Source organism: Phyllobates terribilis, unplaced genomic scaffold (genome assembly GCF_046119375.1).
Source record: "Phyllobates terribilis strain yellow unplaced genomic scaffold, ASM4611937v1 Scaffold_2__4_contigs__length_985480577, whole genome shotgun sequence".
Lineage (NCBI taxonomy): Eukaryota > Metazoa > Chordata > Amphibia > Anura > Dendrobatidae > Phyllobates > Phyllobates terribilis.
Window position 1 is genome coordinate 371,875,737 of NW_027362762.1, and position 137,976 is coordinate 372,013,712.

General features: G+C 43.1%; 2 protein-coding genes across 2 annotated transcripts; both read left to right on the forward strand.

The window, feature by feature from the left end:
* Positions 1-32,933: 32,933 nt before the first annotated feature.
* On the forward strand, positions 32,934-115,485 carry SEPTIN10 (septin 10). The gene is made up of 11 exons (XM_073664744.1): positions 32,934-33,084; positions 58,641-58,712; positions 58,952-59,066; positions 64,945-65,140; positions 67,663-67,849; positions 69,718-69,879; positions 71,427-71,523; positions 74,649-74,817; positions 102,557-102,689; positions 104,783-104,967; positions 114,749-115,485. The coding sequence occupies exons 1-11, from the start codon at positions 33,052-33,054 to the stop codon at positions 114,756-114,758; spliced, it is 1,359 nt and encodes a 452-aa protein (XP_073520845.1). The 5' UTR covers positions 32,934-33,051; the 3' UTR covers positions 114,759-115,485.
* Positions 115,486-123,097: 7,612 nt separating this feature from the next.
* On the forward strand, positions 123,098-128,759 carry DPH3 (diphthamide biosynthesis 3). Its single transcript, XM_073670488.1, has 3 exons — positions 123,098-123,348; positions 127,502-127,576; positions 128,093-128,759. The coding sequence occupies exons 1-3, from the start codon at positions 123,241-123,243 to the stop codon at positions 128,159-128,161; spliced, it is 252 nt and encodes an 83-aa protein (XP_073526589.1). The 5' UTR covers positions 123,098-123,240; the 3' UTR covers positions 128,162-128,759.
* The last annotated feature ends 9,217 nt before the right edge of the window (positions 128,760-137,976 follow it).

The following is a 137,976-nucleotide window of genomic DNA, read 5'->3' on the forward strand; positions in this document are numbered from 1 at the left end:
AAGAATTCAAGATCCTGGGACAGATTGGAGAGTGTGAACAGAAAGCGAGACTATCTTGTAGGAGCTTGTTGCACCAGATCGATGCAGGCTTAGGCTGTGTGCCCACGATGCATTTTTTAAGCGTTTCCACAGTGGCAAAAACGCTGCAGAATCGCTTAACAAACGCATGGTAGAAGGCCTGCCATGTTCCCCAATGATAAACCGCATGTGCTGTGCACATGCTGCGGAAATTTCCGCTGTGGATTATCATTGCGGAAAAAAACGCAGCACTAACAATTATTTTGCGGAAGTGCTGCGTTTTCGCCGCCATTGACTTGCATTGGAACGCATGCATTCCACTTCACTAGATAAGGACATGCGGAATGCATGCGTTCAATGTGCGGATGGTACCAAGGTCTAGAGGAGAGGAGACTCTTCTCTGGACCCGGGTACCATAGAAACTGTGAAAAAAAGAATAAAATAAAGATTATATTTACCTTCTGACGGCCCCTGCTGCACTTGTCCTTTCCTGCCAGCAGCTAGCAATGGACTGAAGGACCTGCGCTGACATCATAGTCATGTGAGAGGTCACGCGATGCTTCAGTGTACCGCTGCCGGCAAGGGAGAACGGAGGGAAGCAAGACACCAGGGGCCATCAGAGGGTAAGTATATATTTATTTTTTTATTTTTTACCATTCTTTCGGTCACAGTATATAAATCCATGCCGTTTGCATGTTGACAAGCACTTTCCAAGTGATGCTAAAATCGCTTGGAAAGCGCTTGTCAACCCGCATGCGGAAATGCAAGTGAAGAACGCTTCACTTCCGCATGTCCCTGGCAGGAAAATGCATGTACAATCCGCATGCATTTTTTTCTGCCAGGGGGATGCAGAAACGCTCAGGAAAAAATCCTGAGCATTTCTGCATCGTGGGCACATAGCCTTACTGAAAGGCTACCAGCCAGATGAGATTGTTGACGGGGTGGTGAAAGTGATCAGCCCAGGACTGAACCTCCTAGTATGCTAGAAATGAAAAGTCAATTGACCTTGCAACAGCTAAAGATGATTTTAAAAGGGCACTATAAAGAAGAGAGTACTTCAGAATTGTTCCACCGACTCATTAACCTCTCACAGAAAAATAATGAGTCACCCCAAAGTTTCTTGTTCAGAGCAATTGAACTGAAGGATAGACTGTTGTTTGCATCCAGAGATGTAGAAGCGGAAGAGAAGTTTGATGCTGGACTGGTCCAGAAGAAGTTCTTGAGATCATTGGGAACGGGATTAATCAGCAAAGATATCAAGTTGCAGCTGAAACAGTATCTAGAAGATCCTTGCATTTTGGACGAAGTCCTAATTGAAAAAATGAATGAGGCCGCTAGTTTGGAGTCGCTTACAAAAGTTAAAGAAAGTCTCTACTCCTAAAATCACCAAAAGGAATACAGATGAAGTTCAATTCAGATCTGATGATCGAACACCGGCCCCTGAAGAGACCGATCGAAACTCAGGAGGAGCGTAATTACCAGACCATGCGGAAACAAGCGACTCAGGAGAAGTACAGGAACTTATAGAGGCAGCTCCAAGAGCATCTGAGGAAGCACGGGAAATGAGTGTGGCGGAAGAAACTTTTGTGACTGAAGAACTCGTGGTCTGTGAGGAACAACCTACCAGGAGGATGTCGACTCGAGAAGTGAGGAGGCCCGTGATGCTGATGCTTGGTGAACCGAGTCAAGTGCCAAGGACTGTCGACTGGAAACGGGTATCTCTGCCTGTGGACCAGGTAAGCCCACTTGAGTGGTATTCACCACCGAGAGGCAGTATGGAAGATGCTGCATGGTGGAAAGACCTGTTTTCATGCTTTGATTTTCCATAAAAGACTTTGTAAAAACAAAGAACTGTTAAAGCATTGAGAGAGAGAGCTGGTTGAAGACGTACGAAAAGCTCCAGCTGAAGATATGCTGATTGTTTTAATTGTATTAATTGTTTATTTCTTACAGGCATCCTGTAACATCCCTGGCGGCGTGCTGGCATAGCTTACCGTATCCCACCATGCAAGACCACCAACTTACCTACCAGTCCAGGCTGTGCACTATGATCCTCTACTTGCTGTGTGTATGTCTCTTGTCTGCTGGCTTAGGGCGGCGGCGCTGGGACTTGCTGATTCTTAAAGGTACAGTTTGCACAGTTCTAATGCATCCCCAGCCTATTGCTGTGATTCATTAGATACTTAAACCTCCTCCTCCCAGTAGGAGGTGCCTGAGCAACACTTTCTTACAGTGTGTTCTGTGCAACTGTGAGTTGCCAGGTCCTGTCCTGAATTTTGACTGCTTCCGCCATCCTGGGGCCTGAGTACCCAGGCCCGTTACCTGTATCTGTGACTTCTAGTCTATTTCCGCCACCCTGGGGGATGAGTACCCAGGCCCGTTACCTGTATCTGTGACTTCAAGTCTATTTCCACCACCCTGGGGGCTGAATGCCCAGGTTTGTTCCTGTATCTCGTTCCTGTGCCAGTTCCTGTCTGAACTGTGTCCTAGCCCGTTACCTGTTTGTCTCTATGTCCGATCCTTCCCTTTTCCTGCAGTGTCTGAACCAGTACCTAACTCCTACTCGTTGTCTCTGTACTTCTGATTGAGTTTTGTGTCCATTCACTGCTTCATAGCAAGTACCTTGTGTGTATCTGGTTCTGCTTGTCCCGTTTCCCTGCCTCTGTATCTATCTCCTGTGTTCTAGCTATCTTCCTGTGATTCCCTGTCTGTTCCATGTGAACAGAGCCCTGTCCTGTCTGCCCGCACCTGCGGCTTTGCTCTGCCCTGCTCCGCTTGTCCTCCGCACCTGCGGCTCTGCTCTGCTCCACTTGTCCTCCGCACCTGCGGCTCTGCTCTGCCCTGCTTTGCTTGTCTTCCACACCTGCGGCTCTGCTCTGCCTTGCTCCGCTTGTCCTCTGCACGTGCGGCTCTGCTCTGCTTGTCCTGAGCACCTGCGGCTCTGCTCTGCTTTTCCTCCGCACCTGCGGCTCGGCTCTGCGCCGCTTGTCCTCCGCACCTGCGGCTCTGCTCTGCCCTGCTCTGCTTGACCTCCGCACCTGCGGCTCTGCTTTGCTCTGCCCTGCTCCACTTGTCTTCCACACCTGCGGCTCCGCTCTGCCCTGCTCCGCTTGTCCTCCGCACCTGCAGCTCTGCTCTGCCCTGCTCCGCTTGTCCTCTGCACCTGCGATTCCGCTCTGCTCCACTTGTCCTCCGCACCTGCGGCTCTGCTTTGCTCTGCCCTGCTTCGCTTGTCCTCTGCACCTGCTGCTCCGCTCCAATTGTCCGGCGCACCTGTAGCTCTGCTCTGCCCTGCTTCGCTTGTCCTCCGCACCTGTGGCTCTGCTCTGCCCTGCTCCGCTTGTCCTCCGCACCTGTGGCTCTGCTCTGCCCTGCTCCGCTTGTCCTCCGCACCTGCGGTTCTGCTCTGCCCTGCTCCGCTTGTCCTCCGCATCTGTGGCTCTGCTCTGCCCTGCTCCGCTTGTCCTCCGCACCTGCGGTTCTGCTCTGCCCTGCTCCGCTTGTCCTCCACACCTGCGGCTCTGCTCTGCCCTGCTTCACTTGTCCTCCGCATCTGTGGCTCTGCTCTGCCCTGCTCCGCTTGTCCTCTGCACATGCGGCTCTGCTCTGCCCTGCTCCGTTTGTCCTCCGCACCTGCGGCTCTGCTCTGCTCTGCTTCCCCTCCGCACCTGCGGCTCTGTTCCTGTATCCCAGTCTGTACTGGTCCCTATCCAGCCTGTTTACCTACCTGCCAGTACCCGCCTGTCTGCATACCAGCCATGCCTGCCAGTACCCGCCTCTCTGTATACCAGCAGTGCCTGCCAGTACCCGTCTGTCAACATACCAGCCGTGCCTGCCAATACCCGTCTGTCTGCATACCAGCCTAACCTGTCCAATCCTGCATTCCCTGGTGTGGGTCAACAGCTGTGTGACCGGGGTCTGACCTGGAGTAGCACCTGGGTCACCTCCCATGTCCCTCCTTGGACCACGGAGTCGATTAAACCACCATGCATCCATGGTCAGATCTGGTGAGGCCCCTAGTCATGCCCCTCCAGGCACTCCTTGGTTCGTGGCCCAGTGGGACCACTAACCACGCTCACGCCAAACAGTCTGGGCATGAGCGTATCAGTTTGCTCAGGCCATGGTCCTCGTTGAGTCCCACGGTCCTTTGCTCTCGGAGACATTTGAATCCTTGTCTGGCGAATACATGCACCAAGAAAAAATATTTTCCCAAGCTGAGGTCCAGGCGATTTACGCATCAGCCCAAATGGAGCTATCAGCACTCGTTCGTTTGGATCCACCACGGTACTATGGGGAACCAAAACAAAGCCATGCGTTTGTGGAGCAATGCATGTTGCATTTTAAATTCTATGCTCACTATTTTCCCACCGATCGGGTTAAAGTAGCACTTCTGATGTCCTACCCAGCGTGTGATGCCTTGAATTGGATCACCCCTCTCTGGGAAGCAAGGGATCCAATCGTCTCTGACCTGCTGGCCTTCCTGGTGGCCTTTCTAATGGTCTTCAATGACCCTAACCCTGAATCTTCTGCTAAAGTTTCCCTTCCCAATATCCTGGAGCAGTCTAGATGGGTGATGCGTCTAGGTAGCCCACCAGTTCCCCAGCCTGAAGAGGCTGCTACCCACGCAGAATCCACAGAGGATGACAATGCTCCACAGAATACTTCCCTTCCCAACCTCAAGAGGCAGTCCAGACAAGCAAGGCATAGAGGTAAACCGTCACGTCAGGTTCTGTCCTCCCAAAGACCTCCTGTTCCCCAGCCTGTAGAGGCAGCTACCCGCACAGAATCCATGAAGGTTGACCATGTTCGTCAGGCAAAGCAGAGGCCGGAACTCAGTCATAAAATCGGATTGCGGACCTGCTGCGGTTGTTTGGAACACTCTGATGGTCTTTGTCCAGCAAAGGTTGGAGAGTCCCAAGACATTAGGCCTGTAGGAGAAGCTGCCCTTGGTGTTAGTGTTTCCTCTCCACAGATGACCGTGACTGTCTCCGTGGCAAGTGAAGGCCTCGGATTAACCAGAAGTTTTGGGCTGAAAGCCGTGAAGAGTCGGTGTCTGATCCCCGTCCGACAACTCCAGAATCCGGTTTGGGCATTGTCAGGGGTAGGACGAGCCTTACTCAGAAACAGTCAAAATATGTCTGTACAAATTAAGCTCCAGATTGGAGCATTACACATGAAGAAGTTCACATTCTAGGTGCTGTCTGGTTTACCCACAGGTCGTCCAAAGCCGAGAGCTCTAGTGCCCGCTGAGGTCTGGAGATCCTGCATGGTGTTTCCTGGGGGACTGCTGAGGTACAAGGGGTGTCCAGTCACCATACCTTCAAGACAGTCAGCAATGTCTTCTTCTTCTTTACCAGATCTGCTAGTTGCTGACTCGCTGTGCACTGAAGTCTCCGATGGAAGGGAAGCGGAGGCGATGTACCCACACAGTCTCGACGATTGTACCAATGATCTGGCTTCAGGTACCGCCCCGCCTCGTAGACGTGTCATCTCAGAGACCAGACTGAAGATGGTCCCGAAGCAAGGATCTTCCATCTCTAATAAGTCTGGCAATAAGTCCATTAAGGCGGTCGCTACCCCCGAGGCCATTTCGAGACAGAATCCTACAAACTGTTCTAGTTAACACAGGCACTTGAGGTGACCAGGCCTGTTGGAGCTCTGCTGCAATGGAAGAGGGGCTTGCTTTGGATTTTCTAACCAACAAACGTTCCTACTGAGCAGTTGTCTTGCGGGGTCTGCCGGACCTGGGCTTGTCAAACACATCTCCAGTCTCTTCAAATCTTTTTTTAATTCTTTGTACTTGATGCTGAGACACATTAAAGGTCCACCTCTGCAGTGGATCTAGTCTTCAGCCTCTTGATAATCAGAGCTTTGGTCGCAGGGTGGATTTTTCGCATGTTGTCAGAGCTCAAATTGCAGTTCAAGGTCAGGGGTGCTGGGTTTCTTTTTATACACACCCACTAATTAACCGATCATTTACTGAGCACTGGTGAGGATGTAAACTAGGATTGGGTGCATTATATGACCAGGCGACAAAACTTTTGTCTTGCCAAAATCTGACCATTCTGTGTTCATTAAATGATCAATATTTCAGCATTGATACTAATTTATTTTCTTAACCTAAACCAAATTTGGGAGGGTTTCAGCTTTCAAAAGAGTAATTTATAAAACCAATGGATGAATTTAACGCCAGGTTATAAGCTTTTATTTACATAACATGGATAAGCGACATAACTTATGTCAGGGAGTGTATAGCACAGGGATGGTGCTCCGTCCCTATGCTATACAGGCGATCAGAGTAAAAAAAGTGTCCCATAGTGGGACAAAGTATAAAAAAAAGTGTTAAAAAATGAAAAAAAAAAAGTAAAAATATAGAAAAAAAATCAAAAAAATCTACCAAAAATAAAAATATAATGCACTCATCAATAAATATTATTATGAAAAAAAAAAAAAAAAGAAAACAATAAAATTACACATATTTGGTATCGCCGCGTCCGGAACGACCTGACCTATAAAACTGTCCCACTAGTTAACCCCTTTAGTGAACACGGTAAAACGGTAAAAAAAATAAAAATGAAGCAAAGAACAATGCTTTATCATCATACCGCCAAAAAAAAATGGAATAACACGTGATCAAAAAGACAAATATAAATAAAAATAGTACCGCTGAAAACGCCATCTTGTCCTGCAAAAAACAAGCTGCCATACGGCTCCATCATCCGAAAAATATAAAAGTTATAGCTCTCAGAATAAAGCGATGCAATAAAATATTTTTTTCAATAAAATAGCTTTTATTATGTAAAGCGCCAAAACATAAAAAAAGATATAAATGTGGTACCGCTGTAAACGATCTGACCCAAAGAATTAAGGTACCTTATCAATTTTACCATACGCGGAACAGCATAAAAACAAAACAAAAAAAAATTACAATTCCTGAATTGTTGGTATTGTTTAGTCTGCCTCCCAAAAATCGGAATGGAAAGCGATCAAAAATTGTCACGTGCCTGAAAATGGTACCAATAGAAACGTCAACTCATCCCGCAAAAAACAAGCCATCACATGACTCTCTCGGCAAAAATATGGAAAAATTATAGCTCTCAAAATATGGCGATGCAAAAACTAGATTTTGCAAAAAAAATGCGTCTTTTAGTGTGAGACAGCTGTCAATCATAAAAACCCGATATGATTCTGGTATCGCTGTACTCACACCGACCCGAAGAATAAAGTTGTCTAATCACTTATACCGCATGAGGAACGGCGTAAAAAATAAACTCTAAGGTTAGGGTTGTGCTAGGGTTAGGGTTGGGGTTGTATTAAAGTTGGGGTTAGGGTTGGGATTTTTTTCAAAAGTAAAAAAAAAAAAAGATGACGATATGGCAACTAGTGTTGAGCGCAAGTGCTCGCTACTTGAGTTTGCATCGGGTGCTCAGGTATGCACTGAGTATCGCTGGTGCTTGAGTGACGTGCTCGAGTCTCCGCCCCATGTGCTTCACGGCCAAACAAACCTTGCGGGGATTGCCTGCCATGCACGAACGATCCCCGAATGTTTTTTTTGGGTGTCTAATAACCGTGAAACATGCGGGCGGGGACTCGAGCATGTCACTCGAGCACGCGCGATACATGGTGCATGCCTGAGTACCCGATGCAAACACAAGTAGCGAGCACTTGCGCTCAAGACTAATGACAACTTATTCAATATGATGACCTAATGTTATCAAATTCTGTCGTACCTCTGGGTTCAAAATGTTCACTATACCCCTTGATAAAATCCTTGAGGGGTGTAGTTTCCAAAATGGGGTCACTTGGGGAGGGTTTCCACTATTTAGGCACATCAGGAGCTCTCCAAACGCAACATGGTGTCAGCTCTCGATTCCAGCCAATTTTGCGTTCAAAAAGTCACACCTGCTCCTTCCCTTCTGAACCCTGTCATGCACCCAAACACTGTATTTTCCCCACATAATGGGGTATTGGCGTACTCAAGAGAAATTGCTCAAAAGTTTTTGGGGTCCATTTTCTCCTCTTACCCTTGTGAAAATAAAAAAATTGGGGCTAAAACACCATTTTTGTGGAAAAAGTTAGATTTTTTTATTTTCACGGCTCCACGTTATAAACTCCTGTAAATCACTTGGGGGTTCAGGGTGCTCACCACACATCTAGATAAGTTCCCTGAGGGGTCTAGTTTCCAAAATGTTGTCACTTGTGGGGGGGGTTTCCACTGTTTAGGCACTTCAGTGGCTCTCCAAATGCAACATGGCGTCCGCTAATTATTCAAGCAAATTTCACATTCAAAAATTCAAATGGAGCTCCTTACCTTCCGAGCCCTGTTGTGCACCCAAACAGTGGTTTTCCCCCACATATGGGGTATCTGCGTGCTCAGGGGAAATTGCACAACAAATTTCAGGGTTCGTTCTTTCCTGTTACCCCTGCAAAAATAAAAAAAATTGGGTCTAAAGTAACATTTTTGTGAAAAAAGTTAAAATGTTAATTTTTTTCTTCCACATTCCAAAAATTCCTGTGAAGCACCTGAAGGGTTAATAAAGTTATTGAATGTGGTTTTGAGCACCTTGAGGGGTGCAGTTTTTAGAATGGTGTCACTTTTGGGTATTTTCTGTCATAAAGACCACTCAAAGTGACTTCAAATGTGATGTGGTCCCTAAAAAAATGGTTTTGTAAATTTTCTTGGAAAAATGAGAAATCGCTGGTCAACTTTTAACCCTTGTAGCTCCCTAATAAAAAAAAAATGGGTTCCAAAATTGTGCTTATGTAAAGTAGACATGTGGGAAATGTTATTTATTAACTATTTTGCGTGACATATCACTCTGATTTAAGGGCCTATAAATAAAAATTTTGAAAATTGCAAAGTTTTCAAAATTTTCGCCAAATTTCTGTTTTTTTCATAAATATACGCAAGTGATATTGAAGAAATTTTACCACAATCGTGAAGTACAATATGTCTCGAAAAAACAGTCTCAGAATCAGGGGGATCCGTTGAAGCGTTCCAGAGTAATTACCTCATAAAGTGACAGTGGTCAGAATTGTAAAAATTGGCCTGGTCAAAAATTTTTAAAAATTGGCCTTGGGGGTTAAAGGGGTTAATAAAAGTTAACTCATTATAGGCCCATACTTTGATTGCTAATATCTCCAGAACAAACAGGTAGAATAAAAAATGTTTAAAAAATCATTTTATTACACTCTGCATCCAGCATGCATATGACCAACTGATTGATTGATTTTCAGAAAGAGCACCTTACATGTGCTTTTGAAAGGGATATTTTAACTGACAATTTATCACAGACATCAGTCTTTTTTTTAGTATTAAATGCACATTTTTGGTCACAGGTTATCTGACAATTCATTTTAATCATATAAATACAGGTGCATCTCACTAAATTAGAATATCATCAAAAAGATCATTTATTTCAGTTCTTCAATACAAAAAGTGAAACTCATATATTTTATATAGAGTCATTACAAACAGAGTGATCTATTTCAAATGTTTATTTCTGTTAATATTGATGATTATGGATTACAGCCAATGAAAACACAAAAGTCATTATCTCAGTAAATTAAAATAATTAACAAAAAACACCTGCAGAGGCTTCCTAAGTGTTTTTAAAAAGGTCCCGTAGTCTGTTTCAGTAGGCTCCACAATCATTGGGAAGACTGCTGACTTGACAGATGTCCAGAAGGCAGTCATTGACACACTCCACAAGGTCCCAGAGTTCCCATTTTCATTTGGAAATCAAGGTCCCGGAGTCTGGAGGAAGAGTGGAGAGGCACACAATCCAAGCTGCTTGAGGTCTAGTGTGAAGTTTCCACAATCCGTGATGGTTTGGGGAGCCATGTCATCTGCTGATGTAGGTCCACTGTGTTTTAACAAGACCAAAATCAGCGCAGCCGTCTACCAGGAAATTTTAGAGCACTTCATGCTTCCCTCTGCCAACATGCTTTTTGGAGATGGAAATTTCATTCTCCAGCAGGACTTGGCCCCTGTCAAAAGTACTAATACCTGGTTTAAAAACAACAGTATCAGTGTGCTTGATTGGCCAGTAAACTCGCCTAACCTTAACCTCATAGAGAATCTATGGGGTATTGTCAAGAGGAAGATGAGAGACCCCAGATCCAACAATGCAGATGAGCTGAAGGCTGCTATCAAATCAACCTGGGCTTCCATAACACCTCAGCAGTGCCACAGGCTGATCGCCTCCATGGCACGCCTCATTGATGCAGTAATTGATGCAAAAGGAGCCCCGACCAAGTATTGAGTGCATTTACTGAATATACATTTGAGTAGGCCAACATTTCGGATTTTAAAATCATTTTTCAAGCTGGTGTTATAAAGTACTAGCTATTGAACCTGTTCTATGCCCGAGTGGCGAGCATTTTTATTGGTATATGCTCCCACATCTTGGTCCATGCTCCCCCATCCTAGTATATGTTACCCCATCCTAGTCCATGCTCCCCCATCCTGGTCCATGTTGCCCATCCAGGTCCATGCTCTCCCATCCTGGCATATGCTCCCCCATCCTCGTCCGTGCTCCCCCATTCTGGTCCCTCATCTTGTTATGTGCAGCCCCCATCCGGTTATGTGCTGCCCCCATCCTGGAATGTGCTGCCCCCATCGTTTTTTATGCTGCCCCCATCCTGCACCCCATCCTCTTTTGTGCTGCCCCCATCCTGTTTTGTGCTGCCCCCATCCAGAGGCCAGAGCAGGAGTGTGGCACGTGCCCATACCGCGCTGTCCGGAGCCATATTATTGATGACACACTGCAAATGGGTCTTCACTAAAATGGCGCCGAATAGCGCGCTATGCGCATGCGCCAGTTCCGATGTCGATCTCCTCCCCTGGCCTCCGGCCCAAATAGAGGCGCCGCGGCAACACTCCTCCCGGTCAGGTATGCACTCATGGCGCCGGATCCCAGTATGCGTTCAGTGCCTACGTATACCGCGATCTCCGGCGTCATATACTACTCTTACCTGTAACGGCTGGATGCGTTCTTCTGTCTGGAGCCAGAGTGCGCAGGCGCATCGCGCTTGCGCAGTCTAGAGAGGCTTCGAACAGACGGACACATCCCTAATTATATTATAGATGTCCCCCAATTCTGTTAATATCATTGACACACTCAACAAGGTCCCAGAGTTCCAATTGTCATTTGGAAACAAGGTCCCAGAGTCTGGAGGAAGAGTGGAGAGGCCACAATCCAAGCTGCTTGAGGTCTAGTGTGAAGTTTCCACAATCAGTGATGGTTTGGGGAGCCATGCCATCTGCTGGTGTAGGTCCACTGTGTTTTATCAAGAGCAAAGTCAGCGCAGCCGTCTACCAGGAAATTTTAGAGCTTGTCATGCTTCCCTCTCAGGACAAGCTTTTTGGAGATGGAAATTTCATTCCCAATCTATGGGGTATTGTCAAGAGGAAGATGAGAGACACCAGACCCAACAATGCAGATGAGCTGAAGGCTGCTATCAAAGCAAACTGGGCTTCCATAACACCTCAGCAGTGCCACAGGCTGGTCGCCTCCATGCCACGCCGCATTGATGCAGTAATTGATGCAAAAGGAGCCCCGACCAAGTACTGAGTGCATTTACTGAACATAAATTTCAGTAGGCCAACATTTCGGATTTTAAAAACATATTTCAAGCTGTTGTTATAAAGTATTCTAATTTACTCAGATAATGACTTTTGTGTTTTCATTGGCTGTAAACCATAATCATCAACATTAACAGAAATAAACACTTGAAATAGATCACTCTGTTTGTAATGACTCTATATAGTACACACGTGGTCAAAATTGTTGGTACCCCTTGTTTAATGAATGAAAAACCCACAATGGTCACAGAAATAACTTGAATCTGACAAAAGTAATAATAAATTAAAAATCTATGGAAATGAACAAATGAAAGTCAGTAATTTCTTTTCAACCCTGCTTCCGCAGAATTAAAAAAAAATTAAACTCATGAAATAGGTCTGGACAGAAATGATGGTACCCCTGAAAATAATGTGACAAAAGGGACTTGTTAAATCAAGTTGTGTCCACTAATTAGCATCACAGGTGTCTACAATCTTGTAATCAGTCAGTGGGCGTGTATATAGGGCTACAGATACTCACTGTGCTGTCTGGTGATAACTTCTAAAGAGATTAAAGGTGAACTTCAAGCTCAAGGAACATTAGTGACAGATCGCACCATCCGTCGTTGTTTGATCCAGAGTTGACTTAATGGGAGACGACCAAGGAGAACACCATTGTTGAAAAAAACATATAAAAAAGCCAGACTGGAATTTGCCAAACTACATGTTGACAAGCCACAAAGCTTCTGGGAAAATGTCCTATGGACAGATGAGACAAAAATGGAAGTTAGAAGCTGTTGGCAAGGCACATCAGCTCTATGTTCACAGATGGGAAAAATAAAGCATATCAAGAAAAGAACACTGTCCCTACTGTGAAACATGGAGGAGGCTCTGTTATGTTCTGGGGCTGCTTTGCTGCATCTGGCACAGGGTGTCTTGAATCTGTGCAGGGTACAATGAAATCTCAAGACTATCAAGGGATTCTAGAAATAAATGTGCTGACCAGTGTCAGAAAGCTTGGTCTCAGTCGCAGGTCATAGGTCTTGCAACAGGATAATGGCCCAAAACACACAGCTAAAAACACCCAAGAATGGCTAAGAGGAAAATATTGGACTACTCTGAAGTGGCCTTCTATGAGCCCTGACCTAAATTCTATTGAGCATCTTTGGAAAGAGCTGAAACATGCCGTGTGGGAAAGGCAACCTTCAAACACAAGACAACTGGAGCAGTTTGCTCATGAGGAGTGGGCCAAAATACCTGTCGAGAGGCGCAGAAGTCTCATTGACAGTTACAGGAATCGTTTGATTGCAGTGATAGCCTCAAAAGGTTGTTCAACAAAATATTAAGTTAAGAGTACCATCATTTCTGTCCAGGCCTATTTCATGAGTTTTTTTTTTTTTTTAATCTGTGGAAGCAGGGTTGAAAAGCAATGACTGACTTTCATTTGTTCATTTTCATAGATTTTTAATTTATTATTACTTTTGTCAGATTCAAGTTATTTCTGTGACCATTGTGGGTTTTTCTTTCATTAAACGAGGGGTACCAACAATTTTGACCACGTGTGTATATGAGTTTCACTTTTTGTATTGAAAAACTGAAATAAATTAACTTTTTGATGATATTCTAATTTAGTGAGATGCACCTGTATCAGTCATTTTGTGTGAATGCTGCAGTTTTGCATATAAAGAATTCAGTTTGGTAGATTTCAGTTGTTTTCCAGCACTAAGCATTCTCATGCCAACCAGCGTCAGGACACTATCTGCTGACACTAATTAGAGTCAAGACTTTGCATGCGACGGCACCAACCTCCTGTGAGTTCATTTCATCCAGTGCCATTTTTCTTCTCTTTCTGGGTATAAATAGTGTCTCAGAGAATCAGGACCTGGTATACTGAGAAATTTTGAAGAGGGGCAGCTACTGTTTTGGAACAAAGTTTGGCTTCAATCAGTGGCATAAATATAGGGGTCTTATATGTGACCAGGCCCTGTGGTCAAGGGAGAACACATGGCATCAGACCACATAAGCTATGTACACTTTAAGGGGTTGTGCCATGAATAAAGTACATTTTTATTAATAGATCTTGGTATAAAAATAAGTTCCACAATTGGATGTGTGGAACACGATTTAAAATATTTTGTTTGACTTTGTGGTTATAATCAATTTATATTTCTCTCTATATACTTAAAAAAAAAAAGTTACTTAACTATTAGGATCCAAGTATCATGAAAAAGAAGCAAAAATATTGTTAATATTGTTAATAACCAAATGAGAAAAAAATATTGCAAAAAAATTTAATTACATAAAAGACAATGGAGACTAAAGAAAAAAAAATGTTATTCAAATTTCCAATTTTTTTTCACCATTTAAATAATTAAAAAAAAAAAAAAAAAACATGTTTGATATCTGCATACTGACCTGGAAAATCATATTGCTAGGTCAGTTTTACCTTATAGTTAGCATGGTAAATAATAAAACCAAAAGGCAATTGTTCAATTGCATTTTTTTTTGCAATTTCAACACACTTGGATTTTTTTCCCACATTCCACTGCATTACATGATAAAATGAATGGTGTCATTCAAGTACAACTCATCCTGCGAAAAAACAAGCCCTCATACCCATTGTGCGGCTGAAAAAATAAAAAAAAGAATGGTTCTTGGAAAAAGGGGAGAAAAAAAACAACCCCCCCCCCCCCAGAAAATAGCCTGGTCATGAAGGGGTTAAATGAATTTCTTCATATGGAGCAAGAAAACAAATGACAATTATTCTCTTATTTACTCCATATACATTGAAGACCCTAGTGAACATTTTATACATCACACCACTCTCATCACGTGACTTTAGTGTCACCATTATTACGTATGGCTTTCACTTATGTGGTTTTCCAAACATCAGACAATTTTAAAGCATGGAAGAAAAGGGCAAGCTGAGGGAACAACATGGCTGCTTCACCAAATAACTTTAATTAGAATAAAGAGGAAAAATACAATGATGTATATCAAAGTAATGCACTGTATCTCCTTATAATATTATTAGATTGCGCTTTCCCTTTAAATTAACCACAGCATGGCATGTGCCGCAACCAACAACCAATAGCATCGCAGGATTTGAACTTAAAGAAAGAAAAAAACTGTCAGTTGGTGCCAGTCTGCGATAGCTCTATTAGAGATAGGACCGGCTCCGTATTGATCTATAGAAGCGACTCCTTTTGGATTTACACCCGGATTGGATTGTTACCTGCTTATTGATTTACACCCGGATTGTTACCTGCTTATTCATTTACACCCGGATTGTTACCTGCTGATTGACTGACAGCCGCTGCGTGCCGCTCTACAGAGGTGAGTATCACAGTGTGATGAAGAAACTGCTGATTTATGTCATCCCGGATTCTGACAGTCGGGCTCTATACTATCGGAAAACTGAAAGCAGTTGGATGTAATGAAAGTTTTTCACCATTAAAACCCAAATATAGATAACTGGGTGATTATGGCTAAACATGGTGACATTTGGTGACTTTGGATAAATATAAAAAATGTGGATAATGATGTGTAAATATTAATCTAGAAAACACAGGGCCACATATTTCTCCTAGAAATTCCCAGATATAATATATAGAAGTGCATGGTCATTATTAGCCTGTATATAATAGTTATATCATACTATAGTGGAGATATGAAGAATATTCTACTGGATCATCAGTTACTACAGACTTTTCCATTACTGGGATAGGAGATAGCAGTTGGTACTGATAAGATTCTATGAAGACGAGAGGAGCTAGAGGCAGAGCTCCTCCCTCCTCCTCCTCCCCTTCCCCTCTACATAGAATCTCGCCAATAATAGCTTTCATCTCCTATCACAGTAATGAGAAAGTCTGTCTTCACTGAATACAGATTTTTCCTCAGAACTGAGGATTTTGATAATCAATTTTTGCAAAGAAAGACTAACATTTTTCTGCTAAGATATTTTTTCAAAGTTGCTTATTTTCATGTGTACTATTCATTTATGAAATAAAAAATAAAAATATGGTTTCTCTTTAACTTTTCTGTATTTTGTTTTTCAGGAAGAAGAGGAAGGATGGCCATGAGGAAGCGCAAGAGAGAACTGATCGCCCAGTATGAAGAGGAGTGGTAAGTAGATGAGGTTACATCACTGCAGTCATCACACCCCATACACTGACACCAGCAAATCCATAGTAACCATTACACCTCACCACTAAACAGATTTATACTATTTGCATATATATCAGATCAATTGGCGGACATAGACTGTAGAGGGCCACTGTGCATGTACATGGGCCCTTTGCAGTCCAACAGCTCATCGTAACACAGAATCTTTTCGGCTGGATATTTTGGAAAGAACATGTCACTATGGAGTTAGAAAAGTAGTAGCCGCTCTGTGGGTTCAGCAGCCAATCCCACACAATTTTAAAAATCGTTGTGCTGCACAAATTGTACAGTCGGTGTCCAGGGCCGGCGTTAGGGGCAGGCAGACTAGGCATCTGCCTAGGGCCCCCACTACCCCAGGCCCCAGGGGCTCCCAACCAGTGGCACGTTGCCCGTGAGTCAGGGGGACGCCAGCACTGGCCACTCCTTCTGCATCGCGCATTCAACTGTATCAGCATCTATGATGCCGTTACAGTTGAAAGCAATGATGGAGGAGAGAGCGTCATGTGACACTCCCTCTCCCATCATTTCCCCTCTGCCTGCAGCGGGCGTGATGACATCATTTCATCGCGAGCCACGCTGTGCCGGCAGTGGAGCTGCTGAGACGTGCAGCGGACACCGCAGCAGCGGGGGAACGAGGACGAGAGCTGAGTATATATTTATTTTTTTGTAAATTAGTGAGTACGCGGTCGCCATAATACTGCAGGACTGGGGACTGCATTATACTCTGTGGTGACTGCATTATACTCTGGGGGAGGCCACATTGTACTATGGGGAGGCTGCATTATACAGTACTATATGGGGGGGCCTGGATTATACTCTATGGGGGCCTGCATTATACTATAGGGAGGCTGCATTATACTCTATGGGGGTCTGCATTATACTCTGGGGAGGCTGCATTATACTCTGGGGTGGCTGCATTATACTATGGGGTGGCCTGGATTATATTCTATAGGGGCCTGGATTATACTCTATGGGGGCCTGGATTATACTCTATGGGGGCCTGGATTATACTCTATGGGGGGCTGCATTATTCTCTGGGGGGCCTGTATTATACCATATGGGGGGCTGCAATATACTCTATGGGGTGGCTGCATTATACTCTATGAAGGACTATGATGTGCATTATACTATATGAAGGACTAAACTATATGAAGGACTATGAGGTGCATTATACTATATGAAGGACTGGAGAGTGCATTATACTATATGAAGGACTATGGGGAGTGCATTATACTATATGGAGGACTATGGGGTGTGCATTATACTATATGGAGGACTATGGGGTGTGCATTATACTATATGGAGGACTATGGGGTGTGCATCATACAATATTGAGGACTATGGCATGTGCAGTATACAATATTGAGGGCTACGGGGTGTGCATTATAAATACAACCCAAATACTTATGTGTGATGGCGCAATATGTGAGTATTTGGGGCCTCACTTTAAACTTTTGCCTAGGGCCCCACTTTGTCTAAAACCGACCCTGCCAGTGTCATGTTGGCAGCTGCTACATTTGGGAAGTCTTAATTTTGACTGATCAGTAAACACAAATTGTTATCAATGTACATCACTAATCAAAAGACCCTATGTAATAAAGCACAAGTGTGAATGAGTCCAAAATACATAGAAATCAATGAGAAATTCCCACTAAAATATCTATCTTTTCTATCACAGTTCACAGTCTGCCACCCAGGAAAAGGCCAAGAGGAAGAAGATGGAAGATGACATCCCGCAGCCAGAAGAGCGGGCAGCTTTCTTCACACTCCTTGGTAAGACTCATTGCACCTTCCAAGGATTCCAGACACAAAGTATTAGATTATATGACATGTATTTCTATATTAATCTATTTTATGTCTGAAGCATTAAAGAAACATGTAGGGAATATTTTCTCTCTCAGCCTATTACACCTACTATGTGATAGACATACATTTTATATTACACCTAGTATATGATAGTAACAGGTCCGGTCCGCTGTATGCCTATGTGATAAGCAGTGTCAAGGCGTCGCTTTCATGACAAATATGAAAGAGTTGTTTATAATGGATCATAGTAGATTATACCACATCTAATCGACTTACAATATGGTCATGTGGCTTTTATGGGGTAACTTCTTCTGTATTATATCTTTCTTATGCATTATAGCTCAGTACACTCTGATTGTCTGCCGACAGGGGAGACAGTCATCTAAAACCAAAAAAATAAATGCCAGCAATATCATAGCCCCAATAATGAAGTCAATGTTCTTCAGGAAAGCTCCTCTTCACTCCTTTGAACCAGTCACCTTCCTGCTCTGGGGCTAATATATCTCTTAAAGGTTTAATAACAATTCCACTTACTGTATTTTAAAGAGGTGTTTTATTACTAAAATAGTGATGGCATGTCTTTAGGATACCTCAGTATCTGATCAGTGGGTGTTGGGTGTCGAATATCCACTGATCTGATATTGGTGACCTATCCTGAGGATAAGCCATCATTAATTAAGTGCTCTGCAACCACTTTCATTTAAGATCGGTAGCATTAAAAAGGTTTTAAATATTAATGATGAAATAATCTTGTTTTTTTTCATATTTGTAGAAGAAGAATACATCAGGTGTTTTCTAGCCAGGGACAGCTGTCTTAAGATTTCGGACAAGGTATTATTGTAGTGAGGGATAAGAAATCATCTGGATTTGAGAAGATTCATCATAGGGAAATAAAGAGCTTATTCTTATGTAATAGTGGACAGATATGAGTAAACATAGGAATATACTGATATAAGTTCTGTATTACATAGACCATCTAACCCTTCTTCTCATCCCTCTAGTATCTCCTCGCCATGGTCATCACTTACTTTAAGAGAGCAGGACTGCAAACTTCAGAATACAGAACTTTCTTCTTTCCATCTCTGTGAGTTTCTTTTATTATTACACATTTATGTATATAAATAAAAAAGTCATTATTTCTCTGTATTTGCTTCTGAAGAGTACTATAATTTATTTGGTCTCATTTCTCTTCCCTCCAGGTTTTTGGCCAACCAGTTTGAAGAAGACGTGCCATATCAACGGGAAATCTACCGATGGGCCCTCGGTTGGACGTGGAGCATGAAGAAGGACCGTCTACTATGCTCACGTGACGTGCTGCTCACCAAGATGGGATTTCGGGCTTGGGTGGATCGGGCCACCTGTGATCTGGTTAGCAATATAAAGCAAGAATAATTTTTAGCTGATCTGTAACCAGATTTTACAATATTAGCAGCATACATGAATATATCCCTTAGCTCTGATGGGGCTGTTGTACTTAATTTGAAAACATGTCAGAATGGTTTATTAATCAATCCTGGTATTAGGTTAATCATTTTATAAGTGAATCTACTGATAAAAGCAGGAAAACTTTATAAGTGATATTACAGCCATTCTGACATGGATTTTCAAAGTAATTACACTTGCCTCATCAGGTCTAAAATGTATGCAAATTGAATTATAAAATATGGTGACAGATTCCCTTTAAACTTTGATTATAATCATTTATTTCATTCTAGATCATGGCACAAGACCCTGACCATTGGGCATGGAAGAGAGACAGGAAGGTCCATCACAGCTGGGCAGTGCGCTGGTTCAGGAGGAATAATGCCCCATCCTGCTCTCTCTGTAACATCATCCCATGCAAGAAGGAGGATGAGAACATCTAATGCCGGACAGACACAAGGGAGGAAACCGAAACAGTAGATCCATACTCATCTCTGGTAAGAGTAATATTGGTCTGGCAAAAGGGTTTCAGGATAAAAATGTCTAGTTCAAATCTAAAAGAAACATCACTAAGTGCTAATTTATTCTGGAAGAATGTAGCTAAAATGAATATTCCTCCTAGAATGTGAAAAATAGTAAATAATCTATCAGTACATTTTGTAAAGTAAAATGTACTGTTCTACCCTTATTAATGAGAAGTTTATGTAGAAGGACTTGATAAAATTGACATGTTTGTAATGTTCTCATGTGATAATTCTCTTCAACATTAAGATGTACTGCTGCCAGAATGGGGAACATAACTGCCGGACAAAGACCATAGCTGCTGGACCTAGAAGGAGAAGAACATTGCTGAAAGGGAACATAGCTACTGGACCTACAAGGAGAAGAACATTGCCTGACGGGGAACATAGCTGCTGGACCTAGAAGGAGAAGAACATTGCTGAAGGGGAACATAGCTACTGGACATACAAGGAGAAGAAGATTGCCTGACGGGGAACATAGCTGCTGGACCTACAAGGAGAAGAACATTGCCTGACGGGGAACATAGCTGCTGGACCTACAAGGAGAAGAACATTGCCTGACGGGGAACAAAGCTGTTGGACCTACAAGGAGAAGAACATTGCCCGACGGGGAACATAGCTGATGGACCTACAAGGAGAAGAACATCTAGAAGACATGACGGATGAAGAACAGAATAAAAAAGAGAAGTATTCTTAATAACCACACCACACTGCATGTCTCCACACACACATACACACACACTGCATGTCTCCACACACACACACACACACACACACACTGCATGTCTCCACACACACACGCACGTCTCCACACACACACACACACACACACACACTGCATGTCTCCACACACACACTGCATGTCTCCACACACACACACACTGCATGTCTCCACACACACACACACACACACACACTGCATGTCTCCACACACACACGCACGTCTCCACACACACACACACACACACACACACTGCATGTCTCCACACACACACACACACTGCATGTCTCCACACACACACACACACACACACACACTGCATGTCTCCACACACACACACACTGCATGTCTCCACGCACGCACGCACACACACACACACACACACACTGCATGTCTCCACACACACTGCATGTCTCCACACACACAGACTATATTCTGTACACACTATGTACTGTACACACATGCATATACACTATATACTTTACACACAATTGTTACTTTGTGACACTTGTCATATTTTATAGTGGTAACCTCCCTTAGTATGCCCGGAGGAAGGGCGGTATAGCAGCCATGGTTTCCCTACAGGTTTCCTCCACTGGGGGTTTTTCCTGTCCTGAGTGTTGCTGTACACTCTCCATGAGTGATGGGAGGTAACCAGCACATATAAAATATATAATAAACTTCACATTTTTTAAACTCTCCATAAAGTGTCTGAGTTTTTTTTTTAAATCTTTTTAAGTGAAAGCAAAGTAACGTTTTAGATGTGAGATTTGATTAAAATGGTGCACCTTACTTTTTTCCTGGATAATCCAAAGAAGTATTTTTATTTGTAAAAACAAGATACTTAGGTATGCAAAAAAGTGCTAAAACCTACTGACGCACCCCCTGGGCCATATTCTTTAGGGGGAATATCCGGAGCCGGATCAGATGGGAGTTGTAGTCTTCCGAGTGGCTGTGACCCGGTCCGTGCCCAGGGTGTCAAGCTCAGAGTATGTGGCAGTCCTACAGATGTTATAAAGTTCTTAATGTCGACTACGCCACCCGTTGTATTGCGGTCACTATGGCCGCCGCTGCAGCAGGGTCCGCTGAGGCTGATGGTGTTGGTGCAGCTTTTGGTAGTATAACCCCCAACGGGTGGGGTATAGCCTCAGGGGGTCAGGTGCAGAGGATGGGGGTTGTGGTGGTGCAGCATAGATGTTAAGTGAAGACAGAGTCGGGTTGTGCAGTTTAGGGTATTTACTCACTGCTGATGTTCCGGTCACTCCAGCTTCAAGTGACCACCCGAGCCGTGCTGCGTCCACCAGGTCCTGGATTCAGCAAACCCCCAAACAAGTCCGGAGCGTGACCCTGAGCTCTCCTTCTGTCCTTTCCTCTGGCCGTCCCCACTAGTGATCCACCTAGGTCCAGCTCCCTCGGGCCTTCTGTTGGGAGACCCTTGGCCTTGGGTTCCCTGACCCTCCACGTGGTTTGCCTTCGGGGTGGATGTGGTGGGTGGCCGTGGCAGACGCTGCCCACGGCCTCCGGTCTCTGGCTAGGGTGTGCTTTTGCCCCCACCAGTTTGGGATCCGGTACCCTATTGCCGACTCTTCACCCGGGGATTGAATTTGGGTTCTCAGAGTCCTTTCTTTTTCCCTCTCTGGGTCTTTCCTTCTCTGCTCCACTCTCTCTCTGCAGGCTCATCTGGACCTCTGCTTCTTACTGACTCTGACAGACTGACCCTGATCTTTGATGGTGCCCACCTTATATACTCCCTCTATGTGTGAGCTCAGGTGACCAGCACCCAATGAGCTCCTATCTTTACCCAGGCTGCTCCCCCTATCTGCCCCTACACTACTTGGGATGTACCACCCCCCTCCCACTCCAGCCAGGAACAGACTCGGTCGTACCTGCACATTTCTAAGTGGGAGTACCGTCGGCCTGCCCCTCGGAAATGGGATGTGTGTAGTGCATGCAGCCTACCGAGCTCAGGTCCACACTCCATCCTTACCCGGGAGTGGAATATCACACCTCTGGGTGGAGGTGCAATACCCCTGTAGCAGCCGAATCCTCAGGGTGCTACACTACCATCATTAACAAAAGCATGCAGAGTTCGGGTAGAGCTCAATGCTGTCCAATGTCCATTTAAAATGCATCAGTGTCATAATGTTGGTCCTGGTCATGCCCAGAGATAAAGCAATCATGTGTTCTGATTGGTAAACAATAGTGAGCGAGCGTGCTCGTTTAACCCTTTCACCGAGCACGCTCGGGTTCTTTCTGAGTATCTTCGGCGTGCTCGTATATTAAGTGCGAGTCCCTGCGTCTGCATGATTTATGGCTGTTAGTCAGCCTCAACACATGCAGAGATTGCCTGTTTGTTAGTGAATCCTCACATGTGTTGAGGCTGACTAACAGCCATAAATCATGCAGATGCAGGGACTCGCACTTAATATACGAGCACGCCGAAGATATTCGGAAAGCACTTGATCATGCTCAGCGAAAGGGTTAAACAAGCTCGCTCATCACTAATGCTCAACACTAATGAACAGGGAAGCACCTAGTAAGAATTGCAAACATTATGGTGTAAACAGGTCACCTAAAGAAATATATGAAAACAGATGAGTATAAATGTGATATTTATTAACCATTCCATACTATAATACTGTCTCCCATTTATAGGAATAGCATTAAAGTTCAGCCAAAGGATTTGTAGGACCCTGGTCCAACCGCCAAGTCAGTAGTTCATGGCGGCTGGACCAGGTGACTGTGAACCTCCTACTTTTTGCAGCATCTCTGGCCCTTCTTCTCATAAGCCTCCTCGATGTCATGTATGTAACATAACTTTGTTGCGGGGCCTTTTAATTAGAAGAGGCACCAAGGTTGCTGCAGGTAGTAGGAGATTCACAGTTCTCTGGTCAGGATGTCTTGGGTATCCTGAAAATCCTTTTGCTCAACTCTAAATACCATCCTTAAATTCTCTTTTAGCAACAAAGATAAAGGAAATTTTGAAATGGATTCAATATCGGCCTTAATACATCATTCACATTCTAGACAGGATGTGCCCAACTTCAGCCTGTCACTATATTAATGGCTGTTTAGAGCTACTGTATGTTCAGTGAGCAATAAGGAAGGTGAATTCAATCAAGAAATCACACCATTAAAAGGTGTCTACTAGCGCAAAATTGGGCCAGTGCAGTCTCAGCTAATATTAGTTGTATACGCACATTCCCACAGTGTCATCACATGCGCAGAACGGCCTCTCTTCTTAAGTTGGCCAAAAGTCTGCTCCGCACATCTGTTCCACTGATAGAGAGGGTGTGGGCAGATTCTGCCCTGTATGGCAATGTTGTTAATTTAGAATGTAATTTTGCCTCCTGACAGACGACCTTAGTTATCTCTTTTTTCATCGTTTGCCAGAGACAAGACCAGTGTGCCCACTTCAACTAAGGGCAGTTTATGTTTTAGTTCATATCTTTTCTACAAATCAAACTTAATGCACAGTAGTTGTCTCAGAAATGATTGATCCAAAGAGAGTCTACTTTGACTTCATTCAGGAGTGAAAAAGTTGCAGTAGCCGACAAAGGCAATTGAATCTTTTGAAATTGGAATTTGGCGGCTTAAGGGGATATTTCTCTGCAATTCAATTTGCGGCAAATACATTTTCTGCATATTGTAGGTAATCCAACTGCTCTGAAAAGACATGTATTAGGCTATGTGCTAATGTTCCGGATTTGATTCCAGAAATTTCTGCAGAGTTTCTGCATCTCTTGGGAGGAAAAATGCTGCAGAAAAAACGTGCATTTTGGCGTGATTTTGACAAGTTTTTGATGCGTCTTTTAATGCGTTTTTGTACATCAATGAATGCTTTTTGGAGCTAAATAAAGTTATTTGAAAAAAGAAACGTAGGACATTGCTTTAGCCCTTGGATTACTGTCAGACCTGGGGTGAGTATATTGGTTAATTTAAATGATTAAAGAACATGTCTGTTGTATTTCAAATAAAGTGTTTGCTCTGTGTCTGTGTGTTTATTTAACTCTTTACTTTACTTTAATTAGGTTTGGTAATGAAAGGGTCTGATTGACACCTTTTCATCACCACACAAAAGGGTTAGGTGTCAGCTAATCCCATACATCCAATCTCATTAGCATTCCCATTCAAATCATTTCTGGGGCAACTGAGAGCTGCTATTTTTAGCCTAGGAAGGTACCACTAGGCAAACATGTTCCATGACTATTAATAACAGCTCTCAGCTGTCTCGTTAGCTGCTACGTACCTCCGATCAGCACCCAGCAGTGCTTTGGACGCAGCATATTTTTGCTGCGTCCAAAACGTTGTGTTCTAATGCCGCACTTCTGTTATCAATACACCAGACAATGTGAACTGAGGTCTAAGATGGCAGACATACAAGAAACAGAGGCATGTTCACACTAGCAAAAAAGAAGCAAGACAAAAATATATCTCATACCCTACCATAATTATATATAAATGTAAAGCAAAGTTGCATAATAAATATAGGGTACTTAGTGAACTATTTTTGATCAAAAAAAGTATACAAGCCGTCCCACCAGCGGCAAGGTGACCCTAAATTGGGACGGTACCTATACTGCCTATATTAAAAACCTTACTGTATATCAAAGTTGAAGTAATGCATATAAAAGGGTAGACAAATAGGACCGGGTCCCAACTCCAGACCACCTAGGCCCGTGGTAAGCTACATATATACAAATCAGCTCAACAAAGGGCATGCCACACCCTTAAATTGCACAGAATGCAAACAAGTCAAAAAACCAGACAATGTGAACTGAGGTCTAAGATGGCAGACATACAAGAAACAGAGGCATGTTCACACTAGCAAAAAAGAAGCAAGACAAAAATATATCTCATACCCTACCATAATTATATATAAATGTAAAGCAAAGTTGCATAATAAATATAGGGTACTTAGTGAACTATTTTTGATCAAAAAAAGTATACAAGCCGTCCCACCAGCGGCAAGGTGACCCTAAATTGGGACGGTACCTATACTGCCTATATTAAAAACCTTACTGTATATCAAAGTTGAAGTAATGCATATAAAAGGGTAGACAAATAGGACCGGGTCCCAACTCCAGACCACCTAGGCCCGTGGTAAGCTACATATATACCAATCAGCTCAACAAAGGGCATGCCACACCCTTAAATTGCACAGAATGCAAACAAGTCAAAAAACCAGACAATGTGAACTGAGGTCTAAGATGGCAGACATACAAGAAACAGAGGCATGTTCACACTAGCAAAAAAGAAGCAAGACAAAAATATATCTCATACCCTACCATAATTATATATAAATGTAAAGCAAAGTTGCATAATAAATATAGGGTACTTAGTGAACTATTTTTGATCAAAAAAAGTATACAAGCCGTCCCACCAGCGGCAAGGTGACCCTAAATTGGGACGGTACCTATACTGCCTATATTAAAAACCTTACTGTATATCAAAGTTGAAGTAATGCATATAAAAGGGTAGACAAATAGGACCGGGTCCCAACTCCAGACCACCTAGGCCCGTGGTAAGCTACATATATACCAATCAGCTCAACAAAGGGCATGCCACACCCTTAAATTGCACAGAATGCAAACAAGTCAAAAAACCAGACAATGTGAACTGAGGTCTAAGATGGCAGACATACAAGAAACAGAGGCATGTTCACACTAGCAAAAAAGAAGCAAGACAAAAATATATCTCATACCCTACCATAATTATATATAAATGTAAAGCAAAGTTGTATAATAAATATAGGGTACTTAGTGAACTATTTTTGATCAAAAAAAGTATACAAGCCGTCCCACCAGCGGCAAGGTGACCCTAAATTGGGACGGTACCTATACTGCCTATATTAAAAACCTTACTGTATATCAAAGTTGAAGTAATGCATATAAAAGGGTAGACAAATAGGACCGTCCCAATTTAGGGTCACCTTGCCGCTGGTGGGACGGCTTGTATACTTTTTTTGATCAAAAATAGTTCACTAAGTACCCTATATTTATTATGCAACTTTGCTTTACATTTATATATAATTATGGTAGGGTATGAGATATATTTTTGTCTTGCTTCTTTTTTGTTATCAATACACGTGGATCCACCACATATAATGACACTTCAATCGGTCAAAATCTGCAGCGGAGACTAGTGTATCCTTACAGAAATTGTCATGCTGCGGGTAAGTTTGGGTATGCAGCCATGATCAGGAGCTGCTGCGAGTTTGAAGATGCGTGTTTATACAGAGTCAAACCGGCAGCGTCCAGATGTTACAGCATAGTGGATGAGATTTCTATAAATTCAATTTCCACTCTGCTTGCATCTGAGGCTGTGGATCACCCGTGGACACTGACATGTAGTGCATCTTTCAGGATCGCAGCATGTTAAATTCTATTGCAGAGTCGCTAGTCTCCGCAACACAAATTTGACCACTAGAATGTATTGAATGCCATAAATATACATTGGTTCAGTGAACACATGTGGATTTACCTGTTTTCAATAGAATGCAACGTTTTGGACGCAACAAAAAGATGCTGCGTCCAAAGCGTGGCTACGTCTAGATCGTTGGCACACAACCTAAAAAAAAAAAATGGTGTGGGCTCCCGTGTCATTTTCATAACCAGCAGAGGGAAAGCCAATCGCTGGGAGCTGATATTAGTAGCCGGGGAAGGGGCCATTAGCCAAAAATGTTCCCTGACTATTAATAACAGCCCACAGCTGTTTGCTTAGCCTTTACTGGCTAGATTACAGGAGGACTTCAGAAAAAAATTGACGTAGGGTCCCCCTATAAAATCGAACCAAACAAGGCTAAACAGACAACTGCAGGCTGATATTATTAGCCAGGGAAAGCGTCATGGATCCTGTAAATGGCTGTGCTGCAGGCAGAGGTCACATGAGGTCGTCAGCTGAAGATCATCTGACGATCAGCCCCAGTTACCTCATACTGCATCAGTGGTACGTGGGCACATTCGTGAGAATGTTCCCATGCAGCACCAGTGCCGTAAAATGAGGTCCCGGAGCTCTCAGCTGATTTTCAGCTGATAACCTCACGTGAACTCAGTCCCAACAACAGCGATGCACACTGCCGGGGAGAGAGCGAGCTCCCAACAGTGTACCGCTGGCCGCCGGGTGATCAGGACACAGGGGGACATTGGGAGGACACTAGGGGGATGCCGGACAGGTGAGAATAGGTGTTTTTTTTTTTTTTACACTCACCGCGCACAGCACAGACGCCGCCTAGGCTGAGAAGACTACCTCTCCCCTCAGGTGCACTGCTCTTGCTGTTATCAGCGGAAGCGGCGGTCGGATGATGTGAGGAGTAGTCTTCCCCAGCCGGCCCGGGTACCATTCTTTGTGCGTTTTTGCAGCGTATTTGACCCATTGACTAGTCATATACGCAGCAAACAACCGCAGCAAATCCGCAAACATATTTATACCTGCAGGTTTGCTGCGATTCAATTGAAGTCAACAGGCGGGAAAGGCAGCAGAAACGCTACAAAGAATAGACATGCTGCGTATTTTACCGCAATGACAATCCTGTGCGGAAAATTCTGCATCATGTGCACAGCACATCAAGATTGTCATTGCATTAGCTGGCAGACAGATTACATAGCGTTTTTGGTGCATTTCCGTGTGGAAAAAATGTCGTGAAAACACATCAAAAATGCACAGTGTTCACATAGCCTTATAATTTTTCTCTGATTGTTCCTCACCAGATTATGGCTTATACATACTGAGATAAAATACTGACCAAATACTGATAGGGTGACCGTAGCCTTATTCTCATTTACAGAAAGAAATATGAATGATATTATTTGTTTTACAGTCAATTGGTCCACAAAAAAACAATCATACATGTAAACAGTTACACAGGCACCTTTTCTATACGTGAAAAGTAGAACATGTATATAAATCGTAGACGTCAGAATGAGGCCTCATCTGTTACAATTTGATACATGATTACTTTTTTATGTTTTCTTTTGTTATCTTAACACCATCAATATTTGGCCGAGAACGTATTTAGGAAACATATGGTTACAGGCCACAATCATAGCACCTGGCATTGCTGAATTAACAGTTTAGGATCACACAAAGGTAAAGTCTACTAAATTTTACTGAAGCCATTCATTGGAGTCAGTCTACGTTATTCTCAGATAGGCATAAAAAAAGAAGAGCCCGCTTTCATGTGACACTGGAATACTTGTGGTTTTACGCTTCTGCCAAGCTTCCTGGACTGGGACAAAGCAGATGGCAATATCTTTGTCTGTGATATCAATTAGAGCTAATGCCATCAAGATGTCTGCAGTTACAGGATTGCAGGTTCACTTTGTTTCAGTGGTTTAAAACCTGTGCATAAAATTACTCGTATTCCAGGCGTTTTTAATGCACAATTTTTTTTTATATATTTCAACGTTCTTTATGTCTTATAGAGAAGTTTATGGAGAGAATATGCCTTCAAAAACTCCATACCTAAAGTATGCTGTATCTTAATAACAATGCCACTGACCGCAAAAATGCTACAACACACACACAGCTGTATATGTAGACTTTTCTCTTACAGACTTTAAATTAATATGTAGTAAAAAGAGAAGAGGTAATAAAACTCCATGGAAATGCCCCTAAAAATGTGTCACAACACCGTGTATGAAACCAGCCTCAGGGTATGTGCACTGCAAGCGCTGTCTTTTTCAGGCGGATCTGCTCTTAAACCCTCCTGAAAAATAGCTCAAGAAACTCTCAAAAGGTTAAAAATACAGGTTATTCTTACAAGATTAGAATATCATCAAAAAGTTAATTTATTTCAGTTCTTCAATACAAAAAGTGAACCTCCTATATTATATAGAGTCATTACAAACAGAATGATCTATTTCAAGTGTTTATTTCTGTTAATGTTGATGATTGGAGACTATGGAGATAATTGCAGCAAGCAGAAAGTAAAAAATTATTTTAAAAATATAAAAAAAATATAAAAGCTTAAATCACCCCCCTTTCGCCCCATACAAAATAAAATAATAATAAAAAAGCCCCACATACACATATTTGGTATTGCCGCTCGGTAAATGGCGTAACGAGAAAAAAATTCTAAACGCCAGAATTCCTTTTTTTGGTCATCGTAACATTTCAATAAAATGCAATAACGGGTGATCAAAATATCGGATCTAGCCCAAAATGGTATCAATAAAAACATCAGCTCGACGCACAAAAAATAAGCCCTCACCCGGACCCAGATTTTTGTCACCACTTAAATAAAAAAGAACCTATACATGTTTGGTGTCTACGAACTTGTAATGACCTGGAGAATAATAATGGCAGGTCAGTTTTAGCATTCAGTGAACATGGTAAAAAAAAAAAACAACTGTGGAATTGCATTTTTTTTGCAATTTCACCGCACTTGGAATTTTTTTTCCCGTTTTCCAGTACACGATATGGTAATACCAGTGATGACGTTTAAAAGTACAACTTGTCCCGCAAAAAATAAGCCCCCACATGGCCATATTGACTGAAAAATAAAAAGGCTATGGCTCTGGGAAGCAGGGGAGCAAAAAATTAAAATGTAAAAACATCAAATGCTCCAGATTAAGGGGTTAAGACCACGGCCCCACTATCAGTATTCAATTAGTATTTTTTCTTAGGCGTGGGTGATAAATGCAGAATTGGGGACTTGTTTCAATTATACCTTTTCTCTGATTGTTCCTCACCTAGTTTTGGCTCCCACTCCTGAGAAAAAATACTGACCGAATACTGATAGTGGGGCCGTGGCCTAAGAGGACATTTAGGATGTGTGCAGACCCGAGTTTTTTGTGGCATTTTTTGGAGCAAATTCATTCCCCCCTCAAAAAATGGCACACAAAAAAGCCTAATAATTGACTGAAAGTTGTTCATATGTAGTTATTTCTAGCTTTTTAAAAGGCTCCTGATAGAGAAAATGAAAGTGCATGTCACTTGTTTGAAGTGGATCCTGATGGAATATGCTCCAAACTATGCACTGTCCAATGCTTTAGAAATAAAAAAATTTTTTTGGAATGCTTCAAAAATCTCTTCATACCGTGTCCCTTCTCACACTCTTCCCCGCTATGCATACTGTCCTTTCCATACTATGCCCGCACACTAAACCTCACCATCTACAATAAAAGTCCCTTGTATCTTCGGCACCAGTATGGAGCGCTTACCGTAGCCCACGTTTTTGTCACATCTAAGGCGCAGCAGTGTTGTCAGCAGTTGACAAGGTTGATGAGGTGACGTCATCATCCCGCAGCACATCATCTTTGTCCTTGAAGAAATCAGAGAACCAACATTCTACTGGTTCTCCAAACCGCCTCACATCTTAACAACCTGTTTGTAAAACGACTAAGGACCAGTCGCATCCCACTCTTCGGGAGGGGGGGGTGGCAAAACGCTTGAGAGTCACCTGAAACCGCTGCTTGAGGTGACATATTCATCTCACCTCATGGGAGAAGTGGGCACGGCGGGAATTCAATTAACTGAACAATATGTATGATTAGAGAACAGATGTCACTGCTCAGTGCTGCGCCTTGCCCCGACCACTGGAAAGGAGTAGGGTACACCTTCATTATAACTTGTTTTCTCTTTTCACCGAAGATGCTACCTGTGATAGACACATGATAGTCAATTATCACCTCTAACATGCTCTGCTTTTACTTTCATAGGGAACCTGGACGTGATAGGTCCCCTTTGAGGAAACACTCTTTTTTTTAGGATTTTCTTTCTTTGAGGCTGTTTTGTAGCCTGTAATCACCCTATGTTTTGCAGCGGAATTTGCTTCAAAAAAGTTCAGCTAAGTTCCCAGTTTTTAACGAGGATTTTAAAGAGGGTCTACTTCAAAATCCTCCTCAACAACTGCTTCAGAAACACTTTGAATATTCTTCTTAATGCCTCATTCAGACATCTGTGATTTTTCATATATGCAGGAAATGGTCCAAGTGTCATCAGCGTTTTGGATCTGAGTTTCACCAGTGTTTGGTCCGTGTGTCAGTTTTTATGTATGAAAAAAATAAATAAATTACGAAACAACTCCTATTCTATGCAGTGTTAGTCATGTACAGCACATGGACTGCACGCTGATGGCATCCGTGTACTATCCATGATTTTCATAGACCCTTAGTCTATGAGCCCACGATCCAGAAATGCTGCATATTTTTTCCGCTTCTCCCTCGCAGGAAAAACGCATGCGGATTTTACATGCGTTTTTCCTGCCAGGTAGAAGCGTTTGTCAAGCGTTCTTCACATGCATTTCTGCATGCGGGTTATCAAGCGCTTTTCAAAGTGATTTTAGCATCACTTGGAAAGTGCTTGACAACTTGGTCACACAATATAAATCCATGCAACTGGCATGGATTTATAGCAGTGTGACCAAGTTAGTTAAAAAAAAAAAAGAATAAGAATGGTAAAAAATAAAAAATAAAGATTATACTCACCTTCCGATGTCCTCCCGGTGTTCTCTCCACTGCGTTCAGTGTCTTGGGCGGCTCGCGGTGTTGTGAAGGAACCACGGTGACATCATTGAGTCATATGACAGGTCACATGACTCAATGACGTCATGGCAGGTCCTTCACAACACCGCGACCCATACAGCAGACCAGACGGAGGGGAGAAAACACCGGGAGGACATCGGAAGGTAAGTATAATCTTTATTTTTTATTTTAAATTCTTTTTTTTTTTTTACAGGTACTATGGTACCCAGGTCTGGATGAGAGTCTCCTCTCCTCCAGACCTGGGTACCATCCGCACATTGAACCGTGTGATATCTGTGTGTGCACATGTAGTGATGCAGATGTCACGCGGTCCAATGCAAGTCAATGGCGGCGATTACGCTGCGTGTCCACAAAATTAATGGACATGCTGCGGATTTTTCCGCAATGATAACCCGCAGCGGAAATTTCCGCAGCATGTGCACAGCACATGCGGATTATCATTGGGGACCATAGGGCACGTATTACCAAGTGGTTTTTAAGCGCTTTCGCTGCGGAAATTCCACGGCTAAAACGCTTGAAAAACATAGTGGGCACTCAGCCTAAGTGCATTATTTAGTAATACACATAAAGTTCTGTGAAAAAAAGACCCCCATTCTATTTTGCCATAAAAAACACTGCAAATACGCAGATGCGTTTTTTTGCTGCGTATTTGTAGCATTTTTTCATCCCCCCATTACTTCCTATGGGTGAAAAAACACTGAAAAAATGCTGAAAAAACACTGAAAGAAGTGACATGTCACTTCTCTCAGCGTTTTTCTAATCACTGAAAATACGCAGCAAACAAAAAGCAACATGTGTGAACAGTGAATTCTGGTTTCTCTTAGACTTTGCTGGTACTGCCAGACGCAGCTGAAAATGTGCATAAAAATCTGCAGCAGACACGCAGCAAAACACAACGTGTGTGCACATAGCCTTATAGCCCTGCTGGACTGGAGCAGTCCAGCTTGGAAAAACAGACCAAAGAACTGGCATGAAGCAAAGTAAATTTTCCATTGCATTGAACAGGAGAAGCAGTCAGAAGATTGGAAGCGGTTTTTGAGGAAGATTTTTGGAGAGAATTCACTTCAAAATCCTCTACAAAAATCTCCATGTGGTTAGCAAGTTGGGAGGCCTGTGGTTACACCATGGAGTGTGCGAGGAGTGACGTGAAAGTGGCGTTTACCCGGTGGACGAGTGGCAGTGAGCAGTGACAGGCGCCCCGATGCCCGGCAGCCCGGGGGCGGCGCTGTACAGTGAGGCTCGGGGCGGCGCTGTACAGTGAGGCTCGGGGCGGCGCCAGTGAGTGCGGACAGGACTCGGGAGGGAGAGTGTGACTGGGGCGGGACTGGCTGCTCGGCTCCACAAGTTATGGACGCTTCTCCCGAGCTTTCCTGGCATCTGGTAAGTGTGAGCCGCATCCTGTGTGCGGAGACGGCTCCTAACCAGCTACCTCCATGTGCACTGAACTCTGTGTAGTGCCCGGTAACGGTGGCACCCCCAGCAGCTGTGCCTGTCCAGGGGGCAGCGTGACACCCAGAATACAGGGGAATGGGGGGCTGAGGACATCTTAATCTTCACATAACACTGGCTGGGGGGTCACCAGAGAACAAGGAATGCTGCTGTATGTGCACAGATGTAGCAGAGCTCAGGTTGTCATTGGGGGGTGCATCTGGGTGATATTTGTTTTTTTACAGGGCTTGGTGGTAATTAGGGGGCACTGATGTCACTTATCTATATGTACACAGAGGGGTCATTGTACACATCGCCGCTTGTTTCTTGATGCTTTTTATATAAGCTGCATTATAATACAAATATCTCATTATTATCAGTAAGTGGATTATCTCAGATTGTCACAGTGCAGGGATAGTAGCATAAGGTAAGGCATCGCCTCGTGTAAGGTCCGCCATCGCCCCATGTAGGGGCCGCCATCACCCAGCTGGCACTATATAGAGGCTGATAAGTGAGTGTACCCACTGTTCCCACTGGGTCCCCACACTCGAGTGGATCATAACAGATCCACCAAACGGATCACTACAAGGCATAGTGGATCACAGCGAATCTGTCTTTTTAGTTATGGATCTTGTAGAAACAGACGTCACAATGGAGGCGGCCTCAAGTTCTGCATCGTGTTTACATGAATGCAAAAATGATAGAACAGTTCCAACTTTTACAGAACTGTCCTAAAGTTTTGGAAATAATCCTGGCAAATTTACGTAGTTTAATTCCTCTGTTTTAAAAAGGCAAAGTCCCTTCCAGAGGTAAGTGTCTCTGCCCATGTTGGGGGCCCGGGTTACTGGGGTTAAAGACTCTTAATTTACTTACATTAGTAAGTATGGGTATATGTAAAGTCACCTTGTTTAGATGAATGGATCCGTCATTTACATCCTGAAGTTTTGAGTTCAAACTAAAATACTTTGTTAAAACTGTCCCAAAGAGAAACTGTCATATCAGCCAATCAGAGCTTAGCTTTTATTTCTTAAACTACTCAGGTAAAATGAAATCTGCGCTGTGATTGGCTACTGTGGGAAACCGACAGTTTTGTCTACCTTGTAACAAACTGCACAGCAGATATGAATTAAGTAGTGAGGAGAATTCTGGCTTTTTAGTGAGCTGGATCATTTGGCTTCTTTCTTTTGGATCCTTAAATATGTGTTCGTACGCAGGTGAGCACATTTGTAGTAAAATCACCGTATCCTGATATGGTCAAACCTTCGTCCAGCAGCCTGGGTGATCGGGGTTTAGGTCACATCTGCAGCCGATCACTGTCATTTTACCCCAGTGAAAACCATTCAGAAACTGCAAGCAGCTTTTCAATGGGGTGTTGGCCCCATCGTTCACAAAACAGACCCAGCTCTTTGTACCGGATCCGTCATGAACAGCCCATCAGCAGAGGGTGACATTGCTGTTGCCTCATTATTTGGGTTACTGCTACATTCAATATATGACCCAAGCTTATTGGAATAGTGCCCTGGATGAGTAATAGCCTAGGTGCTATTTTTAAAGGCATACACGTTCATTTATGAAAACCCGTGGTCAAAGTAGCTTACACCAGAGCCGCCAGACTAATTGGAAAAGGATTGAGACATTTTTTCATCTGCAGGTTCCATCACGTTCCTTCTACACCAGGGATCAGGATGACAGAATGGAGTATTGCCTCTAGTTTCTCGTGTTTTCCTGTGCTGAATACATACATACATTACATATAGTTTCCGCTTCTTTACTATAACTCAAGCTGCAGTACTGAAATACTATATCCAGGAACTGAGGCACATCATCCACTAATATGAGTAGCGCTTTGTAGGCTGGTCACAGTCTTTCAAATGTTATCGCTTCCCCAGTAGTACATTGCTCTGGTACAGAAAATGTCACAAGCGGCAGTAGTGATAAAAGTCACACCCAGCGTCAGTACAGACACAGTCCTCTCTGTTCCCTAGCCTTAGGCCTTTCCTTCTTCATTCATTGTCTTGCTTTATGAGTTGCAGCCCAATTTGTACATAACTGAGCACTTGCGTAGCTGTGAGGCTGCACCCTTGTTGCTTCTCCAAATACGTTATCCAGAAATATACATTCATTCAAGATGAATCAGTTGTTAAGAAAAACAGCAGCAAAGTTAAGTTTCCAGAATAGTTTTTAAGCAATCGTTTGCACTGTCGAAAGAAAGGGAACCCATTATTAGTTTTTAGCCCAAAAAAGTGATCCAACTATGCTCTAGGACAGGTCATGTAAAGACCTTTCTAAATGTATGCATGTCTGTCTCCAGCAGCTCCATATCTTATGAAAATGTAAAGGGGTTTTCTACTACTGGACGACTCCTTATTATTTATTGTTATAGCGCCATTTATTCCATGGTGCTTTACATGTAAAAAAGGGGTATACTTACAAAAACAATTAGAATAATGTTGAACAAATGTGACAGCAAGGAGGAGCGAGGACTCTGCCCGTGAGGGCTCACAGTCTACGAGGGATGGGTGAGGATACAGTAGGTGGGGGTAGAGCTGGTCATGGAGCGGTATGGTGGAGCGGTGGTTACTGCAGGTTGTAGGCTTATCGGAAGAGGTGGGTCTTCAGGTTCCTTTTGAAGGTTTCCACGGTAGGCGAGTCTGATATGTTGGGGTAGAGAGTTCCAGAGTAGGGGGGATGCACGGGAGAAATCTTGTATGCGATTGTGGGAAGAGGAGATAAGAGGGGAGTATCACAGATTTCACTGTGCGTCATAAAATTAATAAACTTAATATTTATCACCTGGACCGGAGCGATTCATCCACTGGCAGTCACGTGACATTAAGGCTTAGTGCCAACGATGCAGAAATGAGGCAGAAATTTTCCTGAGCATTTCTGAATCTCGTTGGTAGAAAAACGCATGCGGTTTTTAGATGCTTTTTTTACATGCGTTTTTGCCATGCGTTTTTCCAATGCATTGTATAGGCAAATACGCATGCAGAAACGCACAAGAATTGGTCATGTCCGTATTTTTTCTGCGAGTAAAATACGCGCAGAAAAAAATCTTGACCATGTGCACAGAGCTTGCAGAATGTCATAGGAAGTCATGGGATAAGGTATACAATGCATTTCTGGAGCGTTTACGCGCTGCAAATACGCACCAAAAACGCATCGTGGGCACACAGCCTGAATCAATGGCTTGTAGAATCATCTGTAGCAGCAATACTTTGAAATCATCGTTTTCTGTGTGACTTTATCAGTCTGTCACATCACAGAATTTGGCCCACTTCTCTTTACAAGGTGGCTTAACCCCTTAATAACATCTGACGTACTAATACGCGTCTGTGCCCTGGGACTTAAGAGCCAGACCCGTATTAGTACGTCATGGCGATCGCGCGCGCACACAGGCTGTGCGGGCGCGATCGCCGCCGGGTGTCAGCTGATTGTCACAGCTGACACCCGGTACTATGTGCAGGGAGCGGTCCTGCACCGCTCCCAGCACATTAACCCCTGCGATGCTGCGATCGAAGTCGATCGTGGCATTGCGGGGGCAAGGGGAGGTGATCGGCGATACTCACCTCCTCTTCCGGCTTCCAGCGCAGTCTGCAAAGGCTTCCCGGGTGTTGCCATGACGACCCGATGTCGTCATGACAACATCCGGGTCACCAGAGAGCAGGAAGATTGCTTGGGCATGCGCAGTGCATCTCCAAGCAATCTTCACACTGTGCACTTCTGACAGCCTTCATGGCATAGGGATGGTGCTTCATTCCTGTGCCATGCAGGCGATCAGAAAAAAAAAAAGTGAAAGTCCCAGAGTGGGACAAAGTAATAAAGTGTATAAACTGTGTGAAAGTGGAACAAAAAAAAAAAAAAAAGGTGCAAAAATATTATAAAAAAATAAAAAAAATAATACACCAAAAATAAAAATATAATGTACCCATCAATAAATATTATTATAAAAAAAACAAAAAAAAAAACAATAAAATTACACATATTTGGTATCGCCGCGTCCGGAACAACCTGACCTATAAAACTGTCCCACTAGTTAACCCCTTCAGTGAACACTGTAAAAAAAAAAAAAAAAAAAAAAAAAAAGAAGCAAAAAACAATGCTTTATCACCATACCGCCAAACAAAAAGTGGAATAACACGCGATCCAAAAGACGCATATAAATAAAAATGATACCGCTGAAAACGTTATCTCGTCCCGCAAAAAACAAGCCGCCATACAGCTCCATCAGCCGAAAAATAAAAAAGTTATAGCTCTCAGAATAAAGCTATGCTAAAAAATATTTTTTTCTATAAAATAGCTTTTATTGTGTATAAGCGCCAAAACATAGAAAAATGATACAAATGTGGTACCGCTGTAAACGTACTGACCCGAAGAATAAAGTTACCTCATCAATTTTACCACACGCGGAACAGAATAAAAAAAAAAAAAAAAAAACAATTCCTGAATTGTTGGTTTTTGTTTATTCTGCCTCCCAAAAATCGGAATAGAAAGCGATCAAAAAATGTCACGTGCCTGAAAATGGCACCAATAACAACGTCAAGTCATCCCGCAAAAAACGAGCCGTCACATGACTGTCTGCCAAAATCTGGAAAAATTATAGCTCTCAAAATATGGCGATGCAAAAACTAGATTTTACAAAAAATGCGTCTTTTAGTGTGTGACAGCTGTCAGTCATAAAAACCCCATATGATTCTGGCATTGCTGTAATCACACCGACCCGAAGAATAAAGTCGTCTAATCACTTATACCGCACAAGGAACGGCGTCAAAAATAAACTCTTGGGTTAGGATTGGGCTAGGGTTAGGGCTGGGTTTGGGGCTAGGGTTGTGCTGGGGCTAGGGTTGTGCTAGGGCTAGGGTTGTGCTAGGGTTAGGGCTGGGGTTGGGATTTTTTTCAAAAGTAAGAAAAAAAGATGACGATATGGCGACTAGTGTTGAGAGCAAGTGCTCGCTACTTGAGTTTGCATCGGGTGCTCTGGTATGCATTGAGTATCGTGGGTATTTGAGTGACATGCTCGAGTCTCTGCCCCATATGCTTCGCGGCCAAAAAACTGTACGGGGATTGCCTGCCATGCACGAGCGATCCCCGCATGTTTTTTTTTGGGTGTCTAATAACCGTGAAACATGCGGAGCAGGGACTCGAGCATGTCACTCGAGCACACGCTGTACATGGTGCATACCTGAGTACCCGATGCAAACTCAAGTAGCGAGCACTTGGGCTCAAGAATAATGACAACTTATTCAATATGATGACCTAATAATGTAAACAAATTCTGTGCCGTACCTCTGGGTTCAAAATGTTCACTATACACCTTAATAAAATCCTTGAGGGGTATAGTTTCCAAAATGGGGACACTTGTGGGGGAGCTCCACTGTTTAGGCACATCACGGGCTCTCCAAACGCGACATGGTGTCTGCTAACAAATTGAATGGAAAATCGGCTCAAATTGTTAGCGGACGCCATGTTGCGTTTGGAGAGCCCCTGTGTGCCCAAACATTGGAGCTCCCCCACAAGTGACCCCATTTTGGAAACTAGACCCCCCAAGGCACCTATCTAGATGCATAGTGAGCACTTGGAACCCCCAGGTGCTTCACAAATTGATTCGTAAAAATGAAAAAGTGAAAAAAAAAACACTTTTTCATTTTTATGAATCAATTTGTGAAGCACCTAGGGTTCCAAGTGCTCACTATGAATCTAGATAGGTGCCTTGGGGGGTCTAGTTTCCAAAATGGGGTCACTTGTGGGGGAGCTCCAATGTTTGGGCACACAGGGACTCTCCAAATGCAACATGATATCCGCTAACAAATTGTCGGCTCAATTTGTTAGCGGATATCATGTTGCATTTGGAGAGTCCCTGTGTGCCCAAACATTGGAGCTCCCCCACAAGTGACCCCATTTTGGAAACTAGACCCCCAAGGCACCTATCTAGATGCATAGTGAGCACTTGGAACCCCAGGTGTTTCACAAATTGATTCATAAAAATGAAAAAGTGGTTTTTTTTTTTCAATTTTACGAATCAATTTGTGAAGCACCTGGGGCTTCCAAGTGCTCACTATGCATCTAGAAAGGTGCCTTGGGGGGTCTAGTTTCCAAAATGGGGTCACTTGTGGGGGAGCTCCAAAGTTTGGGCACAGAGGGGCTCTCCAAACGCAATGTGGTGTCCGCTAACAATTTGAGCCGATTTTCCATTCAATTTGTTAGCGGATACCATGTTGCATTTAGAGAGTCCCTGTGTGCCCAAACATTGGAGCTCCCCCACAAGTGACCCCATTTTGGAAACTAGACCCCCCTAGGCACCTATCTAGATGCATAGTGAGCACTTGGAACCCCTAGGTGCTTCACAAATTGATTCGTAAAAATGAAAAAGTGTTTTTTTTTTCACTTTTTCATTTTTACGAATCAATTTGTGAAGCACCTGGGGGTTCCAAGTGCTCACTATGCATCTATAAAGGTGCTTTGGTGGGTCTAGTTTCCAAAATGGGGTCACTTGTGGGGGAGCTCCAAAGTTTGGGCACACAGGGGCTCTCCAAACACAACATGGCGTCCGCTAATTATTCAAGCAAATTTTACAATCAAAAAGTCAAATGGCGCTCTTTCCCTTCCGAGCCCTGCCGTGCGCCCAAACAGTGTTTTTTCCCCAAATATTGGGTATCTGCGTGCCCAGGGGAAATTGCACAACAAATTTTGGGGTCCATTTTTTCTTGTTACCCCTGTGAAAATAAAAAAAATTGGGTCTAAAGTAACATTTTTGTGAAAAAAGTTAAATGTTCATTTTTTTCTTCCACATTCAAAAAATTCCTGTGAAGCACCTGAAGGGTTAATAAAGTTCTTGAATGTGGTTTTGAGCACCTTGAGGGGTGCAGTTTTTAGAATGGTGTCACTTTTGGGTATTTTCTGTCAAAAAGACCTCTCCAAGTGACTTCAAATGTGATGTGGTCCCTAAAAAAATGGTTTTGTAAATTTTGTTGGAAAAATGAGAAATTGCTGGTCAACTTTTAACCCTTATAGCTCCCTAACAAAAAAAAATTTTGGTTCCAAAATTGTGCTGATGTAAAGTAGACGTGGGAAATGTTATTTATTAACTCTTTTGTGTGACATATCGCTCTGATTTCAGGGCTTAAAAATTCAAATTTTGAAAATTGCAAAATTTTCAAAATTTTCGCAAATTTCTGTTTTTTTCACAAATAAACGCAAGTGATATCGAAGAAATTTTTCCACAATCATGAAGTACAATATGTCACGAAAAAACATTCTTAAAATCAGGGGATCCGTTGAAGCGTTCCAGAGTAATTACCTCATAAAGTGACAGTGGTCAGAATTGTAAAAATTGGCCCGGTCATTAACGTGCAAACCACCCGCGGGGCTTAAGGGGTTAAAGAGTATCTGTTGTTTTAATTTTTATTTCATAAATCAATAGTACACATGAAAATAAGCAACTTTGTAATATAATCACAGAAATCTGCTTCTTTCTCAGCCAGAATTCATTATTCATAATCAAAATTTTTAGGTAAAATCTGTATTCAGTGAAGACCGAGTGTTACATTACTGACATAGGAGATGAGAGCTGCTATGGCTAGGAGGGGGCGCAGGAGAATGGAGGGGCTCTGTCTCTATCTCCTCCCCCTCCTGTCTACATATAGAATTGTATCAGTAGCACCTGCCATCTCCTATCTCAGTAATGTAACATTCGGTCTTCACTGAACACAGATTTTACCTCAAAATTGAGAATTTTGATTAATGAACAACTTTGGCAGAGAAAGAAGCAGATTTCTCTGATAATATATATTACAAAGTTGCTTATTTTCATGTGTACTATTGATTTATGAAATAAAAACTAAACTGATAGTTGCTCTTGGTTCCTATCTTTTTATTTAATAAAATAGTGGGTAGCCCCATATTGGTAATTTTTCTATCACCTTTTATCAAAACCACTCAGAAGGGTCCCTAATATCCCTCTGATTTTTTAGGAGAGTCAGGCCTGAGCTTCTGCTTTGTAGGATTCCGGCATGCACAGCGGGATTCCACCTCCCTCTGCTGCCGCTTTCACAGCGAAAGTCGAGCTATTTCTCTTTCCACTAACCGAGCGCTGCCACTTTACTAAGCGGTTACCAGTCAGTAAGAACTTAGTAGAGTATGTGGTAGGACTGGGTTACTTCTAAGAGCGAGATCTCATGCTTTCACTGCAAGAGTTTGTTCCCTATTATTGTTAGAAAGTGGGGCCCTTTCTGGGGACACATCTGAGTGGTTTTGTTACTATATGACATGTAGAAAAATCACCAACCTGGGGCTGCCCACTATTTTATTAAGTAAAAAGTGCAGCCTTAGATTGACGATGGGTACGTTTTGTTAAATTCATCAAGGTTTGCAGACATTCATCTATACACAATTCTCTTAAAAAAGTTGTCCACTACTTGGACAACTCCTTCGAATACCCCACGCTTGGCTCCGATTAAAATAAAAAATCTTATACTCCCTTCCCGTGCTGGAGTCAGCACTTGCGGTCCCGCAGCTTCCGTGCAGTTGTTGTGACACATAAGCTGGCGCTTAATCAGCGCTGTCGTCACTGTCTCCACCTTTGAACAAACTGAACATTAAGAGGAAATCAGAGATCCGCTGCAGTCCAGATTTCCTCTTCATGTTCAATTCAACAGAAGGCGGAGATATTGATGCCAGCAATGATTGGGCGCCGGGGTCATGTGTCACAACAACTGCATGGGAGCCCCGGGACCGCGAGTGCCGACACTGCTGGAACGGCGTCGACACAGGAGGTGACTATAAGCTTTTTTTATTTTAACATTTAGATCAAGAAGGGGTTGTCCTAATAGTGGACAACCCCTTTAAGATCCCCGCCACAGTATTTCAAATGGGTTGATGTCTGGACTAGTGGACCATTGCAACACCTTGGTTCTGTTCTCCTTCAGTCATTCTGATGTAGATTTGCAGGTATACTTCGGTACTTGGGACCATTGTCCTGTTGCATGCAGGGCTGTGAGGTAAAGCCAATTTTGGTGGAGTCGGCATAAAATGGACCGACTCTGACTCCTAAAATATATAATAAATTGGGTACAGTAGTTCAATGCAGTTTGTGGGGAATATTTTTTCATAAGAATTTGGGAAAGTTATGAAATGTCCTATAAATGTCTGTCCTATTCCTGATCTAAGGGTCTAGACTTTTAGCGGAGATGAATCTGTGCTACAGTAAATTTATCACTTAAACATGAGCCATGTATGAGGGAGTCTGAGTCGGTGACATGGAAATTGAGGAGTCGGAGGTTTGGCTTACCGACTCCACAGCCATGGTTGCATGACCCAGTTTCAGCCAAGCTTTAGCTTTTGGATAGATGACCTCACATGTGATTGTAGAATACATGGTCAATGATTGCAAGGAGCTCAGGTCCTGTGACTGCACAATCACCCCTCCACCACTGTGCTTGACAATTGCTAAGAGGGGTTTGTGTTGATATGCTGTGTTTGACACAGGCCTTGTAGCCAATGATCCCCACTTTGTTCTTGTTTGTCCACAGGACATTGCTCCAGATGTCTAGTGGTTTGTTCAGATACAGATTAGCAAACTTTAGCCATACTACCATGGTCTTTTTAGAAAGAAGTCAATTACATCTGGCAACGCTTCCAGTCTCCAGTCTTTCCTGATATTTTAAACCTTAGAATTTAAATAAGGTGTACTTAGTTTTTTTCTGATGACTGTAGATTTTGAAAGATTTTTACATGACCTATATTATTATGCGACCATTTTAGGGAAGTAACCACTAATTGTTTGCAGAAAAAGCTTGTTATGCACAAGTTTTCACATAAATAGCTGAATCCCATAACAACCGATAAAATCATAGAGAGAGATAAAGACAAATTCTCTAAATCATGCAGTTAACGATTGCTATAATTTGAGTAAGATTCAGACGTACTCTTTGGAGATGTTCTGACCCAGTTATCTCGCTATGAGAATTTGGCCCTTATGAAAGTTGTCCAGATCTTTACTTTTGCCCATTTTTCCTGCTTCCGATTTGATAGATTTGATAACTATTGACTACCTATATCATTGTGTGTGTACAGGGAAATCAATCAATCACTGTGTGTGGGAGGGATAAGCAGGACTCTCGCTGTGTGTCCTAGGAGTCCTGTCTTGAATAATGTTGATTTTTACTCAGAAATCCTGCTAAAAATTATTCAGCGCTTTAAATTCCTGAGCTCAGCTCCTCTACTTCCATCATAAGGGGTTGCTGATCATTTTAGTGTGATCTGATTCTCTCGCATGCGAACATTGCAGCACAGGTGCGGAAAATATGAAGATGACATCTGAGTGCAGTCCAATATTTCACACGTACCCATAGACTTGTATGGGTGTGCATGGTCCGAAGTCACACGCAGCATGCAAATTGTTGTGGCTTTGCAATGCAGTTTTCAGTTGCCCAGCACGTACAGGTAAAGCCGTTGGTTTTCATGTGTCTTAAATGTATTTACTACACAGCTGAAAATTGAGTTGCAAAACAGTGGGCGATTCTCAGTAAAACCACAAACGGTTTTGACTGTACTGTTCTTGAAAGTGGAGCAAAAAAGATGCAATTTGTGTGGCCACCATTTAGCCTTGATTTACACAGCGATTTTCACTTTTGTAAGTGATTTTGTCTTTCTTTTTGTAGCCAGATTTTACTTTAAAATCTATATTGAGAGAAAATATCTTGCCCACAATGTTTTCATGTTTTTGTGGGTATTTTGGTTATGTGGTGTTTATTTATTTATTTTTTTTAAAAGAGAAAAAAAGTGATATGTTCTAAGTATGACATTATTTATTGGTATTTTTTCTGGCCCATTCAGAGAGTTTAGAATTAGGACCCGATTCTAAAGACTGTCAAGTAGGGATTGTGCAAAGTAGAGTTAAAGTTCTCAGGTCTATTTAATATCTATTGTCACTTTTAGTAGATGCATTTGGTGCTACCTCCTCCCCTAACCTTGCCCAGTGTAGAACAGATTTGGTGTAAAAACTATAGTGCGTAATGTAACATGCAATTTATGAAGTGAGGACTCCGGTGCACTTGTGTATTCCCGACTACTCATTATATTAGACACGACCGGTGACTGGCAGCTTCCCAGTAGTCTAACATTCACTTGGTTTGAGATTTGGAGAGAGGGCAAGAATGACATTGCATTGTTCTGTGGAGCTTGCTATCATTGGAGCCTCTGTAACCGCTCAATTCAGGGGAAGTTTAGGCTGCTTCTTGCTAGTGCCAGAGCCACTCCTTATATGTGAAATTCCTTCCTTCCAGTAATGCTTTCCATATGTTCCATTCCCAGTCCTGTTCTCCTGAACTTGGTGACATAAGAATGTGCGCTGTTCCCTATAACCGGCTTCCTTCCCTGTTCTTCATAGAAACACTTCTGCTTTATAAAGAGAGGTGTTACCATCCAGCACAAAGGGACGACTACAGAGTCAGGCCAGCAACGTCCTGCTGTTTGTATTATGGCAAAAAGACTCCTACATTACTACTCCTACTATTACTATTCCCATTCTGGAGTCTTCTCCAGGAATAACATTCATGTACATATTATTATTACTATTATTATTATTAATAATTTATATAGCGCCATTGATTCCATGGTGCTGTACATAAGGGGTTACATACCAAATACAGATATCACTTATAGTAAACAAACTAACAATGATAGAACGGTACAGAGGGAAAAGGACCCTGCCCTTGCGGGCTTACATTCTACAGTACATAACATGTATATAGCGTTCGATGCCAGGCACAGGTAGACTATTGCACATTGTATACAAGTACAGTTTCTATTTGCTACACAGTAACATCACACTAGTCAGTATATAGCATATTCATATATCTCTGATGTCACATATATTATATTGTACAGCACCTAAACAACACAGACCCTGGCTACTCGTAGATGGCTGAGCTAGTCCCAATCCAGTCAAACACTAAAGCTATTGCCCATAGCAAGCACTGATACTTTGGTGCACATGACCTGCGCAGACTCTTCTCAGAGAGATATTCTGGTTTGTCCGTTTCTTGAGCTCCAACACAGATCCACTATGGCCAACTCCAGTTGACTGACTAAGGAGAACAGCTAGCCTGGTTATATGCGGGGCTAGCCAGGTGATCTAATCAGAACCTGTAGAGCTAAGATTTAAAAGGGAATCTGCCACCCCCCGGGCGATATCAGACCTCTACTATGGCTATACAGGGTATAGAAAAGTCAATCTTATACATACCTGTATGGCCCATAGCAGAGGTCTGATTGCAGAGAAAAGTGCTTTAATTAATTGTTGCTTGCACATGCCCAGAAGTCAGGGAGCACAGTGAACGTCACAGGGACGTGCAAGGGAGGGGGGATATGATAATTAAGCAGAGAGGTCGGGATTTAGGGGAATAATAAGCAGATAGGTCGGACGCCAAGCACGTGGAAAAAAGAATTGAGTAAAGTGCTTTTCTCTGCAATCAAACCTCTACTATGGGCCATACAGGTATGTATAGATTTACTTTAATATACCCTGTATGGCCATAGTAGAGGTCTGATTTAACCCAGGGGGTGACAGATTCCCTTTAACCCTAGCCTACTTGGCTTTGCCACATTCACCCTTTCCCTTTAACCCTTGTCTACCTGGCTTTGCCACATTTGCCCCTCCCCCCCCCCTTTCTGCCCAAAAGCCGGGGGGCAGAAATTCACCGTTTATATCAGTGTTTCTCAACTCCAGTCCTCAAGACTCACCAACAGGTCATGTTTTCAGGATTTCCTTAGTATTGCCCAAGTGATGGGATTATTGCCTGTGCAATACTAAGGAAATCCTGAAAACATGACCTGTTGGTGGGTCTTGAGGACTGGAGTTGAGAAACACTGGTTTATATCATGTGCCTTTGTTACCATAGCCAACTCCTGGTGACATACTGGACTAATGAGTTAAAGCTGTAGCACCCAAAAGTCCCAGAACAAAGGAAAATCTCGACTGATAACAATAGCATGCAACAAGTCCTTGACCACTCCTTCTTGATGGGACACTGAACCACAGTCTGCGTATGTCGACTTGGACCATGGGATAGTTCTTAGCGTCTCCATAGATAGACCTTTCCCCCACCCCTTTCCCAGGGACTAGCACATGCGGAAGTGTGGCCCTTGCCAGGGTCACCAAACTCCCTGAGTGCAGAAGTCCCATCACTTGGACACATTTAATCACCTGGCATTCCTGAGGCCCCTCGCCAGGATGAGAGATAGCACTGCAGGCAGGGTAGGCAAAATAGGAGTAGCACCGACCTACGCTGCAGTCCATCTGCATATATGACCCGGAACTCGACACCTCCAACAAACAATGGTACGAGATGTACCCTTTGAACCCATCTCTGACCCCTCCTGGGTCTTTGGACGCCTCTCATACGTGGACTTGGGCCCCTTCTTTTGGGTCTCCTAGAAATGTGACCTCAGGCTCCCTTGATTGCTAAGGGAGTTCTCCATTGCCAGGTATCTTTACAGGAGGCTCACAAGGTCAACCCCTTTCTGATGATCTTCTTGGGCAACCCAGCTTTGCATGGCTTTCTGTAGTGAGTGGATAAATCGGTCCACTGCCACCCTTTCCACCATCTATGCTGGAGAGCAGCAATATATATTTGATATTGATATTCCTAACACTTAATTTTCTGTAGATACTCTCTTTTTTAATGTATTTTATCAATACTCTTACTCTGCATGCTTTTTTCCCTTCTTCCTTTCTTCCCGTCCTCTTTTTTGAATTTGAATCCCAACTCCTCAGTGGGTGTTACCTTACGCTTCTTGGCACCCACTTTGGACTATGAATATTTCTATGTACCAGTATGTGTTACCTGTGTTTTTTTTACACTTCATAAAGATGCCAGTAATGGATAATTAAGAACCTTCAAAGAATAACACACCAGGCTTTTTTCCAGCAGCGCAGCCAATTTTTAAACATGTTTTTATCCTGTTTTGGTAATTTCCATCTGGCACATTTTCCACCCAGCCACAGGGCAGCGGCAGCGGGCTACTTAGACCTTTATAGTGGTTGTGTCTTCATGCAACCAGCCAAGATGAGTAAACTATTGTTTATACTATCTGCTATATTAGGGTTTTTACCTTATTGTGCGCTTCTCCTTTCACAGTCATCGTTTCCTCAATATGTACATGTGTGACATACTCATGTACTGTCAGACTTCCAGTATAAATCACCAGTGGTCTAGTCACCATCTTTTTCATTCACATCACTTGTATAATTCTGTTAAAAGTACTGTACCTCCAATTGAATAGGCAATGCTGCGATTTTTGGCAAGCACCTTACTGCCAGAGGCAAAAATATACAGCGCCATTTCACTTTTGTGGATGCCTCCTGCATTGTAGATGTGCTTCTAATGTGCATTGATTATGAGTTGCTTGTACTCGGACCTGGAGCAGAGGATATTGGTAATTGTGCGAGAGGGTAAAGAGGCGACAGCTTTTACTTCCTACCAAATTTAGATTGTATACAGTATCGCCATATAGTTTGGTCCAGAAATATGTGGACTGTAACCGAATCTTCCTGATTTGGGCTCTGCATGCCAATTTTTGATTTAAAATGAAGCTGAGATCCAATTGAACTGTAGACTTTCAGGTTTAATTAAAGGGGTTATACAAAAATATCCTGTGAAACGTTTGCAACCATTTTTATACAAAGCCTCCTTATTTCAGGGGCCCAAAAGTAATTGGACAAATTAATTTTACCATAAATAAAATGTTCCTTTTTTAAAACTTTGCAGAGAATCATTTCCAGGCAATGACTGCCTGAAGTCTGGAAGCCATGGACATCACCAAACGCTGGGTGTCCTCCTCTGTGATGCTTTGCCAGGCCTTTACTGCAGCTGACTTCAGTTGTTGCTTGTTTGTGAGTCTTTCTGCATTAAGCTGTGTCTTGTGCATCTGAAATGCATGCTCGATGGGGATGAGACCTGGTGATTGACTCAGCAATTGTAGAATAACCTACTTCTTTCCTTAAGCTCCTCGGTTGCTTTCGAAGTGTGTTTTGGGACATTGGACGGCGTTTCACAGTACAGATGGACAATCAACTCCATCTGCAACTGCTGCATTTTGTTGAATCTAAGCATAAAGTGTAGCCATGTACAATTCAGAATTCATCCGGCTGTTTTTGTCTTCAACCACATTATCTATAAACACTAGTGACCCAATACCATTGGAACCCATACATGCCCATGCCATCACACTGCCTCCACCATGTTTTACAGAGTATGTGGTGTGCTTTGGATCATGGTTTTATCTGTCCAAAGAATGCTTTTCCAGAACTGGGCTGGCTTCTTTAGATGTTTTTTTTTGGCAAAGTCTAATCTGGCCTTTCTATTTTTAAGGATGATTAATGATTTGCACCTTGTGGTGAACCCTCTGTATTTGCTCTCATTAAGTCTTTTCTTTAAAGTGGTTGTCCACTACTAGGACAACCCCTTCTTCATCTAAATGTTTGATACCGATAAAATAAATCTTATACTCGCCTCCCGTGCTAGCGCCCTTCCTGCGGTGTCAGCATTCACTCTCCCAGGGCTCTCATGCGGTTGTTGTGACACTTGAGCCCGGCACCCAATCAGCACTGGCGTCACTGTCCCCGCCTCCGCACAAATTGAACATGAAGAGGAAGTCTGGGCCATCGCTTATCTCTGACTTTCTTTTTATGTTCAATTCGTACAAAGGCGGGGACAGTAACTCCCAGTGCTGAATTGGCGCCGGGGTCACATGTCTCAACAACTGCATGAGAGCCCCAATACCGCAAGTGCCGACACCGCTGGAAAGGCGCCGGCATGGGAGGTGAGCATAAGCCTTTTTTATTTTTATCGGGCCCAAACATTTAGGTATTGAAGGGATTGTCCTAGTAGTGGCCAAACACTTTAAGGAAGACTTAGATACTGAAACAACTACTTCCTGGAGAGTGGTCTTTACATAGGTGTATGTTGTGAATGGGTTTTTCTTCCCTATGGAAAGGATTCTGCAATCATCTGCCACTGCAGTCTTCTGTGAACGTCCAGGACTTTTTGAGTTCCAAAGCTCACCACTACGCTCTTTTTTAAAATTTTTTATTTTTTTCCAGAATGTACCAAACTGTTGATTTGGCCACTACTAACATTTCTGCTGTCTCTCTGATGGATTTCTTCTTTTTTTTTTCAGCCTAATGATGATCTGTTTATCTGCCATTCAGAACTCCTTGACCGCATGTTGTGGGTTCAAATGCAAATGCCACACCTGGAATCAGCTCCAGATCTTTTACCTATTTAAAGAAGTTGTCCATTACTTTTTCGTTGATACCCTATCCATAGGATAGGTTCCCACACCCAGCACCCCAGCCAATCAGCTGTTATCGGTGTCGGCGTCCACCGGCTGGAAGTACTTTCTTGCCGTGCTTGGCCGTCCCATTGAATTGAATAGGAGGCGGATGTGCAGTACCCCGCGGCAGCACCTACAGATGGATGGCCAAGCACCGCGAGTAAGTATTTCCAGCTGGGGGCCACCGATAACAAACAGCTGATCGGCGGGGGTGCCGGGTGCGGGACCCCGGCCGATTAAACATTGATGCCCTATCCTTTTGATAGAGCGTCAATGAAAAAGTAGTGGACAACTTCTTTAACTGATGATGGATTAACAAGGGAATAGCCCATGCAGTCCTTTAAAGAGCTTTCGAGTTAACTGTCCAATGACTTTTGGTCTCTTTAAAATGAGTCCGCTACATATTAAAGAGCTGTAATTCCTAAAACCCTTACTCCAGTTAGGATTTGAATACCCACAAATTAAAGCTGACAGTCTGTACTTTAAGTCCATATTGATTATATAACTGTATCTTGAATATGTTTTGGTAAACAGCTAAAATGCCAAAACTTGTCTCACTGTCCAAATATTTCTGGACCGTACTGTATATACAATGGTTTTGGATTGATAGTCTACAGTATGGTTGGTCATGTCAGAACTGGTAAATGCATGTAGAATGAGAAGTGAAGGTCCTATTTCAGGTTGTCATTTGGTGCTCCCTGTGGAATGTGCATTTGTTCCCAGAGCTGTGAACAATTTAAGAAGAAGGTCAGAGACATGAATGTATTTCCTGTCAGCCTTGTAAAGACCTCACTGTATTCACTGACTGCTGGAATGAGGGCGAGCTGGAAGCATTACAGAGAACAGACATCTTTGTGCTGGAGAAGCTCCTAGGTGTGTGATCATTCTTCAGCAGCCAGTGTCTTATTATAGTGGCCAGTATCATATAGAATATGCTGAAGCTTTTACTTTCACATCCTTAAAGTGGTTGTCTGATCTAAAATGAAAAGTCTGCAGTCACTGTGTGACTGCAGGCTTTTGAATCCCTCCCCTAGCGCACGCACTGTGCGCTGCGAGGGTTTGCCGTTTTCTGACCCGGAAACGGCAGTGACTTATGCGATATGCATACTCCCAGGCAGAAACCATGTAGTGGGCACGGTCTCACTCCATACAAGTGTATAGAGCTAGACCGCGCCCACTGGACGGCCATGCCCACCTGATGGCCACGCCCTTGCTCCATACACTTGTATGGAGCGAGGCTGCACCCATGAGACGGCTTCTGTCCCGGAGTATGCCTATTACATACATCACCGCCGTTCCCAGCTCAGAAACCGGTGAATCCTCGCAGTGCACAGTACCTGCGCTTGGGGAGATTCATAGATCTGCAGTCACATGGAATGACTGCAGACTTTTAATTTTAGACCGGACAACCCCTTTAACACAATCTTGTTTCCTTTATGAGTCCATGACAGTAGTGTTTTAGTCAGCTTGATTACAAATCTTAAATTTGCGTATATAGATAATAGCTGAGTCAGTTTATACAATAATAAAAAAAGTGCCATTTTTTTTGCTAAATTTTGCGAATTCAGCATCACTCCTGTTCAAGTTCATGAGTTTTTTTAATCTTCGTTGATCCTATTCTTATTTTTTTAAAGGGAATCTATCACCCCCTTAGGCGTTATCAGACCTCTACTATGGGCATGCTGGTGTTAGAAAAGTAAATCTATACATACCTGTATGGCCCATAGCAGAGGTCTGATTGCAGAGAAATCTGGTTTATAAAGACTGTTTTCTAGAGGTTTGGCGTCCGGGGGACACCAAGCAAACCCCTCCAACTACTTACTATTCCCCCTAACTCATCGCCTCTGTGCTAAATTACCATTTTCCCCCCTCCCCTGCACGTCACAGGACCCTGTGACATGCCCTGCTCTGCCTCCCCTCCCGCGCATGCATGGAGCACGGTTTGTTTCCCTCCGCCACCGTTTGGCTGCGTACTGCGCCGCAGCCTTGCATTGCGCAAGCGACGGTTAGTCACTGAGACTTCCGTTCCATTGGCACCATGCAGCCAAACAGGGCCGGAGGGAAACAAAGCGCGCTCCATGGGAGCGTGGGAGGGGAGGCAGAGCAGGGCACGTCACAGGGCCCTGTGACGTGCAGGGGAGGGGGGAATATGATAATTTAGCACAGAGGGATTAGGGAAATAGTAAGCAGATAGGAGGGGTTTGCTTGGCGTCCCCCAGATACCAAGCCTCTGGAAAACAGACTTTATAAAACCAGATTTCTCTGCAATCAGACCTCTGCTCTGGGCCATACAGGTAAGTATAGATTTACTTTTCTATAACCTGCATGGCAATAGTAGGGGGGGGGGTGACAGATTCCCTTTAAAGACTATATAATTAATAGTTGTAAATGAAAATGCTTGTATTTCTGAAATATGTTAGTAAAGGGAATATGTCAGTAGGTTTTGCTATGTAATTTGAGAGCAGCATGTAGGGACTGATACCCTGATTCCAACAATGCATTAGTTACTAGGTATTTTGCGGTTTTATCAGCAGGAGATTATTACTACAGGACTAGGTGTATCGTGCCACCTAGGCAACTGCTCTGTATAAGCCTCGCCCTAACACTGATTGGCAGCTTTCTGCCTTTGCACAGTGTACACAGAAAGATGCCAATCAGAAGTGTGGGTGGGGTTATGTAGGGCTCCACATTTAGAGCACTGCTAGATCTGAAAACTGTGACTTTATCACTACTGCTGCACCCAGTAAACTAAGTGATACATCGTTTGAATCAGAGTCTATGCCCCTACGTCATGTTGCTCTCAAATTCCATAGCATAAACCTGCTGACAGTTTCCATTTAGTATTCCTTTTAGTAGTCATTGTTTTTGCAATACAATTAAAGTGTAAGGCTATGTTACCACTATGAGCTTTTGGTGAGTTTTTTTTTATGCTGTGTATTTTCGACAAATGCAAGTAACCTATTTTACTTAATGGGTGCAGAAATTCTACAGAAAATTTGCAGCATCATAAACTCACTAAAAGCTCATCGTGGGAACGTAGCCTACCTTTGTCAAGTAGAACTTGCAGCAGAATGTCTTTGTTTGCCGGTAGCTCCTCCTTCCCCTCTCCATAGAACCTTATGAGAACCAAATGCCAAATGGGAAAGTCTGTATTCATTGAAGACAGATTGTGCCTGTGAGTTGAGAATATTGGGAATGATCAGTCCTAGAGGAGAAATATAGTATCAGAGGAATCTGCTTCTATTATATATATATATATATAATATTACATCGTTACTTATTTTTATGTGTATTATTGATCTCTGAAATAAAAATTTTAATTACAACAACAATTTAAATATAACAATGGCACACGCAAGGCATAATGTTTGTCAAATACATGTTATCTCCTATTAGATATTTGTTGGCAGATTCATACAAATTGGGGGATAATCTAAAACTGGCCATATACAGTCATGGCCAAAAGTTTTGAGAATGAAACCAAAATTATATTTTCACATGATCTGATGGCCTCTGGTTTTTATTATTGTTTGTCTGATGTTTATATCACATACAGAAATATAATTGCAATCATATTATGAGTACCAATAGGTTATATTGACAGTTAGAATGAGTTAATGCAGCAAATCAATATTTGCAGTGTTGCCCCTTCTTCTTCAAGACCTCTGTAATTCTCCCTGGCATGCTCTCAATCAACTTTTGGACAAAATCCTGACTGATAGCAGTCCATTCTTGCATAATCAATGCTTGCATTTTGCCATAATTTGTTGGTTTTTGTTTGTCCACCCGTCTCTTGATGATTGACCACAAGTTCTCAATGGGATTAAGATCTGGGGAGTTTCCAGGCCATGGACCCAAAATCTCTATGTTTTCTTCCATGAGCCATTTAGTTATCACCTTTGCTTTATGTCAAGGTGCTCCACCTTGCTGGAAAAGGCATTGTTGGGCGTCAAACTGCTCGTGGACGGTTGGGAGAAGCTGCTCTTGGAGGACATTCTGGTACCATTTTTTATTCATGGCTGTGTTTTTAGGCAAGACTGTGAGTGAGCCGATTCCCTTGGATGAGAAGCAACCCCACACATGAATGGTTTCAGGATGCTTTACAGTTGGCATGAGACAAGACTGGTGGTAGCGCTCACCTCTTCTTTTCCGAATAAGCTGTTTTCCAGATATCCTAAACAATCGAAAAGGGGATTCATCAGAGAAAATGACTTTGCCCCAGTCCTCAGCAGTCCACTCCCTGTACCTTTTGCAGAATATTAGTCGGTCCCTGATGTTTTTTCTGGAGAGAAGTGGCTTCTTTGCTGCCCTCCTTGAAACCAGCCCTTGCTCAAAGAGTCTCCGCCTCACAGTGCGTGCAGAAGCACTCACACCAGCCTGCTGCCATTCCTGAGCAAGCTCGGCACTGCTGGTAGTCCGATCCCGCAGCTGAAACAGTTTTAAGATACGGTCCTGGCGCTTGCTGGTCTTTCTTGGGCGCCCTGGAGCCTTTTTGACAACAATGGAAGCTCTCTCCTTGAAGTTCTTGATGATGCGATAGATTGTTGACTGAGGTGCAATCTTTGTAGCTGCGATACTCTTCCCTGTTAGGCCATTTTTGTGCAATGCAATGATGGCTGCACGTGTTTCTTTAGAGATATCCATGGTTAACTGAAGAGAAACAATGATACCAAGAACCAGCCTCCTTTTAAAGTGTCCAGTGATGTCATTCTTATTTAATCATGACTGATTGATCGCCAGCCCTGTCCTCATCAACACCCACACCTGTGTTAATGGATCAATCACTAAAACGATGTTAGCTGCTCCTTTTAAGGCAGGACTGCAATGATGTTAAAATGTGTTTTGGGGGTTAAAGTTAATTTTCTGGGCAAATATTGACTTTGCAAGTACAGTAATTGCTGTTAAGCTGATCACTCTTTGACATTCAGGAGTATATGCAAATTGCCATTACAAAAAATGAAGCAGTAAACTTTGGAAAAATTACTATTTGTCTCATTCTCAATACTTTTGGCCATGACTGTACACACTATATGGACATTGTATTGGGACACGCCTCATAGTCATCAAATTTGTTCTTTTCATTCAGTCCCATTACTACAGATCTTATGAAATCCAGTATCTAGACATCCAGTCTACCCTTACTAACATTTAGTAAAGAATGACAAGGTGCTGTAATAAGATGCTACCATTGTAACAAGTCAGGTCACAAAATTTCTTCCCTCAATGATCAATGATTCAATGATCATCTAACTGTGAGTAGTAATATCAAAAAGTGGAAGTATTTAAGGACCACATGAATTCAACCATAAAGGGGAGACTACTTAAAGTTACAGAGTTGGGTTGTCAAGTGCTAAGGCACATAGCGGAAAAGTCATCAATGCTTTGCAGGCTCGTCAACTGCAGAACTTCAATCTTCCTCTGACATTAATATCAGCAAAAAAATTGTGCATCGGGCATTTCAAGGAATGGATTTTCGTGTTTAAGCAGCTGCATGCATGCATGCCTTACATCACCAAGCACAATGGCAAGTGTCGGATAGAGTGGTGTAAAGCACGGCACCACTGGACTCCGAAGTAATGGAAACATGTTTTGTGGAGTGACAAATCACGCAGCTCTATCTGGCAGTCTTGGTTTAGCAAATGCCTGGAAAACATTAACTGCCTGACTGCATTGTGCCAACTGTAAAGTTTGGTGGAGGAGGGTAAATGCTGTGGGGTTTTTAAGAGGTGGCCAAAACCCTTTAGTCTCATGGAATGAAATCCTTAATGCTTCACCATGCCAAGACCTTTTGGACAAGCAAATGCTTCCATCTTTGTGGTAACAGTAATGGGAAGGCCCTTTTCTGTTCCAATTTTGTAGAAGGCCTCCCCAGATGCTGTTTTAGCTGAAAAGGAGGATCAAACTCCATATAAATGCCTTTGGATGTCACAAAAGCTCCTGTAGGTGTAACAATACTATTGTCTATATAGTGTAAATATAACAGTATTCATAATGTTTCAGCATGGTTGCTAGCCACGGCTAGCTAGGCGGCTAGCAACCATGCTGACACATTATGAATACTGTGATGTATCAGTGATCTGATGATATTGTGCACTAGGTAGACCGTATGAGCTACCTAGCCCCTGAAGAATCAAGGTAGTAATGATAGATTGATGAAACGCGTAGGGCTATAATAGCTATAGGGCACTAATGCACTAATAGCATATGAAATAAATATACCAAGATTCAAGTGTATGGGAATGCGCAATGACTGAATGAATAAGTAAGGTGCTCTGGGCTATAACAATTAGAGCACCAGATAGTGTCCATTGAATAATACAGCACTACGAAAAGCAAACTACACTGCTCAAAAAATAAAGGGATCACGCAAATAACACATCCTAGATCTGAATGAATGAAATATTCTCATTGAATACTTTGTTTTGTACAAAATTGAATGTGCTGACAACAAAATCACACAAAAATCATCAATGGAAATCAAATTTATTAACCAATGGAGGCCTGGATTTGGAGTCGCCCCCAAAATTAAAGTGGAAAAACACACTACAGGCTGATCCAACTTTGATGTAATGTCCTTAAAACAAGTCAAAATGAGGCTCAGTATTGTGTGTGTGGCCTCCACGTGCCTGTATGACCTCCCTACAACGCCTGGGCATGCTACTGATGAGGTTGCGGATGGTCTCCTATGGGATCTCCTCCCAGACCTCGACTAAAGCATCCGCCAACGCCTGGACAGCCTGTGGTGCAACGTGACATTGGTGAATGGAGCGAGACATGATGTCCCATATGTGCTCAATCGGATTCAGGTCTGGGGAACGGGTGGGCCAGTTCATATCTTCAGTTCCTTCATCTTGCAGTAACTGCTGACACACTCCAGCCACATGAGGTCTGGCATTGTCCTGTATTAGGAGGAACCCAGGGCCAACCGCACCAGCATACGGTCTCACAATGGGTTTGAGGATCTCATATCGGTACCTAATGGCAGTCAGGCTACCTCTGGCGAGCACATGGAGGGCTGTGCGGCCCTCCAAAGAAATGCCACCCCACACCATTACTGACTCACTGCCAAACCGGTCATGCTGGAGGATGTTTCAGGCAGCAGATGGCTCTCCATGGCGTCTCCAGACTCTGTCATGTCTGCCACATGTGCTCAGTGTGACCCTGCTTTCATCTATGAAGATCACAGGGCGCCAGTGGCGACTTTGCCAATCCTGGTGTTCTGTGGCAAATGCCAAGCGTCCTGCACGGTGTTAGGCTGTGAGCAGAACCCCCATCTGTGGACGTCGGGCCCTCATACCAACCTGATGGAGTCGGTTTCTAACCATTTGTGCTGACACATGCACATTTGTGGCCTGCTGGAGGTCAGTTTGCAGGGCTCTGGCAGTGCTCCTCCTGTGCCTCCTTGCAAAAAGGCGGATGTAGCGGTCCTGCTGCTGGGTTGTTGCTCTCCTACGGCACCCTACATGTCTCCTGGTGTACTGGCCTGTCTCCTGGTAGCGCCTCCAGCCTCTGGACACTACGCTGACAGACAAAGCAAACTTTCTTGCCACAGCTCACATTGATGTGCCATCCTGGATGAGCTGCACTACCTGGGCAACTTCTGAGGGTTGTAGAGTCCGTCTCATGCTACCACGAGTGTGAAAGCACAACCAACATTCAGAAGTGACCAAAACAGCAGCCAGAAAGCATTGGTACTGAGATGTGGTCTGTGGTCCCCACCTGCAGAACCACTCCTTTATTGAGGGTGTCTTGATAATTGCCAATAATTTCCATCTATTGTCTATTCCATTTGCACAACAGCTTGTGAAATTGATTGTCAATCAGTGTTGCTTCCTAAGTGGACAGTTTGATTTCACAGAAGTTTGATTTACTTGGTGTTATATTCTGTTGTTTAAGTGTTCCCTTTATTTTTTTTTGAGCAGTGTATATAATCTTATAGTGGTAGGCACTGGGCGTAAGGTGCTAGAGAAGTGTGGAAGCTAGTGGTGATATCAAAAGGAAAATTTAAGTCAATTTAAACCACTGCAATAGGTGATGGTTCCAAGCATAAAAGCCATCAATACATCTGGTGTGTTCCACAACTAGCTATATAATTGATACAGCAGCAACAATACAGTGTACAATATGTACTAGTATCAGATTGGTTTTAATAACTTAGGTACTTGTGTGTTTGTCTATTTTGGATTTTAGTATGAATATATATTAAAAGTAAAATTTTATAAAAATATTACTGCAATTGGATTTGACAGTGAACAAATTTTAAGAATTATTGGGGATACCTAAAAACATGATATAACAGTGAATGACGAAGACACTGGTTCACTTGCTTGATTTTGAACTTTTTGTGATGACATAACCCTGCCTCAGGAACAATCAAACCTGCATGGGCGTGAGTGTCTCAGTACTCTTGTCCATAGAGTGTAGTAGATATCTATTGGCTGACGGCTATCATTCTAGATTGACATCCCCTAGATATACATGCTTGATGGTTTGGCAAAGCTTGGGTGTATATAGCATAGAAACAAGGGAGGTAGCCGCTACCAGCCAACTCTGGCTGCAGATTATCTCCACTGGGAATAAAAGGATGAAACCTATTTTAATCCAACTGGGGAGGTCTAGGACCCTAAACATTACATGATCTGTCAGTCCTGCTGAAATAAGTAGGTTCGGCTCACATTAAAGGGTTTCGCCAGCTGTATTTTAGCTACTGCTAAGGAATAGATTTAAAAAAATGCATATACTGGTACTTACTAGTATATGCATCTGTATTCCAAGACAGACAGCCCTTGTGGATAAGCAGGTGGCCCTACTGAAAAAGATGGCATGTCAATGAAAGTGAATACATGAGGTAACAAGTTAAGCCAGTAGGTGCTTATTTGCGCATCTTACAGTGTGATCAGTAAACCCTGTTGGTCCCTTTAAAACATTGCCCAAACTCTGGGAACAATTTTGCTTTGGGATATGTAGGGTCTTTTCCTTTATTTGCTACAGTAATGTCTCTTGTTTTGGCCTTTTTTTTGCTTTTGGACTAGAAAGAGAAGACGTTTGGCACATGAAATATGTGAGAAGAGCTACAAAGTATCAAATATAAGGAACTGAAACATTTTTAGTTTTTATTTGTAACGTGAAAATAGAAACGGAACTTATATTAAATAATTCTGTTTTTATTGTAGCTTCGCCAGCCCAATTTTGGAATGAGGATCCCGCAAAACCCTTCAGATGACTGTTCCGGAGAAGGCAGTAAAGTAAGTTCTCCACGTAACTGTTTATCCATATTTTTTAAAGTTGTTTTCTTTATTGACTGAGTTAGTGGCTTTATTTTAACAATACTGTATTATGTTTTTTTTACAGAATATGTTTTTCACTATTTAGATATATTAATGTATTGATGTATGCTTATTGTTTGTGCATATTGTATTAGTACTTGTTAGCTGGAATAGTCTTGATTCCTATTTAATCTTATAACCTTTTTTTCTTTGAGCAGAATGAAAATTTCCGTACATTACCTCTCTCCGGTCATGTGGGGTTTGACAGTCTACCGGATCAGCTGGTTAATAGATCAGTCCATGAAGGGTTTTGCTTCAATATTTTATGCATAGGTAAACTATCCATCTATCTATCTACAGTTGTGCTCAAAAGTTTACATACCCCGGCAGAATTTTTCCTTTCTTGGCCTTGTTTCAGAGAATATGACTGATAACAAAAAAGCTTTTTTCTCCACTCATGGTTATTGGTTGGGTGAAGCCATTTATTGTCAAACTACTGTGTTTTCTCTTTTTAAATCTTAATGACAACCTAAAACATCCAAATGACCCTGATCAAAAGTTCACATACCCTGGTGATTTTGGCCTGATAACATGCACAGAATTTGACACAAATGGGTTTGAATGGCTACTAAAGGTAACATCCTAACCTATGACCTGTTTGCTTGTTATCAGTGTGTGTGCATAAAAGCTGAGTGAGATTCTGGGATCCAGACAGACTCTGGCATCTTTCATCCAGCCACTGACATTTCTGGATTGTGAGTCATGGGGAAAGCAAAAGAATTGTCAATGGATCTACGGGAAAAGGTAGCTGAACTGTATAACACAGGAAAGGGATACAAAAAAATTAACCAAGGAATTGATAATGCTAGTCTACTGCGTTCAAAATGTGATTAACAAATGGAAAATCAGGGGCTCTGTAAAAATCAAACCACGGTCAGGTAGACCAACAAAAATTTCAGCCAAAACTGCCTGGAAAATTTTTCAGGATGCAAAGAAAAACCCACAAATAACATCAGCTGAAATTCAGGACTCTCTGAAAACTGGCGGTGTGGCTGTTTCAAGATGTACAATAAGGAGGCACTTGAAGAAAAATGGGCTGCATGGTCGTGTCGCCAGAAGAAAGCCATTACTGCGCAAATGCCACAAAGTATCTCGCCTACAATATGCCAAACAGCACAGAGACAAGCCTCAAAACTTCTGGGACAAGGTAATTTGGAGTGATGAGACCAAAATTTAACTTTTTGGCCACAACCATAAACGTTACATTTGGAGAGAGCTCAACAAGGCCTATGATGAAAGTAACACCATTCCTACTGTGAAGGACGGACGTGGATCGCTGATGTTTTGGGGATATGTGAGCTACAAAGGCACAGGAAACTTGGTAAAAGTTGAAGGAAAGATGAATGCAGCACGTTATCGGCAAATTTGCACTTATCAGCCCGGAAGCTGCTCATAGGACGTACTTAGACGTTCCAACATGACAATGATCCAAAACACAAGGCCAAGTCGACCTGTAATTGGCTACAGCAGAACAAAGTGAAGGTTCTGGAGTGGCGATCTCAGTCTCCTGACCTCAATATCATTGAGCCACTCTGGGGAGATCTCAAGCGCACAGATCATGCTAGACAGCCCAGGAATTTACAGGAACTGGAGGATTTGCCATCTGAGAAAATAAAGAACCTCATCCACAACTACCACAAAAGACTTCAAGATGTTACTGATGTTAGAGGGGGCAACACGCGGTATTAAGAACTGGGATATGTGAACTTTTGATCAGGGTCATTTGGATGTTTTTGGTTGTCATTAAGAGCTAAAAAGAGAAAACACAGTAGTTTGACAATAAATGGCTTCACCCAACTAATAACCATGAGTGGAGAAAAAAGTTTTTTTGTTATTCATATTCTCTGAAACAAGTGCAAGAAAGGAAAAATTCTGCTGGGGTATGTAAACTTTTGAGCACAGCTCTATCTCTCTATCTATCTCTGTTTACCCAATATAAACAAGTATTTATTTTGCTTGGTAACAATAATGAACAAGATAAAGCAACTTGAAGGGGAATACCATCTAAGGGCAGGTTTACACAGACAGATTCCTGTCTAAAACGAGCATTGCTCAATGGTATAACCAGTCAATTGGCACTTGCTAGTAGATCCATTTTCATGTGCAGCAAGGAAACTGTATAGGGGTTAACCATTGCTACTATGATTGTTTGGTCCTCATATATTTTACATATTGTCTGCAGCATATCCTCTGTTTACACATCTTCATTTCCACCTTGTAAGCAGGACAGAAGTAAAAAACCTGCGGAGTGAATGGCAAATGATTCTTGGCCAAGTGTCGTATCACGCCAAGATGATAAAACATTAGCGGCTTAATTCATTAAGACTGGCATTTTGTATGCCAGTCTTAATGAAGGCAACACTGGCATTAGTAGTATGCTTCTTAATGAATTAGGCACATTTTACAACTGTTGTGCACCTCCACCAGAAATGTTAGTCCAGTCGGGGCCTGGAGTTAATATCTGGCATAATTTTGATTAATTTGCCAGGCTGGCCTCACCATGCCTTGTCCCACCACAGCTGTGCCCACTTTGACAGAGCTGGCTAGGACTGGGGTAAAAATAGCAAAAGTTGCAAAAAAATTGAGATATTTCAAGGTGTCTTATGCTCCGTGTTGTCATCATGAAACAAAGTCCCATTTAAGCCTTTTTATGTATCAAAGTCAAAGATAGCTACAGAAAAGATGATCAGTTGTAGAAGTACATGACTTATAAATATGACATACAGAGTGGCCTTCCATACAGCAACAGCTGTAAAGGCCATGAAATACTCTGACTGCATTGCTTCATTAGATTCATATCATGTTTCTTATTTATAGCAGTTCTGCTATCTTCCACATCTCAGTATCAGTCGTACATTTTCTGAGTTCCTTCTACCATCACCAGAGAACTTCTATGTTGTGTATGGAGAGGAAAAGCAGGAGCAGGGATTGATCTTCTCTGGAGTACACACTTCTGCTTAATCTTTGGCTGGATTTCATCCAGTCGGATCTGGCACACATCCTGTAATGAAATGTTAGTGCCCAACCCTTTTTCTTGTAGTTTTGTCACAAATACAGTTTGTTTTATTTAGTGATATACAATTTGTGTGAGATTGCTAATATTTTTTTTGAAAGTGGGGAACCTTTATTGCATTTCAATCTATATAAACAGGGGGATGAGAGAGCTGAAAAGTGGAGTCTCTGCAGGCGTGTTTTGGTGAGAGCTTTTCTTTTCAGAAAAGGATAGTTATTAGAGAGAACCTGTCATTTGCCATACATAGTTAATTTTTATCCTGGTCTATTATTTTCTGCTTTTAACTTGCCTATTATAAATAGTATATTTTGATAGAGCGGATGCTTATGCGTGCTGTTGTACTGAATGTTTGGTTTTTTTAAACTTGGAAAAGTTAGAGATTTAAACTTTAGTCTTTTTAAATAGTTTTTTATTTTTACTTTACTTTGTAGTCTCTTTAGGGGATTGGAAGGTATAAATTGTTCTATTATGAAGCCCATAGACTTGACATTATAGAGGGACTAAGATGCCAGCAATGGAGCCTCCAGTAGGCTTCAGTGGTAACCCATCGGCACCTCATGATCACATCATACCAACAGCCAAGCTATATAAATGCTGTTGTCAGTAAATGGTTAAACAGCCACTGTTGGAGCTGTTGTTATAGGCAGATGCCAGCTGTATAACATACTTGGTATGATGCTGGCTCACCATCTGAGCCCACTATATACAACCCCTGAGTCCAAATGGCATAAATTAACATTATGTGATATTAAAGGGGTTACAAAAATGACATGTTTATAGCAAGTAACTGGTCTTTTTTATGAGTTAGAGGAAGCAATTTTTTGAGGGATATTACAGAAATACTGGATCACTGCTCTGCATACATATATTTAGTTGTTGTGCTACAATGGGATCTAATAACAAAATTTTACAGCAATATTAAAATAAATAAAGCCGGGTTCAGACGGCCATATTTCATGGTTCATATAGAGACCGCAGTACTTGGACTGATCACAGGTTTCCTTACATGAACTTACATCCTCGTAGGCATATATGAAGCTGTAATTACAGGTCAGGAAAGACCCTCAGTCAGTCTGGGCATGGTGGTCCGTATACAAATTGTGAAATATGTCCATCTGAACCTGGCCTAAGAAAAGCGCTTAATGCCTAGGTGTTTCATGTAAGTGATAATTCACAGTTTGCGATTAATAAGCATGTGGTTTTAGGGATTGCTAGGTTTAAAAAAAAATATATATATATATATACAGTACAGACCAAAAGTTTGGACACACCTTCTCATTTAAAGATTTTTCTGTATTTTCATGACTTTGAAAATTGTACATTCACACTGAAGGCATCACAACTATGAATTAACACATGTGGAATTATATACTTAACAAAAAAGTGTGAAACAACTGAAAATGTGTCTTATATTCTAGGTTCTTCAAAGTAGCCACCTTTTGCTTTGATGACTGCTTTGCACACTCTTGGCATTCTCTTGATGAGCTTCAAGAGGTAGTCACCGGAAATGGTTTTCACTTCACAGGTGTGCCCTGTCAGGTTTAATAAGTGGGATTTCTTGCCTTATAAATGGGGTTGGGACCATCAGTTGTGTTGTGCAGAAGTCAGGTGGATACACAGCTGATAGTCCTACTGAATAGACTGTTAGAATTTGTATTATGGCAAGAAAAAAGCTGCTAAGTAAAGAAAAACGAGTGGCCATCATTACTTTAAGAAATTAAGGTCAGTCAGTCCGAAAAATTGGGCAAACTTTGAAAGTGTCCCCAAGAGCAGTTGCAAAAACCATCAAGTGCTACAAAGAAACTGGCTCACATGAGGACCGAACCAGGAAAGGAAGACCAAGAGTCACCTCTGCTTCTGAGGATAAGTTTATCCAAGTCACCAGCCTCAGAAATCGCAGGTTAACAGCAGCTCGGATTAGAGACCAGGTCAATGCCACACAGAGTTCTAGCAGCAGACACATCTCTTCAACAACTGTTAAGAGGAGGCTTTGTGCAGCCGGCCTTCATGATAAAATAGCTGCTAGGAAACCACTGCTAAGGACAGGCAACAAGCAGAAGAGACTTGTTTGGGCTAAAGAACACAAGGAATGGACATTAGACCAGTGGAAATCTGTGCTTTGGTCTGATGAGTCCAAATTTGAGATCTTTGGTTCCAACCACCATGTCTTTGTGCGACGCAGAAAAGGTGAACGGATGGACTCTACATGCCTGGTTCCCACCGTGAAGCATGGAGGAGGAGGTGTGATGGTGTGGGGGTGCTTTGCTGATGACACTGTTGGGGATTTATTCAAAATTGAAGGCATACTGAACCAGCATGGCTACCACAGCATCTTGCAGCGGCATGCTATTCCATCCGGTTTGCGTTTAGTTGGACCATCATTTATTTTTCAACAGGACAATGACCCCAAACACACCTCCAGGCTGTGTAAGGGCTATTTGACCAAGAAGGAGAGTGATGGAGTGCTACGCCAGATGACCTGGCCTCCACAGTCGCCAGACCTGAACCCAATCGAGATGGTCTGGGGTGAGCTGGACCGCAGAGTGAAGGCAAAAGGGCCAACAAGTGCTAAGCATCTCTGGGAACTCCTTCAAGATTGTTGGAAGACCATTTCCGGTGACTACCTCTTGAAGCTCATCAAGAGAATGCCAAGAGTGTGCAAAGCAGTCATCAAAGCAAAAGGTGACTTCTTTGAAGACCCTAGAATATAAGACATATTTTCAGTTGTTTCACACTTTTTTGTTAAGTATATAATTCAACATGTGTTAATTCATAGTATTGATGCCTTCAGTGTGAATGTACAATTTTCAAAGTCATGAAAATACAGAAAAATCTTTAAATGAGCAGGTGTGTCCAAACTTTTGGTCTGTACTGTGTGTGTGTATATATATATATATAAAATTATTGTGGTTAGTCATTGACTTCAATGGGCAAAACAGCATTGAAAACCACTTGTAAGAACTGTCTGCTATACACTCCGAACCACAAATAGTCTTCGACCTGTTTCTTCACCATAAAGCAAAAATATTCTTTAATAAACAACCCAGTCACCCTTTGGGCAATGTGAATAAACCAAGCAAGGCTACTAACTAATTGCTGAATTCATATCTCAAACACTTTATCTGGTTCTTACTTTAGGGGAGACTGGGATTGGCAAGTCAACACTGATCAACACCCTGTTCAATACTAATTTTGAAGAAAATGAATCAAGTCATTTTGAGCCTTCTGTAAAGTTAAAAGCCCAAACATATGACCTCCTTGAGAGCAATGTGCGCTTGAAGCTGACTATTGTGAATACGGTGGGCTTTGGGGACCAGATAAACAAAGAAGACAGGTAATGTTCTGCACAACTTGCCTTGCAATGGATATTTAAACTGGGAAATGTAGAGGACTCGGCTCTCCTGACATGCCTGTTATAGTAAATATTTGCATTCTTTATGACGTAATAATGCTGGAGCATCGTTTCTTCTGTGTTCTGCTGTTTCTCTGTTATTCCTTCTGGGAATACATGAATAAATTTGACACCTGGGTTTACCATTCTCCCTTTCAATGAAGTATGTCCCTGCACTGTCATAAGTGATACGATAGCGTCAGATTGTGTAGAGAAGAGCATCCGTGGTTTGGGAAATGATACTGCTCAGTCAGCAATTAATTTTATACATTTCCAGTAAGAGTAACAGGGGAGCAGCAAAATGCAGAAAAAATACTCCAGCATTGCTGTTTCACAGGGAATACAAGTACCATATTCACTAAAACAGACATGTCAACAGAGCTAAATCGTCCAGTGGCCATATAACTGAAAAGCCATCGGCCCATGCCATTTAGCTGACGGCTTTCATCTAACCCCACATACTCTGCTGTACCCACTACCAACACTGCTGTTATCTGCTTTTCTCCCTTGAGAAATAGAGGATAGGGCATATTACACATCAACATAGAGCACTCTTTAACCTTTTTTTTTTCTTTCTTAACCCATACATACCAAATTCTCATGTTTTAAAGGGGTTGTTCATCTTCGGAGACATTTATTATTTTTGCTTAAAAGCTTGTATTTGGGGCTAAAATTCATTTTGCACTTGGGTTTCATTACAAATTTTGCATCGTTTTGCATTTGAAGGCTCTTTGTTTCCCTGCACATTCCACTTTGATGTGGTCTATGGTCATCAATCAGCTGAGAGCAGCTCAGAAAAAGACAGATCTAAACGTTACAAACTCCCTGTCAGACAGTTATAGAGTCCTGACTGACGGATTCTCGATTAACTCACTCTGCAGTCAGTAATAAGCAGAACAACCAGAGACTATAAAAGGCAAAAGGTGAACATGTTTTAATGAAACCCAATGGCAAAATAGATTTTAATAACATGCATGTAAAGGAGTTTGCCACTACTTTATTATTTCTCTTTCATGTGTACTAACTGCAATAGATAAGCTCTTTTGTAAATACTTTGCGTTCCCAAATCTTTTTGTAACTTGAGATTCTCACCTGGTTACATAATGCCTGGCTGAGAATTCTCTGACTTCTTGTGATGTTAGGTCAGATTGTCCCTGACTTTGGAATTTGGCGTGACATCAGTCATGTGACTTTCATGCTGAGGGTGTGGGCGGGGCTCTATTCAGCAGAGCTCACTCACTGCTTTTGTGCATACAGTTGGAGACACAGCTCCCTGCACATTTCTCCATCCAGAGCACTCTCTTGTATCTATATGCTGTTGTTCTGGTGCTTTGTGTTAGTTCTCTGCACTCTTTCAGTGGCTTTCCTGCAGCAGTGACCTGGACAGGATGTTGTGCTGAGGCTGTGCGCTTCGCTTAGGGAGCCGTGGGACGGGTTTAGGTGGAGTTACCGGGGGTGTCATCACTGCTGGGTTGTAGCTCAGCACAAGAGCTGATGGAAAATATAGTCGGAAGGGAGCAGGGGATTCTTAAAATGATGTGTTGACTGTGACAGCAAAGCTGATGCCAGTTTACAGGAAGTGAAACGGGCATAAAACAACGTGAATATTGGTAGAAAAGGTATATGGGAGTTCTTTAGGGCATTATTGTTTGCCATTTATGGCAAAAAAACAGTAACTGAGTTAGTGTAGTGGACAACCTCTTTAAGTAAGAAAAAAAATATCCTCATAGGTGGACAACCCTTTTAAAGGCTGTTTTCTTCATTGTACCAGCCTTATGTCGCCTATGACATAAGGATGTAAAATATCCCACTCTTTGGACATAGAGTCAGATGGGTTTCTCATAGGCCAAAAAAGGTATACTACAGCACACTGCCCCGACATATGTAGAATGATTGCCCATTTGACATACTCTGCATCAGTATGCAGGAGCAGACATTTTTTGGCATATTAGCAATGCATCTGACTGTGTGTCCAAAGAGTGTGGTGCGTTGCAGCCTTCCGTCAGTGAAGGCCAATAGATACGCTTAGGCCACGGCCCCACTATCAGTATTTGGTCAGTATTTTTTTCTCAGGAGTGGGTGATAAATGCAGAATTGGTGACTTGTTTCAATTATACCTTTTCTCTTATTGTTCCTCATCTGGTTTTGGCTCCCACTCCTGAGAAAAAATACGGACCAAATACTGATAGTGTGGCCATGGCCTTAAAGTTATACACTGGAGGCATTCCATACACATACTAATGGCTAGAACAAGTCGTGGACAGACCCTCATGTGTACGGTGTTCTTGAGAAGAGCAGACGGGTGGAATTCGCCTGATAAAGACGTTGCATGCACATACCCTAGAAGAGATAAATAGGCGGCCTCATACATACGGATCAGTTGGGGCCTCTTTGGTGAGCACAGTTATATCAGCTGTTGAGTGAGTCTTTTCAACTGTTGTAGCCAACATTTTATTCTCTTCCAGCTACATGCCCATCGTGGACTATATTGACACACAGTTTGAAGCCTATTTACAAGAAGAGTTGAAGATAAAAAGATTATTGTACAAGTTCCATGACACTCGCATTCATGTGTGCCTTTACTTCATCGCGCCCACTGGACATTCCCTCAAGTCTCTTGATCTCATAACCATGAAGAAGCTAGAAAGCAAGGTACTATGTTCTGATGACCTGAATCATTGATAGTTAGTCTTCATTGATTTAGCTGAAGCTTGACATTTTGCAAAGGATCCCATCTTATACCGGTTTAGGGGACTTTAAGCTCATCATATGACTTTAAAGGAAACCTGTCATTAGATTCATGCTGCCTGACCCACAAGCAGCATGAATCAGACACTGGTTGTGCTATTGCCGCCTGGTATGTTTTACTGTGAAATACTGTGGTTTTCTGAGTAAATATACTTTAAAAAGCTGTCTGACTCTTTAACCCCTTCCAAACATCCGCCGTACATGTAGGGCACAAGTCAGGAGCGGGTGTACGCTCATGAGCCCCCTCCATACCCGTCAAATAATGTCTGTGATACACAGCCAGAACATGCCTTTGACAGCCACTGGTGAAACAGAGCTCAGCCCACAACTGTTAACCTGTTAATGCCGCTGTCAAGATTGACAAGGCCATTTAACAGTGAGCCGACATAGGAGTGTGTCATTCTATACACCCATCTGCTGTCCAGCGATGTCATCGCGGGGCGCCAATGGATTGCTATGATAACCGGGGTCTATTGAAGATCTCTGTGCCTGTCATCACAAAGCTCTGTTGAAACCCAGCTTGTGGCTGGGATTCAAAGGAGACTGTGATTTTTTTCTGTATACAGCAATATTGTGGTATTGCTGTATATAGTACAAACGAGCAGATGATCGCAGGTTCAAGTTCCGTAAGGAAACTAATAAATTGAAGTTAAGTGAAAAGTAAAAAAAAAAAAAAAAAAAAAAAGTTTTAAAAACATGAAAAAAATAAAAGATCCAATCACCCTCCTTTTCCCCATTAAAAATAAAGATATTACAAAAATAAAAAAATACACATGTGACATTGGTGCGTCCATAAAAGTCAAATCTATCCAAATATAAAATTAATTAACACAAATGGTAAACGCTGTAAACAGAAAAAAATTCAAACCGAAAAATTGTAGGTATTTTTGGTCTGTACAAACGCTGCAAAAAATGCTGCAAGTAGCAATCAAAATGTCATATCTAACCCAAAAAAAAACAATGTCTCACCCCACAAAAATTTAAAATGTTTCAGGTCTCGGAAAATGGCAAACAGTCAAAAAAAATGTTTTTTTTTTACAAATTTTCCTTTTTTTTCCTTGTTTCTTTTTTACTAAAATAATAAAAAAACTAAACAAGTTTGGTATCGCCACAATCGTCCTGCCGAGGAGAATCATAAGGTAATTTTTGCCTCACAATGTAAGTCATAAAACAGTTCCCAAAAAACAGTTAATTAAATAATTATATGAAAACAATGATTTTTTTTTCCTGTTTTCCAGTACAGTATGTGGTAAAATGAATGTTATTATTAAAAAGTACAACTCATCCTGCAGAAGACAAGCCCTCATACTTCTAAGTGAAAAAAAAAAAAAAAAGTTATGGCTATTGGAAGAAGGGGAAAGAAAATTAAAAATGGAAAGTGGCCATGTCTGGAAGGGGTTAAAGTATGCTTACTCTTACAGAATAAAACGTACCAGGCTGTAATCGTGCAGCCAGTGTCTGATTCATCCGGCTCGTGGTTCGGATAGCATGAATCTGATGGCAGGTTCATCTTAAATAAGTGAAGGTTACAACATTGGGCGGTCATCACATATCTGTCAGTCACAGCGATCATCACACATCTGTCAGTCACAGCAGAGACTAGTTCTGGTGCCACTGAAAATCCCAAGGTACTATGGAACAGAGAAATGACAGTATTTAGCACAGCTATTATGTATTGTTCATTTTAGTGTTCCATTCTGTAGACTGACGTTCTATCCAGGGGTCCACATGAGTTGTCTTTTATCTCACATGTGGAATGTGCTCCTTCTCAGGTGAATATCATACCTGTCATTGCTAAAGCAGATGTGATCTCAAAGTCAGAGTTACAGAAGTTCAAAACCAAGCTGATGAGTGAGCTGGTGAGCAATGGCGTACAGATCTACCAGTTTCCGACTGATGATGAGACCATCAGCAAGCTGAATGCGTCAATGAATGTAAGTCTCCAGTAATGTGCATTTACATCATTAGTCGTCCATCTCTGTCCCCATTATGGGTTGTTGTATTTTATGGTCCTGACATTACAATGCCTAACAAGTTAAACTTTTTTTCTGCTTTTCCGTTAGTAAGTATTGTAATATGTAGAGTAAACTACCGTATTTTTCGGACCATAAGACGCACCTAGGTTTTAGAGGAGGAAAATAGAAAAAAAAATGTAAGCAAAAAATGTGGTCACGATGCACTGTTAAGGGGGAGCGGGTCTGCTGCTGACACTAGAATAGGGGTAATGTCCCCCAATTCTGATATCCCCCCATCCTGGTAGATATGCCCCCCCCCTTCCTATTATACGTGGCTCCCATCCCCATCCTGATATGCATGGCACCCCTCCATCCTGATATCCATGGCACCCCGCATCCTTATCCTGGTATGCATGGCACCCCTCATCCCTATCCTGGTATGCATGGCACCCCTCATCCCTATCCTGGTATGCATGGCACCCCTCATCCCTATCCTGGTATGCATGGCACCCCTCATCCTTATCCTGGTATGCATGGCACCCCTCATCCCTATCCTGGTATGCATGGCACCCCTCATCCTTATCCTGGTATGCATGGCACCCCTCATCCTTATCCTGGTATGCATGGCACCCTTCATCCTTATCCTGGTATGCACGGCACCCTTCATCCTTATCCTGGTATGCATGGCACCCTTCATCCTTATCATAGTATGCATGGTCTCCCTAATCCCCATCAGGCTGCACATAAAAAATAAACACTCCTACTCACCTTTCTTCTCTCTCCTCCAGCGCTGCATCCTGTCTGCCCGCACTGATCTCTACATGTGAGCCGCGCATGACGTCACTGCCATACGCGGCTCTCAAGGAGAGATCAGCTGCCGGAAGTCACTGCTCCCCACGCCGGGACTGTGTGCGCGGGGAGCAGTGACTTCATGCTCCTTAATAGCGGCACACAGCGTAGCCGCAGCACGGCTCCTGCTTCTGCCGTGCGAAAGCGTGTGCCCGCTATTAAAGGGCATGAATATTCACCCCCTCACCACACACATGGGCATGGAGAGGGGGTGAATATTTATGCCCTTTAATAGCGGGCACACGCGATCGCCCGGCAGCAGCAGGAGCCGCGCTGCTGATACACTGTGTGCCGCTATTAAGGAGCATGAATATTCAGTGCTCCCCACGCCTATGAGCGTGGGGAGCAGTGAATATTAATTTTCTTTAGCAGCGGGGACAGTGTAGGCTGCTGTAGGCGGCTACTGCCTCCTGAGCCCCGTTCCTCCACCGCAATCGCTCCCCCCAGCACAATATATAAATATATATATATATATATATATATATATATATATATATATATATATATTTTATACCCCCCAGCAACATTCGGACTATAAGACGCATCCCCCATTTTCCTTCAAAATTTTGGAGGAAAAAAGTGCATCTTATAGTCCGAAAAATACGGTAGTTGTACGATAACTTGAGACTGCGATAAATGTTTGTTAATTTGCCTTTTTTTTATTTTTCTTGCCTCAGACTCAGCTTCCTTTTGCAGTAGTTGGGAGTATGGAGGAAGTTAAGATTGGAAACAAAATGGTAAAGGCTCGGCAGTATCCATGGGGTACTGTGCAAGGTAAAGAAATACACCTTCTTCATATTCAAGACTATGCTTGTAACAAAAAGCTGTGTCTAGCCAAAATTTAGCATCTCTCGAATAAATTTCCCCTCTGATTCTGCATGCGATACAGTTGTAAGAGCTGTAGTTTCAATATGATTCTGCTTAGTTTCCATATGTGGGAGAAATGGACCAGGCTTCATGTAGACATTGCAATTCTCCACAGACATTTGAGCGTGCTGCAAATTTGCTGTTTTTTTTTTTTAGATACCCAAAAGTGATAATTTGCATTTTGGGCAAACAACTCCTTTCTCTCCCAAATTTTATGCCACTTTTTGGGCGTAAAAGCTTTGATAAATCGGGGACATTGTCTCGTTATTTGACAGCAGTTTTGTTATCTTCACTTCTACAGAGTGGGCCATTTATATGGATACACCTAAATTAAATGGGAATGGTTGGTGACATTAACTTCCTGTTTGTGGCACATTAGTATATGGGAGGGGGAAAACTTTTCCTGATGGGTGGTGGCCATTTTGGAGTCTGTCATTTTGGATCCAACTTTATTTTTTTCAATGGGAAGAGGGTCATGTGACACATCAAACTTATTGAGAATTTCATAAGAAAAACAATGGTGTGCTTGGTTTTAACTTAACTTTATTCTTTCATGAGTTTTTTACAAGTTTATGACCACTTATAAAATGTGTTCAAAGTGCTGCCCATTGTGTTGGATTGTCAATGCAACCCTCTTCTCCCACTCTTGACACACTGATAGCAACACCACAGAAGAAATGCTAGCACAGGCTTCCACTATCCGTTGTTTCAGATGCAGCACATCTCGTATCTTGATGGTATGGTGTGGTATATAGGGTGCAAAGATAGTGGGGCCATTCTTCATCAATGGAAACCTCAATGCCACTGGATATCTGAAATTGCTACATGATGATGTGTTGCCCTCTTTATGAACTGAAGATGGCACGTCCCTGAGTTTTTCCAACAAGATGGTGCACCACCACATTATGGGTGTCAAGTTCGAGCATTCCTACATGAACAGTTTACTGGAAAGTGGATTGGTCGTCGTGGGCCAGTTGAATGGCCACCACGGTCTCCCGATCTGACCCCCTTAGACTTTTATCTTTGGGGTCATCTGAAGGCGTTTGTCTATGCTGTGAAGTTGATATCACCAACCATTCCCATTTAATTTAGGTGTATCCATATAAATGGCCCACCCTGTACATCTATCAATAATTTCAGTATCCATTGTAGAAAATGCAGTTGAACTGAATGTACAGTTGACCACAGAAATCAGCGTTTATTAAGACTGGCTGATCCCCTAAATGGCTAAAGTTTATATATTGCATTAACATCTCAGACTGCCATCATAATGAATGAGCATTGAACTAGTGTGTTCCTTAGAATAGACCCAGCTGTATAACTGGTTTTGGTTTAGAAAGTAAATCCCATTAATTATCTTGTGAGCAGTAAATACGTTACACTTTCTAGGGTTATGTAAGGTGAACAGACTGGTGGGATACTCACCATTGTCATTAAGTCTAGTGAGTTGTACCTTCTTGTAAAGGCTTTTAGACTTTTTTTTGACTGATGCTTTCTACTGTTAAAATTTTGTGAAAACTAATGTGTCCACCACCTGCAGATGAATGAATGCAAAATATTAGATCTTACACATGAGCGTATTTTGGTCAGTATTTATATCAGTATTTGTTAAGCTGTTATTTGTTCTTCCAGGAAAAATGGACGATTCTTAGGCTATGTGCCCGCGTTGCATTTATGAAGCAGAAAATTTCTGCTGCATAAATGAAAGCCCTCTCCCGGAAAAACGCATGCGGAATTCCGCACGCGTTTATCGCGCATTTTTCGTGCGTTTATCACGCGTTTTCCACATGCGGAATTGCCTTGCGTTTTTTATGCACTGGACAAAGGCAATTCCGCTTGCGGAAACGCAAAATTAAATGACATGCTGCGGATTTTTGAACGCGGCATAAACGCTGCGGAAAAATCCGCAGCATGTGCATAGAACTTGCGGAATCCCATTGGGGACCATGGGGTGTGGATATACATGCGTTTTTCAAGCGTTTACGCTGCGGAAATTCCGCAGCATATACGATTGAAAAATGCTACGTGGGCACACAGCCTATATGCGTATGATCTGTATGTTTATTTTTTACATGCAGAGTTAAAAAAAATAATAAAAGGCCTAATACAGTCTTGTATGTAATCTTTGCAATGGATCCACCTATATAATGTGCCGTTATGGGATCAGTTTTTTACGCATCGATTATGTTGTGTTTTCTTTTCTTTCACATGGTCATCTGGCCTGTGTTGAAAGCTGTCATCTGAACTAGCCCATCCAATTACATTGGTACATGTGGTGTGGGCTATCCGTTTTCCACATGATCAGGAGTCAGACTGTAAATCCACTCCTCTGAATGAGCCCTAAATCAAAGGGAAAATAAATAGAGAAACACTATAAGGCTACATACCCACAATGAGCTTTTAGTGAGTTTTTGATGTTGCAGATTTTCTGCACCATTTCTGCCCCCATTAAGTAAAATAGCTTACTTGCATTTTTTTAAAAAATACGCAGCGTAAAAAACTCACCAAAAACTCATCGTGGAAATGTAGCCTAAGAATGACTTCACATGTGCATGTTTTACGGTTCATGCACAGATTGTAATGCCCAGACCCACCGAGGGTCTCTTCACCTGAATGAACAGCCTTATATATGCCTATTAGGGTGTAAATTTGGGTTAGGAGACCAAGGGTCAGTCCGCACATTGCAGTACACGCACAGTGTGTGAATTCAGCCTAAGGCCACGTTCAGTATTCGGTCAGTATTTTACCTCAGTATTTGTAAGCCAAAACCAGGAGAGGGTGATAAATACAGAAGTGGTGACGTGTTTCTATTATACTTTTCCTCTGATTGTTCCTCTCCTGGTTTTGCCTTACAAACACTGATGTAAAATACTGACCAAATACTGAATGTGTGAACGTGACCTAATAGAAAGATTTGTAAATCTTCCATGTTTTGGACCTACCCCTTTAATTTTTGGGAACACTTAGGCAAGCTGTGAATGTGTGTTATGAATTTATGTTGCTCATTATGTTGTCTGCCATTTTCTTACTAGTGGAAAACGAAAATCACTGTGATTTTGTAAAGTTGCGTGAGATGTTGATTTGCACTAATATGGAAGACTTAAGGGAACAGACCCACAGCAAGCATTATGAATTATATCGCCGCTGCAAGTTAGAGGAAATGGGATTTCAAGATATGGGTCCTGGAGATAAGCCAGTAAGGTAGGCATTTTATTTCATATGTGGCCAAGCTGATTTTTCTCTGAATCTAATAAGTCATCCAAAGTAGGCAACATACTGTGGAATGAGGGATCTATTTTTTCTTTTTTTATTTCTGTGCTTATTTGTAATACATTCCACATCACTCACAATAATTGCAGTGATTCAGCTGTACGCTGCCAGACTACTTCCATGCCTAGTAACACTTTCCTTACAGTCATGATTGAGCATGTCGGAAATAAATTAACTATATGACTGATGGCAATCTCTTTACTTATCTGTGCAGTTATCATTAATGTTCTTTTGACTGGTTATGTGTAGCCTGAGGGAACGAGCAGCCTGTTAACATGCAGTTGTGAGCAGAGACTGATTCCTTATTGAGCAGACATACTGACGTGCCCGTGGTTGGTTTCATACACCCCTACTGTTTTATTAACTGAGCGGCATTGCTAAACTTTCCTCTGGTTTGCGTTTGCAGTACATAAAATATTAGGAAATTTCATTGGGAGGAATTGACCGTAGGCACAAGCTGAATAATGAGGTATACAGCAGTCTATGGGATGCAGATATGCCAGATCGTGTCAGACAGTCATTTGTTACCCAATGCTGTGTCAGACTTGCAAAACTGCAGAATTCACTTTAAAGGGAATCCTGTCACCAGGTTTTTCCTACCACATATGAGAGCAGGATTATGTAGGGGCAGATATCCTGATTCCAGTGATGTATCACTTACTGGGCTGCTTGCTTCAATTTTAATAAAATCACTGTTTTATTTGTTGCAGATCGACAAGTTCTCTCAATGCTGAGCTCTGTATAACCCTGCCCACAGCACTGATTGGCAGCTTTCTGTATACACTGTACGTAAGCAGAAAGTTGCCAACCAGTGGTGGGGGTGGCGCTATACAGAGCTCTTGAATTTAGAAGACTACATGGCAGCAGGGTTACTAGTCCTCTAGTTACAAACTCCAGCTGTTAAAACAGGGATTTTTCCCCTTCTGCCATGACAGCACCACCTGAGAGAGGGTATCCGCCCACCAAGGACCGGAACCTACTGAATAAAAGGCGGTACCTCTCTTCCGCATCAGTTTTGGTTCCTGTTCTTGATGGGAGCCTCGCCAGGTGGTACCTCACGTACCTGGACCGTGGATTCCGGGGTCGGTGCGGCCTGGAGGCCGTGGAAGCAGCAGATGGCCCCTGTTCTCAGCCCATCTGGCTGCTGCGCGGGTCTGCGTGTGGGGGGGCTGCCTTCCGGAGTCCTCCCCGCGTGCGCCGGGTCCTGTGGCCGGGTCTGCGCCTCACAATGGACTAAACTGAGCGCGCACCGGCCGGCAGGACTTCCGGGTCTGCGCACATGGGGGTCGCGTCGCACCCTGTGACGGAACGCGCCGGAAGTCCGGTCTGCGCACGCGCGAGGTGGTGATGCGCCCTATCACGGAGTGCGCCGGAAGCCTGGTCTGCGCATGCGCGGGTGGGAGGCTGACATCCTGCTGCAAGCGCGCCGGGTGCCGCTGGGCTGCGCACGCGCAGAAGGAGGAGGATCTGCGGTGTAGCGCGCCAGCTGGCCAAATTTGAAAAAAAAAGGAAAGAGAATGAGCACGCTGCGGAAGGGGAGGAGCCTAAAGGAGGTGGAGCCCTACTGCTTTTTAAAGGATGGGGAGGAATCAAGATGGCGGTGTCTGCATCCCCGACATAATGAGTGAGGAGCCGCAGTCACCTGGGCAGCAGCTGTCACCACCGCAGGAGGTACAACAGCAGCCACAGCCGCCAAAGCAGCGCAAGCAGCTTAAGAAACTGGTTCAAGAATCTTCCCATCACCAAAGCCACAGCAGTGGAGGGCGTACGAGTTCCGGCAGAACCGGTCAGAAAAGACCTCGTCAGTCCACCTCCGCCAGATGGGAGCCCTCATGTGAACGGCAACCACCGCCTCCGGTACCCTAGTCTGAACGGCAGTGTGGTGAGTGATCTTCGTGAAAGTCTCACCTTGAGTAATGTGCTCTTCTCTGTTTTCCTCTCTTTTTAATTCTTGGGGTGTTAGGAGCCAAAGAAGTGTAGCTCTAAGAGTAAAAACAAGGAGTGTGCTTTATGTAAAATCAGTCTTCCCACCTCCTACGTCAAAAACCTGTGTGCAGACTGTATTCAGAAAACCATAGCGGAAGAGTCCCCCAGGTTTTCTATGGAATTAAAGAATCTGATCCAGACAGAAGTCAGGGATTCTTTAAAAAGCTTAACCTCACGCATGAAGAAGAAGCAGAAGCTAGTTTCCTCAGAATCAGAGGAATCTGTAGAGTCCCGGTTTACAAGAGAACTGCCTTCCTCCTCTAATCCCTTCTCAACATCATCGGAATCTTCGGATGATGATGGGGGGGGTAGGCCTTGTTTTTCGGTAGATAATACTGAGAGACTAGTCAGAGTGACTATGGGTATTACTGATACCAAAGTTCCCAGAACAGTCCAGTATGTTATGTTCGGGGGCTTGGACCAGAGGAAGAGAGGCACATTCCCGGTTAATGAGAGGATCAAATCGCTTATAGATAGAAAGGGAATGGAAAAAAATGGAGAAGAAGGGTCAGCTGCCTTCCTCCTCTAAGCGGAGATACCCCTTTGAGGAAGAGGATGCGGCTAAATGGGACAAAACCCCTAAGATTGATGTGGCCATTGCAAAGTCCTCAAAAAGATCCACTCTGCCCTTTGAGGATTTAGGGGACTTGAAAGACCCGCTTGATAAAAAAGCGGAGTCTTTCCTTAAACAAGCCTGGGAGTCGTCAGCAGGGGCCCTTAAACCGGCAGTGGCAGCCACCTGCACCGCTAGAGCTATGATGATCTGGCTTCAACAATTGGAAGACCAGATTAGGGGGAATGTCTCGAGGGAGAAGATTGTGTCGGACCTTCCTCTTGTGCAGGGGGCGGCTGCATTCCTGGCAGACGCATCGGCAGATTCAGTGAGGCTGGCTGCCCGGTCTGCAAATCTCTCTAATGCAGCTCGTAGGGCATTATGGCTCAAGAGCTGGCCAGGGGATGTGCAATCAAAGACTAAGCTATGCTCAATCCCTTGTGAGGGGGACTTTCTGTTCGGCAAAGGTCTAGATGACATCCTGGATAAGGCTGCAGACAAAAAACATGGGTTTCCCACTGTGTCTGGTTCCCAGTTTAAAAGCTCCTTTCGGAAGAGGAAGTACAGTCGCAGTAAAGCTCCTAGAGACCAAGGTACCTGGAAGGACAGGAAGCCGTATAACAGAGGCTTCATGTTCGGGGGTCCCTCCTCCGAGAATAAGAAGGCCCGTAAGTGACAGTCCCCCCCAAGTGGGAGGAAGGTTGTCCCACTTCCTGCTCGCCTGGGAGAAAATTTCATCCAATTCTTGGATTTTAGGGATAATCAGGAGGGGGCTCACATTGGAGTTCAAGAGCAGGCCCAGGAACACCGGCAAAATTTCAGCCCCCAGGGGTCTAGCGGGGCAGATAGCCTTACAGCAGGAAGTTCTCTCTCTGCTTGTGAAGGGGGTTCTGGTGGAAACGCCTGCACCCGAGCAAGGAAGGGGATTCTATTCAACTCTCTTCCTAATAAAGAAGCCGGACGGCTCCTTCAGGACCATTGCCAACTTGAAGAAGCTGAACAACCATTTAATCTACAGGCCGTTCAAAATGGAAACAATAAAGTCGGCCATAAGGATGCTATTTCCGGACTGTTATATGTGCGTACTCGATCTGAAGGACGCCTACTACCACATCCCGATCTTGGCAGATCATCAACAGTTTCTGAGGGTGGCTTTACAGTTCGGCAAGCACGTAAGGCATTTTCAGTTCGCAGCTCTTCCCTTTGGCATTTCCATGGCGCCGAGAGTCTTCACAAAAATTATCCTGGAGGTCACAGCACATTTGAGGGAAAGAGATATTCTGGTCATCCCTTATCTGGACGACTTCCTAGTAGTGGGCAGATCAAGACAACTCTGTGCTCTAGCCCTGGCGGACGTCATGGCCAGTCTAAAACGCCTGGGTTGGCTGTTAAATTTAGAGAAGTCAAGGCTGGAACCAAAGCGGGTCCAGTCTTTCCTGGGTCTCATTCTGAACTCAGAAAACCAAACCTGTCTTCTACCAGAGGAAAAGAAGCTGAAGATCGGATCCCTAATATCTCGGGTTATCAGCAATCCGACCATGACCGTGAGGAAGGCAATGTCTCTGTTGAGTACAAATACATCTTGCATCCCGTCGGTTCAGTGGGCCCAGTACCATTCCAGATGTCTTCAGCAGGAGATCCTGGCAGCGGACAGGCGGCTCAAAGGTCGCCTGAATTGGAAAATATCTCTTCCAGAAGTTGTAATCAACTTCCTGGACTGGTGGAGATCTCCAGTCAATCTATCTTTGGGGGTTCCTTGGACCTTCCAGGTGTCGGATACAATTACAACGGACGCAAGTGCAGAAGGCTGGGGAGCTCACCTAAGAGATCATTCTGTACAAGGCCTCTGGTCGGACAGCGACTCAAGTCTCTCTTCCAACATGAGGGAGCTGTTGGCAGCCAAAAATGCTCTAATAAAGTTCAGTCCTGTTCTTCGGGGTCATCACATCCGGATAATGTCAGACAACAGATCGACAGTCGTCAGACAACAGATCGACAGTCGCCTACATCAATCATCAGGGGGGTACCAGGTCTCTCCCTCTGATGTTAGTAGCGGATCAGATCTTCAGGTTTGCCGAGAGTCAGCTGCTCACGCTCTCGGTGCTTCATATAAAAGGGGAAGAGAACGTAAAGGCCGATTTCCTGAGTCGTCACATCTTAAAACAAGGAAAGTGGGAATTGAATCCAGCCGTATTTCAGCAGATTGTGGGCAGATGGGGACAGCCCCAAATAGATCTGTTTGCAAACAGACACAATTGAAAGACCGAAATCTTTTGCTCCCTGAATCCAAAAGAGGGGGCATTTGCAGTGGATGCGCTGCAGATTCCTTGGAATTTTACTCTAGCCTATGCCTGTCCCCCTTTAATACTGATCCCTACTATCCTGAGGAAGATCCGAGAGGAAAGGACGAGGGTTATATTGATCGCCCCGTTCTGGCCCAAGAGACCATGGTTCACTTGGATGAAGAGAATGTCCCAAGCAGATCCATGTGTTCTTCCGGACATCCCAGATCTCCTCAGGCAGGGCCCAGTCTGTCATCCCCAAAGATCGGGCCTGCATTTGACGGCCTGGATTTTGAAAGGTCGCTATTGACACAAAGGGGGTTTTCTCCGGATCTGGTTACTACCCTACTGACAAGTAGAAAGCCGGTAACAACTATGATCTATGGTAGAACCTGGGCTAAGTTCCTGTCTACCTCGGGTCAGTCCGCCAAAGGGAGAGTTCCTATTGGGGCCATACTAGAATTCCTCCAGAAGGGTTTAAGCATGGGACTAGCCACGAGTACACTTAAGGTACAAGTATCAGCTCTGGGGGCATTATATAATTATGACTTGGCGGCGAATAGGTGGATCATTAGATTTATTAAAGCTTGTGATAGGTCCAGGCCTATTCCTACTCCATGGATGCCTCCTTGGGACCTTAATTTGGTTCTGGAGGCACTAACCAAACCTCCCTTCGAGCCCTTAGAGGAAGTTTCAGAAAAAATCCTAACTTTAAAGACTGCCTACTGATAGCCCTGACATCAGCTCGTAGAGTCAGTGACTTACGCGCACTATCTGTTAACCATCCATTCACTCAAGTATGTACGGATAGAGTAATCTTAAGACCAGACCCAGCCTATCTTCCGAAGGTAGCCTCCAAATTCCATAGGATGCAAGTAATCACTCTCCCTTCCTTCTATCCTAATCCTAGGGATTCTGGGAAACATAAGCTTCACACCTTAGATGTTAGGAGGGTGTTAGTCCAGTATTTGGAGGTGACAAAAGCCTGGAGGAAGAGTGACACCTTATTTATATCCTTTCAGGGGACTAGGAAAGGACTTAAGGTTACAAGAGGGACCATAGCTAGATGGGTCAGGGATACTATTACCTTAGCCTACTCTTCTAGCAATCTGCCGGTTCCAGAGAACCTGAATGCCCACTCCACCAGAGCGGTAGCTGCTTCCTGGGCTGAGAAGGCGGATGTTCCCATCAACATCATATGTAAGGCGGCAACTTGGTCATCCCCCGCTACATTTTACAAACATTACCGTCTTGACCTTTCCTCTTCTACTGATCTGTCCTTTGGTAGAAAGGTGTTGCAAGCGGTAATCCCTCCCTCTGGTGTCTGATCTCCCATGACAGCACCACCTGAGAGATTTATAGAGAAGGGGAAAAGATCCTAGTTACTTACCGGTAACTGGATTTTACAGAGCCCATGACAGCACCCTATTAATTCCCTCCCCTTTATCACTATGGTGTGCACTTTTTAAGGTGTTTATTACAAATGTTGAGGTGGCGGTTATGTATTAACCTGTTTTCGGAGGCCCTCTCATGCTCTGAAACAAAAACTGATGCGGAAGTAGGTTCCTGTCCTTGGTGGGCAGGTACCCTCTCTGAGGTGGTGCTGTCATGGGCTCTGTAAAATCCCGTTACCGGTAAGTAACTAGGATCTTTTTTTACTAAAGCAAGCAGCCCAGTAAGTGACACATCACTGGAATCAGGGTGTCTCTACATCATGCGCTCTCAGATTAGGTTTCAAAAACCTGGTGACTGATCCCTTTTAATAACGGTGTTGTATTTGATACAGCAGTGGCACTGGAGTGCAGTCAGTTAAAGAAAGCCAAAAGACGCAAATGTAAGGATGCCAGTGATTAGACCCCACTGATCAAACCTTGATGGAATAGTATTAGTTCTCCTGGCAGGAAATCACCTCCAGACCAAGGATACCCTTGAATCAAAGAGTCCTTTACATGACTACAATGGTCACACCTTTTGTGTTATAATTTGTAGATGAATCTATTCATGGAATGGAAAATGTAATGGAAAATATGAAGATTAGCCAGTCTTGAGCCCACATCCAGTCTATGAAATGCTCTGGGGTTTCCTATTGTAGCAATATTTCGAGCCCTCGCCCTGCACCTGTTGCTTGCACAGCTGCTTGTTATGGTAGAGAGTAATATCAGCCCAGCAGGAATGCTGGTGTGAAACTTAAGGCAAACTGCTAGGATCTGACTATTGTAGACAAATTTACTAGCATGTGCTCAGCTTGTATGAAAAAATATAGAAAAAACGAGACAAGTATGAAGAAATAAGAATAAAAAAAAACTGAAAAAATTCTCTTTCTTGGTCATTATAATGTTACAAAGGTACCAGTATTTTGCTTTATTAGATATAACCAGTCAGAAGGAGGACCTGTCAGCTCTCCTGACCCCGTCCACTCAGTTGTGACATTGTCAGTATGGTCAGTATGTGTAGAGACACAACCCCATCGCCGTTTGAAGCTATGTTCACATCTGCGTTGAGGCCCCCGCTGCACACTCACCAGAAATTACTGGACAAAATAGCAAAGCGTATATCACCAGGCAAGTATTGGGTATATGGTCTATTAATTAGGATAGGACAAGTGCACGGTACTTGCAGGGCATGAGAAAGTTACAGACTTTTACCGATCACCCACCTTTGATGAAATGTTACTCAGCACCCTAGCTGGCTCCGCTCAGCACCTGTCGAGGCTTAGGGGGAGCATTACCCATAGGAAAACATTGAGTATGTGTGTCAGACTGTTCTACTCTAAGCAAAGGTTTGGATAAGGGAGGCCAGGCTAACAGCCACTACATACAGTGGGGGAAATAAGTATTTGATCCCTTGCTGTTTTTGTAAGTTTGCCCACTGACAAAGACATGAACAGTCTATAATTGTAAGGGTAGGTTAATTTTAACATTGAGAGATAGCATATCCAAAAAAAATCAAGAAAATCACATTGTATAAATTAGAAAGTTTTTTTTGCATTTTGCAGTGAGAAATAAGTATTTGATCCCCCTACAAACCATTATGAGTTCTGGCTCTTACAGACCAGTTAGACGCTACTAATCAACTCGTTGCCTGCATTAAAGACAGCTGTCTTACATAGTCACCTGTATAAAAGACTCCTGTCCACAGACTCAATTAATCAGTCAGACTCTAACCTCTACAACATGGGCAAGACCAAAGAGCTTTCTAAGGATGTCAGGGACAAGATCATACAGTACAGACCAAAAGTTTGGACACACCTTCTCATTTAAAGATTTTTCTGTACAGGGTGGTCCAAAAGTAGGTGGACAGAAAGTGTAATAAGGTTATGAAGAGGGAGATTTATCAAACACTAAATTGCAGCCGCCTGTCTGGATCATCCTCCAATAAACCATGAATTAGACGTGGACTATAAGATTTCCACCCAATAGATTTCAGGATTCGCATGATAGAAGCTCGTGAAATTCCCAATTCCAATTCTGGTGGAATTTTTTGGACTTTGAACAAATGTTTCAGCAACAAGTTGTTTATTATCTTCTGTTCAGACTGTTTTGGTTCGACCAGTTTTTGGAGCATTAAGGATTGAGCCAGTGGCATTGAATTTGTCACGAATGCGGTAAATGGTTTGTCTCTTTGGGGCTTTAGTACCAAATGTTTCAACCCAATTTGCTCTAACGGTTTAAGCATTTTGAGATTTCCAATACTCCATTTTCTTTGATCTGTATTTAAATTATTTGCCATTATGTGTTATCTGAATTATCTGAAAAGAAAACCGATTTGGGGGAGCTCTATCTGTGAAAACTAGATCTGTGAAACTGGCTCAGTTGCCCTTAGCAACCTATCAGATTCTACCTTTCATTTTCCAAAGAGTCTGTGAGGAATGAAAAGTGGAATCTGATTGGTTGCTAAGGACAACTGAGTCAGTTTCACTTTACACCATGTTTGATAAATTTCCCACTTCATAACCTTATTACACTTTCTGTCCACCTACTTTTGGACCACCCTGTATTTTCATGACTATGAAAATTGTACATTCACACTGAAGGCATCAAGACTATGAATTAACACATGTGGCATTATATACTTAACAAAAAGAGTGTGAAATAACTGAAAATATGTCTTATATTCTAGGTTCTTCAAAGTAGCCACCTTTTTGTTTTGATGACTGCTTTGCACACTCTTGGCATCCTCTTGATGAGCTTCAAGAGGTAGTCATCGGAAATGGTCTTCCAACAATCTTGAAGGAGTTCCCGGAGATGCTTAGCACATGTTGGCCCTTTTGCCTTCACTCTGCGGTCCAGTTCACCCCAAACCATCTCGATTGGGTTCAGGTCTGGTGACTGTGGAGGCCAGGTCATCTGGCGTAGCACCCCATCACTCTCCTACTTGGTCAAATAGCCCTTACACAGCCTGGAGGTGTGTTTGGGGTCATTGTCCTGTTGAAAAATAAATGATGGTCCAACTAAACGCAAACCGGATGGAATAGCATGCCGCTGCAAGATTCTGTCGTAGCCATGCTGGTTCAGTATGCCTTCAATTTTGAATAAATCCCCAATAGTGTCACCAGCAAAGCACCCCCACACCATCACACCTCCTCCTCCATGCTTCACGGTGGGAAGCAGGCATATAGAGTCCATCCGTTCACCTTTTCTGCGTCGCACAAAGACATGGTGGTTGGAACCAAAGATCTCAAATTTGGACTCATCAGACCAAAGCACAGATTTCCACTGGTCTAATGTCCATTCCTTGTGTTCTTTAACCCAAACAAGTCTCTTCTGCTTGTTGCCTTTCCTTAGCAGTGGTTTCCTAGCAGCTATTTTAACATGAAGACCTGCTGCACAAAGTCTCCTCTTAACAGTTGTTGAAGAGATGTGTCTGCTGCTAGAACTCTGTGTGGCATTGACCTGGTCTCTAATCTGAGCTGCTGTTAACCTGCGATTTCTGAGGCTGGTGACTCGGATATACTTATCCTCAGAAACGGAAGTGACTCTTGGTCTTCCTTTCCTGGGGCGGTCCTCATGTGAGCCAATTTCTTTGTAGCGCTTGATGGTTTTTGCAACTGCACTTGGGGACACTTTCAAAGTTTTCCCAATTTTTCGGACTGACTGACCTTCATTTCTTAAAGTAATGACGGCCACTCGTTTTTCTTTACTTAGCTGCTTTTTTCTTGCCATAATACAAATTCTAACAGTCTATTCAGTAGGACTATCAGCTGTGTGTTATGCACACGCCCGGGCTGAGCGGCGTGTGCGTGTGATTCCACTGGACCGTGCCGGAGAGTGAATGCCTGGAGGGGCGTAACTAGGTATTCACCCGATCCGACCAGGGTCGCACGACGGCATACGACGCCAGTGCACCAAGGAGGAACCGAGCAGAGGGACCAGGTGCTACTCCAGGACAGACCCCGGACATGGCTGTTGACCCACACAGGGGAATACAGGAACAGGCTGGTTAGGCTGGCGCACAGACTGGTGGGTATAGGCAGGCACGACTGGTATGCAGGCAGGCGGGTCTGCAGGCCGGGGGGTACAGGCAAGCACAGCTAGAGTGCAGACAGGGAGGCACTAGCAGGTAGGAACACAGGCGGGATAGGACCCAGTACACACTGGGACTCAGGAACAGAACCACAGATGTGGCGGACAAACACAGCAGAGTGAGGCCGCCCAGAGAGGTGAGCGAGAACAGGGCAGGACAAGGCCGCCTGGAGCGGTGAGCAAGAGTAGAGCAGGACAAGGCCGCCAGCAGCGGTGAGCAAAGGGTCAGAGCTGAGCGAGACTGCCGGAGCAGTGAGCAAGAGTAAAGCTGGACGAGACCGCCTGGAGCGGTGAGCAAGAGAGGAGCAAGACTGCCGGAGCAGTGAGCAAAAGGATAAGAGCGGAGCGAGACTGCCGGAGCAGTGAGCAAAAGGGTCAGAGCGGAGCAAGGCTGCCGGAGCAGCGAGCAAAGGAGTCAGAGCAGGCTAGAACCGCCGGAGCGGTGAGCAAAGGAGTCAGAGCAGGCTAGAACCGCCGGAGCGGTGAGCAGAGGAGTCAGAGCAGGCTAGAACCGCCGGAGCGGTGAGCAAAGGAGTCAGAGCAGGCTAGAACCGCCGGAGCAGTGAGCAAAGGAGTCAGAGCAGGCTAGAACCGCCGGAGCGGTGAGCAAAGGAGTCAGAGCAGGCTAGAACCGCCGGAGCGGTGAGCAAAGGAGTCAGAGCAGGCTAGAACCGCCGGAGCGGTGAGCAAAGGAGTCAGAGCAGGCTAGGCTGAGCAGGGGGGACAGGGCTCTGTTCACACGGAACAGACAGGAAGGGAAAGGCAGAGCCAGATACCCACAGGGTACTTGCAGTGAAGTAGCGAGTGGACCACAAACTCACAAACGGGAGTACAGAGACAACAAGCAGGAGTTAGGTACGAGTTCAGACTCTGCAGAAAAAGGAAGGGAACGGACATAGAGGCAAAACAGGTAAAGGATAGGAGAGAGTTCAGACTGGAACTGAGTGTACGGAGGAGACCGACACTGCAGCGGAATACAGGAGCGGGTCTGGGAAAACGGCCCCCAGAGAGGCAGGACGAACAGGCAAGGAGCGTGTTCAGACAGGACAGACAAGATACAGGAGCGGGTCTAGGTAATCGGCCCCTAGAAGGCGGGAGGAACAGGCTAGGAGCGTGTTCAGACAGGACAGACAAGATACAGGAGCGGGTCTAGGTAATCGGCCCCTAGAAGGCGGGAGGAACAGGCTAGGAGCGTGTTCAGACAGGACAGACAAGATACAGGAGCGGGTCTAGGTAATCGGCCCCTAGAAGGCAGGAGGAACAGGCTAGGAGCGTGTTCAGACAGGCCTGGAAATACAGCCTCCAGGATAGGCAGACAAGAGAACACAGAACGGGACCTGGCACCTTCAGAGTGCAAGCACACACTGAATGAAACACTATGCTCAGGCAGGGAATGATAGGAGCAGCTGAGCTATATACCAGGTGACAGACAGCAATAGGCTGAGGACGCACAAGGGGTGTGACCCACAGCAGGTACAAAAAGCAGCAAGCGATCGGGCGCCGCCCTTAAGCAGCAGAAACAGACACAAACAGACAGCATGGAGGGAAGCCAGAGAGACATTCTGGACAGGAGATCAAGTGCGCGCTCTTGCACAGTGGGAGATGGACCACTATGCAAGGACGCCGCCAGGTATGTTACACTGTGTATCCACCAGACTTCTGCACAACACAACTGATGGTCCCAACCCCATTTATAAGGCAAGAAATCCCTCTTATTAAACCTGACAGGGCACACCTGTGAAGTGAAAACCATTTCCAGTGACTACCTCTTGAAGCTCATCAAGAGAATGCCAAGAGTGTGCAAATCAGTCATCAAAGCAAAAGGTGGCTACTTTGAAGAACCTAGAATATAAGACATATTTTCAATTGTTTCACACTTTTTTATTAAGCATATAATTCCACATGTGTTAATTCATAGTTTTGATGCCTTCAGTGTGAATGTACAATTTTCATAGTCATGAAAATACAGAAAAATCTTTAAATGAGAAGGCGTGTCCAAACTTTCGGTCTGTATTGTAGACCTGCACAAAGCTGGAATGGGCTAGAAAACCATAAGTAAGATGCTGGGTGAAAAGGAGACCACTGTTGGTGCAATAGTAAGAAAATGGAAGAAATACTAAATGACTGTCAATCGACATCGATCTGGGGCACAATGCAAAATCTCACCTCGTGGGGCATCCTTGATCGTGAGGAAGGGGAGAGATCAGCCTGAAACTACACGGGGGGAACTTGTTAATGATCTCCAGGCGGCTGGGACCACAGTCACCAAGAAAACTATTGGTAACACATTACGCCTTAAAGGTTTAAAATCCTGCAGTGCCTGCAAGGTCCCCCTGCTCAAGAAGGCTCATGTGCAGGCCCGTCTGAAGTTTTCCAATGAACACCTGGATGATTCTGTGAGTTATTGGGAGAAGGTGCTGTGGTCTGATGAGTCAAAAATTTAGCTCTTTGGCATTAACTCAACTCGGCGTGTTTGGAGGAAGAAGGATGAGTACAACCCTAAGAACATCGTCCCAACCGTGAAGCATGGTGTGGGAAACATTATACTTTGGGGGTGCTTTTCTGCAAAGGGGACATGACGACTGCACTGTACTGAATGAATGATGGATGGGGTCATGTATCGCGAGATTTTGTCCAACAACCTCCTTCTCTCAGTAAGAGCATTGAAGATGGGTCGTGGCTGGGTCTTCCAGCAAGACAGTGACCCAAAACATTCAACCAAGGCAACAAAGGAGTGGCTCAAAAAGAAGCACAGTAAGGTCATGGAGTGGCCTAGCCAGTCTCCAGACCTTAATCCCATAGAAAACGTATGAAGGAAGTTGAAGCTCCGAGTTGCCAAGCGACAGCCTCAAAATCTTAATGATTTAGAGATGATCTGCAAAGAGGAGTGGACCAAAATTCCTCCTGACATGTTTGCAACCCTCATCATCAACTACAAAAAACGTTTGACTGCTGTGCTTGCCAAAAAGGGTTTTACCACCAAGTATTAAGTGTTGTTTGCCAGAGGGATCAAATACTTATTTCTCACTGCAAAATGCAAAAAATGTATCTAATTTATACAATGTGATTTTCTTTTTTTTGGGGGGATATTCTATCTCTCAATGTTAAAATTAACCTACTCTTAAAATTATAGACTGTTCACGTCTTTGTCAGTGGGCAAACTTACAAAAACAGCAAGGGATCAAATACTTATTTCCCCCATTGTATATTCTCATGGGTGTTGTACTCTTAGCATAACCGATAGAGGTGAGAGTCCTACTACACTATGTATTTTATTGTCTATACACATAAGTTGTTGCCCTATGAAGCATGCTCTTTCTCTTCTAAACGTGTAAATTTATTAAGAGGCGACGATTTTCTGCACTCTGCCAGAAATGTTACTATAGCCAGGGTCTGGTTTACATTTGTCGTAATTTACACCACCAATATGGCTTAAATTATGATGAATTTGATGGATGGGCTTCCCAATACCCTGTCTTGACTCATCTCTGCCCACTTTGGTGGAGGTAGCCACAACTGGAGTAAAAATTTGAAAAATTACATCATTTTTGTGCAATTTTGAGTTGCTTTTATGGCAGAAAAGTGACAAAAACTGCTTTATGAATTTGGGCCCAAGTGTTTGCATGAGGAATAAGGCCTCATTTGTTTGTTTTGGCCAAGTGTGTCCCTCTCTACATGGCTTTCAGCAGAATTGCCGTCAGTATTGGCTAAGCTTACATTGCCTGTACGTGCTTTGTAGCTCCATGCCATTTTCTGCACAAGCTGCTCACAATCTATCTGTATTTGGCGTATGTGAAATCCTCCATCGCTCCCACATTTCCATCACTCTTTCCCTGTGCATTTCTTCATCTGATGATCACTAACACTGAACTAGAGCACTGAAGCATCACAAATCATCACATCTCTGACTCATAAAATGTTTTCCAGCATAATAAACCGTGTCTCTCAAAACCTGGCTGCTTATTGTAGAATAGTTTGATGAATTAAATTTTGGTGTATGCTAAGAAAGTAGGACTCCATCTAAGAAACACACATCACGAAGAATATCTTGAGAACACCATTCACTATTCTGTTCTGGGAGGGAGAATACATCTCGTTGCAGTCAGATCAAGGCCATAAACATGTCGATCATTTTTTCACATAGTAAATTAGTAGAATCTAACTTTATCATCTTATGTCTCTTGCATTCCCTGCAGGTTGCCTTTCATTTTGACTAGTATAAATAAAGTGTAAAGCTCTCCTGACAAGCAGACTACACAAAGAACTTTTCTCGTTCAGTAACTATCAAGGCTATGTTGTGCTTGCTTTGGCTTCTTTGGCATCCTTGCAATGTCTTGATTTCAGTGGACATAAGTCCTATGGACACCATTTGTGGACTTCAGTCTGCTTCATGAAGATTAGGCATATTGGATTTTAACATGCCTGATCTTTTCTTGTTCTGGGAGATAAGCTGCTGCCAAAACAGTCTGTTTCTCATGTACCTGATGAAGCAGCTTTCTTGCCTCCATAAAGCATTGTTTTTGAGACATTAAAAAATAAACTACTCGTTTGTACATCGGCTTGGAGAGGTTTTGGTTGTCCTTGTAAACCACCTGAAGGGATGAATCACAGCATGCACTTTGACTACTTCAAACAGCTGATTATCTTTTTGTGATGGCCATTGTCCATGAGGGCCTATAAGTACCAGCGTCATCTTGCCAGCTTTTCTATGCTGCATGCCATAGTGTGTCTATACATTTGCACAACTTATAAAGGTGAGACTGTATCATCTGTTTTATCATTTGGCTGTGTTGAGTGTAATTGTGCTGTTTTGCATTGCCTTTCTTATTGATCCTAGCCCAGTTTGTGTTTTCTGTACAGTCCTGAGATTCATAATTGAGTCTCTCTGCTGTCTGCAAGTAGTTTCTCTTGATTGGGACCTTATTGCTATTGTTTTGCTAAGGACAGGTACACAGTGACCTAGTATAGTTAATGCCTGGCTTAATGAGTAGGTGGAAGAAGCATTGTGCTTTCCTTAGAACTCTGTTAACTCTTTTTAGATGTCTATATTCAATGTGAATCTAAGGGAACACAGAATTTAAATTGCAGATTCTACAAACTCTATACTCTAGTATATCTTGTCTTGGATAAGACCGATTTTCTATGAAGCAGGCAGTATTTGGCTTTAAAGCAAACCTGTCAGCAGGTTTTGCTAAGTAAACTGCAGGCATTGTCATGTTGGGGCTGCTGCACTGATTAATATGATACCTGAGGTGAAGAAATCAGTCTTGTGGTTCTTGTGTAATCAGTGTTTGCAGTTTTGAGTTAATGATATGCCCATGATCCGGGGCAGGACTGTAGGCAGGGTCTTTCCTTGGAGCTCTAGGCTTGATCAGCAAGAAAAGACCTGCCCACAGGCCAGTCCTGAAGCACAAGTATGTTCCTCATCATAGAGACACAGAGACAGCAGCTGCCTGTGGGGTCTTATCTTTCTGATCTGGCCTAGAGCACTAAGGAAAGACCCTGCTTACAGTCCTGCCCCGGATCATGAGCATATCATTAACTCAAAACTGCAAACACTGATTACACAAGAACCACAGGACGGATTTCTTCACCTCGGGTATCATACTAATCAGTGCAGCAGCCCCAACATGACAATGCCTGTAGTTTACTTAGCAAAAACATGCATAAAGGTTCGCTTTAAAAATCATTCTATGGATTTTTGTTGCCTTGATTAATTTAATTTATTGTATATTTTCAATACAAGAAAAAAAAAGTAGAAAAAGATAAAGAATACTGTTTTATATTAAAAGTTACCCCATTCACACTTTTACCCACTAAATGGGAGTTTATCTTTAACCTCAATCATTGGGCCTGATTCATGAAAGTTTTTCCACCAGTATTCTGCTTTGAAAAGTTGCATAATTTTGGCACAATTAGCAGCTACACTAAAATCATGTGACTTTTGGCATTCTCACACCATTTTCGCCAAGCTCCAACAAACTGGGTGGAGCTGGGATGAGGGCGACCAATGCTCACCAAATTGATGACGAGCGGCAGAATTCGCTACGCCACAAATCTTACTCCTGCAGGGACTGGAGTAGGATTTGTGGTGAGGCACACAGAGGTGTATGCCGTTTGTCAGGCGCTCCTGACTCATGAAGAAGTATATATCTCTCCATGAGTCAGAAGCGTCTGACTCCAGCCTATCTCCTCATCAAGACTGGTGTGAACAAGTCCAGTCTTCATGTTTAGGGCCCATAGTTTGACGCTAGGTGATACTGGAGCGAACTGCATTGTACCTAAAGTTGTAAGTGGAGTTGTTAGACTTTGAAAAACACATATATTTTGTCATAATTTTATAGTGAATATTTTCAGATGTACAACATCATGGAATTAACGGTGCTTTAAAAATAAATAATATTTTAGGATATTTCTTACCATCGTATCTTTTTCCTGCAATATGTGTTACTTTATGTAAATTGAGAAGAGGAAATGATCATTGCTTTAGGAAGTAGGTTTTTAGATATTTTGCAGGCAATCTGCTTCCCAAGCATTTTCACAGGGCAGTGAAATGAAATTCTCAGGATGAGTTTATGGCTCTTGTATCCTGTTTACTCCTCGCCAGCCTGAATTAACACTGCAGCCTGGTACAGTGCAGCGCTTTGTGCTCCAGCCGGACATGGTCCTGTGGCACCCGCTGTCAGCACTGGCTAGACCATTTTCTTGTTCTTTTTCCTTCTTTATTAGCTGTGTGCTTGGGGTTATGTATTGTTCTTTGATGTGTATCTCTCAGATAGTTTCCTCTACATACATTACACCTATTACAAGATAGGGAACAGCTGTATATGGCTACATGAATGTCCAGACCTCGGGCTACCTTGTGATATCCACAAAGCACACATCTAGCATTCACAATGTACCTTTCTGTCTTTGCTTTAAATTGCTTGTCAAAACCACAGTAATTATATGCTTGGAAGTCAAAAAAAATTATCTGATATTTTATTCATTATGAATTTAATCACTTAGAAAATATGACTTCATGTCGATCTGATGAAACTACCCTGATATTCTTACTATCTGCATTAGTCCATAGAGTAAAGAGATTAATGGTTGTGACCTATGCACCCACCGGACTCTGGCAGCATTCCTGGCATAGCTGTCCAGCCAACAACACTCTGCTCTGTATTACTAAAATGATTGACACTATTATCGCCAATGTCAGTATAATCCCTATGTTTAGTACATCCATCTCAATATGTATCTGGGATCATAGTTTGCTCCTTTGTTCAGGTCTTAAAGGGGTTTTCCCACAAACAAAATTTCATTTGAATCAATAGATCTTGGAATAATAGGTTCCACAATTGGATGTGTTTAAATAAAATGTTCCTGGGCTGAGATAATGTTATAAATGTTCCCCTGCTGTGTACTGTGTAATGTCTGTGTCTGACCATACAGGAACATGGTCTGATCATACCACAGCTCCTGGGCAGGTGAGGAAACAAAAGAGTATACAGACATTACAGCAGGGGATCACAGCTGATTCTTTCTTTGAAGTAAAACATTGTTGAAAAACAGTCAGGGAAATGTTTTACCTCACAAATAGAATCAGCTGTGATCCCCTGCTGTCCTGTCTGCATCCTCTATTTTGCTTCCCATCCCCCGCCCAGGAGATGTGGTATGATCAGACCAGTCCCTGTACGGTCAGACACAGACATTACACAGTACACAGCAGGGGCACATTTATAAGATTATCTCAGCACAGGAACATTTTATTTAAATACATTCAATTGTGGAACTTATTATTATTCCAAGATCTATTGATTAAAATCAACATTTGTTGGTGGGAAAACCCCTTTAAAAATGTTCAAGTGCCATACGTTATGACTCTGCATTGGGTAAGGCCAGAAGATATGATTTGTCATCTGTTCTGGCCAAATATCTCTCGTGCTACTTGCATAACATTAGGGCTGATTTACTAAGCTAAATGAACCAGAAATCTCTATTGATGTACGCCAAAACAATGGCATACATGCCTTGCATTAGACTTAGGTGTTTTAGACACTTTTTGTATCATTTAAAGCATAACTATAGTTGTAATTCCTATTTCAGAAATAAATTGTACAAGTGAAAATAACCATCTTTGTAATATACATTATCAGACAAATCTGCTTCTTTCTCTAGCAAAAAATGAATCAGTCATTATCAAAAATATCAATTCTTAGGTAAAATCTGTTTTCATTGAAGACCGAATTTTACATTACTGAGATAGGATCTCTTCAGTAGCAGCTCTCATCTCCCATGTAGCTGGGAGGAGGACCTGTCCCTACCTCATCCTCTAACTCCTCCCTCCTCCCATCTACATGGAATCTCATCAGAATTGAGATTTTTGATAATTACTGATCAATTCTGGCGGAGAAAGAAGCAGATTTGTCTGATAATATATATTTCAAAGTTGCTTATTTTCACATGTACTATTGATTTATGAAATAAAAATTAAAACAATGGTTACTCTTTAACCCCTTTCCAACCATACGTCCGGGTCGCCTGGTAGTTAATGACCTTGAACGTATGGATACGTTCAGGCGATTTTGCGTACACAGTGTCAGTGGTTGACCACAGTTTTGTGCACCTCTGAAAAGGACAACGCTGAACAGAGGACAGACGGAGTCTAGAGTAACTCTGCTGCCTCATTATAGTGAATGGATCCGTCGGGGGTTCATCTGTCACGTCACTGGGAGATTTAGATGGAAACCCCAAAGCAAGCGCCAGATAAACGTGATCCAAAATGTTATGTAAAATGTTCCCAATAAATGCTTCAACTAAATCCACAAAAAAAGACCCCCCCCCCCCCCATACCCTCATCATGTCCATCATCAGTCAATGAAAATATAGGGGGCTTCCTCTTTACTGATAGTACAATGGATTTAGAAAAGCGTTATGGCTCCTCGCCCCCCAAAAGAAGTTCAGCAAATTGTGCACTCCCAAATCCAAATGACCCCTCCATTCTGACCCCCAGTGTGGGCTGGTCACTACAACGTACTGGTCACTACAATGTACTGGGCACTACAATGGCAGTTTGCAATTTTCACTCTGCAACATCCACCACTGCTTGTTTCTGGAAAACACCCATGGAGTCAAAATCGTCACTACACCTGTAGATTAATTCCCAAAGGGGTATAATTTCCAAAATGGGGTCATTTGAAGAGGGGGGATTCTGCTATTCTAGCACTTAGGGGCTCTGTATATGGAGTCCGCAAACTATTTTTGGAAAATTTTGGTACAGGAGGCAAATACCGCTCATTCCCTCCCAAGTCTCGTCGGGTGGCTAAGCAGTACTGTACAGCCACATCTGGGGTATTTCTATACATTCAGCAGAAATTTTGGTGCCATTTTTACCCATTTTCACAATGTGAAAATGTAAAATCTGAGGCTAAAACAAAATTTGGGTGGTAAAAATGTCATTGTTTTTTCTTCACTGCCGAATGGTATAAAATACTGTGACATACCTGTAGTGTCAATATTATCACTGCATCCCTAGATTAATTCATTGAGAGGTGTAGTTTGAAAAAATGTGGTCACTTATGGGTTTGGCTGTTTCTGGCACCTCAGGGGCTTTATACATGGCACCCTCAAACGAATCCAGCAAAATCTGAACTTCAATATGGCGCTTCTTTCCTTCTGAGCTTTGCACTATGCCTCAAAAGTAGTTTTCGACCACATATGGGGTATTGTCGTACTCAGAAGAAATTGCACAACACATTTTGGGGTCCATTTTCTCGTGCTATACTTGTGAAAATGAAAAGAATTGGGGCTAATACAACATTTTTGTGGAAAAATATTTTTTTTTCATTTTCACGGATTAACATTGTAAAACCCTGTGGGTTCAGGGTGCTCACCACATGTCTTGATAAATTCCTTGAGGGGTCTAATTTCAAAAATGGGGTCACTTGTGGGGAGTGTCCACTGTTTAGGCACATCAGGGGCTCTCCAAACGCGATATGACACCCGCAGACCATTCCATAAAAATCTGCATTCCAAAACGTCAGTCCTTCTGTTTTGAGCCTTGCTGTACACCCAAACAATAGTTTTCCTCCACATATGGTGCATCGGTGTACACAGGAGAGATTGCACAACAAATTGTATGGTGCATATTTTCCTTTTACCCTTGTGAAAAAAAAAATTGGGACTGAAAGAACATTTTGTCTGAAAAATTAGATTTTTATTCTCTTTTCAGGGCTCAACGTTATAAACTTCTGTGAAGCACTAGGTGCTCACAACACATCTAGTTAAGTTCATTGAGGGGTCTAGTTTCCAAAATGGGGTCTCTTGTGGGGGGTTTCTAGTCTTTAGGCACATCATGGGCTCTCCAAGCGCGACCTAGCGTCCGCTAAAGATTCCAGCAAATTTTGCATTCAAAAAGTCAAATGGCGCTCCTTCCCTTCCGAGCCCCACCGTGCGCTCAAACAGTGGTTTTCCTCCATATATTGGGTAATGGTGTACTCAGGAGAAATTGCACAACAAATTGTATGGTGCATTTTCTCCTGTTAGCCTTGTGAAAATGAAAAAAATTAGAGTCTAAAGGAACATTTTTGTGAAAAAAATGTTCATTTTTTCCTTCCGCATGAAATTAATTCCTGTGTAGCACCTGAAGGATTAATAAACTTCTAGAATTGTGTCACTTTTGAGTATTTTCTGTCATATAGTCCCCTCAAAGTGACTTCAAGTGATGTGTTCCCTAAAAAAAATTGTTTTGTAAATTTTTAGGGAAAAATGAGAAATCGCTGGTCTTTTAAGCCTCATAACTTCATAACAAAGAAAAATTATGTTTCAAAAATTGTGCTGATGTAAAGTAGACATGTGGGAAATTATTTATTTAATAACTATTATTATTTATTAAGTATTTTGTGTGACATAACTCTCTGATTTAAGGACATAACAATTAAAAGTTTGAAAATTGCAACACTTTTGCCAAACTTCCTATTTTTTCACAAATAAACGCGTCACATCGAATAAATTTTACCACTATCATGAAGTACAATATGTCATTATTAAAAAACAAAATGTAAAAAACTGCAGTAGCGTTGCTGCTATTGTAAGATCAGATAGGCAAAGAGCCATAATCTCAAAGCACCTCTTTTCTCTAAGACAGGTAGGAATCACTCTTTGTATTTTGAGTGGTTTGCAGTACATCACTTTTCTTTTAATCATGTCATTAAAAAACAATCTCCGAATCAGTGGAACCTGTTGAAGCGTTCCAGAGTTATTACCTCATAAAGTTATACCGGTCAGAATTGAAAAAAAAAGACTTTGTCAGGAAAGTGAAGGGGTTAATTCGTACTCAGTGTGATCCACTAGAAATACCAGACATGTGACTGTACTCGGCATCACTTTCAGGTATAATATTTCCATGTACTACTGGTTGGTTTATTTGGAGCAGTTTGTATACTTTCTGAGTGTCTGAAACATTATATTTATAACAGACATGCCTATTAAATCCTAAGATAAATACTCAAATATTGAATTTCTCATTTAGTAATATAGCTTTAAGGGTTAATGAAAATGAATTGATAATTAATGCAGTTTTTTACCAGTAGTACTTGGTGTAATGTGTGACTTCTGTGCAGAAGAAGCCTATTTAGTACAATTGAAGCACTGTACCATCTTCATTCTCCAGCTGTATCGGTGACCAGGGCTGACATTACAATATTGAGAGCAGCTGCGGCTGGGACTTTTGTGTGTTAGTTGAGCGAATCTTGGCTGTGTGTTCGCTAATGATCTCTGCTACCAAAACATGAATGGATACCAGAATAAGGAAGATTGAAATCTGAAGGAAGCAGGACAGTCCTGGGAGTCCTTACTCTATTGCAAGGATTACCAACCTATTATGGGACACCTGAAAAATGTGTATATCTTCGAGTAGACACTATATGAGGCTTGGTGTAGGACCAGGAAAGCATTCTAGTTCTTGACCATCACTATATGAGGCTTGGTGTAGGGCCAGGAAAGCATTCTATTTCTTGACCAGCACTATATGAGGCTTGGTGTAGGACCAGGAAAGCATTCTAGTTCTTGACCAGCACTATATGAGGCTTGGTGTAGGACCAGGAAAGCATTTTAGTTCTTGACCAGCGCTATATGAGGCTTGGTGTTGGACCAGGAAAGCATTTTAGTTCTTGACCAGCACTATATGAGGCTTGGTGTTGGACCAGGAAAGTTTTATAGTTCTTTACCAGCACGATATGAGGCTTGGTGTAGGACCAGGAAAGTATTCTATTTCTTGACCAGCACTATATGAGGCTTGGTGTAGGACCAGGAAAGCATTTTAGTTCTTGGCCAGCGCTATATGAGGCTTGGTGTAGGAGCAGGAAAGCATTTTAGTTCTTGACCAGCGCTATATGAGGCTTGATGTAGGACCAGGAAAGCATTCTAGTTCTTGACCAGCACTATATGAGGCTTGGTGTAGGATCAGGAAAGCATTTTAGTTCTTGGCCAGCGCTATATGAGGCATGGTGTAGGACCAGGAAAGCATTTTAGTTCTTGGCCAGCGCTATATGAGGCTTGGTGTAGGAGCAGGAAAGCATTTTAGTTCTTGGCCAGCGCTATATGAGGCTTGATGTAGGACCAGGAAAGCATTCTAGTTCTTGACCAGCACTATATGAGGCTTGGTGTAGGACCAGGAAAGCATTCTAGTTCTTGACCAGCACTATATGAGGCTTGGTGTAGGACCAGGAAAGCATTCTAGTTCTTGACCAGCAGTATATGAGGCTTGGTGTAGGATCAGGAAAGCATTTTAGTTCTTGACCAGCGCTATATGAGGCTTGATGTAGGACCAGGAAAGCATTTTAGTTCTTGACCAGCGCTATATGAGGCTTGGTGTAGGACCAGGAAAGCATTCTAGTTCTTGACCAGCACTATATGAGGCTTGGTGTAGGACCAGGAAAGCATTTTAGTTCTTGACCAGCACTATATGAGGTTTGGTGTAGGACCAGGAAAGCATTCTAGTTCTTGACCAGCACTATATGAGGCTTGGTGTAGGAGCAGGAAAGCATTTTAGTTCTTGACCAGCACTATATGAGGCTTGATGTAGGACCAGGAAAGCATTTTAGTTCTTGACCAGCGCTATATGAGGCTTGATGTAGGACCAGGAAAGCATTCTAGTTCTTGACCAGCACTATATGAGGCTTGGTGTAGGACCAGGAAAGCATTTTAGTTCTTGACCAGCGCTATATGAGGCTTGGTGTTGGACCAGGAAAGCATTTTAGTTCTTGACCAGCACTATATGAGGCTTGGTGTTGGACCAGGAAAGTTTTATAGTTCTTTACCAGCACGATATGAGGCTTGGTGTAGGACCAGGAAAGTATTCTATTTCTTGACCAGCACTATATGAGGCTTGGTGTAGGACCAGGAAAGCATTTTAGTTCTTGGCCAGCGCTATATGAGGCTTGGTGTAGGAGCAGGAAAGCATTTTAGTTCTTGACCAGCGCTATATGAGGCTTGATGTAGGACCAGGAAAGCATTCTAGTTCTTGACCAGCACTATATGAGGCTTGGTGTAGGATCAGGAAAGCATTTTAGTTCTTGGCCAGCGCTATATGAGGCATGGTGTAGGACCAGGAAAGCATTTTAGTTCTTGGCCAGCGCTATATGAGGCTTGGTGTAGGAGCAGGAAAGCATTTTAGTTCTTGGCCAGCGCTATATGAGGCTTGGTGTAGGAGCAGGAAAGCATTTTAGTTCTTGACCAGCACTATATGAGGCTTGATGTAGGACCAGGAAAGCATTTTAGTTCTTGACCAGCGCTATATGAGGCTTGATGTAGGACCAGGAAAGCATTCTAGTTCTTGACCAGCACTATATGAGGCTTGGTGTAGGACCAGGAAAGCATTCTAGTTCTTGACCAGCACTATATGAGGCTTGGTGTAGGACCAGGAAAGCATTCTAGTTCTTGACCAGCACTATATGAGGCTTGGTGTAGGACCAGGAAAGCATTCTAGTTCTTGACCAGCACTATATGAGGCTTGGTGTAGGATCAGGAAAGCATTTTAGTTCTTGACCAGCGCTATATGAGGCTTGATGTAGGACCAGGAAAGCATTTTAGTTCTTGACCAGCGCTATATGAGGCTTGGTGTAGGACCAGGAAAGCATTCTAGTTCTTGACCAGCACTATATGAGGCTTGGTGTAGGACCAGGAAAGCATTTTAGTTCTTGACCAGCACTATATGAGGTTTGGTGTAGGACCAGGAAAGCATTCTAGTTCTTGACCAGCACTATATGAGGCTTGGTGTAGGAGCAGGAAAGCATTTTAGTTCTTGACCAGCGCTATATGAGGCTTGGTGTAGGACCAGGAAAGCATTTTAGTTCTTGGTCAGCGCTATATGAGGCTTGATGTAGGACCAGGAAAGCATTCTAGTTCTTGACCAGCACTATATGAGGCTTGGTGTAGGATCAGGAAAGCATTTTAGTTCTTGACCAGCGCTATATGAGGCTTGGTGTAGGAGCAGGAAAGCATTTTAGTTCTTGGCCAGCGCTATATGAGGCTTGGTGTAGGACCAGGAAAGCATTTTAGTTCTTGACCAGCGCTATATGAGGCTTGGTGTAGGACCAGGAAAGCATTTTAGTTCTTGACCAGCACTATATGAGGCTTGGTGTAGGACCAGGAAAGCATTCTAGTTCTTGACCAGCGCTATATGAGGCTTGGTGTAGGACCAGGAAAGCATTTTAGTTCTTGGTCAGCGCTATATGAGGCTTGATGTAGGACCAGGAAAGCATTCTAGTTCTTGACCAGCACTATATGAGGCTTGGTGTAGGATCAGGAAAGCATTTTAGTTCTTGACCAGCGCTATATGAGGCTTGGTGTAGGAGCAGGAAAGCATTTTAGTTCTTGGCCAGCGCTATATGAGGCTTGGTGTAGGACCAGGAAAGCATTTTAGTTCTTGACCAGCGCTATATGAGGCTTGGTGTAGGACCAGGAAAGCATTTTAGTTCTTGGCCAGCGCTATATGAGGCTTGATGTAGGACCAGGAAAGCATTCTAGTTCTTGACCAGCACTATATGAGGCTTGGTGTAGGATCAGGAAAGCATTCTAGTTCTTGACCAGCACTATATGAGGCTTGGTGTAGGAGCAGGAAAGCATTTTAGTTCTTGGCCAGCGCTATATGAGGCTTGGTGTAGGACCAGGAAAGCATTTTAGTTCTTGACCAGCACTATATGAGGCTTGGTGTAGGACCAGGAAAGCATTCTAGTTCTTGACCAGCACTATATGAGTGATTTGTGTGGTATGCTGCAAATGATCACATACAAATAAGTTTGCCATCTGTTCTGTTTTGCTGCAATCTTCTGGTCAGCCCTGACCCGATTTCAATGAACTTAGTCTTTCTGACAAATCTTACCATTTGCAGTTTTGTGGGAATATACAGATGACACTTGATGCGCATAGAGGACTTGAATATATATACAATGCACATCCTTATAATTGTAATTAGAAGTAATTTCATAGAGGGAATAAAACCAGTGGCTCTACTACTACAACCACCTAAAACGCTCATTTTCGGCAGTGTTCTGGGTATGATACTTAGCAGCTTTAGCACACTGACAGGAGACTGGATGTATAATAAGCGTCAGTTCATGGGGTGACCAGAGAACATCAGATGCAGCCTCCAGCTATTAGCCTTTCCACTGAGTCAGTAATGCTTTTGTGTCAGCATTAATAGCACAATGCTGTCTGTTACAGACATGTTTTCATTAGGTTGCTTTTCAGGATTGGATAGGACTATATTTTCTCTTGTAATATCTCTAAACATGCAATGCTGCATATTGTATTGAGTTAGAAGTAATAGTACTTGCTGGTTACAGCTTCTTCTATGATTCTATTCTGTGTGAGATGATTTAGTGAATCCTGCATTGAGCAGGGGGTTGGACACGATGACCCTGGAGGTCCCTTCCAACTCTACCATTCTATGATTCTATTCTAGAAAGAAATTTGGTTGATGTAAGTAGCACCAGATCAATGGAAAGGAAGCTGTAATTCTGTTACTGAATGTATGCTGCCATCTAGTGTTTGAGCAGCTGAATGTCATCTTTTACTGCACTATACAGAATTACAATAAAACATTGGGCCAAATAGACCTAGGAGAGCTTCCAACATCTACAGGTATACCACTAGCACCAGCTTCCACATATAGAAACATCGCTGTGCTCTGTAAGATACGCAGTTGTAACACATTGATTACTTGTGAAGTGGCTTGAAATACTCAGTAGTTTTAGGAACAGTTGTTGAAATATTTTGGTTATAATGTCTTTTATTTTGTAATTCAGAGGCCATAACAGTTTGGTGCTAATGCGAACAGATGCATTACAGATCTATGTCTATGAATACATCTCTAATTGACGGCTGTGGGCCTATACTGTACCTGTGTGTCTCCAATTAATACTGAATCCATGGTGGAAAAAAACCCATGGTGGACAATTCTATGGCATGTCGTATTACAGGAGTGTTTATCATAGAAGCCGGAGCATTGCTTCCAGAGAGAATACAATGCCTCATAGAGATCCTATACAGTGGCACATAGAGTGCCTATGGCTGTGTAATAAAGATCTGCAGGAGCTCCATGTACCAAGTGGTACAGTTTCTTTATACACGACTTGTGAATTGTGAGTCCTTAACCCCATAAATGCCCCAAACAGAGCTGTCAATAGATATCATTGTCACCCAGCCTTTTTCAGGCTGTTTGTAGCTGTAACGTATAAAGAAGATTTCCTATTTGAAGTCTCATTTTACAGAAGGACCGGGTGATGCGTACTTCCACCATAACCTCCTGTAATACAAAGTCCTGTTGCTTTCCTTTGCGATTATTATTATTAGACAGTCTAGCACCAACTTTCATCACTTCCCCAAAATCTCCAGATCACATGTGTGCACTATCGGGGACTAGTAGTATTCCTCCCTTGCGTGCCATACTGCTTCAGAGAGGTAGGCCTCATAGCACTGATGAATATAAAACTGGCGTGTATCATGTACAGATGCCTACCCTCCATAACCTGACCCACTATTATACTACTGTTCTATATTCAAAATGTATAGGTGATGGATACAGATCTTTCACAACAAACCATATTTTATGAAATCTGTGAACAACCAGAACAAGCCATGAAAGGAATAACAATTAAATCTGCAATGAGTGCACACAGATCTGTAGCGTATCAGGTGCTGGTGAATGATGACCCCTTTTTGGCACCTTACACTAAAAGAACTGAATCAAAAAATGTAATGTTGGAGGAATGGTATGCACTTTGGGGTCATTTCTAGCTCTTGTTTCAATGAAATCAAAACATATTTTGTTTGTCCTACAGTTTACAAGAAACCTATGAAGCTAAACGGCAAGAGTTTTTCGAGGATCTGCAGCGGAAGGAGGAAGAGATGCGACAGACCTTTGTGCAAAGAGTGAGAGAAAAGGAGACTGTGCTGAAGGAGGCCGAGAGAGAGGTACAAAATCCATTCCTGACCTTTTTGTTTTATTCTTGACGTTAATTTTACAAATCCAAACAAATCTGGACATTGCTAGAGCCTAAGATGCAGTAGCTTAGCTTTTTTCAAATCTAGCCCTGATCCAGCCCCAATAATTACATACAAGTCACTATACAAATGAGGGCCACATGTAATTCCGCGGTAGAACATACATAGGTATACAGTGAGTTCTGTTCCAGTTCATACGAAACAATTTATTTTAAAGGAGTTTTCCAAGATCGCCCTCTTCTAGGGGGAAAAAAAACACATAGCAAAAAAAAAAGTTGCCATACTGTCCTCAATATGATTAGACTACTTGTGCAAATATAAAGCAGTGCTCATAGTTTGTTTCAATTGTTGGCCTGGGCAGAGTACAGTGGTTACATGCCCCTAAATGAAACCTCATCAGTGATAACTCAAATACTCAGGAAACCTCTTTAAAGTATACTCCACTTTAGCCTTTTATGGCTATAAAGTAAATAATGCCATCCAGGCCCCGACCACTGGAGGTGGAGCTACAGAAACAGCCTAGAGCACCTAGGGTATGATATTTCCTTAAAGGAGTATGTCCATCTCCAAGATCCAGTACCTCCAATTAGAAATGTAGTATAGTACTTCTGATTCGCTATGTTGCTTACCTCATGTGCAGGTCATTGTATCCATGATTCCGACTACTCATATAGCAACAGTTAGTGGTCGTAACCATGGATAAATTGTAAGTTTGCGAGCAGGGCCCTCACTCCTCCTGTAACTGTTGAAATGTGATACATTGTATTGTTTATATTGTCTATACATGTTTCTACTTAATTGTAAAGTGCTGCGGAATATGTTGGCGCTATATAAATAAAAATTATTATTATTATTGTTATGGATAACTAAGCTACTGCAATGCCCTGGACATGGGGAAAGCAACATAGCAAATCAAAAGAACTATACTACATTCCTAATCAGAGGTATTTTCTTATATTATTATTACACCTACAACATATTGGGATAGGATCTTGGAGATGGGAATACCCCTTTAACTCCCATGGGAATGAATGTGAGAAACACCTAAACTGTTCCTCTATTAAGAAATTAAAAAAATAAAACAATAATATTCAGTTTGAGAAGGGGGTGTATCTGAAGAGTAATGCCATGCATACATTTGATAATATATGGGGGGCATTGTTGGATACACTCGGACTGTCAACCAGTTCTCCACTGAGAGATCGAATGTTTGTCTGTTTCACACATCCGATATTCATGGTCTGTGTATATCCAAAACAATATGTCCAGACCGGCCGTGGATCTTCTGACCCAAACTCAACAGCCTCACAGGCATAGACGAGACTGAGGACATTGGATGTGTGAAACCGGTCTTAGGGGTTAACTTGGGGGGGGGGGGGCTTATTTGCTAGAACCTTGGGGATTGAGACACGTTAACATTGTCTGAGAAGTGGAATGGAGGTTACCCGATGGCCTGTGCATTGTAATGTAATTATACATAGCGTGGCTCCTGTATTGTTGTTAAATGCATAGATTTTTATCTTTGTCATTTTATTAGATGTGTGAAAATGAAAAATGTATAAGTTGCAGTTTGTTCAATAAAAATCATTTGATTTTAAAAAAGAAATGAATGGAAATTACAGAAATAACGGTGATTCTGTAGCTCCCAAGTTCCCCATTCATTTATTTGAGACTTACGGAAAAGGCGTAGCTCAGCGACTCTCCGCTGTATCTGTAGCTTTACTTCCAATGATCGTAACATGGACAGAGAGATGATCATATGCGATGGGAAAAAGCTTTTAAAGGTTATATTCATAAGCAGCAGAAATGTCTGAATGAGGCTTGAAGAAATGCATGTATATGCAGCAGAAACAACCCTATATATTGCATGCATTGTCTAGTTGCTGAAATTTCTGCAACAAATCTGTTCTAAATTGCCAACGCGAATAAGCAACAGCATAGACCCGTCTATTGGGATCTATAATTACATTTGTATTTTTACAATTGTTTGGTTTGATAGTGTTATGGTAGTGCTTATAAAGATATGTTTTACAGAATATTGATAAGGCATGTGATTTATACAGCTTCAGAACAGATTTGAGCAGCTGAAGAGACTCCATCATGATGAAAGGACAAGTTTAGAGGACAAAAGAAAAGAACTGCAGGAAGAAATTAGTGCATTTAATAAACGTAAGGCAGCGGCAGAGCTCCTACAAGGACAAGCATTTGGAACGGTTTCCAACACCAGCCTGAAAAAGGATCGCAAAACGTAAGTTTAAGTGTTACTGTCTGTGCCCTCACTGATCTCTGAGAAACTATATCTTATAGTGATAACTTTTTCTACTAGTGAATGGTATGCACAGCAACCGAACACTACCAAATTACAGTATTTAGGTCTTTTTTTTCTTAGTCAAGGATGAATCTTCCCTAGAAGTCTATTTCCCATGTAAAACAGTCCTGCTCATCGTTATTGGCACCCATTAAGTTTAAGTACCGTATTTTTCAAACTATAAGACGCACTTTTTTCCTCCAAAATTTTGGACGAAAGTGGGGAGTGCATCTTGTAGTCCGAATATATATGTGCTGTGGATGGTGGGGGGTGTGGTGTGAGCCGCAGTGGCGGAGGTGCGGGCACAGGAGGCAGTAGCTGCCTGCTGCTGCCTACTCTTTGCCCGCTGCTAAAGAAAATGAATATTCATTGCTCCCCACGCCCATGGGTATGGGGAGCAGTGAATATTAATTTTCCTTAATAGCGCACACACTGTAGCCGCAGCTTGGCTCCTGTAGCGGCTCGGTGGTCACGTGTGCCCACTATTAAAGAGCATGGATATTCATTACTCTCTACTCCTATGGGAGTGGAGAGTAGTGAATATTCATGCTCTTTAATAGCGAGTACACGCGACCGCCGATACCAGCAGGAGCCGCGCTGCAGCTACAGAGTGTGTGTTATTGGAGAGTGAATAGTCATTACTTTTCACGTACATAGTCCCGGTGTGGAGAGCAGTGACTATTCTGGCAGATCATCTCACCTTGTGAGAGCGCATGGCAGTGACGTCATGCGCGTCTCACCCAGTGAGATCAGTTCTGGCAGCTGATTGGGACTCAGCGATGGAGCAGAGGGAAGGAAAGTGAGTAGAAGTGTTTATTTTTTTTGTGTGCAGTATGATTGGGATGAGGGGTGCCATGTATAATAGGATGAGGGGTGCCCATGCATACCAGGATGCGGGAGGAGGGGGGCCATGCATACCAGGAAGAGGGGGGAGGGGGGCCATGCATACCAGGAAGAGGGAGGAGGGGGGCCATGCATACCAGGAAGAGAGAGGAGGGGGCCATGCATACCAGGAACAGGGAGGAGGGGGGCCATGCATACCAAGAAGAGAGATGAGTGGGGCCATGCATATTAGGAAGAGGGATGAGGGGGCCATGCATATTAGGAAGAGGGATGAGGGGGCCATGCATACCAGAAAGAGGGATGAGGGGGCCATGCATACCAGAAAGAGGGATGAGGGGGCCATGCATACCAGAAAGAGGGATGAGGGGGCTATGCATACCAGAAAGAGGGATGAGGGAGCCATGCATACCAGAAAGAGGGATGAGGGGGCCATGCATGCCAGAAAGAGGGATGAGGGGGCCATGCATACCAGAAAGAGGGATGAGGGGGCCATGCATACCAGAAAGAGGGATGAGGGGGGCCATGCATACCAGAAAGAGGGATGAGGGGGGCCATGCATACCAGAAAGAGGGATGAGGGGGCCATGCATACCAGAAAGAGGGATGAGGGGGGCCATGCATACCAGAAAGAGGGATGAGGGGGGCCATGCATACCAGAAAGAGGGATGAGGGGGGCCATGCATACCAGGAAGAGGGAAGGGATGAGGGGGGCCATGCATACCAGGAAGAGGGAAGGGATGAGGGGGGCCATGCATACCAGGAAGAGGGTTGAGGGGTGCCATGCATACTAGGAAGAGGGTTGAGGGGTGCCATGCATACCAGAAAGAGGGATGAGGGGGGCCATGCATACCAGAAAGAGGGATGAGGGGGGCCATGCATACCAGAAAGAGGGATGAGGGGGGCCATGCATACCAGGAAGAGGGAAGGGATGAGGGGGGCCATGCATACCAGGAAGAGGGTTGAGGGGGGCCATGCATACTAGGAAGAGAGGTGAGGGGTGCCATGCATACTAGGAAGAGGGGTGAGGGGTGCCATTCATACAATCAAGAGGGATGAGGGGGCCATGCATACCAGGATGGGGGGTGAGGGGTGCCATGCATACCAAGAAGAGGGGTGCCATTTATACTAGGAAGAGAGGTGAGGGGTGCCATGCATACCATCAAGAGGGATGAGGGGGCCATGCATACCAGGAAGAGGGATGAGGGGGTCCATGCAGACCAGGAAGAGGGATGAGGGGGGCCATGCAGACCAGGAAGAGGGATGAGGGAGGCCATGCAGACCAGGAAGAGGGATGAGGGGGGCCTTGCAGACCAGGAAGAGGGATGAGGGGGGCCATGCAGACCAGGAAGAGGGATGAGGGGGGCCATGCAGACCAGGAAGAGGGATGAGGGGGGCCATGCAGACCAGGAAGAGGGATGAGGGGGGCCATGCAGACCAGGAAGAGGGATGAGGGGGGCCATGCAGACCAGGAAGAGGGATGAGGGGGGCCATGCAGACCAGGAAGAGGGATGAGGGGGGCCATGCAGACCAGGAAGAGGGATGAGGGGGGCCATGCAGACCAGGAAGAGGGATGAGGGGGGCCATGCAGACCAGGAAGAGGGATGAGGGGGGCCATGCAGACCAGGAAGAGGGATGAGGGGGGCCATGCAGACCAGGAAGAGGGATGAGGGGGGCCATGCAGACCAGGAAGAGGGATGAGGGGGGCCATGCAGACCGGGAAGAGGGATGAGGGGGGCCATGCAGACCAGGATGTAGGATGAGGGGGGCCATGCAGACCAGGAGGAGGGGGGCCATGCAGACCAGGATGAGGGATGAGGATGGCCATGCATACCAGGATGAGGGGTGCCATACATACAATGATGAGGGATTGGGGTGCCATGCGTACCAGGATGGGGATGAGGAGTACCATGCGTACCAGGATGGGGATGAGGAGTACCATGCATACCAGGATGGGGATGAGGGGTGCTATGCATACCAGGATGGGGGCCACATATAAAAGGAAGGAGGGGGCCATATATACAAGGATGGGGGATATTAATAGACTTGGGGGACATTACCCCTATAACAGTGTCAGCAGCAGACCCCCTCCCTCTTTACAGTGCATCTAGACCACATTTTTTGCTTACATTTTTTTTTATATTTTCCTCCTCTAAAACCTAGGTGCGTTTTATAGGCTGAAAAATACGGTAAATAACGTGGACTATCTGCTGAAAAAAATGAATCAAGTGAAACAGTTTTTTTGTATAGCGCCCTCGTGTTGAATATAAAAGAGCAAATGATGAACAATAATTTAAAACAAAAAACAATGGGAGGGAAAAATAGAAAAACTTAAAGCTTGCTGTGGCACTGGTATTGACACCCTTTACATTAATTTAGTATGAAAACACATTTTGACTCGCCTGTTGTAAATCACAAAAGAGATTCTGTGATTGTCGGTGCCCATGTGACATGAATTAGCCAATGAATGATGACTTCAGTGTTTTAAACAGCTACATGGTAGGCCCTGTTCCTTTATCATAATGGTGAAGACAAAAGAGCTGTCTGAGGACATCAGAACTGCTATTATTAGCAAACACAAGACTTCCAAAGAGTATTACACAAGACTCTCCAAAGACCTTGGTATCCCAGTTTCAACAGTGTGCAATGTTAAGAAGTTTGCTAAGCATGGCACTGTCAAGAACCTCCCTGGACATGAGGAAAATAGGAAAATTGACAAGAGATGTCTTTGAAGGTTGGTGCGAATGGTGGAAAAAACACCACTTCAAACATCCAAAACCTGAAGGCCAGCCTGGAACAGTCTGGGGGTCATGGTTTCAACAAGTACCATACGCCGCACACTAAACCAAGCAGAGCTTTATGGGCGAAGGCCAAGGAAGAAACCATTGTTGAAGAAAATACATAAAAAGGAAAGACTGATCTTTGCCAAAGAGTACCTTGACAAACCACAATCCTTCTGGGAAAATGTTCTGTGGACATATAAAACAAAAATAGATCTTTTTGGCAATGCATAGCAACAGTTTGTTTACAGACGGGGCAATGAAGCTTATAAGGAAAAGAACAGCTTACCAACAGTTAAGCATGGAGGAGGATCCAGTGGGGTTGCTTTGCTGCGTCTGGTACTGGAGACCTTTGATCATATCACAGGAATCATGAAATCAGAGAATTATCAAGAGATTTTAGAGCGAAATGTCCTACCCAGTGTAAGAAAACTTGGGTTGAGTCGAAGATCATGGGTCCTCCAGCAAGACAATGACCCAAAGCACACATCCAAAAGTACACAGGAATGGTTGAAAAAGAAAAAATGAACCGTTTTAAAATGGCCACAATGAGTCTTGACCTCAATCCCATTGAAAATCGTTAGGGTGAGCTGAAATCTGCCATTGGGAAAAAGAACCCTGCAAACATTCAAGAGCTTGAACAAACTGCAAAGGAAGAGTGGGAGAAAATTCCAGCTGAGAAGTGCAAGAAGCTTATAGATGGCTACAAGAAAAATTTGGAGGCTGTCAGCAATGCCAAAGGGTGTGCAACAAAGTATTAATTAGGGGTGTCATTATTGCTGCCCATGCTGTTTATTCTGTTTCTTCTTTGAAATTGCAACATGGAAGTTGAAAAATAATGTTTTATTTTTGTATTACTTTGGACCACTAATTAAAAAATCCTGATGATATAACTTTGGTACATTTCTGTTTATTTATGAAGACCTTGTACAGTCTAGGAAAAAATGAAGGGGTGCCAATAATGGTGAGCAGCACTGTACATTCAGATTCAGATGGTTATGACGGCTAGTTACTGAACTACTACTAGTAGCCAAAATATGGCACTCTACAGAGAAGAAGACCAAACAACCCACAAAACAAGTCTCAATGAATAGAAAAATCTATATACAGTTGTGCTCAAAAGTATACATACCCCGGCAGAATTTTTGCTTTTTTTGCCCTTGTTTCAGAGAATATGAATGATAACAAAAAACCTTTTTTTCCACTTATGGTTATTGGTTATTGAAGCCATTTATTGTCAAACTACTGTGTTTTATCTTTTCAAATCTTAATGACAACCAAAAACATCCAAATCACCCTGATCAAACGTTCACATACCCCAGTTCTTAATACTGTTTATTGCTCTCGCTAACATCAATGACAGCTTGAAGTCTTTTGTGGTAGTTGTGGATGAGGTTCTTTATTTTCTCAGATGGTAAAGCTGCCCATTCTTCTTGGTAAAAAGCCTCCCGTTCCTGTAAATTCCACGTCATGTTGGAACATACAAGGACGTCTCATGTACAGCTTCCGGGCTGATGAATGCAAATTTGCCTGCAGTATTTGCTGATAACGTGCTACATTCATCTTTCCTTCATCTTTTACCAAGTTTCCTGTGCTTTTATAGCTCACACATCCCCAAAACATCAGCGATCCACGTCCGTGCTTTACTGTAGGAATGGTGTTCCTTTCATCATAGGCCTTGTTGACCTCTCTCCAAATGGAACGTTTATGGTTGTGGCCAAAAAGTTCAATTTTGGTCTCCTCACTCCAAATTACCTTGTTCCAGAAGTGTTGAGGCTTGTCTCTGTGCTGTTTGGTGTATTGTAGGCGAGATACTTTGTGGCATTTGCGCAGTAATGGCTTTCTTCTGGCGACTCGACTATGCCGCCCATTTTTCTTCAAGTGCCTCCTTATTGTGCGTCTTGAAACAACCACACCGCTAGTTTTCAGAGAGTCCTGAATTTCAGCTAATGTTATTTGTGGGTTTTTCATTGCATCCCGAACAATTTTCCTGGCAGTTGTGGCCGAAATTTTTGTTGGTCTACCTGACAGTGGTTTGGTTTTTACAGAGCCCCTAATTTTACATTTGTTAATCACAGTTTGAACACTGCTGACTTGCATTATCAATTCCTTGGATATTTTTTTGTATCCCTTTCCTGTGTTATACAGTTCAACTACCTTTTCCCGGAGATCCGTTGACAATTCTTTTGCTTTCCCCATGACTCACAATCCAGAAATGTCAGTGGCTGGATGAAAAATTCAAGAGTCTGTCTGGATCCCAGAAACTCACTCAGCTTTTAGGCGCACACACACTGATTACAAGCAAACAGGTCACAGGTGAGGATGTTACCTTTAGTAGCCATTCAAACCCATTTGTGTCAAATTCTGTGCATGTTAAACAGGCCAAAATCACCAGGGTATGTGAACTTTTGATCAGGGTCATTTGGATGTTTTTGGTTGTCATTAAGATTTAAAAAGAGAAAACACAGTAGTTTGACAATAAATGGCTTCACCCAACCAATAACCATGAGTGGAGAAAAAGCTTTTTTGTTATCATTCATATTCTCTGAAACAAGGCCAAGAAAGGAAAAATTCTGCCGGGGTGTGTAAACTTTTGAGCACAACTGTAAATTTGATTTTAAAAAGCAGTTAAAATGAATCCTACAACATGGGAGCAGTTTTACAGGAGTAGAAAAGGGAGGATAGCAATAAGGTAATTTATAGATGTATGAAATGGGCTGCAACTAACAGACAAAATAATTAGCAAAATAAAGCAAACACAAGAGCGATAAATATGGTGTCCTGTAGTAATGTGACGTGATAGAGATTTCAGTAAAAAAAAAAAATGTATACAGTTTTTTAAAATACTATTCAGACTACCTAAATATGCACATTTCATGACCATAGAATAAAAATTATAGCATGATTTGTAATATTATAGTTTTCAAGCAAGGCATCCAGGTCCTCTTGAAATTTTGCAGTGAATCAATCACTACAATATCATGTGGCAGAAAGTTCCATAATCTCACTGCTCTTACAGTAAAGAATATGATGGTCTTTGATTTTGATTAAACCTTCTTTCCTCTAGATGTAGAGGATGTCCCCTTATCACCATCAAAGGCCTAGGTATAAAAAGATTTCTGTACTATCCCCTCATGTATTTTTACATTGTAATAAGATCATCCCAAAGCCTTCATTTTTCCAAACTGAATAACCCCAAAATTGATAACCTTTCTTGGTATTGCAGTTCACTAATTCTGTTAATAACCTTGATCTTTGAAAAGTATTTTAAAGCTCTGATTTTGTAGTAAATAAGAGCCAAGTTACAGGCAAGTTGCAAACAAAATTGCATATCGCATGTGACTTGCATTAAAGTCTATGGTGAGTCAGTCACTTGAGACAAGCGACAAAGGCCAACGCATTTGGAAACATGCTCTTTCACATGTGACTCTTTCACAGTATATCACAGGTCGTAACGCTGCACCATAGGAAATTATTATATCCAGTGTTGCAGTTCGTCTCTGCCATTTGATTGTCGCATTACATGTTGCCATGTAGCCCTAGCCTAATTCATATATCCATTGTACACAAGCTCCATATATATTAGTAAAATGCAGAAAATAGTACATGAGATTCCAATATACGGTCATCAAGCTGAAAGAAGAGGACTGAACAGTAGGGCCGCTGGAGAGGTATTTAGTTGCTTATTTTTTTAACCAATACTTGGCCGCCCTGCTGCCCGCTGTCTGGTCCTCTTCCTTCTGTCGTCGGTCGCACCACATCTTCAGCCTCTACACTATAGGCCAGGAGTTATGGCTGTATAGAAGCTTGGAGGTCATAAGGTCGCACCGTTAACATCGCAGCCTTATGACGCGCAGTCACCTCTGGGTCTTGGACGCGGCCGGAAGACTTGGAAATGCGGAACGTGACAGCAGAAAGAAGATGGCTGGAGAGGTGAATATTAGTGTTTGTTTTTTTTTTTAAATTAATGCTCACCCCACCATCCTGTCCTCTTCTTTCTGTCATCAGGCACGCTGCATCTCTGACCTCTTCACAATAGGCTAAGACTTCCAGCTGCACCCATACCGAAGCTTACTGCGTGTCATAAGGTTGTGATAATGATGCGACCTTACGACGTACAGTAAGCTCTGACCTGGACACTCCCAGGAGCCTGGCTTCTAGTGAAGAGACCAGAGATGTGGATTGCAATGGCAAAAAGAGGACCAGACGATAGCTGAAGAGGTCAGCTGTGAGGTATGTTAGGTTTTTTTTTTCCTAATATCTGACATTCGTAACTAGGGATCGTACGTAAGTCTGATATTTGTAAGACTCTCTGTGCTGGAATCTAATATCTGATACTATTTACTGCATTCGTACTTTACTACATTTATATGCCTCAATAATAGATACAGTGGTGTGAAAAAGTGTTTGCCCCTTCTTGATTTCTTTTTTTTTTGCATGTTTGTCACACTTCAATGTTTCAGATCACAAACCAAATTAAAATATTTGACAAAAAATAACACAAAGTAAAGTAAACACAAAATGCAGTTTTTAAATGAAGGTTTTTATTATTAAGGGAAAAAGAAATCCAAACCTACAGAGTCCTGTGTGCAAAAGTGATTGCCCTCTAAACCTAATAACTGGTTGGGCCACCCTTAGCAGCAACAACTGCAATCTTTTTAACCTTCATTTAACAATTGCATGTTGTGTTTTCTTGTGTTATCTTTGTCTTATATTTAAATTTGTTTTGTGAATCGGGAAGGGGCAAATACCTTTTCACACCACTGTATATCTAAGTCTTGTGTACAGTGTGAATATGAATGATTGTATCTTTTTGGACTCGCCCAACACACTATTTTTAACATTATGTAATAGTGTTGCTTTGTATATTTCAGTAGAGAAATATTATTTTTATGCAATTGTATCACAACCTTGCACCTCAGTTTATTAGTTTTATTTGTATTCTTGTGCTATGTGAACAGATTCTTATTAACAATTAGACAGCATATGTCATTCATATGTAACTGTGGGGGTATGATCACAGTATTTAGGAGTCTGCTCCAAATAAGTGTATGGGGGCCAAGGAAATTTCTGTTTTTGAATATTTTGCTGGTAATTACTGACCTGTAGGTCATTTTCTGATGAAGCATTCCCATTAAGAACAGCAACAGTGCTTGTGACCAACAATCCTTCTAGAGACCTTATTTTCAAGATGGTTGTTTGTTCCATTAAATTAATTTACATTATTCATATCCGGTCCAATGATAAATAATATATTGCTATGGAAAAACAAGTACCATACTACATGTTAGGGCTCTTTCACATGTCAGTATCTCCGGTACATGTAGTGACAGTTTCCACATGTACTGGAGACACTGACACACATAGACCCATTCAAATGAATGGGTCTGCGCACATGTCAGTGTGTTTTCACGGACCCTGTGTTAGTGGGCAAAACACCATGACATGTCCGTTTTTTTACACGCTGCACGGGCCGCAAAACGTTCCACACTGAAGACACACGGATGACATCCGTGTGACATCCGTGTGACATGTACCAGCGCCTGGTAATCAGTGGTACAGTTCGGACTGTTCCCAAGCGCCAGGTGCTGAATGCTGCCCTCAGCATTGTTTCCTGCTGGTACTGCAATCAGCACCAGCAGGAACAATGATGAGAGTAGCAGTAGTCTGCTCCCGCACTGCGGGAGCAGACACTATTACTCTCATCATTGTCCCTGCTGGTGCTGATCGCAGTGTCAACAGGGAACAATGATGAGGGCAGCGTTCAGCATCCGCACTTGAGAACAGCGCTTACTGTACACTGATTCCCAGGTGTCGGTACGTGTGCTCCTCTCATGCAGCACACGGTTGTCACACGTGTGCCACACAGGTGGACACAGATATCTCTGGTACTGGTTTCTCCAGTACCCGAAATATCAGGACGTGTGAAAGAGCCCTTATGTTTGCTGACATATAATACAGGTAATATGTAAGTCAAAAATGGATCATCAATTTAGTATACAGTAACAAAACTGACAGGATAAGATAATAGAACAAAAAATTCACTGCCAATAATGCTCCATATCTGTGTAGATTACATTTTCTGTTTTTTTTGTATTGCAGGTTCATGTGATCAGACGAAGCTGATATGATACTACATAAGCAGGCGTGCATTGTCTTTTCATTCTTTCCTACAAAATAAAAAGTATTCTCACTATCCCTGATACCTGGTAACCCTTTTATTAAACCAGCGGGCTACTTAAGACTTGTGGAGCTCACTCGTACCAAAGGAAAAGACAAGACTGCTGAGTCGCAGCTTTGTTACAAGACTGTTCAAAATTCTGATGTGTGTAGATGTAACAGTTGTATGTGATGAGAGGGAATGTGATTATGTGCAAGGATAGCATGTGCCATCTGAAAAGCCTAAGGGATATTCTGTTTAGGAAGTAGCATATGTTCGATTCAAGCCAGTTGCAAAGCTGCCGAAGATCATAACATGTCGACACTCCGAGAATTTACTGCCTCAAATTGCGATGGGTGACTCTTACAAAGCACATAAATACCTTCCACATGTGTCTAGAGGCCCTTAAAGTCTTTCTTGTCAGTCCTCATGTGGATCTGCTTATAGAAATGTATAAATGCCACTTAAAAATGTAAAATGTTCTAACACATCAATAAGGGATTTTATTATCTGTATGTGCAAAAACAAGTCATTTCCCCACTTCTGGTAGCCCACAATAGAAACAGTTACACGTAGAACAGTTTTTTTTTCACATGTTTATTATGTTGTTTTTTTATTAAAAATAATTGTTACATTTGATCAAACAACATAAAGTAATGTTATTTGGTGTTTTATGTTATTTTATTGTTTCCCACTGTCTTTTTTTAGAGCTAAGTAATAAAATGTCACAATGTTCAGTAGTTTCTGTAAGCTAATGACAAATAATCCCGTTCTTTACAGTCCAAATGTGAGCTTTAAGTGTACCTATATTCTGGGGGGCTTAAAGGGTATCTGTCAGTAGGATCAACCCTCTTAAGCCAATTACATGGGTATTCAGGTCATACATAGAAAGTTGAATAAAATGATATCTTGATATCTATGATCCAATGTCTTTTTCCAGAGAAATCCACGTTTTTCTTATATGTAAATAATCTGTTCAAGACTACGGGTTGGACACTGATCTGCATAAGAATCTGCATCCAAAGATTATTTTACATGAAGGGGGAGTTACTAGTGTGAGACATGTAATGGCCGCTCTCTGCTCTCCTGATCTCACTGCAGAGCGGTGTGTGATTATACCTGACACATCTGTAGATTCCTCTCATCTTCCATCTCTCAGGCAGACAGTGTGGCAGTAGTGTTCCAATACAGCAGAGCTGTGAGAGCTGCATCAAATATATTTGTAAGAAGACAAAGTTGAGTTCTGTGTTAGTCATGTCTCACACCGGTAACTCCCCCTTTCATTTGAAATAAGCTCTGGAGGCAGATTCTCATGAAGATCAGTGTCTGGCCCTAGACCTGAACAGCTCATTTACATACAAGAAAAATGTGGATTTCTCTGGAATAAGATATCGGATCACAGATATCAAGGTATCATTTTATTCAACTTCCTATGTCCTACATGACCATATAGACAGCTTAGGAGGGTGGATCCTACTGACAGATTCCCTTTAATGAATAGTACATGTGAATACATGAAAGTTCTAAATATACCTTAAAATTACCGTAAATGCACTTTACCTGATCCACATCTTTTGAGCACGTCTAAATATACTTCTAGGCTGTCTTTACAGGTCATGGTTGCAGTGTTGGTATGCAGATGTAAATCAGTACCGGTGCTGATAGAGTAATTTCACACTGACCTTTTAGGAGTTTTTGCAGCAAAAACTGAGGGGAACCGCTACAAAAACTTGGAGTTTCCTTACAATATCTTCAGTATAGATAACCTAAAAAAACGAACATTGGGCATCCCAGCCAAGTAAATTTATGTGAGGTTGGAGGCACAAAGAAAAAAAAATCACTAAAACCAGTGGTACACATCTCTTGCCTAACAGTGCTGGTACTGGTTTACATCGGCATATTGATACTGCAAGTGTGGTGATGAAGGAGAATCCAGGAGGATATTTGGGACGTACTCAATAGACTCTGGATGCAGTAAAGTTCATTTAATTTACCTTTTCGGGAGTGTAAGTAATGGGACTGTCGTCCTCAGCTGTGCCTGTCACCAGTCTTTATATTTCTGTGCGATAGGGGACTGCATGATAAAAATTTAATTTTTAATAGATCGTATCACTTTCTGGCAGCCTGTAGACCCTCTTTCCCCATCTGTAGGATACCCATTTGTAGGGTAAATCAGTAAATAGAAAATGCTGTAATGAGGAAAAAAAAAACACTTTGTTCTAAAGAAGCCTCAAAATGGGCCACTTCTGAAGGGGTTAATATGTTTTTATGATGAATATTTTTATCTTTTCACATTTTTTTTTTCTCCCCCCATATCACTATCGTACTGCTTTCATTAAAAAAAAAAGAAATATTACTATTTTCACAATAGTCACTAATGCTATGTTCACATGTCTAGTAATAATCCGTTAGAACGGGTCCAGCAGCAATCAGTTGGCACAAAAGTTGTACTGACACAACTTTTTAGTCTGTTTTTAAAACACTGATCTTTGCTCCATCTGTTTTTTTAACATTGAAGTCTATGGATAACAGATCCATTAATTAACCATCCGTTTATCTTTCATCCGTTTATCTTTCATTTGTAAAAGATCTGTTTTCTGCTTACTGGATCTGTTATAAATGGAAGAAAACACATGGCTAATTAACAGATCCGTTTTCCATAGACTTCTATGTAAAAAAAAAAAAAAAAACGGATCCAGCAGAAATCAGTGTTTTAAAAAATGGATGGCTGCACAACCGTTTTTCCAATGGATCCGGATCATTACTGAACATGTGAACATAGCCTAAAGGTACCGTCACACTTGTCAGGATCGCTGTAGCGTCGCTAACGAACCGACCTGGCAGGGATCGTTGCTGTGTCGCTATGTGGTCGCTGGTGAGATGTCAAACAGTCAGATCTTCCCAACCACGCAGCAACGATGCGGCGACCCGTAGCGACCTGTATAACGATGTCGGTGATCGTTGGGACCCTGTGACATAGCAGCTACTCTGACGATTCAGACCTCGATGAGGGACGACTTCTCAGTTCTGAGTCGCGAACAAGGTCTTTGGTAAGGTGTCAAACACCGATGCATGCTACCCAGCGGGACCTCAACGATCAAAAAATGTTCCAGGCCATTTCAACACGACCAGCGATCTCACAGCAGGGGCCTGGTCGTTGCTACGTGTCAAACGTAGCGAGATCGCTGCTGAGGTCGCTGTTGCGTCAATAAAACTTGTGACTCAGCAGCGATCTCGCTTAGTGTGCTTGCCTCCTAATTCCTTCTCTTTACAGAAGACTTTTCAGCAATCATTATCATCACAGAGAGGATTGTAATGATAACTAACACCTCTGTACACAGTAGATAAGCCAGGATTTACCATTCACAATAGGTGATGGTCACAGTTGTGCCAATTAGAGCATGTTCAGATAATACAAACAAATGGGGTCAGGGTCATTCTATTGCTATTAATGTCCATTGGCCTGCTGAAAATAACAGAAAGTAGGATAGACCTAGTGTGAAAATTGCAAGATTTTATACTTTTTTAATATAGAGATGAAAAAATACATTATCAAAGGGTTTAATAAAATACATCTAACATAAAAACATGATGTAAACAATACATAATTTAATTTATTATTCCCTTTAATGGTGCTAAGAAAAAGTGTAGAGTATTGTGCACAGCAACGGATCTCATTTTTTCAGAGCCTATATAAAATAAATAAGTGGTCTGGTTTGACACATTTTGTATACAGGAAGTCCACTGGCCATACTATCTTCTTTCTTCCCCTGTCACTCTTGGTACCATTTTATCCTGCGTTCAGTGCTACACTTTATTCTTACACCACAGCAATAAATATTAATTAACTGATAAATTGTCTATACCCACAAAAAAACCTTCAAAGCCATCAGGCTAACTCCCCCCCCCCCCCCCCAAAAAAAAAAGCAACAAGTTATCCCCATCCATAAGTAGGATATTGTTGTTTGCTTGGGTCTGACCACTGGGATTCCTGGCAATCCCAATATTGTGGCTCTGCAGTCACCTCTTAAATGGAGCAGAGGTGCACTTGCTTGGCCTTCACTCCATTTATTACGATATAACTGCCGGAAACAGCGGAGTACAACGCTCAGCTTTTTCCTGCAATTCAATATAAAACGAATGGAGATTGAGCAAGTGCACAACTGCTCTACTCTATACACCGCTGCAGACCCAAAATCTCAGGGTCACTTAGGGTGCCAGCAGTTGGACCCCAAGCGATCAGTAACTAACCCCCTATCCTGTGGATTGGGGATAACTTTTTTGGGGTGGAGGTTGGGTCAGGGGAATAACCTTTATACAGAATGCTCCATCATTGCTATGTACATAAAATAACAAATGGATTACAATGTAATAGTGAATAACAACACAACAAACTGTCTGGAGTCTAAATATTCAGTATTGAAAGGGCCTGGGTTTATGTAAAATTGTTCCGAAATAAAATGTCAAGAGCGGAACAGATCTTTTATATGAAGAGCAGGTACAGTATATTTTCTGCATAGATGCATAAAAATAGACTTAAAGGGGTTGTCCAGTCCAAATCGATAAGTCTGCAGTTGCTCTGTGTGACAGCAGATTTATGAATTAACCCAGCGTATGGACTGTGCGGTGCAGGGATTCGCCGGTTTCTGAGCCGGGACAGGAGGGTATGCATATGATACTCCCGACTGGTGGGCATGGCCTCGCGCAATACACTTGTATAGAGCGAGACCACGCCCTGTCTAGTAACGCGCTCGTCCAGTGAGCGTGTCCTGGCTCAATACAAGTGTATGGCGCGAATCCGCACCCGCTAGTCGGGTTCTGGCCAGGAGTATGTATAACACATACATACCCTCTGGTCCCGGCTCACAAACCGGTGAATCCCCGCAGCACACAGTGCGCGTGCGGAGGGATTAATAAGTCTGCAGTCACACAGAGTGACTGCAGACTTATCATTTTGGACCGGATAACCCTTTTAAGCAAGAAGACAGATATGAAGATGAACACTTCTTCATTTTCAAAATGAAAATATGAGCAACAATCAGCCATGGCTTTAAATCCACTAAAAGGTAAGGTGCCTAATATTGATTATGCGATTATAGTGGTAATAATCAAGGGCAACGACCCTTCGACAAGGTACTATATTGGAGTAGTGGCCTGTCCTCCTTATTTATGACCAACCAGAGAGCAGAATAGCCATACATTAACCTCATTATTTATTTCAATATCACATATCTGTATAGGATTTCTTATCAGTCTTCTTTTACTGCATGTGCTTTATTACTTCTGCTCCAGTACGCTGCTCTAATCTATGCTAATATAGTATAATAAAATATACACACATAATTAGTTGTTAGAAGAGTTCAGTATCTAGGCAAAAGGTTAGAACATAATGAGATGTGAAAACATCTGGAGGCCTACCCACCTTGGTAATATAAACAGTTTGTTAGTAAATCCCCCAAAACACAGAGGTTCTTCATTCTAACAGAAACTTGCTAGTTAAAATACCAAGACGATATTTAAAAAGAATAGATAATAATTAGAAATATTATACAGATCATAGAATACAAAGTTTTCCACAGCAAATATAGGAATGAAATTAGTATAATCCAAGATGAAGTGCTTAAAGGGGTAGCGCGAAACTAGAAACTAGTTTTACCCTAAATGTCTGTCTATTTAATGTCATAATCAAATCTTTTTTTTAATATACTGTACTTAAAAAGTCCCTATCACATTGTTCCTATTCGATGATGCTTTGAGTACCCCGATGCATGCTGGGATATTCCAACGAGTGGTCATCAGGAGGCAGGGGCTGCGGTCACTCCCGCGTCCTTTGGTCCCACCCTGAAACAAAGCGTCATTAGTGACATCTGTTTCAAGTGCTGGGCTAGTCCTTGCTCTACTGGGCATGCGTTGGTTGTCAAGCACCTTGAATGTGAACTGGCCATGGAGCTATGAAGGAAGGTTGTCTGTACTGTGTTGGTGGGGAAAAAATAGAGTGTTTGTTCTTGTTGGGTATACTAACATTGTGCTGGACAGCCCGCCTGATCTAATAGTATGGGCTGTAAGTCAGCATGATGCACTACCAGATCTGTGTGACTGGCACCCCATACATGTCTTACCTGTATGCACTTATAATACTACGCAACTCCCCCCTCATCCCCCCGTGGAGCATAGGTGTATGAGTGGTTGTGTAATTTTCACCCTGCCATTAATCCCAGCTAATTTCCTCTAAGCTTATGCCAAACAGCAGCCATGGGTTCTTCTAAGCAGCTGCCTAGCACTCTGAAAATGAAAATGGTGGAGGCCCACAAGGCAGGAGAAGTCTATAAGAAGATAGCAAAGCGATTTCAATTTGCCCTTTCCTCAGTTTGAAATTTAATTAAGAAATGGCAGTTAACAGGAACAGTGGAGGTCAAGATAAGGTCTGGAAGACCAAGCAAAATTTCAGTGAGAACTGCTCGTAGGATTGCTAGAGAGACAAATCAGAACCCCTGCTTGACTACAAAAGACTTTCAGAAAGATTTAGCAGACTCTGGATTTGTGGTACATTGTTCTATTGTTCAGAGACACCTGCACAAATATGGTCTTAATGGAAGAGTCATCAGAAGAAAACTTCTCATGCTTCTTCACCATATAATTGAGCATCAGTCGTATGCAAACAAACATCTAAACAAGCCTGATGCATCTTGGAAACAAGTGCTATGGACGGACGTGGGTTAAAATAGAACTCTTAGGGCACAATGATCAAAGATATGTGTGGCGAAAAACGGGCACAGAATTTCAGGAAAATAACATCTCGCCAATCATTAATCATGGGGGGTGGATCTATCATCCTTTGGGGTTGTGTTGCAGTTGCAGCCAATGGCACGGGGAACATTTCATGGGTAGACGGAAGAATGGATTCAATGAAATTTCAACAAATTCTTGATGCAAACATAACATAATATGTAATAAAGCTGAAGTTGAAAAGAGGATGGCTTCTAAAAATGGATAATTAGCCTAAAAACATGTCAAAATCCACAATAGACTACCTCAAAAGGCGCAAGCTAAAGGTTTTACAATGGCCCTCACAGTCCCCTGATCTGAACATCATTGAAAATCTGTGGCTAGACCTGAAAATAGTAGTGCATGCAAGATGACCCAGGAATCTCACAGAACTGGAAGAATTTTCCAAGGAAAAATGGATGAAAATCCCTCAAACAAGAATTGAAAGGCTTGGCTGGCTACAAAAAGCGTTTACAAGATGTGATACTTTCAAAAGGGGGCGCTGTTAGGTACTAACCATGCAGGGTGTTCAAACCTTTGCATCGGCCCATTTTCCTTTTTGTGATTTTTAAAATGTAAAAGATGGAAATATATTTTTTTTTGCCTAAAATACAAAGGAAATGTGTCATCTTTAACTTTAGACCTTTCAGAGATTATTTCATCTTCAACTTGCTTAACTGTTCACAATAACAGTAATTTTGACCAGGGGTGCCCAAACTTTTACATGCCACTGTACCTATACACATGGTTACCTAAAACACATGTATAGTGCACAGTCCCTATGGTTAATTGATGATTAAAGGAGTTGCCTTAGCTTATCACAAAAGTCTGCAGTTGCTCTATGTGAATCCAGACTTGTGCATCCTCGCAGCGTGAAGATATTCTCCAATGGCAGAGGCGAGACTGAGCGTCCATGTGAACACAAGTATGTGATATGCATACTCCCGGCCACATTAAGACTAGACGTGCGCAGCCTCAATTCACCAGAAGTATTCTTATCGCTTATTTGCGGTCACATGGATGCTTGGTCTCGCTGCCAGCACTTTAGAATCCGCACAGCGCACAATGTGAGGATTCACAAGTCTGCAGTCACATAGAGTGACTGCAGACTTTTGTGAAAATCCCAGACAATCCCTTTAAGCCCCCATCTAGACAGTGGTCCCTGTCAGGTGTATGCCTCCTGAGCATAGCTGCACATTAGTGGTTACAAACGCCGAGCCTAGGATAGTAACTCATGCCTAAACCTGGCCATGCACATAAGATTATAGAAGAGTATGCTATTCCTGCCGACCATTGCTTGTATATTATGGCCAATGACAGACTACTTAGCCAAAAATATAGTGTGTCTAGTTGAATATTTTCGAGCGTTGTGGGCTCACACTACATAACCATCTACAAGCTTCACAAATCCACTCTGCTGTCACTTTCTTTTGTTTCCTGCTGCTAGAGCGGCCTGCATTAGAGCCGGAGCTTACTGATGTGTCAGCGCCACCTAGTGGTCGTGAAGGTGTATAGATAGCGCTTAGACGCCAGGATCAAAAATAGCTGCCCGCTTATGGCGGAAACGAGAGAATGACGTATAAAGTCGGGGACGGGCGGTGACGTGAAAATCTAGGGACCAGCCTTGTGCCGGGTGTGACGCGCTGAGATTCTCCGCGCTAGTGCCGGGATGGCGGTGTACCACGACGAGGTGGAGATCGAGGACTTCGAGTATGACGAGGACACCGAGACCTATTACTACCCGTGTCCGTGTGGTGATAGGTTCGCCATTACTAAGGTACGGTAGCCGCAGTGGCGCCGCTCTGTGGCCACATGGCATAGTGGGAATGTGTGAGTGGGCTCCTCGTGTGCAGGCTGTTCTTATAGCATTTGTGTCTTCTTACTCCTTTGTGATTAATCCCCCCACAATGTGACAGCGGGCATGGAGAGGCGTCCACCATGCTGGACATAAACCATTTCCTCACATGACTATATTAATCGGTAACTCTATATGCACCATGTATTCACAATGGGAAAAGGGCGGTCTCACTAGTGACCTGTCTCCGATCCACTAGATGGCAGATGTATAAGTGCTGGGGGCTTACTGCTGGAACCCCACTGACTTAGAGAAAGAGGGTCTTGTGTCCCCCATGTGAATGCAGTGGGTTTGCATGTGCTGGGCTACCTCCCTCAGTTGTACAGAAGCTGTAGTGTGTGTGTGTGTGACTGCTGCTCCCATACACACTGTGCCATTTCAAGCTCCAGAAATATGGAGCATTAAAGGGAGCCTGTCACCCCAAAATGCCTTTTAGATGGTCTGTACAGTGTTGTAGGGGACTTGGCCCCTATCTATACCAGCCAGACTAGCACTGTACCTGTTACTGGGGAAATAACGATTCACATGCGAAGAGGCTTTACTGCACTTAAAACAGAAGAAAGTAGACAGGGCTTCGCACACATGCCAGCAGCATTCAGACAGTGCTCACTCTGGGGAGGGAGGAAGGGTCACAATATGCAAATCAGAAGGTGAAACAGTGCACTTAGGCCTCCTCGCTTGCATATGAATTATTTTCTGATGCACAGTACTAGTAACAGGTACCCTGCTAATCTGGTTGTTATAGGGGCTAATCCGGTTGTTATAAGTCCCCCTACAACACTTTATGCCATTTAAGAAGCATTTTGGGGGTGATGAAATCCCCTTTAATAAATGTGCAGCATTGTGTGAAACACTGGTAAAAAAACAAAGTCCCATCTATCATGAAAAATGCAAATCCCTTCAATAGCAAATTAAAGATTTATATTGATTTTAACCAGCTAAAAAGTACAAATATTAAAGGTTTGTTCTCCACTTGAGAATATTGTAAAAACAAGCAACTTTCCAGGGTAAGCCTTGTCATAATCAAAAGAGGAGGATTTTTTTTTATTTTACTGTTTAATGCTCATTGCCTAGGTTACCAGCCACTGCTGCAGTCTACTTGAGCTGACTGGTTTCTTAGGCTGGGAGTGTAGTGCTTACAAGCTTTTTCCAGTAGAGTTTGTAAGCAATGCTGTGTAGCTTTCCAGGTTGCCTGAATGCACACGTAGAGCCAGCTTCTGTGTAACTAGTGCCAGACAGTGGTGCAACCATGCCACTGACCACCTGGGGAGCACACCACCCCTGGTGGGCATGAAGCTAGGGAAGCAGGGCAATTGGATTCTTTCAATTGTTCTAACACCCCTAAACCACTGCCAAGTCTGTATTACATCCTTTTCTTGCATTCAAACAAGCCTTATTTTGCTGCTCAGCAATTGCTGATTAAAAGCAAAATAACTTCAAACCCTGTTGTTGTGCTATGTAAACTAGTGGGTGACTATTTGGGGTTGGAGGGAGAGGTGAGGGGGTTGATTTCCATGGCCTAATCTTCCCTCTCATCAAGTATGCACACCCCTGTGGGCATGAGCAACTTCACCAGCTTTTTGCAAATCTCTTGCCCCTCCCTGGGAATGCGCAATGGAGTTGTGTGTACTTTTCCCAGCTTCATCGCCACACTGCATAGGTGGGCAGTAGTGATGCAGATTTCGGCATGATAGGAGATCTGCAAAGAGCTGATGGTGACATGTCTCTTCCAAATAATGTCACTCATGGTTACATGATGAGAGGGAGGATTAGGGCTTGCGCACACTAGTGTATAAATTGGACGAGTGCAATGCAAGAAAATATCGCATTGCACTCAGACCAATGTTAGTAAATGAGTCAGTGCTTATCTGCGAGTTTTTCTCCAGCTCTAACCGGACTGAGGAAAAAATCGCAGCATGGTGGTAATGGATGTGAGAATCGGATCGCACTCGTCAATGGGTGTGAGGGAAAAAAAATCGCACGGCACATGGACCAAGCATCTCAAAGGAAACCCGACATCAGCTAAGTACAGTAAATTCACAACCCGAACCATCAGAATGGAATATAGGATAGATGTCATGTAGAAATGTAATGTCACAAGCCCCCTACATATAATGAACTGGCACCCTTTAGTGCCTTTCATACGGCACTAAAGCGTGTTTAGCCTTATTAAATCTATTAAATAAATAATGAGCTGCAGGCTTATATTATCAGGCTAGGAATGGCCAGATAACCATGGACCGTCCCATCTTATTAATATCCGCTCACAGCTGTCTGCTTTGCCTTTGCTGGTTATTAAAAAAATATATATATGGGGGAGGGTTAAAAAAAAAAGTGTGATTTCTCCCATTTTTTAATGGCTAGGGAAGTCAAAGCAGACAGCTGTGATCTGATAACTATGGATCTTCCCAGCCTAAAAATATCAGCCCACAGCCTCCCCAGAATTGGCACATCAATTAGATGCGCCAGTTCTGACGCATTGCCTCGGCTCTTCTCGATTTGCTTTGTTGCAGTGGCAATCGGGGAAATGGTTTCTTCAGCTGGCATCAAACTGAAGAGTTAGTAATGGAGATACGGCTATCAACACCCCCATTACTAACCCAGTAATTTAAAATAAAGGCACACATGAAAAGAATAGTTTATTTTGAAAAATAAACAAACACCCCCACCACCTCACTCACCATTTTAATAAAAAAAATCAAAAAAAACACGAAGATCCGAAATAGTCCTGTGAATCCGAAGTAGTCCAGAAATGGGACCTGAAAGACCTAAAAAGCGAGAAATAAACAAGAAACATTCCCTCATTCACAGTTTACTATATAAAAAAATATCCCGCAGCTCCAATGTAATCCATCAAGATCCCACCACGTCCAGCGATTCTGTACAGTAACCTATGAAGCGTCTTTCTGAGACCGACGCTCCATAGGTCACTCCCGGTCATGTCTCACACTTGATGATGTAACTCAGTAGTGTCCTCGCTCGTGAGACATGACCTGTAACCTATGAAGCATCGTTCTCAGAGCAACACACAATAGGTTGCAATAGAGATTCAAAGTCGCCGACTCCCTCCGGACCCGGCGACTGAGTAGCGGTGGCATCAATAACTGCAGTCAGTCTCAGAAGGATCTTCGTGTTTGTTTTTTATTAAATTGGTCAACAAGGTGTGGGGGGGTGTTTGTTTTAAAAAAACAAACTAAACTATTTTTCTTTTTTTTTTTTTTCTTTTAAATTACTAGGTTAGTAATGGGTGTGTCTGATAAATGCCTCTCCATTACTAACCCTTGGGCTTGATGCCAGCTGACATTACAAAGCTAACGTCAACCCCATAAACCATTACCCAAATTGCTGCTGCACCAGGGCAATCGGGAAGAGCCGAGGCAAAGCACCAGAATTGGCGCACCTAAAGGATGTGCCAATTCTGGGGTGGCTGCGGGCTGATATTTTTAGACTGTGAAGGGTCAGATAACCATGGCCCTTCCCAGCCTGGTAATATAAGCCCGCAGTTGTCTGTTTTACTGTTGCTGGTTATGAAAAATAGGGGGGACCCCATGTAATTTTTTTTTTAAATTTAACAGGTTTAATAAGGCTAAACACCCTTTAGTGCTACATGAAAAGCATTAAAGGGTGAAAGTTTATTTATATGTAGGGGGCTTGTGAAATTTATGTCTACAGGATATCTATCTGTATATATGATTGTTTTATTAGTTTGAAAACTACCTTTAAATTACATAGAGAATTGCAGTATGTAAAATGTTGAAAACACATGCTATACGGATGCTAGTTTCATTTTTTTTTTTTTTTTAAATTCTGTGTAAGCAGGGTTGAAAGGCAATGTCTGACTTTCATTTGTTCATTTTCATAGATTTTTAACTTGAATCTGACAAAAGTAATAAATTATTTCTGACCATTGTGAGTTTTTCTTTCTTTAAACGAGGGGTACCAACCATTTTGACCACGTGTGTATATTTGGTATCCTGCAATTGTGTGGTTTATCTGTTACTTCATATATAATGTATGCATTTTCTGCATGTTCTAGCATTAGTGACATTTGAGTCTATTACTTTGTGTATTTTAGGAAGATCTGGAAAATGGAGAAGAAGTTGCGACTTGTCCGAGCTGTTCGTTACTTGTGAGAGTTATCTATGACAAGGTGAGTGCGATCGCTTTCTACATTGCGGTGGGACCCTCTAACCTCAGAGGGAGTGATCTGTTATGTCTCGCAGATATTGATTGTACGTTTTCTTGAGGGATCCTTATAGCAGATGCTTCAGTCCATCTTGTGCCCTGGCCACGTGTATCACAAGGGCAGTAAATGGAGTCATCACAGGAATCTGCCATTTAAGTGCCCAAAGTCTGGGATGTGCTGAATGTTCAGCGTGGAGGTTTATTTTGGAAGGGATTGTCTAGGATTAGAAAAAAAACATAGCTGCTTTTCTTCCTGAGACAGCACTACTATTGTCCATTGGTTTTGTGTGGTGATACAGCTGTGAACAGTGCTGACTGCAACCCCAAAACCAACCTCCTGTCGACCCTATGTGTTGGTAGAAACGCTGCCGTGTCTGACCCTTTACAACTTGTTCTTGTTTAGTCACATACAACCCATTTAATAAGATTGACAGTTTTCTACTGGTATCATTATTGTAAATGCTATTTCCTTTTATTCCAGGATGAATTCATGAAGGGAGAGGTGGTCCCAGAACCTGCATCCAGCACAAATGAGCGCTTAAAGTGCTGACCCCCATCATAGAAGAATTTCTACAGAAACAACATTTTTAACTGTTTGGTGTCAATATCTGCACTTTCTGCTGAAAGTCAGATCACAGCTGCAGAGAGATCTTTATTTCTTTCCAACTTTTATTAAGATTTTTTTTTTTTTTTTTTTTTAAACAAAAATTGAACTTTTTAGTGCATTTGAGGGTGAATATTGAAGTTTCCAGCTTCTGGAAATGCTTTACATGAAATGAGGTCAGTTCTACCTTTTGCTGAATGTCTGAAGACTGGTACACTATATGGGGATGTCATTTAATGCTGCTTCTGCTTGGTCAGGATTTACATATAGTACAAATCATAATATTAGATGCAACTATTTATTTAAATAAAAAATATATTTTTTATTGGCATGTATGAGGCTTGAATGATGTGTTTTTCCACAATGCACAAATATTACATTTCTTTGCTGTCCATGCCACAGATTTGCTGTAGCAATCTTTCTGATTGTCCTATTCATCTGAACGAGTCCTACATAAATCCAACCACATGGTGCAGAAACTGCTCATTTCATGTACATGGAACTTCTCTTCAGCTGCATATTGACTTATACAAGACAGATTGGGGGGGGGGCGGTGGAGACATTGGACGCTGTGGCATTTATAGTTGGGGGGGCTTTCCTGTTATACATAATAAACACAAAACGTGAAGTGAACAGCTTTAATGTTGGCTTTTTGTTGGAGATGGGCATCACAAGTATTTCTTGTCATGTACCTCTTGATGGGAAGGGGGCAATGTGTACCAATATACAGGCACATACAGTAGCATATGTTGTTGATGGGCTCCCATAAGTGTTTACCTGTGTTGTTTTGTTTTGTTTATACTGGATGTCTCTGGACCGTCGACATGATTGTTTTATTTTTACAGCAAAAAAATGGTATGCCCAGAATATTTAAAAAAAGACATCCTTGGTGTAAACCAGATTCCACAATCCTACGAGCACATTCAGCCGATATTGTGGGAGTTTTATCTGTAAAAGCCTGTGACATCAGTGATGTTCTCATTCTTAACATTTGCCGTTTCCTTAGTAAAGCGTATTAAAAATGTCCAAAGTTAATGTGTTCCGTACAATGTCAAGTTCACCACTAGTAGAGAAGCTATAAAGGGAACTTGTCAGGTCCCCTCAGTTGCCCTCAAGTTGTCTACATATCTAAATTCCCTGCCTAACAGTCCCTCTATTACATTACACACACAAACGGGTCTTTAGAAAAAGTATTTCCAAAGTCCGTTTATGATATGTAAATGAGGCCTTTGATCAGTCGACGGGGCGTTAAGTGTCCCCAGACTAATCGGCCCACTTAGCATGTTGCATGTGCGTGTGCATGTGCGCGGCTTCTCTCCCTCACTGCATTGATCCTCTGAAGCAAGGTGTATGTGTTACAGCTTCAGAGGCGTACTGTGCATGATCGGAAGCCTTTTGCACTTCCGATTATACGCAGTGCACCTCTCTGAAGCCCGCACTCGTACACCCGGCTTCAGAGGATCAATGCCGTGAGGGAGAGAAGCCACATGCATGCATGAGATGAGTATAGCGCTGGCGCTGACGCGTGTAAGTTATGTTAAGTGGGCCAGCTAGTCTGGGGACGCTAACGCCCTATCGACTAGTCAAAGGCCTCATTTTACATATCATAAACAGACTTCAGAAATACTTTTTCTAAGGCTATGTGCGTTTTTGCAGCTTTTTTTCTGCGCCGAAATGGGCCAAAAAATGCTAGGGAATCCCTGTTCGTTAATGCAATGACAATCCTGACGTGATCAGGAATTTATCGGTCGACCATGACAGCACCATGAAAGAGGGTCCGCCTACCAAGGACAGGAAACCTTCAGGCTTTAAAGGGTGGCACCTCTCTCCTGCCCCATTTGGTTTCCTTTCCTTGATGGGGAACCTGTGACAGGCTTACCTGTTGAAGATTACTGCTGGCCAGGTTGAATACATCACTGTCCTGGCTGGCTCAGGGTTCTGCCTACAGTGTGCCCAAGGGGGCTGGCACCGTAGTCAGTATGCAGGTTGTTGAACCCCTGCCTGGGGTTTTTGCAGCTTTGGCATCTTGCTGTGCGCCTGCTTCCGGGTCTCCCTTCTGTAGTTAGGCTGCCGCGTGCCTCAGAGCTCTGCAGGAAGCCAAGGGCGCGGCTTGATGACGCGGGGGAGTGACCATTTTGGCTGAAACTACATCAGGTGATGTGCCCAATGGTCAGTGCACCTAGTAACTGGAAGGAGAGAGAGGTGGGTGGGGGGGGAGGAATCTCACCCGGTAGCAATTATTTAAAAAAAAAAAAAAGAAGAGCTGGTGCACCTATAAGATCGATCAGGCACCATGGCTCTGAACTTCCCATCAACTTCTGCCCCCTATTGCAAATGGAGACAGAGAGGCTGCCATCACAGCGGCTGCTTAGGAAGCAAGCCCCAGGAGAAACGGCGCCTTCCGGTGAGCGGAGGCAACCGGACCCCAGAAAGACGAGAATCTGCGAGCAGGTCCAGTCATCGCAGCTCAAGCAGGATGGACGAATCTGCAGCCTCCAGGGACGATCCCCCGGCTGAGAAAAGTCCTTCCTCCAAACTGGTGCCAGTCCTTTGAGTCGCCTGGGTAAGTGATCTTTGTGAAAGTTCACTTGGTAATGGGGTGTCCCTTCTTTTTTGTCCATTTTTTTTTATTTTTTTTTTTTTTTTACCAGGTGTAGAAGTGCATTACCAAATCTAGACACAAGGAATGTGCATTGTGCAAAGCCCTATTAGCAAACTCCCCAAAAAAGGCTGTGTCAGTCCTGTTTCAATCAGACTTTGGCAGATGAGACCCCTAGCTTCGCATCATAGTTAAAAACCTTGGTCGAGTCAGAGATCAGCAAGGCCCTCTCTTAAAAAGTAAAGCGAAAAGAGGTTACGGATTGTGAGGTTTCCCCAGTCTCTGAGGTCTCCCTCCCGTTGGACTATGAGGAGGACTCAGACGACTCTTCCTCTTCAACCTCGTCCTCAGATAGTGGTGCAGGGCGGCATTGTTTCCCATGAAATGAAATTGATGGACTGGTTAAAATGGTCTGCTCAGCTATGGGTATTATGGACACCAGACCAGAGAAATCTGTCCAAGTTGTCATGTTTAGGGGCCTAGAGCAAAGGAAGAGATGTTTTCCAGTTAATGAGGTCTAGGGACTAATACATAATGAGTGGGAAAGACCGGAGAGAAAGTGCTCTCTTCCCCCTTCCTTTAAAAGGATATACCCCTTTGAGGATTCAGCTTCATCCTTGTGGGAGAAAGCCTCAAGACTAGATGTAGCAACAATGAAAGCATCTAGAAAATCATCTCTTCTCCTTGATAGGGGAGCCCTTAAGGACCCTTTGGATAAAAAAGCAGATACCTTTCTTAAGGCAACCTGGGAAACAACAGCTGGAGCCCTAAAGCCGGCGGTAGCAGCAACTTGCACGGCCAGGTCGTTGTTGATATGGCTGGAACAGCTTGAGTCCCATCTAAACGATAAAATGTCCAGGAAGGAAGTATTATCTAACATCCCACTCATGCAGGGAGCCGCAGCTTTTCTAGCGGACGCTTTGGCAGATTCTGTCATGTTGGTGGCAAGATCAGCCTCCCTGTCCAATGCGGCCCGTAGAGCTTTATGGCTTAAGTGTTGGCCGAGAGATATCCAGGCCAGAACGAGACCGTGCTCTCTTCCGTGTGAGGGCGAACACCTCTTTGGGCCGGCTCTGGATGAGATTTTGGACAAAGCAAGCAATGTGAAAGGAGTTCCCTAACCTATCCATGTCTACCTATAGGCGTTCATTTCGCAAAAGAAGATTTATCCGTAAAAGACCGTAGAAAGATCTGGACAAATGGGAGGATTGCAGGCCGAAATGTAGAGGGCTTCTGTTCGGTTCTTCTTCTCAGGGACCCCGGAAGCCGAGTCAGTGACTCGTAGCCTAGGTAGGGGGGAGGCTATTGGGCTTCTTACCTGCCTGGACAAATATTTCAGCCAGTAACTGGATCCTTGCTCTCATAGGTTCGGGTCTGAAGTTAGAGTTCCAGGCGATCCCTCACGAAAGACTCATCTTGACCCCGATCCGTTACTCCGAGAAAGAGCAACAGCCAAACGAAAGGAGGTGCTGGATTTAGTTCAGAAGGCAGTCTTGGTGGAGCTCCCAGCGTCAGAAAGAGGGTTGGGGTTCTACTCTCCCCTCTTCCTGGTTTCTAAGCCTGACGGCTCCTTTAGAACTATCAATAACCTAAAAGCCCTAAATAGGTGCTTGAATATTCACACTTTTAAAATGGAGTCCATTAGTTCAACAATAAAATTACTTTTTTTCCCCTTCTCCCATGATAGCACCACCTAAGAGAGGGTATCCGCCCACCAAGGACAGGAACCTACTGAATAAAAAGGCGGTACCTCTCTTCCGCATCAGTTTTTGGTTCCTGTCCTTGATGGGAGCCTCTCTAGGTGATGCCTCGCATACCTGTTCGTGGGGTCTGGAGTGTGGATCCCGGGATCGATGCGGCCTGGAGACTGTGGAGAGGCAGCAGATGAGACCTCTGTTTTTAGCCCCATCTTGCTGGCACCTGGGTCTGCGGGGCGGGCGCCTTCCGGGGTCCTCTCCTGTATGGGCCGGGGCTGCGCACGCACGGAGGTCCGTGGCTGAGCGTGCCAGCAGGCAGGCCTTCCGGGTCTGCATACGTGCAGGATCACGTCGCGCCCTGTGACGTAGCACGCCGGAAGTCTGGGCTGCGCGGGGCCGCGTCGCGCCCTGGCACGAGTGCGCCAGAAGCCCAGGTCTGCGCATGCGCGGGGTGCAATTCAGCATGACGCATCCCCGATCGCAAGCACGCCAGGAGCTGCTGGGTCTGTGCACGCGCAGGAGGGATCCTGCAGCGAAGTGCGCCAGCTGGCTGATATTTAAATTAAAAAAAAGAGAGCACGCTGCCACCGTAAGGGGAGGGGCCCAAAGGAGGTGGAGCCCCCATATGCTTTATAAAGATGGGAAGCTGACAAGATGGCGGTGTCTGCATCCCCTACATCATGAGTGAAGAGCCGCAGTCACCTGGGCAGCAGCTGTCACCGCCGCAGCAGGAAGAACAGCAGCAGCCACAGCCGCCTAAGCAGCGTAAACAGCTCAAGCAGAATGTAAAACAACCTGAGCAATGTCGGGAGTCTTCCCATCATCAGAGCCACAGGAGTGGGGGCCGTACGAGTGCCTGCAGAACTGGTCCAAAAAAATCAGCTGGAGAGTCCACCTCCGCCAGATGGGATCGTTCATGTGAACGGCAACCACCACCTCCGGAACCTAAAAAGAGTAGTTCTAAAAATAACAATAAAGAATGTGTGTTATGTAAAGTTAGCCTTCCCAGCTCCTACACTAAGAACCTTTGCTCTGATTGTATCCAGAAAACTATAGCTGAGGAGTCCCCTAGCTTTTCTATGGATTTAAAAACGTTAATCCAGATGGAAGTCAGGGATTCCTTAAAGAACTTGACATCACGTAAGAAGAGGAAGCAGAGACTGGTTACCTCGGACTCAGAAGACTCAGTAGAATCCCGTATCGCGAAAGAATCACCTTCCCCTTCTGACTTCTCATCATCGTCTTCATCAGTCTTCGGATGATGATGATGGAGGGGGTAAGCCTTGTTTTTCGGTTGACAATACAGAAAGATTAGTCAATGCTATCAGAGTAACCATGGGTATTGCTGATGCCAAGGCTCCCAGAACAGTTCAGGATATCATGTTCGGGGGCCTGGATCAGAAGAAAAGACGCACATTCCCTGTTAATGAGAGGATCAAGACTCTTATAGATAGGGAGTGGAAAAAGCCAGAAAGGAAGGGCCAGCTGCCGCCTTCTAAGCGGAGGTACCCTTTTGAAGAGGAGGATGCAGCTTAGTGGGACAAAACCCCTAAAATTGATGTGACCATCTCGAAATCCTCAAAGATCCACACTGCCTTTTGAGGATTTGGGGGCCCTCAAAGATCCGCTTAATTAAAAGGCGGAGTATTTTCTAAAACAGGCCTGGGAGTCCTCAACAGGGGCTCTGAAACCGGCAGTGGCGGCCACCTGCACCGCCAGGTCTATGATGAATTGGCTACAGCAGTTAGAGGACCAGATTAAAGGGAATGTCCCTAGGGATAAGATTCTGTGGAGTCTTCCTCTTATGCAGGGGGCGGCTGCATTTCTTGTGGATTCATCGGCAGATTCAGTTAGGCTGGCTGCCAGGTCAGCAAACCTTTCCAATGCAGCCCATAGGGCATTATGGCTCAAGAGCTGGCCAGGAGATGTGCAGTCTAAATCAAAGCTCTGCTCAATCCCATGTGAAGGAGACTTTCTTTTCGGAAAAGCCTTAGATGGCATCCTGGATAAGGCCATGGACAAGAAACACGGGTTTCCTAGTGTATCTGTTCCGCAGTATAAGACCTCCTTTCGGAAAAGGAAATCTAATCGGAGCAAATTTTCCCGAGACCAAGGTAGTTGGAGAGACAAGAAGCCGAATAACAGAGGCTTCATGTTCGGGGGTCCATCCTCCCAGAGTAAAAAAGCACCTAAGTGATGGGCCTCCCCAGGTAGGAGGAAGGTTGTCCCACTTCCTTCCCGCCTGTGAAAAGATCTCATCCAGATCTTGGATTTTAGGGATAATCGGAAAGGGGCTGAAGTTGGAATTTAAAACCATTCCCAAAGACACCGTCAGGATTTCAGGCCCCATAGGCCTAAGAGAACAGATGGCCCTACAGCAGGAAGTACTCACTATGGTCGTGAAGGGGGTTTTAGTAGAAACACCAGTACACGAGCAAGGGAGAGGGTTTTACTCAACTCTCTTCCTAATAAAGAAACCGGATAGCTCATTCAGAACCATTGTCAACTTGAAAAAGCTGAACGACCATTTAACTTACAGGCCATTCAAGATGGAATGAATAAGATCGGTCATAAAGATGTTGTTTCCAGAGTGTTACATGTGCGTCCTCGATTTAAAGCACACCAACAGTATCTGAGGGTAGCTGTACATTTCGGAAAGCTCATATAGCATTTTCAGTTTGCAGCTCTTCCCTTTGGCATCTCCATGGCTCCAAGGGTTTTCACAAAGATTATCCTGGAAGTCACGGCACATCTAAGGGAGAAGGATATTCTAGTCATCACTTACCTGGACGATTTTTTGGTGGTGGGCAGATCAAAAGAACTCTGTGCACTGGCTCTGGCGGAAGTCATGGCCAGTCTAAATGGTTTAGGATGGATCCAAAATTTAGAAAAATCGAAACTAGAACCAAAGAAGGTTCAGTCCTTTTTGGGTCTCATTTTAGACTCAGAGAACCAGACTTGTCTTCTGCCAGAGGACAATAAATTGAGGATTAATTCCCTCATCTCACGCATAATCAGCAATCCATCCATGAACCTGAGAAATGCAATGTCTCTATTGGGTACAATGACATCTTGTATCCCAGCAGTACAGTGGGCCCAGTTTCATTACAGATGTCTACAGCAGGAGATCTTGACAGTGGACAAACTGCTCAGAGGTCACCTGGATGGAAGAATATCCCTTTCAAGTTCAGTAATCAACTCGCTGGATTGGTGGATGAATCCGGTAAATCTATCTCTGGGGGTTCCTTGGTCATTCCAGGTAACAGATACGATTACAACAGATGCAAGCGCAGAAGGCTGGGGAGCTCACCTGAGAGACCATTCAATACAGGGCCTCTGGTCAGACAGCGAGACGGGTCTCCTCCAACATGAGGGAGCTGTTGGCAGTCAGAAACGCAGTAGTAGAGTTCAGTTTTCAACTTCGGGGTCAACACATCCAGATAATGTCGGACAACCGAACAACAGTCGCCTATATCAATCGTCAGGGGGGAACAAGATCCCTTCATCTGATGTTAGTGACAGAACAGATCCTTCACTTTTGCGGAGAATCATCTATTTGCGCTCTCGGCGCTGCATATAAGAGGAGAAGAGAACATTAGAGCCGATTGTCTCAGTCGTCACATTTTGAAACGAGAATGAGAATTGAATCCAGCAATATTCCAGCAGATTTTCGGCCGATGGGGGCAACCTCAGATAGATCTGTTTGCGAACAAACGCAATCTTAAAACCAAAGTCTTTTGCTCCCTAAATCCAAAAGAGAAGCCTTTTGCTGTGGATGCGCTGCAAATTCCCTGGAACTTTTACTGGCCTATGCATTTCCCCCCTCTAATGCTGATTCCTACTATCCTGAGGACGATCCGAGAAGAACAGGCGAGGGTTATATTGATCGCCCCATTTTGGCCCAAGAGACCATGGTTCACGTGGATGAAGAGGATGTCCCAATTGAAACCATGGGTCCTTCCGGACACCCCAGATCTCCTCAGGTAGGGCCCAGTCTTCCATCCCCAGAGATCGGGTCTGCATTTGACGGCCTGGATTTTTAAAGGTCACTACTAACAGAGGAGGGGTTTTCTCCAGGTCTAGTCGCTACTCTACTGGCAAGAAGGAAGCCGGTGGTTACTAGAATCTATGGCAGAACCTGGGCTAAATTTCTGTCTACCTCGGGTCAGTCCGCTAAAGGGAGGGTTGGTTCCTATTGGGGCCATCCTGGAGTTCCTTCAGAAGGGCTTAATCATGGGGTTAGCCATCAGTACCCTTAAGGTACAAGTATCAGCTCTGGGGGCACTATATAATTGTGACTTGGCAGCAAATAGGTGGATCACTAGATTCATTAAAGCTTGCAGTAGATCTAGACCCATCCCTACTCCAAGGATGCCTCCATGGGACCTCAATCTGGTTCTGGAGGCGCTAACCAAGCCTCCCTTTGAGCTCTTAGAGAAGGTTTCGGAGTAAGTTCTCACCTTAAAAACAGTCATGCTGGTAGCACTAACGTCAGCTCGTACGGTTAGTGATCTGCAAGCGCTATCAGTAAACCATCCGTTCACTCCAGTGTCTATAAACCATCCGTTCTCTCAAGTGTCTATGGATAGAGTAACCTTAAGACCAGACTCGGCCGATCTTCCAAAAGTAGCCTCCAAATTCCATAGGACACAAGTAATTACTCTCCCTTCCTTCTATCCTGATCCTAGAAATTCAGAGGAACAAAGGCTTCACACTCTAGATGTAAAGAGCGTATTAGTCCAGTATACTAATACGTAGATTTATACATGCGGTTCAATGCACTTATGGTACCCGGGTCTGGAGAAGAGGAGACTCTCCTCTGACCCAGGTACCATCGTACTCGCAAGTTAAAAAAGAATATAAAGTAAAAAATAAACCAAAATTATTCATACTCGCCTCTCTGGCGGCCCCCGGTCTCCTCCCGGCCACGTCCTCTCTCCTTGGCGGCCCGCGGTGTACTGGCAGGACCTGAGGTGATGACATTTAATCAGCTGATTGTCGCGTGACCATCAGCTGACTAAATGACGTCATCGCAGGTCCTTGCAGAACACTGCAGGCCGCCAAGGAGAGAGATCGCCGCAGGGAGGAGACCGGGGGCCGCCGGAGAGGTGCGTATAAGGTTTTTTTTTCTTTTCTTTTTTTTAGTATAGATACACCATTTCAAAGCAGAACTCTCCTCATAAGTTGGTCACACAATATAAATCCATGCCAGTTGCATGGACTTATATTGTGTGACCAACTTATATTGTCAAGCCCTTTTCCAAATGCATTTGGGTGATGCTCAAAATCGCTTGGAAAACCGCTTGAAAAAATGCATGCATAAATGCATGTAAAAACGCTTAAAAAAGCACTTAAAAACGTATGTAAAATCTGCATGCGTTTTTTCTGCCAGGGAGAGGAAAAAACGCTCAGGAAATTTCTGCTTCAAATCTGCATTGTGGGCACATAGCCTTAACCTCGGCCAT

What these genes read in the sequence shown, in the direction of transcription:
- SEPTIN10 (XM_073664744.1), top strand. Translation starts at nt 33,052, where the DNA reads ATGGACGCTTCTCCCGAGCTTTCCTGGCATCTG. An exon ending in CTTCAATATTTTATGCATAG is followed by an intron (nt 59,067 to 64,944) that starts GTAAACTATCCA and finishes TTCTTACTTTAG; the next exon opens with GGGAGACTGGGATTGGCAAG. An exon ending in AGCTGAATGCGTCAATGAAT is followed by an intron (nt 69,880 to 71,426) that starts GTAAGTCTCCAG and finishes TTCTTGCCTCAG; the next exon opens with ACTCAGCTTCCTTTTGCAGT.
- DPH3 (XM_073670488.1), top strand. Translation starts at nt 123,241, where the DNA reads ATGGCGGTGTACCACGACGAGGTGGAGATCGAGGACTTCGAGTATGAC. An exon ending in ATAGGTTCGCCATTACTAAG is followed by an intron (nt 123,349 to 127,501) that starts GTACGGTAGCCG and finishes TGTGTATTTTAG; the next exon opens with GAAGATCTGGAAAATGGAGA. An exon ending in TGAGAGTTATCTATGACAAG is followed by an intron (nt 127,577 to 128,092) that starts GTGAGTGCGATC and finishes CTTTTATTCCAG; the next exon opens with GATGAATTCATGAAGGGAGA.